At 34.4% G+C, this 101,789-nt stretch overlaps 6 protein-coding genes, 1 non-coding gene and 2 pseudogenes across 8 annotated transcripts in view; 6 read left to right on the top strand and 3 right to left on the bottom strand.

The window, feature by feature from the left end:
• LOC120213940 (zinc finger protein ZAT1-like) overlaps positions 1–1,141 on the top strand; it is a 1,181-nt gene extending 40 nt beyond the window's left edge. Inside the window, exon 1 of the mRNA XM_039211971.1 lies at positions 1–1,141. This exon is cut by the window's left edge and continues 40 nt beyond it. Within this exon, the coding sequence (XP_039067902.1) occupies positions 221–1,027 (807 nt within the window). The 5' untranslated portion in view covers positions 1–220 and the 3' untranslated portion in view covers positions 1,028–1,141.
• Positions 1,142–1,257: 116 nt separating this feature from the next.
• On the bottom strand, positions 1,258–2,202 carry LOC120213982 (annotated as a pseudogene).
• A 2,281-nt stretch (positions 2,203–4,483) lies between these two features.
• TRNAR-CCU lies at positions 4,484–4,556 on the bottom strand. The gene has a single exon. It is a non-coding gene; the product is annotated as a tRNA-Arg (tRNA).
• A 39,506-nt stretch (positions 4,557–44,062) lies between these two features.
• On the top strand, positions 44,063–46,439 carry LOC120213926. Its single transcript, XM_039211964.1, has 3 exons — positions 44,063–44,235; positions 44,335–46,368; positions 46,427–46,439. The coding sequence occupies exons 1-3, from the start codon at positions 44,063–44,065 to the stop codon at positions 46,437–46,439; spliced, it is 2,220 nt and encodes a 739-aa protein (XP_039067895.1).
• Positions 46,440–46,463: 24 nt separating this feature from the next.
• LOC120213925 lies at positions 46,464–48,461 on the bottom strand (annotated as a pseudogene).
• Positions 48,462–70,298: 21,837 nt separating this feature from the next.
• Positions 70,299–70,925, top strand: LOC120213924 (two-component response regulator-like APRR1). Its single transcript, XM_039211963.1, has one exon. It carries the CDS (start codon positions 70,299–70,301, stop codon positions 70,923–70,925), a length of 627 nt encoding a protein of 208 aa, XP_039067894.1.
• Positions 70,926–71,961: 1,036 nt separating this feature from the next.
• On the top strand, positions 71,962–81,819 carry LOC120213923 (formin-like protein 20). Its single transcript, XM_039211962.1, is given in 18 exon segments — positions 71,962–72,237; positions 72,834–73,537; positions 73,619–73,840; positions 73,889–75,999; positions 76,204–76,324; positions 76,410–76,481; positions 76,776–76,874; positions 77,175–77,216; positions 78,365–78,445; positions 78,563–78,613; positions 78,707–78,788; positions 79,433–79,527; positions 79,780–79,851; positions 80,017–80,133; positions 80,471–80,539; positions 80,745–80,811; positions 81,042–81,224; positions 81,662–81,819. Coding segments are annotated over 18 exon segments (4,419 nt in total). The 5' UTR covers positions 71,962–72,164.
• On the top strand, positions 74,113–92,848 carry LOC120213956 (eukaryotic translation initiation factor 5A-like). 2 transcript variants are annotated; one of them, XM_039211984.1, is made up of 6 exons: positions 74,113–74,119; positions 90,669–90,799; positions 91,747–91,869; positions 91,954–92,010; positions 92,118–92,192; positions 92,621–92,848. In XM_039211984.1, exons 2-6 carry the CDS (start codon positions 90,677–90,679, stop codon positions 92,720–92,722), a joined length of 480 nt encoding a protein of 159 aa, XP_039067915.1. In that variant the 5' UTR covers positions 74,113–74,119; positions 90,669–90,676; the 3' UTR covers positions 92,723–92,848. The 2 variants fall into 2 exon arrangements, with proteins under 2 accessions (XP_039067915.1, XP_039067914.1); XM_039211983.1 differs by lacking the exon at positions 74,113–74,119 and having other exon boundaries at positions 90,608–90,799.
• Positions 83,344–86,395, top strand: LOC120213954 (6,7-dimethyl-8-ribityllumazine synthase, chloroplastic-like). The gene is made up of 8 exons (XM_039211981.1): positions 83,344–83,592; positions 83,944–84,047; positions 84,188–84,283; positions 84,647–84,747; positions 84,868–84,941; positions 85,554–85,600; positions 85,900–85,959; positions 86,215–86,395. The coding sequence occupies exons 1-8, from the start codon at positions 83,430–83,432 to the stop codon at positions 86,251–86,253; spliced, it is 684 nt and encodes a 227-aa protein (XP_039067912.1). The 5' UTR covers positions 83,344–83,429; the 3' UTR covers positions 86,254–86,395.
• Positions 92,849–101,789: the final 8,941 nt, after the last annotated feature.

Here is a 101,789-nt window from a genome sequence, read left to right as displayed (position 1 = left end):
AGTTCACCAGATCTTGGTTTTTCCACATAATTCTATTGAATTCTCAGCAATATCCATTGTTTTTCAAACATGTTTTGATCTGTGTTTTTGCTGTTTCTTTAATGACTGATTAGATCGAGAAATAGAAGCATTGTTTGACGGTTGTTCCACCAGATTTTGTAAAGTTTCCTGTTTTGTTTTGTTTTTTGTTCTGATCTGAGTTGTTGAATTTGTTTTACAAATGGAAGAAGGTAATGGATTCAAGTATGTTTGTAAGATGTGTCCGAAAAGCTTCCCTTGCGGTAGATCTTTAGGTGGTCACATGAGGTCTCACATGAACAATTCAGCTGAAACAGACGAGAAATTCATCAACAAGAAGAAGAAGCTTGAACCAGATGTCAGTGGCGGCTATATTCTCAGACAGAAACCCAAGAAGAAATGGAGTAGATTATCATTGTTTGGTCACATCAAGTGTTATTCACCAGACAATTCTGGTTTTAGATCCGAAACCAAAATTAGAAGAAGAACAACAAGAAGGTACAACGAGGTTGTCCCTGCAAATCCATCTTCCATGTCCGAGATCGAGCAGGAACAACAACAAGAGGTTGCTTTGAGCTTAATGATGCTTTCCAGAGGTACGGGTCAATGGGCTGCCTTGGATGAAACCTGTGCAAATAGTTTGAAGAAGACAGAATCAAGCAAAAGAAAGTTCCAATGCAGTGGTTGTAACAAAGATTTTGTGTCTCACCAAGCACTGGGAGGCCATAGAGCCAGCCACAAGAGAATCAATGGCGGCTGTACTGAAAATAGTACTAGAAAGCTTGTGGAGGAAGACGAGACAAGGCATGAATGTCCCATTTGTTTCAAAGTATTCACATCGGGACAGGCATTGGGTGGTCACAAGAGATCCCATTTACTCACTGATGCAAGCCCCAAAATCCATGAAATCCCAGAGTTTCTTGATCTTAATCTGCCGGCTCCTGTTGATGAAGACGAAACCAGTCTTCAATGGTGGCACTGGGCCCATAACAAGTTGGATGTTACTTAATTTGCTTCAATTTCCAGTATTATCATTAGAGAAAATAAAGTTTAGGAGAATTCAAATGGATCATTCATGCTAAAGCAGGTGAGAATTGTTAATTCTTTTAAAATAATTTTTACATTACACCAGCTCATCAAAGATGTTCAAGCAAGCTGAATTTTTTTAGCAAATAGTTGTGGTGAGGGAATTGTACATATATTATTCTTCATCCGGAGATGGAGCAATGGCAGATTCTACTACTTGCTTCGATCCGAACACAACGTCGATGCGCCAGCAAGCATGTGAGCCGGTCGCATTCTTCCCAACGAACAACACCGCGAATCGGCATTACTAAACCTTGTGAAAATATGCATGTTTACCTTTGCCGTGAAGTTAAAGTTGTTAGTTTTAAGCATCTTCGAACTTAAAGTTAGCACCGGGAAGTCTACTTTCCATGTTGCTCAATAATTGGCTAGCGGCTTTGTTGAAACTGAGAGCATTGTCCCGATGTACTTAACACCCTCTGCAGTGGTATGCAACCCGTCGGTCGGAGTCCGGACACCATTAACTTCCGTGCTCCCAAGTTATGCAACATCTTCGAAAAAGAAATATCGAGATTCAATCTGCATTATAGTCGATAATGGACCGAAGAAAAACAATGTTTGATCAGTAATCAATTCACCAGGAGTTAGTTTCTCAAGTGTTCCCATTAAGTATTGAACAAATGTTTGATCATCATATTTCCAGGAATCACAATAAACCGGCATCAAGTAGTTGTTAAAGCAACGACGAAGTTAGCGCCGATAAAGAACTCATCGGCCGATTGCTGGCTAATCAATTCCTTGGTCCCCTGGAATAACTTGATTTGCTTCCAAAGAGAGAAGCTCTGAGTCTGAAACAGGGTTATATACATCGGCTTTACGATCCGGCACGAGATCGATTTTTCGATAGGAACAAAGAGAGCGAGAAACAGTTGCAAATTAACCTCCTGTTTCATTCAAAATCATACCAAGTACCAACTAGAGAGGCATAATTGATACCATTTTCCAATATCACATCCTCAGTCAATGATGGATCCATGAATGCTGGTGGCCTCGGTAGACCAGTGTTGTCACCTGTTTCAGGTAAGTGGGTCAAAACCGTGATCGGAAACACGACCGTTACCGGTACTCGTTAAACGATTTACCTATAATGTCCGCCATTGGTGAAACTTCCATTAGCCAAACCGTATTATGAAAATACTCGATGCCATTGAAGAGCAAAGATATAAGAATACATGGAAGCTAGCACACGCAGATGGTGTTGTGGAATACAGCCTTCGAATAAAGTAAAATTTTAACTGATAATTTAAGAAAATAATCGTGAATATAAATTATAAAGATTATCTTTTTAAAAAAATCTAACTCGTCTAATAGTGAAACTAGGTAAGATAATTTAAGTGATAAATGGTCTAAAAGAACCTTTAATTTAGAGACTAAAACAATCGGCGAATGGGTAATTTCAGGGAAGAAGACATAATATTATTTAAAAATATTAAAGATCCTCTCATATTTGGTCATCTTTAATGGAAGCAATAGAAAACAAGAGCTTGAACTTGCAAGCAAGAAGAAGGCAGCAAGCAGCAAGCAGCAAGCAGCAGCCTAATCCTCAATTGCATTTTAACCAGATCCAGATCAGGATGGAGCTGGGATCAAATATTAGGAAGGGCAAGGTATTTAGTTTCAAAATTATAAGAACTTATTATGTATTTAATCTAAAAAATCGAGAGGGGAAAAGCCTAATTTTATTTAAATTTAAACTGATAAGGACCTAAATTATTATTAAACCAAAAATTTTGGGGAGAGAAACACAAGAGAAAACCATCCAACTTTTTTTAAGGTAGTTTTGTCCTACAACGACCTAATTTAAAGTTAAAGAGCGGTAAGAAATGGGTGCTACCAAAATTGTTATAAAAATCATAACATTTTCGGTTGAACATAACTTAAAATATTAACTTTCTAACATTTTCGGTTAAACAAAAAAATATTACGCAGAAGATAACATTCTCGGTTGCCAACCAAAATATTATAAAGAAGATGTTCAACTGAAAAAATATTAAGAAAAAATTAACATTTTATGTTGTATCCAACTAAAAATGTTATAATTTTGGTTTATGAGTCACTGTTGCCCCTGTAATAAACCCAAGTTATCATTTTTGCTCATGTTGTTTTTTATATCAATTTAGTCCTCGAAGTTATTTACGGTGTTCATCCTAACCGTCGAAGTTCGTTGACTATTTTTTACTAACAAAATTATGAGTCTTCTGCGTATGTGGATTAAGAGATTAAGTTAAAATATTTATTAAACACACTGGTTAAAACAAATTCTCAAAATTTTATTATTTATTTCGGTGAGATTAAAAGATTAGGTCAAACTTTTGAGGATTTTTTTCTAACCGTTGTATTTAGTAAATATTTTAAATATTTTATTTATTTAATAAATGTCACATCATCATCAAGCCATATCAGTAATATTTAGCTGATCTGAAAATTGATGGTGTTGAAAAATACAGAAGACTAATGATTTTGTTAGTCAAAACGGACTTTGAGGGCTAGGATGAAAAAAATGATAAAAAATTTAGCTGGTCTCAAAACGGACTTCGATAACTAAATTGATAAAAAAAATGATAGAGGTGAAAATAATAAATTGAATTTACTACAATGACAACAATAACATTTAAGCCTATATTTTTTTATAAAATTTACAATCATGTTTCTCATATCCTTAAATTAAGGTGACTTTCCTTAAACTCTTACTTTTTCATCACTAATCCAAAAGGCGATCAAAATAAAAGAAAAAGTAAAAGATGGATAAGTTCTGGTGATATATTTTAGGGTAACTAAGTATTTAATATCTAAATTAGTAGTTTTGATCTGTTTTAATATTTATATTTTTAATTTTTTTTAAAATCATATATAACGTTTATTTTTTGTTTCATTTTAGTACCTCGTCATTAAAAACTTAACATGTTTAGTCTCTAAACTATCAATTTCGGTCCGTTTTAATACAAACAATGAACATGGATAATACAAGTTAAAAGAAAATTTGAGAGAGTTTAATTATTAAATGAATATTTATATGTTTTTACTAACCTGTCATATCATCAATTGATCAACAAAAATAAACGATTCAATGATTAAAATATAACAAATTTATTACATAAATGACTGAAACATAACTTATTCAAATTCAATTATCAACATTGAATAAAACCAAAACAAAATATATCAAATTTATAGTTTAGCCTAAAAATCGTCGGGTTTTTTATTTAAATTTATTTTACATTGAGTGGACTCGATTACTAACAACAGCCTCGATATATAAAATTAGCTGACCCTATTCCCATATATAATGGGGTGAGGGGGAGGTAAGGTAGTAGGTTGCTCCCAATGCCAGGTTGAGAGCAGCTTCCGTGGAAGACCTCCGGCAGTCAGAATTATGAATTGCCCACCGTGGGACTCGATCCCACGACCACAAGGTTAGGACCCTTACGCTCTACCAACTGAGCTGGACGGGCAATCAACAGCCTCGATATATGTTTCACTATAATAAAAAATCTTTTCTGTTTTCTCAAAACTATTTTGGGTAAATTAAAAATTTAGTAACTGAATTTTACTCTTTCTCCTATTTCACTCAGTGTACTTTAAATCTTTTCAATTCCCTCACTAAACTTAATGCATTGAGTTTTTTTATTCACACAGTTGTTAAATGGTTAAAAGCGATATAATGAGTTGTTATATAAATGTAAAATTATATCTTTTTAATGAAAATTTTATTTTTTAAAAATGGCATCATTTTTAATAACGTTAACTATTTAACGATGGAGTGATCAAAATAGGAGAGAGAGTAAAGTTCACTGACCAAAATATCCCAATTAATAAGTTAAGTAAGAAAAATGAAAACTTTTAAAGTTCAGTAAGTAAAATAGCGGAGAGAACAAAGTTCAATGATGAAATTTGTGATTTATCCAAATGTTTTACATCGATTACACAAATACTATTATACTAACCATGCATCGATATTGGCTAAAAATAACTACTGAAAGACGGAGAAATCAAAAGATAAATAAATTAAATATAAGGAAAGCATACCGAAGGCTTCCTCATAAGATTCGCGGCAAAATATGCCATTAATCCCTGTATTTGGATAAAATTAACAATTTAAGATCAAATAAAGATCTGACCCGACTCGAACTCAAAATATTTTAAAAAAATTAACCCGATCAAATCGGGTCGATATCCATCGGTTCGGGTCCCATGTCCATCTTTAGCTGGGATGTGGTCAATAGTTTTCTTTGCGCAACTTGGGGCATTCATTTTCCTTTTAAGGAGAGGGGTTGTTTTTGTTGTTCTGTCCGATTTCTAGCGTGAGCATTGCTCTCTCTGATAATAAAGTAATGAATCTATCTAAAAAAAAGAAAACATAAATTTGAACTTGAACTATATAGAAGACATTTACACATGATCGAACTGAATTAAAATTAAAAGGGTTGAATTCTTTTAGCTTTATAAATACAAGGACTAAATCTCAACTTTTAAAAAAAATATTGGGAGCGATGATATATTTTAGAGAAAATCGCCTCAGTGACAAAAAATGCCTTATAATATACGATTTTAACCAACTTTTTTTGGATTTGCCAAAATGACCAACAAAATCGCAACGCGAAATAAAAATCGCAACGCGATCCCCAGAATCGCAAATCAGTTTCCAAAATCGCAACGCGATTCTTGAAAATCGCAATGCGATAGTACAAATTCGCATTGCGATTTTCCAGAATCGCAACGCGAATATGAAAATCGCAACGCGAACACATAAATCGCAACGCGTATCCGTAAATCGCAACGTGTATCCGTAAATCGCAACGCGTATCCGTAAATCGCAATGCATATCCGTATATCGCAACGCGTATCCGTAAATCGCAACGACAATACGTAAAATCACAACGCGTATCCGTAAATCGCAACGCGATTTTTAAAGCACCATTATAATCGCTACGCGTATTTTATTTTCAAATTACAAAAACGAATATTAAGACAAAATCCCGTAATCGCAACTCATAACCTAAAACCTAAAATCACAACTCAGTCCCATCTCAATCTCTCACTCTCTACGGCGAAATCCGTCCCCATCTCCGAAGATTTCCGTCCCCATCTCCGGCGAAATCCCTCACAACCATTCACGGTCAGAAATCCCTCACAATATTCAGAAATGGAAAATCAACCTCCGAGGGTTAGTTTTTTTTTAATTATTTTTATTTTGAAATTTTTGCATTATTGTAGGTTTTTCATATTGAAACTGATGATAAGTTTACTGGTCATTTCAATAATAGATTAACCATTTCACTTAGATTTCATTTCGCGTTACGATTCTCTCGTTGCGATTTTCATTTCGCGTTGCTATTCTCTCGTTGCGATTTTCAAGTTAGTATTTGTCTTTGTCTTTGTTCTGTCTTTTGGTTGAAGTAATGCAATCCATTCAAGTTTCAATTTGCAGAAGAGTCGCAACGAGAGAAATGAAAATCGCAACGTGAAAATGAATATCTGCAACGAGAAAAATGAAAATCGCAACGAGAGAATCGCAATGCGAAATGAAAATCGCAACGAGAGAATCGCAACGCGAAACCAAAATCGCATTGCGATTTTCATTTCGCGTTGCGATTCTCTCGTTGCGATTTTCATTTCGCGTTGCGATTCTCTCATTGCGATTTTCATTTCTCTCGTTGCGACAGTCATTATCTCGTTGCGATTTTCATTTCAACCAAAAGACAAAACAGTGTTGCAAATTTTAGTTTCAAGAATAAACTACTACTTTTTATGTTTATTGTTTTTGGTATATCTTCACAGTGTAGTTTTTGGTATATCTAACTTGGTATGTTTATTGTTTTTGTAGAAATTTTTTCGGCTTCATTGACATTAAGGAATAAAGTTAGCCTAGCCACTACAATTGCTTCGAAGCTTTCACCTGCACAAAGACAATTGTTTGAGGAAACCTGCTTCGGGCCATGGCTGAGAGTACAGCATCCGGGTGGAGATGCTAATTTGACCCATTTGTGGCTTCAGACCATGACATCAAATCTACCCGACAGTATATAACGTGGTGAGGAAGAGATATGGTTTCATTTTCCACCAGCGTATACTTGTTTTGGGCGGAAGGAGTTCTGCTTAATCACTGGTCTACGATTCGGACACGATGATGTAGGCCGGTACACTCGTCATATCGCCCGTCCATCATGGTTATCCCGGGTTTTTCCGGATGAGTCAATGGAGAAGCCGAACCTACACGTCGACGACCTGAAGAAATTGTTTAATAAGAAAGCTGGTTTCACTCGGATGGATGACGTCGATGTTGTCCGAGTATGCCTTCTACTACTTGTGTATGCCGGCTTTTTAGGCAGAAAGGCCAGACAACCTATTCCTCGGGAGCTAATAATATTGGTAGAGGACCTGAATGCATGGAATCTGTTTCCGTGGGGTTCATATATATGGAAAGCTACCTGGACTAAGTTGTCTACTGCCTTTGATGACCGCAAAAGTTGCGTGGCGATGGGTCGAAATACACTTTGTCAGGCTTTGTTTGGGCCTTTAAGGTAAGAATTTCTATATAATGTTTCTAAAATTATAATTAATTATTTAACAATTACTAATTTTGTTATTATATTGTTTGTAGATTTGGATATTCGAGGCTTTCCCCAGCATGCGTACATATGCAATAAAAACGTCAAATGATATTCCCAGGGCTATTTCTTGGAAGAGGAAAAATCTGTTGGATTGGGAAGACTTAATACCATATGCGACAATAATAATGTAAGTTAACACAAATACTTTCATATAATATATAAACAAGTTATTAATAGTAGACGTTTAACTTTGTTTGAGTTTTTATATTGTTAGGAGGCCAACATTCCATTACAAAGACTGACACCCACGGAGGAAGAGCTTGCCACTGATTGGTGGCAAGCTAGTCAGAGTTTTTTGATGGCACGGATGATGAGCAGCATCCACTTCCTCCAATTCGAGAGCCATCACCTCACCCAGAGCCATCACTCGATCGACCCGACTATACACCTCTAGAACGAGAGCCATCACCTATCCCGTCACATCATCGAGCCTCTTCTCCACCATCACCTCATGATAAGCGACCGGTTAAAGAGGCCACGACATTTATCTCCTTGTTCTCCACCTCCACGGGATGAGTTACGTGATGAGGTCAATGCCTTGCGTGAGGAGATCGGTACTCTACGCGATAACGATGGTGCATGGCGTGTGGAGGTGTCAACTTTACGTGGTGAGGTTGCCGCTCTACGTGAGATGATAGTATCGTTGCAGAATGAGGTTCATACTCTACGCAACGAGGTAAGTTTAAGATTTTCCATATTTAACTTAATGATAAATTTACTCGTAATTTCACTTAGATTAGCCATTTCACTTAGATTGCTTAGTAAATTTATTCGGTTGCTGCCAATTCTGCTAAACTGTGTATTCTTTAACACTGTGAAATAGTATTTGTCTTTGTTTTGTCTTTTGGTTGAAAGTAAATTTGTTCGGTTGCTGCCAATTCTGCTAAACTGTGTATTCTTTAACACTGTGAAATAGTATTGTCTTTGTTTTGTCTTTTGGTTGAAAGTAAATTTGTTCGGTTGCTGCCAATTCTGCTAAACTGTGTATTCTTTAACACTGTGAAATAGTATTTGTCTTTGTTTTGTCTTTTGGTTGAAAGTAAATTTGTTCGGTTGCTGCCAATTCTGCTAAACTAATACCCTGAAGTCAGTATTTGTCTTTGTTTTGTCTATTGGTTGAAGTAATGCAATCCATTCAAGTTTCAATTTGCAGAAGAAGAAATAGTTTACTTTCGCAACACGAAACTTAAAATCGCAACGAGAGAATCGCAACGCGAAATGAAAATCGCAACGACAGAATCGCAACGCGAAACCAAAATCGCAACGACAAAATCGCAACGCGAAACCAAAATCGCATTGCAATTTTCATTTCGCGTTGCGATTCTCTCGTTGCGATTTTCATTTCGCATTGCGATTCTGTCGTTGCGATTTTCATTTCGCGTTGCGATTTTGGTTTCGCGTTGCGATTTTGGTTTCTCGTTTGCGATTCTCATTTCGCGTTGCGATTTTAAGTTTCGTGTTGCGAAAGTAAACTATTTCTTCTTCTGCAAATTGACACTTGAATGGATTGCATTACTTCAACCAATAGACAAAACAAAGATAAATACTAACTTCAGGGTATTAGTTTGAAACATATTTTTCTTTGTTATCTGATGCATTTTGTGAACTATGATAGAATAATGACTTGGGTGAATACAATGCAAGTTTGAAACATATTTGTCTTTGTTTTCACTGTTTAAATATCATGTCTGTTTATTTACTGATTTTTGTATTTAATTATTTAGCGGCCCGGTAGAGTGGATGCCTTACGTCGGGTTATGCTTGCACGACGGAGTTCACGCATCAGACAGCGTGCACGTGCTATTAAGTCTCCGTATACCCCAATAGTGCAAAGACACCGCAAGAAGAAGCCCGACTCGCCTGTCATCCCTCAAGAGTCCACTCCTATCGTTGAAGAGGCCCCCCCTATCATTCCTCGAGAGTCCCCTCCCACCGTTCAAGAGGCCACTGTCATCATTGATGAGGTCCCTCCCACCATTCAAGAGCCCGATTCACATGGCGTCATATGTAGGCTTCTTGAGAAACCCTCTGACGTGCCGGACATAATGGATGAGAGTTGGCTCTCGTATAAGTTACCGGCCAGTACCATTCCGGTATCGGAAGTGGAGAGGAGACAACTACCAGACACAATTCTGGATAACACCCTTTGGGCTAAGACCGCAGTTGATTTTTATCTACATGAGCGGAGCCAGGGGTGTTTCACTGACATATGCAAGCTCACCGATGATATCTATTTGTTGCTTGATCGGTCTTGGTGGGGCGTATTATTAGGGGTCGAAGACAATGGCTATTTCGATGGGGGGGGGTAAGTCTTATATTTTTCTTATATTTCAATTTGATTAATTTTTTTTAAATTTATGTAAGTCACTAATATATGTCTTTTTTGTAAAACAGCATATCGATGCGTGGGTGACACGTCTTCTAATAATAAGAAAACTTAAGAAAAATAAAAATATACGATATACAATTATGCCGACGTCTTTTAACGCCGTTCACTTGAAGAATGCACGAGATGAATCATTTGATTTGGGCAATGGACAAGCTAAACTTTATCCTGCATGGTGGGAGGTCGATAAGGTTAGTATTTATTTTAGATTGAGTTTAAAGGTTTTATGAAATAAGTACGCAAATGAATGAATTATTATGATTGCAGGTGTTTATCCCTGTTTTGGAACGTAAACATTGGATTCTCGTCGAGCTTCAGCTCCCATCCCTTAAGACAATAGTGTATGACAGCATGATAAATTACATATCATTGGCTGATTTAAGAGATATTATTAAGGGATGGAGCTCTCATTTGGCTAAATTCTTGGATGCGATCAATTATTGGACTCGTTCTGGAAACAAGAAGCCAAAGAAGCTCAATATTACAGTTATTAGAGACGAGACCGCGCCACAACAAACGGAAGGAGCCAGAGGAGATTGTGGTCCTCTCGTATGCTTGGCGTTGGAGCGTTTGACGACGGGAAGCACCAAGTATCTACCTCCCACCGATAGAGATAGAGCTGCAGTAGGCTTGTGGTTTCGGCATTATATGGCTAAATCGATATATACGAGACGCTGCCTACCTGCATCCGCGTTATAAAAATGTCCATAAACAATTGGTAAGTTTATAGACTTTTGGTTTGAAAATGTTTGGTTAAGTACCTAGAATTCAATAATTTGCTGTTTGTAGGTTTTAGATGTGTAGAAAGTGTTGTTTGAGCAAATGTTTGGTTTCTGCAGGTTAATCTCAGAAGTGAACTGCGTGAAAATGATGTATGGCTACAAAAGTTGATTCAGTAGTTTAATTGATTGTTTTTTGATTGTTTAATTGATTTGTAAAAGTTGATTCAATAGTAAATGATTGGAAATAAGAATTATTGCTTATTTTTTGATTGTTTAATTGATTTGTAAAAGATGATTTGTAAAAGTTGATTTGTGTAATTGATGCGAACATAATTCTTATTTGTGCTTGTTTAATTGATTGAAATGTAATGGTTGATTTTGTTGATTTCAATCTGCATTATGTTGAAGGCAAAAATGACTATCGCAATGCGAAATGAAAATCGCAATGCGAAATGAAAATCGCAACGAGAGAATCGCAATGCGAAATGAAAATCGCAATGCGGAAATGAAAATCGCAACGAGAGAATCGCAATGCGATTTTCATTTCGCAATGCGATTTTCATTTCGCATTGCGATTTTCATTTCCGCATTGCGATTCTCTCGTTGCGATTTTCATTTCGCATTGCGATTTTCATTTCGCATTGCGATTCTCTCGTTGCGATTTTCATTTCGCATTGCGATTTTCATTTCGCATTGCGATTCTCTCGTTGCGATTTTCATTTCGCATTGCGATTTTCATTTTCGCATTGCGATTCTCTCGTTGCGATTTTCATTTCGCATTGCGATTTTCATTTCGCATTGCGATTTTCATTTCGCATTGCGATTTTCATTTCCGCATTGCGATTTTCATGTTGGGATTTTCATTTCGCATTGCGATTCTCTCGTTGCGATTGTAATTTCCGTGTTGCGATAGTCAAATGCATGCCTAATAAGTGATAACAACTGAATAACAAGAGTTGGTTAAGTCAAAATGGTTGGCCTGAGTCATTAATTCAACTGAAAATGTTAAAAGTTCACACATAAAATCCACATAATACAACGTTTGCATTTAAAAATCACCTAAGTTAACAGTCCCAAAAGGTGAAGCCAATTGTGATTGGGATTTTAAAGATGATTGCCTTTTGCTTGACACCATATGAGCTTTGGATTTTGATGAGGATCCATATTTTGGTAGAGGAAAAGATGATTTTGATGGCACTGGTGATCCACATGTCAACCTTGTATGACCACTTTCCTTGCACCGACTACATGTCGATCTCTTCTTCTCTTCACCCTTAGACGGTATACGATCGTGACTTTTTGGTCGGCCAGGTAGCCTTCTGTCCATGGCTGGTGGCAAAACTGTTTGTAAGTCATCTGGTATGTCCCACTCAAAAGGATGTGGAATAGGGTAGACAATCTCGGCATAAGTCTGTCGATAAACTTCTGTAGTGTAGCAATCCATAGCGTATGCGCTTGAATCATCTTGGTTTAAATGAAGAGCAACTTTTATAACATGGCCACACGGATAACCAGATGTTTGCCATTTCATACAACTACACGTCTTTGCATTTAGATCGACTAGCCCATTTAAGTTATTATCCAGTACTTGAAACAAAGTGTTTGAACATGGTTCAACTCTCCATGACGTTGACTTCACAACACGTTTCGTTATCTTTTTTTCAGTCCATGGTGTAACACGATGTTCCAATGTTCCTGTAAATTTAAATAAACAATACTTAGTAAAATATATAAATATGATAAGTTACGAATTCAAAGAAATAATACCTGCATGGTTTCTTTTCTTGTAGTACCACTGTTGAATAGAGGCTCGAAAAAACTCCATTAACATAGTTATGGGTAATTTCCGGGAATGACGACTTAGAGCGTTGATTGATTCTGCACTATTAGACGTCATGAAACCATATCTTGCTCCAAGTTGATGTACTCTTGACCATCTTTCAAACCCGACATCTTCTAGTGTTTGAGCACACTGAGGCAAAACACGTCTTAAACAATTTATATGCTTATTGAAATCCACTTCCCGATAAGCTTTTACAGCCTTCCAGTATGTCCATTTGTGCTTTTTTATACCAGCAGACCTTGATTTTAGATTTCTATACAAATGAACACCACAAAGTCCATGAAAAGCATCTGGGAAACACCTTCTAACAGCGTTGTCAATTGAGTTTGCCCTATCGGATATGATTGTCAGATTGCTAATAGGACCTATGCAATCCCTAAGATGCCCCATAAACCATGTCCATGAATCAGAGGTTTCAGATTTGCCAACCCCGTAAGCTATTGGCAATATCCCATTGTTAGCATCCATGGCTACTGCTAATAAGTTTACTCCAAGGTATCGACCTTTCAAATGTGCTCCGTCAACTATAATAACTGGGCGCATGCAAGTAATAAACGAACGAATCTACAAAATAATATACACAAGAAATATAATCATTTAAATGTGAAATGCATGTAACTAACAAAAATGAGTCAACAAAATTATATTGATTTACTAACCGTAGCACCAATGGCGATAAACAGCAACTCAAAGTGTCCATCTCTATCTGTTTTGATATGAGTTACCGACCCAGGATTTTTCAGCTTTAAATTGTGACAATAAGCCGGCAGTTGGGCAAACGATGCTTCTGGCGACCCCCTCAACAATTCCAAGGCATAACATTTGGCTCTCCAAGCTTGAGAATATGATATACTAATCTTGAACCGAGCATTCATGTCAGTCATAATTTCATGTCCCCGATATACCCTGCCATTCAAAAACATTAACTCAGCCAGAAAACCACCCAACACCTTTTTGTTTGCCTGTCTATGGTGAGGAAAAACTTGGGTTCTTGAACATGTATGTTTATCAATAAAAGTCCTAACTTGAAACATTTCGCAATCTTTTATTCTCTTTGCAATCATACGCCACGTACAGTTTTTGTCAATCATACACCTTGTTTCGAAACGATCTTTGCTTGATTTGTTAACTTTTAGTTGATAGCCATCTTCCACACATTTCGTATACAAAGCTATCTTCAAGTCTTCCTTTGTATCAAAACAATCATCTTTCTTGATACGAATAACTTTTGTGTAACAATCAACTGCTTTCTTTACCAACTCTTCTTCCGGTATCTGAAGTAATTCTGGCATATTCCAGTTATACGCCCGTGGCATTTTCTTTTCTTCGGGGACTTTTTCTTCTTCTTTTTCTTCTTCAGGATTATATGAATTACAGAATGGATGTTCAACATGTTCATTCACAGTCGTAACTTCCTCCTCATTATCATCAACAATACATTCTTCGGCAACGCTTGTTTCATCATCAAAATTCGGGTATTGACCAATATCAAAATCATTACACGCAGGGTCTGTTTCTTCTTCTGAAACATCATCAAAATCCGTGTATTGACCAATATCAAAGTCCGGATATTGACCAAGACCAAATTTCGAATACTGAATAGTACTCACAATTTTTTCTGTTGGCTCATCATCGTCTATCTGGTCAATACGAAAACCGAAATTTGGTGCTGAAAGTTGATTGAGATTTGGATTAGAGAAAGGTTGTGGGTTTTGAGAAAAACTTAGTTGATTACTACCCGCTACTGACCCAACAATACTACTTCTAGGTTCAACAACATACAATGTAACATCATCTTGTGAAACACTAATGTAAGCAATGAATCGTTCAACATCTTCATTGTCGGTTAACAAATAAACTTTACCATTTCTCTGATAAGATAGCCTAAATCTACTTAGGGGCTCTAAATTCAATTTATTTGAAACACGTAGCATTAGAGTTTCATAAGTTAACTTTTGTAAAGACAATTTTAGTTGAAGATTCATGGGTAAAGACATATATTGTAAAACACCATGAACATTATCCCATGACCCTCCAAAACACAAATCTATCCAAACATGATCAACATTAGATGATTTCATGGTTGTAAATTAATTTACTAAACAGACGAGCTGCGAAACTAAAACCTGTTGCCGGATTGGGAAGGATGTCGTTGGATATAGGAACGGATGTCGCCGGAGAGAGTGATAGATGGAGATGGAATGAGTTGCGATTTAGGGATTTAGTTTATGATTTGCTGCTGTTGCGTAGTTATATACCCAAAATTTCAGTGTTGTGATTTACAGATTCTCGTTGCGATTTACGGATTATCGTTGCGATTTACAGATTCTCGTTGCGATTTACGGATTATCGTTGCGATTTACGGATACGCGTTGCGATATACGGATACGCATTGCGATTTACGGATACGCGTTGCTATTTACGGATACACGTTGCGGTTTACGGATACGCGTTGCGATTTATGTGTTCGCGTTGCGATTCTGGAAAATCGCAATGCGAATTTGTACTATCGCATTGCGATTTTCAAGAATCGCGTTGCGATTTTGGAAACTGATTTGCGATTCTGGGGATCGCGTTGCGATTTTTATTTCGCGTTGCGATTTTGTTGGTCATTTTGGCAAATCTAAAAAAAATTGGTTAAAATCGTATATTATAAGGCATTTTTGGTCACTGAGGCGATTTTCTCTATATTTTATTGCAAATGCAAACAAAAAGAAAAACGACAAATGAAGGAAGCATCCGGGTAGAAGCGCAGCAGTTTCAGCAGACTTTTGTGATAATAAAATGGTTCTTTGGCTATATAAGAATATGGAAGGAACAACACAAGCATCAACTACAACAGCAGCGGCGTAGTATCTGCCCTCCCTCTACCACTGCTTTCACGATGGAAACCGAAGAACGGTTAAAGCGAGTATATCCAGACATGTCCGCAGAAGACCGAGCAACCGTGCTTCAAACAAATCTATCAGATTCAGGAGATGTGAGCAAAGCAGCCGAGATATTGCAAGGCGCACGTGTGGCCCCAGGCTATGAGAGTAGTCACCGCAAATTCTTGGGACTCCTCCAAGGATCGAACCAGCATGGGGTTCAACACAATTCCAGCCATTCATCTGGGGTTCAATCCAAATCCCGAGGCCATGACGACATCCAGCGACATTCTGATCATGGCTTCAAAGATCTTCAAGAACGCAGCAGAGAATTCTGAGTATGTAACATTAGATTGTGGGGAGATCTCAAATGTGTTTGTTAGGCTAAAAAAAGTCGCTATAAACATGTTTTGTTGTAGTGTCTTTTTAAATTATTTGTTTGTCCAAGGCTGTTGTAGTAGGTTGTACGTTGATTCTCTGTCAATATAAGGTTTGTGTATATAACATCATAATAATAAAGATAAATCTTATGAGACGAGAAACTATGTTGAATCGGTACATGTTGGTGGTAAATGAAACTAGGCAAGGTGAGTGCAACCCTTCCAAAATCAGATTGTTCTATTTATAAATGGCAAGGTTCGAATTCTTAATATTATTTAAAGAATCTAATGTATTATCTTACTAAATCAATTGATTGTTGGTTCGGTTTGTTCTATTTTAAATACCAGTTTTGAAAATTATTATTTTGATCACTTATATTTTCGGGATATAACCAAAATATCAGTGATGAGATCACATCTCATGTGTTCTAGTTGTAGTCAGCTATCAATCTCCCTCATGAAAGGGATGCTTTACTCCATAACCAATGCCATTACAAACATCAAACTATATGCTATCAATTTCTCATGAATGGGATGCTTACAAGAAAGAGATGTTTTTAATGTATACGTTTAGGTATATTGATGGTAAATGGAACTTACAGCTTCTTTATAAATTAAGTCAAGCTTCCCCTCATGATACTTCAATTAAACAATCTCCCAATGGCATTAGTAAGCTTTTTGGAAGTTTTCTTGGCTCTCATTTTCTTTCCATTCCTCTACTGCTTTAGAAATAAACATGGGTTCCCCAAGAGTTTTCTGATCGCCAGATCGATGCCGGAGCTTCTCCTCAACGTTCATCGGGTTTACGATTAGCATACCGAGACTCTTGAGAGGTGCCGTTGCACTTTTCTTGATAAAGGTATTTGGTTTGGTAACATGAACTCAATGATATGTGACCCCACTAACATTCAGGACCTTCAACTTCAACAACTTCCCCAAAGGATCCGAATACAAACAGATATTTGATTTCTTGATGTCATCACTCATTTTATCAGTTGGTAAAGCACAAGATTTTTAATTTTGAGGTCGTGGGATCGAGTCTCACGGAGGGTATTTCATAATTTGGATGTCTCTTACGGAAGTTGCTATCAACCTGGTGTTTGGGGTGGCCTAGTATCTTATCTTCCTCTTACCTTATATATATGAGAAAAAGGGACAGTTATTTTTTATTTACATATATTATATCATATAGTATATAATTTTTGTTAAGTGGTTGCATATTAAATAATAATTGCATGTGATAGTAAATATTAAATAGTTACATTGCATGTCATATACTATTAAATAATAATTGCATATTTTAAATAGTATTTCATGTTGTATTAGATATTAAATAATTAGTATATTACATAGTTCATATTATATTGTTTGCATGTTAAAATATTAGCCCATTTTCATTTCTATTTTAAATAAAAAAAACCCAAAATAAAGGAACATTGCATTTAAAAAGCCCTAAATGTTGAGTGTTGCCATCGGGGAAATTGTTTTTTTCTTTGAAATTTGAAAAGTGACAACATAATTAATGGTGGTGTTGCTTTTTAGGTATGATGATGTCATCCTTTTGATCTTGGTGAAGATATTGTGGACCATCGATGAGTCATAGATCTAAAGGCTTAGCTTTTTGACATATCACCTATCCAAGGGAAGGAAAACCAAACAATTGTCAACCATTGATCAATTTGGATCTAATGGCCATGAAACCTTCAATCCAAGTGAAACAAACACAAATTCAGCCATCACTTCATGACTAAGAAACACAGTTATCTAAGTAATTGGATTAAAAATATATCCAATAATTAAGGTGGTGTTTATTTTTACTGTGTGAGTTCTGTAAAACTCTTATGTATGTGTCGCGCAGACGTTGGATTTAACAAACCGTTTTTTTTAGAAGACAGTAGCTCTTCTAACGTTTGCGCGAGGTCTTCTTGGTACAGACATAATTTTATGTCTTCAAAGGTCTTTAAACCTCTTCAAATAAATTAAAATTATTTAAATTTATTTTAAAATTTATTTTAAAATATAGATTGATTTATTTTAAAATATGGATTGATTTATTTTAAAATATAGATTGATTTATTTTAAAATATAGATTAATTTATTTTAAAATATGGATTGATTTATTTTAAAAATAGATTGATTTATTTTAAAATATAGATTGCTTTATTTTAAAATATGGATTGATTTATTTTAAAATATGGATTGATTTATTTTAAAAAATAGATTGATTTATTTTAAAATATGGATTGATTTATTTTAAAATATGGATTGATTTATTTTAAAAAATTTATCATTGTAGTTGTATGGATTATTTAAATTTCAGTATTATAAAACTAAAATTATTTAAATTTAAGTATTATAAAAACTATTTTAAGTTTAAAAAAATCAGTTTATTTATATTTCAGTTTATTTTAGCAGTCTGCAGACGTTAAAAAACAAACAGTCTTCTTCTTGCAGACTGAAGACTTTTGGTCCACCTCTTCTGCTGCAGATGTATGCATATGTGATCTGCAGACTGCAGACCTTTTACCTCTGCAAAAACAAACACCACCTAAGATGTTGTCTTCTCCAAGAGGATCAAAGCTCCACCAACGTCCACCGGCCGGGTAGAGTTCGTCGGAGTGTCGCACGCGCCTGTTCGGTCGTCCTCCTCAGTCAACCGTCGTGTTCATGTATCGGAAGAAACTCCGGTGGTTCCAGCTCTATCCATCGTTCTGCACACCAAGAATGGACTCATGACTAGGGTTTCCCCTAGATGAGATTAAATGCATGACACAAAGTTGAAACCTTATTATTATCAGGTCTTGGGGTTGTACATATGATTAGATTTAAATCGGCATAAACTTGGATTGAACCTAGTATCAATATTTACATATGAACGAACTGAATTAAAAAATCAAACAAAATAAAAGGGTTAAAATTTCATCATGTTTGACCCCAACTCTTTGAGGAGAAATTCAGCATATTTTCATAATCAATTAAGTCTTTGTTTGGCTATATAAGATGGAAGGAATAGTACAACCGTCATCAACAACAACAGCGCAGTATCGTCCCGCTACTACTGATTACACGGTGGTGCTCATTTAGGAAATGGAATCCGATGAGATCTTAAAGCAAATATATCCATACATGTCCGAACAAGATTTAGCTTGAATCATCTTCTGCATAGGATTTTTTTTTTGGTAATTATACATAAACTAAACAAGCCATATATAATAATAATAATAATAATAATAATAATAATAATAATAATAATAATAATAATAATAATAATAATAATAATAATAATAATAATAATAAGAAGAAGGTTTCAACTGTTTCGTGCATTTAATTCCATCTAGGGGAACCCTAGTCATGAGTCCATTCTTGTGTGCAGAACGATGGATTGAGCTGGAACCACCAAAGTTCTTTTCGATACATGAACACGATAGTTGTAAACTATATCAGACGCCTCTATCTTCATCTGAATGAACGCTACTTCCCTCCCAGAACATGTCCTCGGCCCTGCGTTGAATGCCAATAACTTGTACGATGGCTCGTGTTAAATCCTTCCCTGCTTGTTTATCCATCTCTCCGGCTTGAATTCATAGCAATCTTCCCCCCATATCGACTTCATCCTTCCCATCGAATACAAGTTGAACAAGATTCACATGCTCAGATCAACTCGATGCCCACTCGGAAGCACGTCTGGTTCCAGTGGTTCCTTGTGTTGGAAAGAAAAGGTGGATATAGCCTTAATGCCTCGCATAATGCTCCCTGTAGGTAATGTTGGTTAAACTTGGGTGCATCCTTTGTTAAAATTTGGTGGTCAAAATTGGTGGAGTTGATTTTATTGAATTTGGGTAAGGTAGGCAGCTGATTTTGTTGAATTTGGGTATAGAAAAATTGTAAATTTAGTCATTGTTCTTTTGAGTATTTACAAAATTAATCCTTAAGCTTCAACTATAAATACCCTAACACATTTAGCTTCAAAATCATCATAAATAATTTCTTTCTCCCAATACTAAAGAGTTTAGAGAGTTTTCTTGTGAGTTGTGAGTATTTTGTAAACACATGTAAATTTTCTCTCTTTATTAAAAGATCTACAGCAGTCTGGAGACGTAGGCATAATTAGTCGAACTCCGTTATTAATTTCGTGTATTATTTTTCCGCTTTAATTTTGCATTCTCACTAATCTGGTTATAGGGAAATTACTCATTTTATTTCCCAACAACTGGTATCAAGAGCTTTTGGTGGTGAATTTCTCCGAGTTTTTTTTGCGAAGTTACTATTCACATGAATAGTAAATTTTGTGAATAGTAAAATTTGGTTGGCTATACGAATTTATCGACGGAGGTGTTCTAATACACGGTGGTTCGCAAGAATTGTCAGAGATGATACAAAAGAAGCCAGATTCGAGTGGGAGCGATGACTGCAGACGAAGGGAATGTGAAAATTGAGAAGTTCGATGGTGCAGACTTTGGCTTTTGGAAGATGTAGATTGAGGATTTTCTATACCATAGAAATCTATATCAACCTCTCTCAGAAAAGAAACCAGAGGGCATGAAGGATGAAGACTGGGCTCTTTTCGACAGACAAGCCCTCGGAGTTATCTGACTGACGTTATCCTGCAATGTTGCTTTCAACATAGCTCAAGAAAATACCACAGCGGGTCTTATGTCGGCTCTCTCCAGTATGTATGAGAAGCCATCGGCCTCAAACAAAGTTCACTTGATGAGACGATTATTTAATTTGCGGGTGGCAGAAGTAGCATCAGTGGTTCAATACCTAAATGAACTCAACACAATCACAACCCAGTTGAATTCCGTGGAAATTAAATTTGATGATGAAGCTCGAGCTTTAATTCTCTTATAATCTTTACCAGATAGTTGGAATGCTACTGTTACAGTAGTCAGCAGCTCGTCGGGAAATAGTAAATTGAAATTTGACGATGTTCGGGATCTGGTACTGAGTAAAGAAATTTGACGGAGAGAATCGGATAAAGCATCAAGCTCCTCAGCCTTGAACACAGAGTCTAGAGGGAGAACTTCAGAAAGAAATCTAAATAGTGGCATATTGAAATCTAGAAGGGGAAAATCAAGAACATGAAAGAAAAATTTTACCTGTTATAATTGCGGTAAGAATGGTCACTTTAAAAGAGATTGTCGAGCACCGAAGAAAGATACCAGCGCACAGGAATCTGCCAACGTGACAAAGAAAACATGTGATGCCATGATTCTAAGCGTCAACAGTCCGATTGAATCATGGATCTTGGATTCAGGGGCATTTTTCCACTCCACCCCATGCTAAGAAATCATGGAGAACTATGTCAGTGGTGAATTTGGGAAGGTTCATCTAGCTGATGATGAAACCTTGAAGATCGTAGGAAAAGGAGACATCCGATTAAAGTTGTCAAACCAGACCACCTGGAAGCTGAAAGGAGTGAGACATATTCCTGGCCTCAAAAGAAATTTAATTTATGTTGGACAGCTTGATGGAGAAGGATATTGTACAACCTTTTCAGGTTATGAATTGAAGATTACCAAAAGAGCACTCGTCATTGCTCGTGGTAAGAAGAATGATACTCTCTATATAACCTCAAATTTGGAGAATATCATTGCAGTAGAAGATGATGATAATGAAAAATCAAACCTATGGCACCAAAGGCTTGGCCATATGAGCGATAAAGAGATGAAGATACTTTTTTCAAAAGGGAAGTTGCCGGATCTAAAGAATATAGATGTTAGACTATGTGAGGATTGCATTTTTGGCAAACAAAATAAAGTCAGTTTTGCAAAGATTAGTAAGACAACCCAAGGATGAAAAGTTAGAGTTGGCTCACTATATTATGTCACCTTTATCGACAATTATACAAGGAAGGTGTAAGTTTATATTCTGAATAATAAATCAGAAGTCTTTGATACCTTCAGAAAATGGAAGGCCATGGTGGAAAATGAGACTGGTTTGAAAGTCAAGCGGTTGACGTTTGATAATCGAGGAGAGTATAGAAATAACAGATTCAGAGAATTTTGTGCAAACAATGGGATCAAGATGGAGACAATAGTTCCCATGACACCATAGCAAAATGGCGTAGCAGAGCGTAGGGCTGAACAACGAAACCGAGAAAACCTAAAAACTGACATGAACCGAGTAAAACAGTTCGTTTTGGTTCGGTTTGACCTTATACGGTTCGGTTTTTGGGTTGGTTTAAAGCCTCAATTCTATTGATTCGGTTCGGTTCGGGTTTTCCATATGGAACCCATTTGTTCCATATTGAACCGAATATACATTTTTTTAAAATTTATAGTTTCAAGTGAATTTTTCATTGAAAAACCAATAAACCGAACCGAACCAAAGAAACTAAACTGTTAAAAAAACCAAACCGAACCAAAAAAATCAGTTTCACATAATTCAATTTTTTAACCATTCGGTTTCGGTTTAAATTCTAAAAACCCGTTTATTTCAGTTCGATTCAATTTTTTAGTAAATAACCGAACCGAACCGAATACACCCCTAGCAGAGTGCATGAACAGAACTCTGAATGAACGTGTCAGAAGTATGAGGATACATGTCGATTTGCCCAAATTGCTATGAGCTGAAGCTATCAATACTGCAACTTACCTGATCAACCGTGGACCCTCAGTTCCCTAAGATGGCAGAATACCAGAGGAAGTTTGGAGCAGAAAAAAATAAACCTTTCACACTTAAGAGTGTTTGGTTGTATTTCTTATGTACACATAAATTTTGCTGAAAGAAGTAAACTTAAATGTGTCTTTCACACTGTCCGCTGTTTTTGAGTACTAAAATATGATGCGGATATGTGTGCAAGTATACACAATCGAACAAGTAATAAAGTGATAAGTAGAGTATCGTCTCCACAGGGAATTGGAGAAATCAAATAGGTTTGTCAAGGCACTTTACTTTGTCACCTAAGTAAAGTTAGTTATGGTATATACAGATGAGAATGCAGTGGCAAAATGGAATGGACGTAGTGGAAATGGAGTGGTGATAGTGTGGTAGCAGATGGATATGTCGTGGCAAATTAAATTGTGATACGTGAAAACAAATGGAAATGTCAAGGCAAAATAAAAATGCAAATACTAGATTTAATATATGTAGGACTTTAGCTTTCTCACAAGACAAGCAGCAATGGAAATGAGTGATGGGAGACACTAGGAAAACATAAGTTTATTTCTCTGAATGGTGCTTCTTCTATGCTTACCCTGCCCGACAGAGTCTACTGATGTGCCCTATACTATCTCTAGTAAGGGACTCGACAGACTAAAGATGCCCTGGAAAAACCGATTGGCGTAAGCCCAACCAGTGATCCTATTGACTCAGCTAATAGAATATGTCTCGGCAACACCTTTTTGCGGCAGCATTAACATCTAACCTATCGTTTATACACAACTCCTTTTACTCGAATGAAATCCTATCCTTATCTCTAAGGTGGATTAGGCCTAGTTACTATCTAGAACCCGTTGTTTATGTAGTTCCTCCCTAGCTTCTCTCGAAGACTAAAGATAAATTGCCAAGGTATTCTCTCGAACCTCATGAACCCTCTTAAGGAAAGGCTACTCTCGTAGCTCCTACAACCTCAAGGCTTTAAGCATCATAAACAAAACAAAATAGAGCATGAAACAACAACCATTCATTAAAATAACAACTTAAATAATCATGCGAACTCCCACCAAATAGGATTAGTTCATGGTGGGGTTCGAAATCAACAAGCACAAAGCAAGATTCATTCGTTCCTTATAACCCAACAACAAAATATAAAAGCAAGTACTAAGGGGAGGAGAGAAAGCTTTCGACGTGCACTGCCAAATACCTTCCTCGGCTACCAATGACTGCTCCCATCAGACTAGCTCCTCTCGGATGCTCAGAACGCCACTCCCTTCTGCTAGTCAAGGAGAAATGCCACGGCAAGTGGGATTGACGGAGAAAGATGAGACTTTCTCCCTCTAACGTTTTAAGATCAAATATGGTTGAAACTAAAATCTTCTTCAATATGGCTTCCTCCTCTATTTATAGGGGAAAAGAAATCCTAAAGTTTGGTGATAACCATCCTAGGAAACCCTAAAACCATGGTTGAGTTGCTTGAGAGTCGAGCATACTAGGCAATGATACAGCCTAGGTAGCTGGCTAGAGACCGGCATAATCCCGCTACAGGCGCCCTAGGACCGACAGGATCTGCAGGGTCAGACTAGGCAACGTCATCAACAGAACCGGTGGTTGAAGCGCCAAAATGCTGCAGTGGGTATCTCGGGCAGTGCATGCGTAAAATCTGGGATAGCTGGCTAGAAAATATCTTCTCTCTCCTTGTACGCTCCTGAAATGCCATTTGACCTTGGCATTTTTATTTAGCTCAACAATTTCCTTATGTCACGGCATTTTAAATCCTCTTTTCCTTGCTTTCAACACCTGCACATCATCAGACAAGTACCTTTCCCATAAAGAAACACCGCTGTAAAAATAAAATGCCACGGCAAACTGAAATCCACCACATGCAACTATATGCTCCTAAATGCATCTAAATGGTCCTAAATGGGCTCTTAGACATTCAATAACTTAAGTGAAAAGGTCCCAAAATATGACCTTTTCAAGGAGTTACCACACACCATAACTGAGACGCTCCTCCAGTTTTCCTAAACTAACCCAGCGTTATTCGCCATCTTTGCACTACTTGTTGCTGACTGACTATGGTGAACCAGAGTTCTATGATGAAGCAATGCAGGTGGAATATTCAGTCAAGTGGGAGTATTCCATGAAAGATGAGATGAACTCGCTTATGTCAAATCAGACGTGGGAATTAGCTGAATTACTACCAGCAAGAAAGCACTCCATAACAAGTGGGTTTACAAGATCAAAGAAGAGCACGATGGGAGCAAACACTACAAAGCAAGATTGGTTGTTAAAGGTTTTCAGCAAAAAGAAGGTATTGACTACAATGAAATTTTCTCTCAAGTGTTGAAACTTTCTACAATAAGACTGGTGTTGAAAATTATAGTTGCAGAGAAACTACATCTTGAGCAGTTAGATGTGAAGACAGCTTTCCTTCATGGTGTTTTGGAGGAAGAAATCTATATGAGGTAGCTAGAAGGCTTCATAAAGACAAACAAGAAAAACCTGGTATGCATGTTGAAGAAGAGCTTGTATGGTTTAAAACAAGCTCCTAGATAGTGGTACAAGAAGTTCGATATCTTCATGGGTAGCAATGGTTTTACCAGATGCCAAGCAGATCATTGTTGTTGTATCAAGAAGTTTGACAATAGCTTCATTATTTTATTGTTGTACTTTGATGACATGCTCGTTGCAGGTTCAAACATGCAAGAGATTATAAACTTGAAGAAAAAATTGTCAAAGCATTTTGCAATGAAAGATCTAGGTACTGCAAAGCAGATTCTTGGGATGAGGATTAAGAGATATACAAAGACGAGGACTTTAATGTTATCACAGGCTGAGTACATCAACAAAGTACTCTCCAGGTTTAACATGCAAGATGCTAAACCAGTAAGTACACCTTTAGGTGTTCATTTTAGACTCTCCAAAGAACAGTCACCAAAGACAGAGGAAGAACGTGCACACATGATGAAGGTGTCGTATGCCTCAACAATTGGAAGTCTGATGTATGTCATGGTTTGTACTAGACTAGATATTGCTCAAGCTGTGGGAGCTGTTAGCAGGTACATGAATAATCCGGGCAAGGTACACTGGGAAGCAGTCAAATGGATCCTCAGATATATGCGGGGTACCACAAACAAAACACTTTGTTTCAAAGGTGGAGATACGATACTGATAGGTATGTAGATGCTGACTTAGTCGGAAATGTTGACATCAGAATGAGGACTACAGGGTATGTTTATACTCTAGGAGGCAGTGAGTTGGGTTTCTCAACTACAGAAGATAGTTGCTCTCTCCACAACTGAAGCAGAATATGTCGTTGTTACGGAAGCCATCAAGGATATGGTTTGGCTCCAAAGTTTCTTGGAAGAGTTAGGCAAGAAATAAGAAAATAATGTCTTGTATTGCGACAGTCAAAGTGCTATCCATCTAGCGAAGAATCCGTCTTTTTATTCCAGGACGAATCACATACAATTGCGATATCATTTTATCTGTTCTCTTCTGGAAGATGAGATTTTGAGATTTGAAAAAATTAGTAGAGCTCAAAATCCGGAAGACATGTTAACAAAGACGATGCCAATTGGCAAACTGAAGTTGTATTCAGCTTCAGTTGACATGCAAGAGTAACAAGACCAGAAATGTTGTTGCATTGATCGAGGTGTGAAGACAGATTAAAATAAGTCTTCAAGTGAGAGATTATTGGTCAAACTTGGGAGCATCCTTTGCTGAAATTCGGTGGTCAAAATTGGTGGAGTGGATTTTATTGAATTTGGTTAAGATAGACAATTGATTTTTTTGTATTTGGGTATGGGAAAATTGTAAATTTAGTCCTTGCACTTTTAAATATTTACAAGATTAGTCGTTAAGCTTTAACTATAAATACCCTAACCCATTTAGCTTCAAAATCATCCAAAATCATTTCTTTCTCCTAATACTAAAGAGTTTAGAGATTTTTCTTGTGAGTTGTAAGTGTTTTGTAAACACCTATAAATTTTCTCTCTTTAGTAAAAGATCTGCAGCAGTCTGGAGACATAAGCATAATTAGCCAAACTCCATTATCAATTTCGGGTATTATTTTTTCGCTTTTATTTCGCAATCTCACTAATCTTGTTATAGGGAAATTACTCGTTTTATATCCCAACAGGTAAACCAAGTTCTTCACCTCATCCGAGTTGAACATTCGTCGTTTTTTGCTTTCCTCCGGCGGTATTATTAATTCAAGCTCTTTGATGATCATTTTTTCAACTGTAGGATGGCTCGAAATAAGCCAAATGAACCAAGTAAGAGCGACGTTGGTCGTGTCCCTCCCTGCAAGCATCATGTTCAAGACGGTGTCTCTCAAGAACTTGTCATCGAATTCCAAACCTGTTGGCTTCTCTTCGGTTATGAATAATGTTATAAGATCAACGCCGTCTTTTTCGATTTATGATTCTGACCCTTCCTTCAGTTCTTTCCTTTTCTGGCTTATAATAGTAGATATTATATCATCAAGAACTCTCCATACCTTGTGAGATTTTTTTCTCCTATCATATGTTCAAAAACCTCATCAACTTAATAAAGATCAATGGCCAGACATGCTGATAGAACATCGCTTCCATGACTTCGTCTAAGACATTTGAGAATCAAACTTCGGGGAATTTGACCGAGAGGCATCGAGGGTCGTAGCCGATGACCAAGATGCAAGTGGAACCAGACATGAATCTTTGGAATACATCTTCTAAATTGATAGTCGAGTTCTTGAATAAGCCTGTTTTCAACCTTATCTCAAGTTGTAATCGAAAAAAACTTGTGGAACATATGCGTTTTTTGAATTCATAAGTAGCCCCCATCTCCTAAGAAATCAAACATATGTTTTTCAAAGGTTCATTATTGGAATGAAAATTTCAACCTAGTTTACTCCATACATAAATATCAAGATTTGAATCATTGACCCTCCTTAAAAAATCTAGTATCTTATCTCACTGAACAACTAATCGTAGGAAATGTTTGCAATGACATTGGTTATGTAGTAAAACATCCATTTCTTGAGGGATATTGATACACGACTACAAATAGACACATTGGAAGTGATCTCACCTGTGTTGGGCAACATAAATTGATTATAAGGATATTTTTTTTGATTAAATTTGTTTAATTTATAATGTTGAACTTTAAAGTATGTATAATCTACACGTCATAGTATAATTTTTTTTTATTAATTTAAGGGTGATTATAATTGTAGTATATATTTTAAAAATTTTCAATGATTTGACTATGAATACTCAAATATCTTATAGCTCATGATGCTCGAATTTGAAACCTCTAAATATAACAACCACTCTTTTAACTACTGAGATTGTTCAATTCGTACACATCATACAATAATTATGATGTGAGTATCGAGCATGGTTATTGTAGCAATTAAAAGTTAGATTATGTGTAACATCCCTAAATTTTGGTTAGTGACCAAAATGTAAAATTTTTAAACCAAAAAGGTAATTTCAAAATTTCAAGGTCCAAAATTGTAATTTTTAAAAGTTAGTATTTTGACCCCATAAATGAATAGTTCACCCCCAAGAATGATGTTTTCGTGGGAATAAGTTTTTTGATCCGAAATTTGTGTTAAAAGCTAGAAAGTGTTAAAGTTCAGTAAAAATTCAGTAAATCGGATCAAATAGGAATTTTAAGAAAATTTGAAGGATATTAAATTAAGCTTATAAATATTATTTCCACATTATAAATTGATGTAAAATAATATAGATAATTGGATTTGAGAATTTATTTCCATGTTCAATTTGGATCGTTGGATGAAAATGACAAGACTGAAATTTTTGGAAAAGTGCATGAGCAAAGTTGTAAAGAGTATAATAATTTGTTTATCTTTGACTTTGGAAAGATGATAAGTAACAATGTGACTTGGTATAAATGTAATTATCAAGTTTAATTAATGGTAAAATTGTCATTTTCCAATTAAATGAATCTTAAATTCATTTAGGGACTGTTTGTTTCACTGAAAACGTTTTTCGTAAAATGAATTACATTTTCTAGAAAATATTTTACGATGTTTGGAAGATGTTGTTTAAACTCTTTTTTCACTAGTTGATGATTTTTTTTAAATTATTTATTACAAATATTAAATACAATAAATAATATATTTATCATAAAATTTAATATTATTATTTTTAAAATATAAAAAAAAATATTATTAAAATATTATTTTTATAATTTTATTAATAAAAACATTAATATTGGTATTTTTATTGAAATAAAAATATTATAAATTATATTAATCATTTATTAAAGTAATAGTGTTATATTATATTTTAAAAATATTAATTAGTATATTTTAAATATCTTTATTAAAATATTATTATATTAATATTAAATATATTATTCATTATTAATAATTTAATAATATTATTTCTATGAAATTAATAAATAATATAAATTTTATTAATAATTTATTATATATTATTAAAATAAAAATATAATATCTTATATTATTATAATATAATTTATTATTTTATTATGATATTAAAAATGTAATATTATATTATTATAAATATTAATAAATATATTTAAAATATTTTAATAATTAATATTTTGATTAAAATGATATTAAAATATTTTATTAATATTAAATTCATAAAATAAAATTATTTTGAGTATTTATTCTTTGAAGTGAAAAGTTTAGAAAATGACTTACGGAAAATCAGACTGTAAGTCATTTTCTAGAAAACACAAAGGAAATTTTGTTGACTAGGAAAATGTTTTACGTTGACCAACCAATTTTCCTCCAACCAAACACTAGAAAATTTAGAAAACATTTTCCGAAAAACGTTTTACTTGAAACAAGCGGACCCTTAAACTTAATAAATGACAAATGCACATGAAATTAACTAGAAATTTCATGAAAATAAGGCCTTCTTAAACCTCCATTTCGTGCTCCTTATAACCCTAGGTAAGAGAAATTTTATTTTTCAATTTTGAGCAATTTTCTTTGGTTTTTGGGTTAAACCATGAAACAAAAAAAATTCTATTCGAAGAGTTCTATCATTTGGTACCATTATTGCATGCTAATCATGCTTGGATATTAAGTTCCAAAATTTTAGGGTTTATGTTCATGTTAGAGTTTTATGAATTAATGATGGATTTTGAGGTTAACAACGTTATAGAATCATTTCCAAGCTTGTGTGATGATCAAAACCTCATAAAATATTATTAATGATTCTTAGTGTAAACCCTAATTTGGGGAAGTTTGTGCTTTGATGAAATTAGATTAGGGATTTAATTGTAGAAGCTTGAAAATGTTGATTTGAGGTTAATTTCATGCTTGAATCAATTGAAATCAAAAGAAAACCTTAAAGAATTCGTCCATGGTGTTTAAGGATGAGAAAAACTATGGAAAATTATGTAAGTGTTGGAAATAATGTAGAAAGATTTCTACAAGCCTTAGAAAGTTATAAAGGTCATCTTGTAATTTTGTAAAAATTGGGGAACCTATTTGGAAATTATGGAAAACTATGGGATCAATGTGTAATTATTAAATAGTTGATGTACTATGCTATAAATTAATCATAGAGTGTTGATATTGATGTTAGGATGTGAAATTGGGTCATTTTTTAAAGTTGAGGATAAAATAAAAATATGGAACAATTGGGAACTTAAGTGAAAATGTTATGTGAAATTTGGATTGAAAGTAATTTTAATGGTCAATTAGAAGTGTTAAGGTCAACAATTATGTTGTGACATGAAAAATGTATCGAATGAGCATCAGAAGATTTTTAGGAATTTATTTTCTAATGTATGCCTATGTTAGTACGATTCTAATATGTGGTTTGAATTGCATATGTTTTTTAAATTATGTTCATTTATATTGTGTGCTTGAAATCAAGATCAAACATGATTTAAGATAAGGAAAAGATTAAGGATAGAATGTGACTATCTAAGGAAGGTTTACAAGCTAAGGACATCAGGTGAATGCAAATTTAATTTGTACTAATGTTATCGAACGATCATTGGCTTCTGATGAGTCAGTGACGGAGTTACTATGCTAAGGAGTGAATCCTAAATGTTGCGTGTTTTGTGGTTCATGCATATATGTTCTTTTGGTGAAGTAATAGAATTAGTGAATAAGCTGAAATTGCAAATTGGTGAAATCTGTCTAGAGTTGTGTTTTGAATAGTAAGTTTAGAAAATCACCATAAATTCTATAGAAATTATTAGATAATGATATTTATACCGTTAGATTCGTATACCAGTCTAATTTTGTTTAAAAATGGATATCTATTTTGATGTATATAAAAAAATATATGAATTTTTAATTGAGGGTATATCAGAAAACATGGCAGCAAATTCTGCTCAAAACAGATTATGTAAGTCAAATCTGAAAATTCACTATAAATTGTACAAATTGAACTAGAAGAAGTTTCTTATATGGTTAGATTTGTATTCAAGTATAGTTTCCATTGGTATAAATGAAATAATTTTTAAAGGTGTATATTAATACATAATAATATTTATTTGAAGGTAGTGCCAACTATCATGATATGAAATTGTGATAAATTTTGGAATTTAACCAAATCGAAAGTAAAGAATTAAGTTGAAGCTTAGTGAGACTTATATTTTGACTTGTTTATAATGTCAAAGCGAGAGCAAGGCATGCATAACATTATACATGTATGCTTTCTACATCATCGGGTAGGACTTGCGATAAATCTATCTTATTCATATTTGCAAGATATTTATGTCATTTATCATATATTTGACATATTCTTAATATGTCAAAGGTTGATTAAGAAATGCATTGATCACTTGTTATTATATATGATATTTATCATGTATATATATATGTGATGTCATTTCAGGTATGAACTGTCCAATATGAAAATATATTATATTTTTTCATGGATGAGTTGAATAAATATAGACTATATGCCCATGTATGAGGGTCAATGGATCAGAACCCATAAAATTAAATAAAATTCCATCCACGTATAGAAATAAAACTCATACTTTATTCAATTACTAAAATATAATTAATCTTAATTGTATTAAATAATTTTTACTTTAAGCTAACTATTTTGTAATAATATTAACATTGAATTATAATTTATTATATATTAATGTAATGCTCATATAATCTAAAGAAACAAGACAAATTTAGTAGCAAATAGAAGGAAACATCTCCGAAGAATTTCAAATTTTTTGGGGGCATATATATCTATATTTATTGGACCGGTCACATATTTTGACTTATAAACAAAAAGAACGTAAGACAAATTCGTAGCAAATAGAAGGAAGCATCCGTGAAGAATTTCAGAATTATTTTCATAATCAAATCTTTATTTTGCATATATAATGGACCGGTCACATATTTTGACCTTTATATTTTAGGGTAGTATACAAATAGTTCCCGAACTTTTACACTGTTTACATTTTGATCACCTAACTTTTGAAACTTACAATACAATCATTAAACTTTTAAGTTCGTTTTCAATAAAAATTTTCCCATATTTCTAAATTTTTCAACTTTGCTTTGAGTTTATCAATGCAAAATCCAAAGCTTTTCCCTTTCCTTCTATTTTTGTTTCTCACAAAAAACAAAAGGCAAAGTGCAGAAGAAATCCATTTGAACCTCAATAAAGATTCATTGCAAAATCTGATTTTTTATTTTATTTTTTTCCGTGAAAAGTAAAAATGATTTTATTTTTATTTGCTATGGATTTATGGCAGAAACAGGGAAGAACAAGGTGAAATCACCATCATTGTATGGGTTTTTAAATGGTTCCTTCACGATGCATACACCATTCAAAGTTGATTCCAATAATCTGAAAGTTCATTTCCCCCCCCCCCCCTTAAGAATCAACACTCTCAAAATCGACATGTTCTGATTCCCACATTTCATGATTCGATGGATTCCGTCAAAGGTAAAGTTAAAAAAGCTTCGCAGTTTATAGGGCAACAAATCTTCATCGTCCTCATCCAACTTACTCAGTCCTAAGAACTTGCCTCGAAGCCCGTTTTAAGATCCACAAAATAGATGTTTTTTTCGAGTTTTATTAACCCTTTGATAAGATTACCCGGAACCGAAGATCGATTCGTCATTTATTTAAACAGTTTATGAGGAATTCGAAGGACTTATGAGGATTGTTATACGGTGATGATGATTTTTAGAGGATTAAGACTTTGGGTCGATGAAAGAGACATTTCCATGGATGTTGTTTATAAGAAAGAGTTGCAGAGCATCTTGAAAGTGAAGAGCTGTCTTTTTTTAATAGGAGTTAAGTGCCATACCAACAAAATATAACTGGAGCTAACGACAGAGAACTTACTAAAAAAGAACTAAAAGTTTGATAAAAAGCTTCAAGAGTCGGGTGACCAAAATGTAAGCATCCTAAAAGTTCATGGATTATTTATACATTTTACCCTATGTCGCAACCGTCTTTCGGTTGGGCCTCGAAATTGGGCTTCGACTTGAAAAATATAGATTGGAGTCGCCACCGATCATTTATTAAAAACAAATGGGTTGATCGGATACCCTATTTCTTACCTGATCTGCGTCTTTCCAAAGATGTGTCGGGTTCGGGAGTCGGTTACGGTCAAGGAAGGCTTAGCACCCTTGAACCGTCCTTTCGGTACTACGTAATTTCCAGTTGTCTTTGATTAAGAAAATTGCAAGTTAAATTAAAAAGGTAAAATTTGATCTGAATTACTTACCCTTAATGAGTTTACAGAAATACCCTTAAAAAATAAGATTTTAAAAGAAAATAATAATAATAAAAGAAAGTAACAAAACTAAAGAGTAAACCAAAGAAATAAATTAAACCAATAATAATAAACATAAAATAATTTGATGAAAAAAATGAAATTGACTAAAATAAAATAAATGAAGATAAAATATATATAAAAAAGAATAAAAAAGGTAAAGTGTTTTTTTAAAAAAAGAAAAATAATAATAAGAGCAAAGAAATTAAAAATATTAACTAAAAAAATACTAAATAGTAATAATAATAATAAATATAAAATAAAATAAAGTAAGAATATATATATATAACGTTATGAAAATATAGTAAAAAAACATAGTAAATAAGTAAACATAGATAAAAAATAATAATATAATATATATATATATATAATAATAGGAAAATAATATAATATAACGCAAAGAAAAATGAAAAAAAAATTATAATAAATAAATAAAAATAAATTAAATATATATATATATACATATAAATAATAAGGGTTAAATTAAAATAAAAAATGAATTAGAGGTCAAAATTAAAACAATCGAAGAAAAAAACGACAAAACACGCGGATCCACACGACCCGTTTATAAAAATCCGAATAGTTTTTCAAAAACACAAGCCTCAGGAACTAGATCTACAAAAATAGATCTCGAAAACGCCCCCGTTCATCGGCCAAAAACACTTCTCTCAGTTTTGTTTCTAAATCAAAACACAGCAAGGGTAAGGAAAAATAACATGCGAAGGTATGAACTTTACCTTTCAAAATATAAATGTTTCGAAAAATGACTACGAGTTGCTTGTAATTTTTTGCTTGGTATTTCGTATATCCTCATCCGAATGTGTTACAATAGTGAGTTACAATGACTATTTATAATGTTTGTGGATCCTATCTTTAGGAGTTTAAATAATAATAGAACTCTATCATATTTTTAGGAGTTTGAATCCTAGCAAAATTTTATCCTATTTTTAGGAGTTTGAATCCTAGTAGAACGAAAAGGTGTGTTAACAGCTGCCCCTCTTTGCCCATAGTCGTGTAACGGAGATAGGGCAAAGATTAAAAGACAAACTTTTCGTCCAGTGGAGTTGAAAATTAACTCTGATTTTTCAATAACTCCCTGTCGAATTGAGTTACGGATGACTCCTCCATCGTGAAGTCGAGTTCATCTTGAAATGATATGAAATTGAAGCCATAGTTCGAAATTTGAATCAGCACGTGGCTTCCCATTGCCCTTCGGTCTTCTTCTCGGTTTAAAGACCTTGGATCGGAATCGAACTGAGAAATCTTCATTGACAGATAGCTTTTGCTTGAAAATGGTTGCTTGTCACTAAAGCACGGTTAACCCATGTCCTCTTCTCGACTTGAAAACCTCGACTGCAAGTGGAAAGTAGTGTGATTGATGTGTCATCGAGCTGAATGGAATCAAACTCGACAATTTTGATGGCAGATAACCCTTCTAGCCTTGAGTTATGCTGTAAATGATGTGCCTTGGAGCTGAGCGTAGTCGAACTCGAAGGTATTTGTTGACAGATACTCCTTCTTTGAGTTGGATATCCTTCGTCGTGAAGTTGAAATCCAATCTAAAGATGGATGATGCTTGTGTGCACGATTCCCTTTGTCGTGAAGTTGAAACCGCGGGTGGCCCCTTCGTCGTGAAGTTGAGCCTGAAATTGGATATCCTTTGTCGTGAAGTTGAAATCCAAGTAAGTAGAATTGTTCTGAGTACAATATCCTCCGTCGTGAAGTTGAAATTGGCTCTGGAACAGGGAAATTATTTGTTGACAACCAGCCGTCCTTCGTTGTGAAGTTGAACTTGTGCTGTCTCGAGTCCAATATCCTTCGCTGTGAAGTTGAAATTGACTCTGAATGAAATTTTGTTGACAATCAGCCACCCCTTCGTTGTGAAATTGAGCTTGTGTTGTCTTGGGTCCAAGATCCTTCGCTGAGAAGTTGAAATTGGCTCTGAAATTGGGAAGTTATTTATTGACAACCAGCGGTCCCTTCGTCGTGAAGTTGAACTTGCGTTGTCTTGAGTCCAATATCCTACGCTGTGAAGTTAAAATTGGCTCTGAAATTGGGAAATTGTTTATTGACAACCAGCGGTCCCTTCGTCGTGAAGTTGAACTTGCGTTGTCTGGAGTCCAATATCATTCATTGTGAAGTTGAAATTGGCTCTAAAATTGAGAAGTTGTTTGTTGACAACCAGCGGTCCCTTCGTCGTGAAGTTGAACTTGCGTTGTCTGGAGTCCAATATCCTTCGCTGTGAAGTTGAAATTGGCTCTAAAATTGGGAAGTTGTTTATTGACAACCAGCGGTCCCTTCGTCGTGAAGTTGAACTTGCATTGTCTTGAGTCCAATATCCTTCGCTGTGAAGTTAAAATTGGCTCTGAAATTGGGAAATTGTTTGTTGACAACCAGCGGTCCCTTCGTCGTGAAGTTGAACTTGCGTTGTCTGGAGTCCAATATCCTTCGTTGTGAAGTTGAAATTGGCTCTGAAATTGAGAAGTTGTTTGTTGACAAACAGCGGTCCCTTCGTCGTGAAGTTGAACTTGCGTTGTCTGGAGTCCAATATCTTTCGCTGTGAAGTTGAAATTGGCTCTGAAATTGGGAAGTTATTTATTGACAACCAGTGGTCCCTTCGTCGTGAAGTTGAACTTGCGTTGTCTTGAGTCCAATATCCTACGCTGTGAAGTTGAAATTGGCTCTGAAATTGGGAAATTGTTTATTGACAACCAGCGGTCCCTTCGTCGTGAAGTTGAACTTGCGTTGTCTGAAGTCCAATATCCTTCGTTGTAAAGTTGAAATTGGCTCTGAAATTGAGAAGTTGTTTGTTGACAACCAGCGGTCCCTTCGTCGTGAAGTTGAACTTGCGTTGTCTGGAGTCCAATATCCTTCGCTGTGAAGTTGAAATTGGCTCTGAAATTGGAAAGTTGTTTATTGACAACCAGCGGTCCCTTCGTCGTGAAGTTGAACCTGCGTTGTCTTGAGTCCAATATCCTTCGCTGTGAATTTGAAATTGGCTCTGAAATTGGGAAATTATTTATTGACAACCAGCGGTCCCTTCGTCGTGAAGTTGAACTTGCGTTGTCTGGAGTCCAATATCCTTCGTTGTGAAGTTGAAATTGGCTCTGAAATTGAGAAGTCGTTTGTTGACAACCAGCGGTCCCTTCGTTGGGAAGTTGAACTTGCGTTGTCTGGAGTCCAATATCCTTCGTTGTGAAGTTGAAATTGGATCTGAAATTGAGAAATTATTTATTGACAACCTGCGGTCCCTTCATCGTGAAGTTGAACTTGCGTTGTCTGGAGTCCAATATCCTTCATTGTGAAGTTGAAATTGGCTTTGAAATTGAGAAGTTGTTTGTTGACAACCAGCGGTCCCTTCATTGTGAAGTTGAACTTGTGTTGTCTTGAGTGGCACGATATCCTCCGTCATGGATTTGAAATCGTGGATGTTTGGCTTCGAGCTAGATATCCTTCGTTGTGAAGTTGAAATCTACTCTCGAGCAAATTGTGAGTTCGAGAGAAACTTTCAATCTGTCGAGTTGGTCAAAGTGTAGCTTCTTGCTGCTGAGTTAAGCAACCAACATGAATCTTTAAAGGTGTTTTTGAATCGAGTATCCTTCATCTTGAAGTCGAAACTTGACTATAAAAGCTGCAAAAAATTATGTATGTGGAAAATGATAAATATGATGCTCTAAAATGTATGCATAAGATGCATGTAACATGAATTGGTTATATTTTATCTCCTGAAAAAGGTATGATAATTTGCATTAGGATGTTGAATCCAAAAATGCCCCAATATTTGATGTTGAATCTTCAAAGATGCCCCAAATGTTCCTCATTTCTTGCTTCAGTATTGATTCTGAGCATGAGTTTTGTGTCTAAAAGTCACATATCATTTACCAAGATCCACTCTAGAGAGACTGTCTTGTTTCAAAAAAATGTTTTTCTTTCTCTTTTATTTTCAAAGTTGTGAAAATATCAATTAAAAGAGTTTTGAAAAATGTTTGATCTAAAGTTTTGAAAATATTGTCACTTTCACGGTTTTACAATTGAGACGAATCATAAACTAGAGTTCATCGGATATCAAAGAATTAATTATATTGTTAATCCTTCAATGAATTATAGCTATTTGACAAGTGCCAAGATCAAAGCTATTTTTGGGAAGTGGTTAAGTAAGGAAAGGATAAAAAAAATCTCAGGTTATTATGTTTGGTCAAAGGTTTGGCATTTGATGCTCAAATGTTTGGCATTTGATGCTCATAGGTTTGGCATTTGATGCTCATAGGTTTGGCATTTGATGCTCAACGGTTTGATGGGGTAGCTTGCATGCTCCTCTACTGGAAGTGTTCTCTAACTCCCAACCTTCATGGTCACACTCGGGTTGTGTGATGTCGTATCAAAGAATTTGTGTGATCGCCTCAGTTGCACAATTTTTATATTCGAGCCGCCTTTTCAGGTTTTCAACTCGAACCCTCATTTGGTTTCAAGACGTTATTCAGGATTTACGTCTTGAAACCCCCTTTGTTATTTTTCTCTACCATGCATTAATTACATTATTTTTTGCAAACAAAGATTAATCCTGATGGGCGGGATGAAATCTGAAGATAATCTCTTATGTTTAGAAATCCATGTATGATTAGAAGGGACTTTTAAGCATGTAATGTAGGTCAGGGTTCATGGTTATGAAAGAAAAGGATAAATAGGCCCAAACAAGTGTTTCAGGGTGTTGAACCAAGGATCAATTCATTCTGATGCCTTCAATCATGTCCTGCTCAAAATGTCTCTCTCTTGATACTCTATGATCTTCGAGTGAAGTGATTCGGGAATGATTGTGCTTGATCAATCTCATAGTTTGAAGCTTGATGTGTCATTTCAAACAAGTGTTTCAGGGTGTTGAACCAATGATCAATTCATTATGATGTCTTCAATCCTGCTCAAAATGTTTCTCTCTCTTGATGCTCTATGATCTTCGAGTGAAGTGATTCAGTGATTCGAGAATGATTGTGCTTGATCAATCTCATAGTTTGAAGCTTCATGCACCATTTGTCTTTAGGGAATCTTTGCATGTGTTTTTTGTCCATTTTTCTTTTTGATTTTTGTTCTTGTTTCTCTTTTTTCTTTGTTTATTTTGCTTTTTTACTTCTTTTCTTTTTTGTTCTTGATTGGATCTTCGCACTTGCCATTTGATCCACCTTTTGGTATCTCATCTGAATCAATGTCTTCGCTCATGTGAGCATATTTCTTCCACCTTGCCCCCCAGTGTGGTGATCCTTGGTTAGGGTTGAATCAGAGAAAAATACTACAGGCTCAAAAGGGGACACAAGGGATATATTTTTTCTCCTGTTGTGAAGGGGTAAAGAAAGAAAGTCGTTCATCATTTCATACATGTAAATCTTCACAGAAGAGGTATCCCCAGGGGGATAGATTTTCAAGATTAATTCTATTCACATGAAAACAGTGTAATTAATGCATGATAGAATTATTTCGAATGAATTTTTCTTTTTTTTTCCAGATGTCTCAATGTTCAGGCTCCCCGCGAGATACTCCAAGTTGGTTCTTTAGAAGAATGCTCATGTTAAAATGAACAACTCAATGCCTTGGGTTTTAATGGTAAGAAAGGTTATTTTTGAGTCTAAAATTGACAGTGGTGTGATCTTATTGACTCAAAGAAAGGTGTGGGTGTATCAAAAAGATAAAGGTAATGTTCAAGAATTTTAAAGGGAGGTAATGACAAAATTTGGTCTTTTTGGTAATGACCATGAGTTATTTTGGGTAAAGAATCAAGGTATTTTATTTTGGGGTTTGAGACAGGATAAGAAAAGTCTAACCTTGCCATATGTCAAAAATCTATAATTCTTGAAGAATTAAAAGAATCCTTAATTCATTTAATATTCGAAGAACTAAAGATTAGAATTTGTTCAATTGCTCCACCTTAGAAAGTAGCATAAATTCAATCCTTTAAAAGATTAAGCAAACGATGAAAGATTAGAGACGTGTTTAAACAAAACAATCCTCTAAGTGCAAATGGTATATGCCATGCCCCCTTCTTCGGCAGTTTATGCCCCTGAATCCATCAGGTTTTGGATCTTGCGCTTCAGCGCCTTATAGTTCTCAGAGGAATATTTGGGGCTTCTTATGTGGTAACACATAATAGCTTCAACATCGTAGTCCTTAGGATATGGGGATTCTTTTCTTAGATCATCCTGGCCGGCTTTGTTCTACCATCAACTGATCAGGCTCTTTAATGTTACAATCTTGCTTTCATGTGGTTAAATCCACTTCATCGAGTCCTTCATGACTTAATTTCATGTTTGTGAAAATGCTTGAAAATGTAGATGAAGATGCAAAAAGGAAAAAATGCAAGAATACATGAAATATTTGAGGCATTGATCCAGAAAAGTGTCCATTATTATAAATAATCTTTACTTAGACAAAAATGTTTTATCTTGTAAGAGACATAAAAACGATCAAAGGTACATTCAGACTAAATCCTCTAGACCCCGAACAGCTTCTAGTAGGTTGACAAGTCTTCTGTCTTCATCTGTCATTGGTTGTATGCCTTGTCAGACCATTCCAGCTTCCCTTGCCAGGCCGTGTAGATGACGAGCTGCCTTCTGTACTTGATCCAGGAAGTCTCGGATGACTGTGTCTCTGGCCTTCACCCTTTGTTGTGCTTGCTCCCAACGAAAACGCCATTGTAAACCTCCATCGAAGAGCACTATCTGAAGCTCGCTCACTTTCTTCTTGAACCCATCTACAATAGCTTTTAACTCAGCTATTGTTTTGTCATCTCTCTCATGTTGTTTCTCCAGATTAGCAATTTGGATTCTCAAGCATTGGTTTTGATTATGACTGTCTGCTAAGCGCCTCTGGGCAGTCTTCATTTGTTCCTTCCAAGCTCTCTCATCAGGCCCTTCGAACTTTCTTTTCAGGCTATGAGCTTCGTCTTTCCAGTATTCAGAAGCCACTTTTAACTTGGAGTTATCCTTGACTTTATCTTGATACCCATTTCTCAAGTCTTCGAGCTCAAAACAGACTTTTTTCTGTTCTTTTTCAAGTTTATCTGCTCGATCTTTCTAAGAGTCGACATCTAGCTTCCACTGATAGCGCTCAGCTTCAAGCTCCTTTACCCTCTGCTTCAGCTCGTTATTCACAGCTTCAAACTCTATCTTGGCTATCTCAAGTTCAAAAAAGACGGGCCTGAGATGTTCTTCCAAGGTTCAGGTGTCCTCACAGTCTGGCACCGGGATATTGTCATTTTTTCTCAATCTTCGCCACTCCACATAGTCCGGAGTAAGCATGTTTCTGGCAGCTACAACATCAATCCGGAATACTTTCTTCCATGAATCGACTGCTTCCTTGATCATCTTCTTATAGTTGTCACCGTGATACTCAAACTCTAATTTAGCTAGTCCGCATGTTGCTAGGACAAACTGACGTGCCCCATAATGTCTAAGTGCTAACAATGGAGCATACCCAACTGCATCCCAAAGTTCAGGTAAGGTCATAGTGTCAGAGTCCCCATATTGGAAAAGAACGACACTGTGGAACAACCAAGGGGCTCTCCAAGTAATATCTCGGTCTTGATAGATGAGTGAAGACTTTTATCCACTTATCTTTTGAAGTTCCTTCATGTCATTTCATGGTGATGAACTCTCTTAAAGGTGAATACGTAGTGCTAAATCGGCGATAGGCAACCTAATTAGTCTTCCAGAAGTGGTTGTGAATCCAGACTTGAAGGAGCTGAACACATCCAATGAATCTACCCCCGCCAGCTCTTCGGCAATAGTTGAGAGACCGAAAGGTCTCGGCTAAGATGGTTGGTGCTGGGTTGACTAGTTTCGCAAGTTGCTCAAACAGTTCCACCACGGCTGCGTCAATGCATCCCAAAATCTTCAAAAATATGATCAAGCCATACAGACCTAGTGCAAAAAAGGTCTATAGTCTTCTATTCATCAGGGTGGTCATTCATTAGTTTCCTTATGTGGATCCCCTGAATTCATTGCCCGTTATCTTTGTTTCGGAGTTGGTCAGTCACCCACTTTTCATCTACTCCTGCAGTCTTAGCCAATATGTTCTTGAAAGGCTGACTCTTGATGTGTTTGATGTAGGCTTGCTCCAGTTTAATGCTTTCACAGTGCAATAGTGTAGTATACTCCTCGATGGTAGGTACCATGTCCTCTTGGTTAAAAGTGAAGCAACTATATCCCGGGTTCCAGAATTGAACCAAGGCTCTGATTAAGGGCTCACCGGTCTTAACATGAAGCAAAAGGGCAATGTCACCATACTGCTTACTGAACTTATGTTTTCGATCATTCTTCCAACTGTCCCAGATGTCTCGAAGTTCTTGCACATTGTTCTGTTTTAGGCTGATAGAGGCATAGCTAACAAGCTCTGACACATAACTTCCTTGAAGACTGTCTCCCTTTTCTTTCTGAGTCTTCTCGGACCATAGTCGTACCTCGGGGTTTTTAATCTCCTGTATTACAACACCTTTGTCCATTAATGCAGATTATTTATGGTTAACGAACACATTTTCTTGGTGGATCAACACCTCTTTTGAATGATACAGATGATGGAAATAAAATAAAAGAGGAAAAAATGAAAAGAGTTAGTAAGGTAAAGATAATAATCAAAGCAATCATGAAAATAAAAGTCCTACCCCACATGCTTATTATTCCTACCCGGACATGATCTCTATCCCGCAAGTTAATTTTGAACAAGTCCTAACCGCATAAATTTCTAGTTCACATGTTTTGAACAGAAAGTAAAGCAGAAAATAATTTTGGCATCCTAGGGTTTAAAACGAGGTTTTGGGGTGGGCCCTAACTCCTTGTAGTCTCCGGGTTTAGGTTCTAAAAAAAAGTACTCGAGTTCTCCTTGTCGGTGCCCCCTTAGGCTTACCAGACCCTTAGTCCTAAACTCATCACAGGCTTGTGTGGACTAAGTTAAACTCGAGAGGAAACATTCTCTTATGCCCATACGGAGAATAAATTCACACGAATGCATAAGGTATATGAATCCCGAAGGTTGCTTGCTAGGCCCATACGATGAATAAATTCACACGAATGCGTCGCTTTCACCCCCACTTAAAACGGGTTCGGAGCTCGGGTATAGAGCCTTTGGATGAAAAATCTTTAGGGGCTGAAATCATTAAAAAACGGTCAATACAACTATTTACTCGAAAATATAATCAAAAGTAAGTAATAAGGATAGAAACGTTACCTTAAAATTTAAACTTACCCTTTTCATTAAAAAGACAACTGGAAATTACCTTAGCCTGACTCACTTACAAGATTCCCCAGCGGAGTCGCCAAGCTGTCGCAACCGCTTTTCGGTTGGGCCCCGAAATTGGGCTTCGACTTGAAAAATGTGGATTGGAGTCGCCACCGATCATTTATTTAAAACAAATGGTTTGATCGGATACCCTATTTCTTACCTGATCTGCGTCTTTCCAAAGATGTGTCGGGTTCGGGAGTCGGTTACGGTCAATGAATGATTAGCACCTTTGAACCTTCCTTTCGGTACTACGTAATTTCCAGTTTTCTTTGATTAAGAAAATTGCAAGTTAAATTAAAAAGGTAAAATTTGATCCGAATTACTTACCCTCAATGAGTTTACAGAAATACCCTTAAAATTAACATTTTAAAAGAAAATAATAATAATAAAAGAAAGTAACAAAACTAAAGAGTAAACCAAGGAAATAAATGAAACCATAATAATAAACATAAATAATTTGATGAAAAAAATGAAATTAAATAAAATAAAATAAATGAAGATAATATATATATAAAAAAAGAATAAAAAATGTAAAGTGTTTTTTTAAAAAAAGAAAAATAATAATAAAAGCAAAGAAACTAAAAATATTAACTAAAAAATACTAAATAGTAATAATAATAATAAATATAAAATAAAATAAAGTAAGAATATATATATATAACGTTAGGAAATATAGTAAAAAACATAGTAAATAAGTAAACATAGATAAAAAATAATAAATATATATATATATAATAATAGGAAATAATATAATATAACGCAGAGAAAAATAAAAAAATTATAATAAATAAATAAATAAAATATAATTAAATATATACATATATACATATAAATAATAAGGGTTAAATTAAAAAAATGAATTAAATGTCAAAATTAAAAGTCAATCGAAGAAAAAAACGACAAAACACGAGGATCCACACGACCCGTTTATAAAAATCCGAATAGTTTTTCAAAAACACAAGCATCGGGGACTAGATCTACAAAAATAGATCTCGAAAACGCCCCCGTTCATCGGCCAAAAACACTTCTCTCAGTTTTGTTTCGAAATCAAAACACAGCAAGGGTAAGGAAAAATAACATGCGAAGGTATGAACTTTACCTTTCAAAATATAAATGTTTTGAAAAATGGCTACAAGTTGCTTATAATTTTTTGTTTGGTATTTCGTATATCCTCCTTCGAATGTGTTATAATAGTAAGTTACAATGACTATTTATAATGTTTGTAGATCATATATTTAGGAGTTTAAATAATAGTAGAACTCTATCATATTTTTAGGAATTTGAATCCTAGCAAAATTTTATCATATTTTTAGGAGTTTAAATCCTAGTAGGATGAAAAGGTGTTTTAACACCCTATATTTTAATGCAAAACGCAAACAAAGAGACAAATTCGTAGCAAAGCATCTCGAAAGAATTTCAGCATTATTTTTTCATAATCAAACCTTTATTTTGCATATATATATAGAGAGAGAGAAGGAACAGCACAACTATCAATAATTTCAGCATCTTAGCATTCTCCCTCTGCTAGTGCTCAATTACGAAATGAATAACATCAATAACTCTGATGTTAAAAATGATGGGGTTCAGCACCGTTTCTACGGTCAATCTGAGTTTCATTCGAATTCTCGAAGTCAACCCAAGTCCATAAGATATTCTCAATATAACCCCGATGCTCAGAATCACGGGCTTCAACATCGTTCCGACGATTCATCTGGGTTTCAGTCCTATTCTCCAAGTCGATCAATTTCTCGAAGCTGAACCGACAATCGTCCTAGGTTCCAATCGACTTCTGTAAGAGGAACTGGGTCCATAAGATATTCTCAAAATAACTTTGATGCTCAAAATCATGGGGTTCAACACCGTTCCGACAATTCATCTAGGTCCGTAAGATATTCTCAAAGCCGAACCGACAATCAATCCGGATTTCAGTCAAATTCTCCAAGTCGGTCTATAAGGCGAACCGAGTCCATAAGACGTACTCAAAATAACTTTGATGCTCAAAATCATGGGGTTCAGCACCGTCCCGACAATTCATCTAGGTCCATACGATATTCTCAAAGCCGAACCGACAGTCTACCTGGGTTTCAATCATATTCTCCAAGTCGGTCTATAAGGCGAACCGAGTCCATAAGACGTACTCAAAATAACTTTGATGATCAAAATCATGGGGTTCAACACCGTCCCGACAATTCATCTGGGTCCATACGATATTCTCAAAGTCGAACCGACAGTCAACCTGGGTTTCAGTCAAATTCTCCAAGTCGGTCTATAAGGCGAACTGAGTCCATAAGACGTACTCAAGATAACTTTGATGCTCAAAATCATGGGGTTCAACACCGTCCTGACAATTCATCAGGGTCCATACGATATTCTCAAAGTCGAACCGGCAGTCAACCTGGGTTTCAGTCAAATTCTCCAAGTCGGTCTATAAGGCGAACCGAGTCCATAAGACGTACTCAAAATAACTTTGATGCTCAAAATCATGGGGTTCAACACCGTCCCGACAATTCATCTGGGTTCATACGATATTCTCAAAGCCGAACCGACAGTCAACCTGGGTTTCAGTCAAATTCTCCATGTCGGTCTATAAGGCGAACCGAGTCCATAAGACGTACTCAAGATAACTTTGATGCTCAAAATCATGGGGTTCAACACCGTCCTGACAATTCATCAGGGTCCATACGATATTCTCAAAGTCGAACCGGCAGTCAACCTGGGTTTCAGTCAAATTCTCCAAGTCGGTCTATAAGGCGAACCGAGTCCATAAGACGTACTCAAAATAACTTTGATGCTCAAAATCATGGGGTTCAACACCGTCCCGACAATTCATCTGGGTTCATACGATATTCTCAAAGCCGAACCGACAGTCAACCTGGGTTTCAGTCAAATTCTCCATGTCGGTCTATAAGGCGAACCGAGTCCATAAGACGTACTCAAGATAACTTTGATGCTCAAAATCATGGGGTTCAACACCGTCCCGACAATTCATCAGGGTCCATACGATATTCTCAAAGCCGGACCGACAGTCAACCTGGGTTTCAGTCAAATTCTCCAAGTCGGTCTATAAGGCGAACCGAGTCCATAAGACGTACTCAAGATAACTTTGATGCTCAAAATCATGGGGTTCAACACCGTCCCGACAATTCATCTGGGTCCATACGATATTCTCAAAGCCGAACCGACAGTCAACCTGGGTTTCAGTCAAATTCTCCAAGTCGGTCTATAAGGCAAACCGAGTCCATAAGACGTACTCAAAATAACTTTGATGCTCAAAATCATGGGGTTCAACACCGTCCCGACAATTCATCTGGGTCCATACGATATTCTCAAAGTCGAACCGACAGTCAACCTGGGTTTCAGTCAAATTCTCCAAGTCGATCTATAAGGCGAACCAAGTCCATAAGACGTACTCAAAATAACTTTGATGCTCAAAATCATGGGGTTCAACACCATCCCAACAATTCATCTGTGTCCATACGATATTCTCAAAGTCGAACCGACAATCAACCTGGGTTTCAGTCAAATTCTCCAAGTCGATCTATAAGGCGAACCAAGTCCATAAGACGTACTCAAAATAACTTTGATGCTCAAAAACATGGGGTTCAACACCGTCCCGACAATTCATCTGGGTCCATACGATATTCTCAATGCCGAACTGACAATCAACCTGGGTTTCAGTCCAATTCTCGAAGTCGATCAATTTCTCGAAGCCAAATTGAATCGATAAGACATTCTCGAAGTAACATTGATGTTCAAAATCATGGGGTTCAACACCATTCTAAGATTCAAACTGGGGTGCAGCCAGATTCTATCAGGAAAATCGAGGTTCAAAATCATTCTATAAGGATGTCTGTGGTTCAAGAACATGAGGTTCAACACCATTCTGAAATCCCATCTGGGTTGCAGTCGGATTCTATAAGGAAACCCGAGTTTCAAACACATTCTATAGGGAAAACCGAGTTTCAAACACATTCTTAAAATAACTCGGAGAGAGCAGATTGTATTGTTCAACCCTAAAACTTCTCTGCCAATAGTCATTACAAGAGCAGTGTCCGTCTCTGAAATGATGAAACCTGGTTCGATCTCGGATTATTACCTTCCTGTTATACACCCCAGAAATGAAACTTTGCAAACTTGTGACAATCAATGCAAATACGAAGATTCTTGGTAATTCTCAATGTTACACCAGGTGGAGTCGCTAGAACCCCCAACGCAAGAGCTAGTTTCTCACTGTGATAACAGAGTGCATTTGCCTTTTCTTCTGCACCCAAGTCATGTAATTCCGATGTCATTTCAGTAATATAACCAGCAATCTTCAACTGCTTATTAATCTCGTCTAGCTTATCGTAAATCTCGTGTTTCCGTGGATACGAAATGTCGTCCACGACAAAATCATGTACCACTCCTTTAATCTCGATTGAACAACAACCAGGTGTTGTTTGTGTGCCTTTGTCCTTAAGAAACTTCCTCAGTTCCATCACCTTCTCCCAATTACCAGCTGATGAATAAATATTCAATAGCAAAATATAATCGCCTGCTTCTTGAGCTTTAAGTTCAATAAGATGTTCGATTACTCGTTCTCCAAGTGTGAAATGACCATGGATTCTTCAAGCTCCAAGCAAGGTCCTCCAAATGGTTGCATCCGGCTGAACATTCATTGATATTATGACCTGATAAGCTTGATCCAGTAAACCGGCACAGCTAAAAATCGACAATACACCCATAATGATGAATATTAGGCTTTATTCCAAACTCGTTGCTCATTCGATCAAGAAACTCCATCCCTTCATCAACTAAACCACAATGGATACAAGGGGAAAGAACTCCCGTAAAGTAAAGGTTTGTTCATCGGGGGAGACCCTCATTCTCTGCATCTCTTCAAACGCTAGAATAGCATCTCTGCCATATCCATTCATTGCCAAACCGGAAATCATAGCACTCCATGAAACAACGTTCTTACTCCGATTTCCTTAAAACCATCATAAGCCTTATCCAAACATCCACACCGAGAATAAATTGCAATAAGCGAATCACACAGATTACGAGCACTCCCGTAACCACGTTCTTCAATATAACGATGAACCTTTTCGCCAAACTCTAGCGCCCCTAGATTAGCACAAGCTTGTGTCACAAAGAGACAAGTAACATTATCAGGTTGGCAAAAGTTCTCATTTTTCATGCTATCAAACAACATTAACACGTCCTTTGACCTCCCATTACGTAAATAACAAGAAATCAATACATTCCATGCGACGGTATCTTTGTGAGGCATTTCATCGAACACTTTACAAGCCTCTTCCCGGCTGGCAAAACTCGAATAAAAATCCAACAAAATAAGAGACAATCCGATCGAAACCCATCTCTTAAAATCCTTCCATGAACCTGTAAACCACAAAAAATAGAACGAAACTTGATACAAGATTTAATGACGAAAGAAAACGATATGGGGGTCAGGCTTCACACCCTTTTGTCTCATTTCTTTGTAGAGAGAAAAGGATTCTTTAGGTGAATTGCTGGAAGAGTAAGCTCTGATGAGAGTGTTATAGTGAAAGGCGGCTGGGTTTTCGATTTGAGAGAAGAAAAGGCGGGAATAGCGAAGATCACGGGGAGCAGAGGAACAAAGGGTGGATAGGAACAGGAGGGAAAATCTGGAGTTTTGGAGAAGGGAAGAACGGGTAATGTGAGCTTGGATTTGAAGTAAATGGGGTTTATGGGCGGTGGATTTTATGAGGGAAACTATACTTTGTTGGTGTTGTTCTTGTTGTAGTATTCGCTTTGGGTTATGATTCTTGCTTTGAAATGTTTCTTGGATGGTATCGGGAGTGAAATGTCGATGAATTGGGATGCATGTGCTTGTGGAAGAAAAGCTGGAGAGCTTAATGGAGAAGACGATGCACTTCTCTTTGTTGATGAACGCTGAAATTTGCGTCATTTACCGCTTTGTTTCTTCTATTTGCCTTCTCTTGTTTTAAGCCCACAAGGAGAGATTTGTGAAATAATTTCGGTCAAATTACCTTCTTAATCCTTCCATTATACATGAATTACAAATAGTTCCATCTCTATAGTGTATTTTAGTCAATTTCAATCTTAATTTCTATAATGTTGAAATATAAATCATGAATCAAATGCCATAAAATAATATGAATTAAAATCATATCTTTAATTTTTGCTTCATTTTAATATCGTATCGTTAAAAATTTAACGTTTAGTACTTACACTATTAGTTTTAGTCCATTTTATTACTTAAACTTTTAATTTTTTTTCAAAATAATGCATAACGTTTAGTTATTGTTTTATTTTAGTATCCCGCCATTAAAAACTTAACATTCTTAGTACATAAACTATCAGTTTTGGTCCGTTTTAATACTTAAACTTTCATTTTTCCCCAAAACTTAGCGTTAAATTTTAAACAAAATACTAAAATGAAACAAAAATTAAATTTTAGGTATGATTTTAAAAGGCATAATGAAAATAAATACTCCTAACCTTTGACAGTATATGCAAATTTGCCCATATTGTTTTTTTGGAACATTTGACGCACAACGTTTTATTTTGATTATAAAATCACCCCCGTTGGATGTAAATCGTTAGTCAACTGACGATCAACACAACCAGCTCACTAAGCAAGCACACGTGGATACAAATGATGACGTGGCGTGTCCATGTCAATATTGTATGCTGACGTGGAATTGACACGTCAAATTTTTTTGTTAAAAATTGATATTTTTTGAGAATTTTATACCAATGAGAGAACGACACATGTCGCTCTCCCATTGGTGCGGATTGAGAAGAATGGATAAAAATCATTTTTCGAGGAAGGGGACTCAAACCTAGGGCAAGGGCGTGAAATGGTATGTCTCTTGCCACCAGGCCAAGCTTGCTACTCGATTTTGTAATGAAACAAAACCTTATTTAACCCATAATAAATGTTCAGTTTAATTAAACAAAATAAAACACTCGTTTCAAATATCTCACATGCAGATGAACTGGGGGAGACTCGATTATTCCCAAATATTAGGGTTTAGAAACTCCGCGACCACTAAATCGTTTCTCCTCTCAAATTCTTCATTTTCCTTCAACCAGCAGCTTCCAACCGATTACAAAATCATATATTTCTAAGGTGAGTTGATTTTTTTGAATTGAATCATAAATTATTTCCTCAATTTCGAATGGGTTAAATAAGGTTTTGTTTGATTACAAAATCGATTTGATGTTCGTGAATTTATATACTTCTGTTGTCTTTTCATTTGTGTTTGTGTGTTCTTTATGCTAATGTTATATGCTTGTTAATTTATATTGATTCTATAGTTCTCTGAAGCTGCACATTTTTTTTTGAAAGAAGGTACTTTGTATTAAGAAAGGTTATAAAGTACATCACCTCAAGGACCCCATTAAAAAATCTCCCTAATCCTAAATGGAGGAAAAATAGTGTGCCTTGAGGTGGTAATAATCACAAAAAACACAAAACTATAACATCAAACAAACCAAATTTCAACCCAACACATCAAACAAAACATCACCCGCTACCAGAGCTTGACCAAAGACTAGCCCTGAGTCATGGAGAGCCACACTTGCTGAAACTGTACCAATGAAGAGGAAAGGACAAGAAGCTCGAAACTCTTAAGCGCAATGCAACCTTTAGAAAAAAGGCCAACAATAACTAGCAGAAATGCAATAGAACACATCTCCCAACTAACACTAGCTCTATCATCCACCAACAGAATAAAAAGGCCCATCATTCGACACTATGTGCTTTAGGTTATGTTTGTCAACTAGGAGCGCTTAAAATTTCCTTTGATCCGTCTAAAATTTCAATATAGGATAATCTTTCTTGCCCCTTTTCCATTATTAACCGCAGGGGGGTTCTCTTTCTCTCAAAAGTAGTGGCTTTGCGTTTTCTGTTTTTGATCTGTTGATAAAATCATGGATTTGATTAAAATATACATCGACGGCTTTGTATTACTGTGAACTGTGAATGATATATGCAAAAAAAAATCTCTACCAGAACTTCTTCAACCGTAAAATCCATATCAGCAGTTAGGTATATTCATAATAGTTAGTAATTTCTATTTGAAGTGTCTTGCATGTTGTATGTTAAATGATCTAACGGTTCTTTTATCTTTTTTTCTTTTTTGTAAATTCAAAGTTATGGAAATAAATTTTCCTCCAAAGATGTCCACAGTAACTTTTTTAATTGACCTGACTGCATGTTTTCTTTTTTGACGCTGCGTTGTTCTAGTGCAAGTAATCTGTAAAATTTCCGATTCAAAAGCTATCACCAATTTCATTTTGAATTATTTTGCATGTTTAAAGGATTAACTATGGTTATCATACTAAGCATACAACCTATTCCATGCTGCACATTTCTCAGGCTTGTTCGTATCGTGTCTTGTGACAGGGACTTAAGAGTCGACTGTGGAAGGCTGGAGGCTTGCCCATAGGTTGGATTACCTTCTACAACCGGACTGTTGCTTTAGAAAAGAGATGGCATGCACTTGGGCTGGGTTATAATTCAGGCATTGCTCAGTTTGATATCGAGAATGCAGCAGTTATACACTATGATGGATTCATGAAACCCTGGTTGGAAATTGGAATAGCTAAATACAAAGGCTATTGGAGCAAACATTTGCTGTATGACCACCCTTACTTACAACAGTGCAATATCCGTGAGTAATTGAAGCTTGCCACTTACAAGCGGAATTCTTTGATTCATACCAAAACTAAGGTCTCTCAGAAACTGCTCCTATCGGTCTGATTCTTTAACAATCTTTCGTATATTTTTCTGTTCGAGTTTCTCCGTATGTTCCGGCTATAATCTTCTTTGGGATCAAGTTAATTTATGGGCAATAACCGAAGTAGACAAGATTCTGCAGGGATTCTGGCTGTCTTGCAAGTATTCATTTGTATATAACTGATCACAATTTCCACTTCCTTGTATTGAAGCATAGATTCTTGAAATGTGGGAAGAACTATGTAACTTATACTATTGGACGCCTTGATATGTTGATTCATCAATTTCAGCTACAGGATGCCGGTTGTGTGGCGACACTTGTATGTGGGGATTTATCTTTTAGAGGAATTCATTATTTTATCAAAGGGTCGAAACATTATGTTTCTTCTCTTCTTATTTTGTTTCTCATTGCTATATTTTTCTCTTTTCATATAGTTATACTCTTCAACAACAAATTGTTAATGTAACAATTGGGGTTATGGTGTTATTTGAAATGCGTGTTTTATTTTGTTTAATTAATCTAAACATTTATTATGAGTTAAATAAAGTTTTGTTTCATTACAAAAATGAGTAGTATGCTTGGTTTGGTGGTAAGAGGCATACCATTTCATGCCCTTGTCCCAGGTTTGAGTCCCCATCAAACCAAAATGGTTTTTTATTCATTCTTCTCAATCCGCACCAATAGGAGAGTGACACGTGTCTCTCTCTCATTGGTACAAAATTATCAAAAAATATTAATTTTTTAACAAAAAAATCTGAAGTGTCAATTTCACTTCAACATACAATAGTGATATGGACATACCACGTCATCATTTGTGTCCACTTGTGCTTGCTTAGTTAGATGGAGGCATTGACCGTCAGTTGACTAACGTTTCCATCCAACAGGGGTGACTTTTGAACCAAAATAAAACGTTGTGGGGTTAAATGTTCCAAAAAAACAATAGGGGCAAATTTGCATATACTGTCAAACGTTAGGGGTATTTGTTTGCATTATGCCGATTTTAAAAATTGAAAGTTTAAATATTAAAACGGACAAAAAATGATATTTAAAGTACTAAACATATAATTTACCCTAAAATTTAGCATCTATGTGTAGTATCAACTAACACACAAGACAACATAAGACAAAAACATCGATAGGATAAACATTCATGGTATCTTTTAATAAAAACCATCAAATTTAGCATTAGATCATGATGTTGGTCGACGAAAAGGAGTCGGATAAAAGAGCTTTCATTTCCTCATCTTATTCTTTTTCATTTCCCACGTCATAAGGTAGTAGTACTCCACCGGCTACGGTAGTACCAGAAGACGACATTCGACGGCGGCGACTGCTCCATCTTCGTAGTCGTAGACATCATCAACTTCCTCTTCTTGTAATTCGCTTTGAAACACGCTTGTCTAAGCCTCTTAGTTTTGTCTTCCAGTTCCATGTCTGGCATCATTTCCAACATCTTCCTCTCTCGTCCCAAAACCTCCATTGCTTCCCTCAGTTTCCTTTCGCTTCCCTCCCCTTCTTCTTCCGTTTGCAATGTTGGTAAAATAGACTGCTGCAAAACGAGGCGTTAGCACTGACTGGAAAATATTAAATAAAATAATCAATCAGAATGATAACCGTGTCGTGGTAATCCACTACCTTAGAAGCAAATTCGCCCCGATGTGTGTAATTGCTACAATGGACGAACAACCCCCTGAGGTTAACATGGCTCTCCAAGAATTCGTACACCCGAAAACTAGAGTGAACTTGGTGGTATTGCTCTTCTCTCAACTTAAACAACACTCAAAAGATAGGAGTGTTTCAAAGCAAATGTTTACTTGGGATATATCAAAGTGAATGAAATTGCCCTCTATTTATAGGCTAAATAGTGAGGGCAAAATAGTCACTTCTAAATCACAATTTAATTCTATTAAACATAGAATTAAAATCCTTTAAAAGACTATTACAAATTGAGCATTACCAACAATCCCCCACTAATGCGAAATAATTCTTTCGTAAAGATGAGAGCAATGAAGTTAAAACATGAGAAGAGCAATAGCGAGATTAGTTGCTTAAGCACTAGTGAACGTATCTGGAACTAGTACATAGTGATAATGAGCAATCCTTCTCTTAGATAAGTGAAACTAGTCTGGAACTTTCTAAGATTGGGGCAAACTCATAACACACAACTAACCCCTTCATCCACCAAAGTTCTCGATGTGTCTACAAAGAATATACAAAAGCGTATATATTTAGCCCTCTTTCCTCAGGATTCTAATAAGTGTAATAGAAAAACGGCCCAATATTTTTCATAGAATGTGGCTAATCCTTCTCACTTACGTAGGTTATTTCATCAAGTTTATATTAACATAAACCACTCAAACTGAGCTATGAAATAATTAAGAGCTTCTATAATAGCTCAACCTCATAAAGGGTATGGTGACTTTCTTCAAGTTCATTATTAATGAACCACCCAAACTCTGGGATAAGAAGTCATTAAGAATAAATATTCAGCCTCATAATTCGGTGAATTCAATATGTCCTTCTCACTATGAACTCCCATTCAATATGTCATTCTCATTAAGAACTCCCAAACTCTTGGATTTGAATTCATTAAGAGTTTAATAAAACTCATCCTCTCAAGCGGTAAGTTCATCTAGTCCTTCGCGATTAGAACTACCCACTCAATGGGTTATGAACTTATTAAGAATAGATATTCAACCAAAATCGGTAAATTCATCAAGTCTTTCTCACTAAGACCACCCAAAGCCTGGGCTATGAATTTATTAAGAGCAATTAAGCTCATCCTGGGCATGCACATTATTCATCATAGGGATAGACAATAGGAATGTGCACTATGAGTCTTTCCATGGTTTCGTTTGACCACATGGAACTTAGATAACTAAGTTGGGTATCCATCATGAATTCCTTAACCAATGGGCTTTAGACCTATCCCCCTCGACGAATCTAGGACCAAGGATATGTTATCATACTCTAAAGAGATCACTCCATTCTTTATTAATTGTCTAACTGATTCATGCCTTATGTGAATGTGTTTTTTCTTACCATTGTACACATATCACAGCTTGCGAATCACACAACAAATAAATCGGAGGAGTTGGTCTTCCCCACAAAAGAATATTTGCTAACAAGCTTCTGAGCCACTCGGCTTCTTTCCCATCTAGGCCAAGAGCTATAAACTCTGACTCTATAGTAGAAAAAGCAATACAAGTCTGCTTTGATGATTTCCACGAGATTGCTACTCCACCTAAAGTAAAAACATACCCGCTCGTAGAGCTTACCTCATCATTATCAGAAACCTAGTTGACATCATAATATCATTCCAGTACCGCATGATAGCCAACAAACTCAAGTTTCCAATCCAAAGTACCTTTAAGATACTTCAGTAAGCGTCTAAGAGCAATCTAGTTTTCACCACTCAGATTATGAGTATATCTACTTAGTCTACTCACAGCATAAGCAATAATATCAGGCCGAGTATAGTTCATTAAGAACATTAAGCTTTCGATTAATTTAGCATATTCTGTTTGAGAAACGCTACTTCCTTTATTCTTAAAGAGATATTTGCTAGGGTCACAAGGGTTCGAACAGTGATGACATCAAAACTGTTAAATTTCTTTAACACTTTCTCAATATAGTGTGCTTGATATAAAGAAAATTCCTTTTCAGTAATTTTGACTCCTAAGATTACATCAACTTCTCCCAGATCCGTCATCTCAAATTTAGTGGACAAGAAATTGTTTGTTTTGTTAATGGACTCAATGTTAGAACTAAAAATCAACATGTCATCAACATACAAAACTTATGATGACGTAATCAGTACCAAACATCATCAAATACACACAAGCATCCGAACCATTCACAACAAAACCAAAACTAAGTATAGTTTTATGAAATTTCTTGTACCATTGTTCTCATATAGATCTCCTCATCTACATCTCTATTCAGAAATGCATTCTTAACATCCATTTGATGTACTCGCAACTTATGAATGGAGGCCAGTGCAAATAATGCACGGATCGTTAAGATGTTCATAACGAGAGAGTAAGAATCAAAGTAGTCTAAAACAAACTTTTGAGTGAACCCATTGACAACTAGCCTTTCCTTGTACCACTGGATCAAACCATCTGGTCTCATTTTCTTCTAGAAGATTCATTTTCTACAGATTGGTTTAAATCCTCTAGGCAAATCAACTAATCCCAAGTATGATTATACATTATCGATTCTAGTTCATCATTAATAGCGCTTTTCTAGAAACTAGCATCGATAGATCTTATAGCTTTTTTAGGATCCTCATATAATATTTAAGCTATATGATCAGAAAGAGAGTCTAAATCATTTATCTCAGAAATAAAGAAAGTGATAAAATTTGGTCCAAATAGCTTTTTACTTCTTCTAGGCTCGAAATCAATTTCTTGAGAAGACCTAGCAGGAATACTAGAAGAAGTAGATATAATATTTTCTATTTGAGTTTATGCATTTAATCTACATTTTAAGACACCCCCACATTTCTAACATTTTAGGATATCCATAAGTGTCTTGTAAAACGTGTAAATAAATACTCAATCATACTAGAGTAAAGTTTGTTATGAGTTTTAACCATAAAACTATACTTTAACAAACTCAAGTTTTGTTTACACATAATTATATTCTCAAAGTTTTGAGAAATTACAAATCAATAAGATTAAAATGCATAAACCATTATGAAATTTTTTGAGTTTTTCTCATTCAAAATGAATTTCGATTATTTCCTAACATCAGAAAAAATGATCTCAAGTTTAAAACAAGAGATTTTAGCACAAATTCTGAAATAAATAATCTCTTTTTTTTCCTCTACTTAGGAAAATCACTTGAGATTTAATAGCTACAATATACTTTTAGTAGCAATAGAGTCTATCATATTCTCATTCATGATATTCAACATATTAGCCTTAAAGAGATCATCATATATTTTATTTACCATGACTAAATTTGGTATTCCACTTAACCAAATTAATCTCTACTCTTTTAACTTCTACACTAAGTTTTAAGAGTTTTTATCTCGCCATAGTATTGGAATAGTGAGCATAGTAATGAATAATGCACCAGGTAGGTTTCTATGAAAGAGAGGTGGTGCACTAGGCACGCTTAAGTACCAAGTCTTCATAGAACCAATCCTAGACACGCACTTTCATACTCATCACACTACTTTCCAATAAATCATTTGTGAATTTTCTCTTTCTTTAAATAAGATCTCTTTAAATAATTATGCTTGATACTTTTACTCACAATAGTATCTTATTAAGCATATAAATTTTGGGCTCAAACTACTGCCTTAGCCTTAGTAGTACTATTTTAGTCTTTAATAGCGATTTTATCTCATTTTATAGTATCCACTGAGTTTTAAAGACTATCTTAAAGGCTCATGCAATCTAATTCATGTATTTAAAAGGCATGAATTAACAGGTCTAAACAATCTGACCTCACAGGTAGAATCACAATTCCAAATAGACTTGTTCATTCTCACCATGCATGCAACTTCATTATTTGCATCATCATCTTCATGATTCTCCAAAATTACAACCATCCTGTTGTCTTTATAAATTTCTCAAAATAAATTATTAGTACGACAATAGAGTTGACATTTATTTTCAACTTACTATTAAAAAACGGAATAGTCTTACCCCCACATGAAAATAAATAGTTACTCTTTTCCACATATTAACCAATCATACATGCATTATCTCAAAAAAAAAGTTAATCAACATTATAATCATATCACTTATTGATTATAGCATATAAGTTTCAAAATTGAACATTTACTAAATACCAACATTTATATAGCTATTAACAAACATTTATATAGCTATTTAATAAACCGTTCAACCTCCTATTGAAACTTAAAAACCATTTAAATATAATGGTTATAATTAAAATTCATGCTTAAGATTAAAAATCATGAAACTGCAACACTAAATGTGTAAACATGAGTATCATGTAAAAAATTAATGTAAAGATTTATTGCATTTAAAATGATTAACCTTAATGCACATTAAAGGTTTCTTTCACCACGCATATAACAAATGGGCATTTCAATAACAATTCAAAATTTATTATAAAAATAATAATAAATTAACCAATTTCAACATTCTCGTGAACCAAGATCCAAACGAGAACGAGTGAAATCACTATCGGCTAATACTTCAATATGTATATTACTTTGTAAATAAACACCATTAAAGCTATAATTTGCACAATTAATGGCCAATTAAAATTATTCAACGTTTCAATTCAAATTTATTTACAAAGTAATATAAATCCAATATTTAAAGCTATAATAAATGCATAGAATTGTTTCAACTCAAATGTATTAGTAAATAAAGATGTTACTCACCTTTAACTCATGTAACAACACCTTTCTACATTCTCCTTTTAATATAACAACATAATGAGTTACAAAAAATCACATTAGTGAAACCGTTATAGCATATTAATAAATATATAAATTCTCACTATGCTAACGGTGCTTATAACTCATATCATTAAAGCATCTAAAGCATCTTAGCATTGAAAGCATCTTTTTTCCCAAATACCTATTTTACTATATTCTAAACTATAGCAATAAAATATAGATATATATTCAAAAACGTTTTAAACGTTTAAACAACCATGAATTCTAAAAATCATTTCTCCTTGATTATGATGTTACAAAAATTAATTAAACATCTTTAAAGGATTTTCATTTAAGAGAAATTTAAAGTCATTTATAACTTTAATCTCCAACACATTCAAAGGTAAAACATTTGACATTTAAACGTTAATTATTATCTCTCTTTTTTTATTACAAACCTTTCTAATCAATGGTAATAATATAAATTAAAACCATTTAATATACCTAATTATTACCTCTCTTTTTTTATTACAAACCTTTCTAATCAATGGTAATAATATAAATTAAAACCATTTAATATACCACCCAATGGCTTTATCACATAGCTTTATCACAAATGCCTTTTTATTCACCTTTAAAACCAATGTTAAAATTTTTTAATAGATAACGTTCACCTTATTTTAGACCTCATGCATAAAGGCATTTAACAAAACATTAAAAACAGTTGTTAAAATAATCTGTCTAACGTGCAGAATTTGATTTAAGCTAAAATATTATGCTTTTAAACATTTCTAACGTATGATCATCTTATAAACAGGAACCGTTCCGAAAAATGTTTTAGATTAACACACTTATTCAAAAGTGTGTTTTAATATTACCTCAATATTAGTAACATGAATAATTTGAGTTTCTTACCGATAATTTTCTGGTGATCATAGAATCCATATTTCTTCACAACACGAACAATAGTAATTATTGTCGTATTTAGCAGCAGTAAGAATTTTGCTTCTAAATTGTTGGTAAAATAGATTGCTGCAAAACGGGGCGTTAGCACTGACTGGAAAATATTAAATAAAATAATCAATCAGAATGATAACCGTGTCGTGGTAATCCACTGCCTTAGAAGCAAATTCGCCCCGATGTGTGTAATCGCTACAATGGACGAACAACCCCCTGAGGTTAACACGGCTCTCCAAGAATTCGTACACCCGAAAGCTGGAGTGAACTTGGTGATATTGCTCTTCTCTCAACTCAAACAACACTCAAAAGATAGGAGTGTTTCAAAGCAAATGTTTACTTGGGATATATCAAAGTGAATGAAATTGCCCTCTATTTATATGCTAAATAGTGAGGGCAAAACAGTCACTTCTAAATCACAATTTAATTCTATTAAACATAGAATTAAAATCCTTTAAAAGACTGTTACAAATTGAGCATTACCAACATGCAACACCTGAACGTTTTCGTCTTCGTGTTATTTTACGTACAAAAAATATATATATATCGAACCGAGGAAGATATCGTGTACCATAGTAATAAATTGCGGCCGCAACGCAGCGTAACGCCCGCATCGCAGCGTAACGCCCGCATCGCAGCGTAACGCCCGCATCGTAATGTTTTTAAGGTTACCGCGATGCAATATCAGCGCAACACGATAAGGGAATCGTATCATGATTGTTGCGTTAAAAAACTGTTACATAACACCGCAACACGCTATAATTTGCGCCGCAACAAACTTTAAATTATCTGAAATATAAAATTACATAGATTAATTATTATAATTTAATTCTTAAAACTGGATTATAAATATATATAATTAATAATATCGTAATTTAAAATTAGTTACTTCAATTTGAATTAATTACATTATTTATTAACATTATTTTAAAATTAATTTAATTTAAATTTAAATTGAATTTTTCTCATATCTAAAATTGATGTGATTAATTTTAAATTAACTTTTATATTAACATTAAATATCATAATTATATTTTTATTTATTATTATATAAATTTTGCATAAGAGAGAAATTCACTTTATAATATTATAATAGTATATGTACTTTATTTATTTACTATAAAACTATAAAACTTTATCAAATCTATTTACTATAAAATTTTATCATACAACATGTTTTCTACCAATGATGCATCTTATGATGCACATAATGTGATGTCTTCTTCACATGGAATAAGAAGGAATCAAAACCAAGACAATGACGAAGATGAAAATGTTTTAGATCCGTCACGTCATTCATTTTGGTGGTGAACTATAAGATATATAATTGTTATATTTGTAATTATGTATTTTTTTTCTTTCTAAGTTATGTAAAATGAACATTTTTATGCTACAATATAAAAAAATTGATATGATTTTAGTAATATTGTTTATATGTTATTCATTAACATTATAATTGTTATTACCCATTATCCAATATGATAGCACTTCTATGGTTTATATTTGTTTTTAATAAATTTTGTTCTATGAAATTAAATTTTTATTTTCAAAATAAAATATTAAAAGTGTATATTAATATTAGTATATTAAAAGATAACTGTAAAATGTATAAATATAATATTTTAGACGTATTGTATTTTTTAGGAAGAGATCACGCCCGCGACAGCCGTAACACGCAGGGTCGGCCCTGGGCCGAGGCAGGAGGGGTGCCCGCCCAGGGCCCATAATATTTTCATAATACCTATTAATTTAGAACTACAAGATTTTGCATAATTAGGTGCCATTTCTTTTATTTCGCTTCGGGCCAAAAAATAAAGAACATAAATAGGGACACATTTCTTTTATTTCGCCCCGGGCCAAAAAATACCTAGAGCCGGCCCTGGCAACACGTTACGTAACGTCCGCATTATCAGCAACCGCAACACCGCAACAAAATCCGCAACTGCAATTTGATACTATGCGTGTACCTGAATGTCTTAATAAGGGTTTTGAGGCTCATAAGCTTCCGGTGTGGCCACCGGCGGATTCCGAGTTCCCGACACCTTCTCTTCAGCAATGTCAACCCTAATTTAAGCTCTTTAGCAGCTTGTGTAAAAGTATTGGGAGATCACTTCCTTAGACAGGAATTTAGCAATATTAGGGTTGCATTTCTTTTCCCTTTTAGCCTTGTTTTCCTTCATTAATCCTTGCTCTCCACAATCATCTCCATTGTCAACCTTCTAAAGCTTTTGATTTTTGGGTTCAAACAATGCTCCGAGCTCATTCCAAAACCCATCGCCATTTTCATATCCAACAAGCTGGTCATTCTCTGCAAAAATGTTACTAAAAGTACATTATTTATACACACGTGCACACACACGCATATATATATATATATATATATATATATATATATATATATTAAACTAAATATTATTTTTTATCGATAATACTTAAACTCGAAATTTTTCTTAGAAAATGTCACCTTGAGTTGTTGGACTATGCTCAATGTCCAAAAGAGCAGATAAGCAAAAACTGTTCATCAATGGAACATAAGCATCGTCGTAAAAGCTCTCTTGAATGGGGAACTCATCAACGTGGTTTTGCTTCCAATCCAACAAATTATAAAACTGAAACAAAAAGAAGGGAAAAAACTTCCATATTAGGAGACGGTGATAATCGCGATTACAGACATATCAGATACAGAAGTCGAAACTTACCTTGAATCCAAAGGAAGATGGGGAGGGAAAAGGGATGAAGATTCTCTCGTTTAACCATATGACGATTATCAGACTTAGACCACCCGCCATTGAAGGAGCAGTGACTTCCCATTAAAGGAATGATGGCTTTGGAAATGTGAAGAACCGATGAATATATATATATATATATATTGTGTGTGTGTATATGTAATTATTGATATTAGTGGCAGATGGTGCGCCGCCACGGATGGGTATAGAACTAGCCATGCATGCACGAACCTATTCATGAGTGACCACCTCTTGCTTATTCAATACTTAATTAGCCCTGTGTTTTGCTTTGTGATATTTGTCATGGTAAATTTATTTATTAGATTAATTATTGCAAAATATAGTATATTTTAACATATGTAACTGCAAAACGGTTTTTTCCCATTTAATTAAAAGAGTTAATCATATATAACTGCAAATTAATGATTATAATTGAAAGGAAATGATGTGGTTCAGTGTAACTCCCTGATAATAAAAGCTTATTAAAACAGAAAAATAAATTATATATATATATATATGCATCCATATAATTGGAGTCATGTAATTTTAAATTCATTCAATATTTTAATTATTTCTATTAAAATTATATATTTGTCAACAATCAATTAGTCTAGTGGGATGAGGCACTAGATCCTTTAAGTAATGTTAGGGGATCGAACTCTGACGTTTGCGAATTGAGTAAACTGGATTGGGATGGTCATTCTTGTCTCTGCAATACACAATATGGATTAATTAACCAATAGGCCAGATATCAGTGATTAATTCAAAGAAAAACTATTATATATTCAAACATAAACAAAGTGGTAGATGAGATGAAAGTTTAGGAGTTAGATTGACCAAAAAAATAGTTAAAGGGTCAAATAAGAATTTTGCTCTATTACAAGGGTCAAACCAAGTATCAAACCTATGAAAAAAAACTCAAGCATGAGACATACAAGAGTGTGTCAAAACTTACATGAAACAAATTATTAACATGAAAAGTTATAAATAAAAAATTATGGATAATTAGTTTATACATAGACAGTGGAGTTTTTAATTTTACAAATAAACTTAAAAATTGAAATGTAGGTTCAATTAATATTTTAAAAAAATAAAAAGATTTATTAATTGTTTAGTGGTTAAAAATATTTATGTTATATGTGTGAATTTCTAATAATAGTATTTCTAAGGGAATATTGTTAATACATGATTATAAATTATTATTATTATTCATTATTTTGTAACTAGAAAAGCCTTGAACAAAAATAAATAATTTTTAAGTAAAAGTAATTAATTAATATAGAATAAAATTATTATATTTATTTATTATTCACTTAAAAAGGATAAACTTTAAGCTTTTAGTGTTCTTTTCATGAAAACTTAGGGGCAAGTAGCCATTTTTTCAATTGTAAGGGTGCGTTTGGTTAACGGAATGTAAGATTACCAGTGGAAATGTAAGATTACTAGTGTGCATGTAAGATTATCAGATAATAGGATTACTGGGAATGTTGTATTTTGTGTTTGGTTGGTTTAGCAGGAATGTAAGATTATCGTGTTTGGTTAAAGGAATAAAAGATTATTGAAATGTATATTTTACTAAATTGTTCTTATTATATATTTGTTTTATTTAACGAGTTGAAAAATATTTATATATTTTCTTTAAAAAAAATAAATTCATAAATTATATATATATATTACAAAATTGAAAATATAAAAAGGTTTATTGAAATGGTAAAATTTTATAGAATTTTAATTATAGACTTTTTTTGTAAATCTAAAATAGTTTAAGGATAAATTTGTAATTTAACATTCGTAGAATTTTTATTATTCAATGATAGAATGATATTTTTGGAAAAAAAATAAGGGCATTTTAGTCCAAAATGCCGGTAATCCAACAATACCTAAGGAAATGGAGGTTATGACATTCCCGGTAATATACCCCAAAAAATCTAATATTGATAATAAAACATTATCAAGAATGAGATTTCGGGCCAACCAAACATGGGAATGTGGATTCCATTCCCATAGGAATCTCACATTCCTTGATCCAAACACCCCCTAAGTGTATAATAAGTTAAATCGTAAGAGTAAATTTAAAAATGGGTAAAGTACTTTAATAGTCACTCAACTTTTTGGGTATTCATAGTTTTATCATCAAAATAATTCTTACAATTGAGTCACTTAAATTTCAGGGTGTCATCAATATAGTCACATCATTACTAAAAACTTTTATTTCATGGTTTATGATTCACTCACACTATGCAAAACTCTTTTAGTTTTACACTTTTTTAGGATCGTTTGATGAGAGAAATCAAAGGCTGAGATTAACTCCTTATTTTTTTTCCAGTGACTATATTCTCATTCCCTATTATTAATTTCAGTCTTTGATTTTTTCCTCGTCCAATGATCCTAAAAATGTGTAAAACTTATTAGTTTTATATAGCTTAAGTGAATCTTACCCCTTATTACATTTATCATCATTAAAGAATTATTATCATGTAAAAAATTATTATATTGTTGAGAATAAAAAATTTAAGGTTAAATTGATGTAATAATTAAGATTATAGAGTTATTTGTCCAATATAATTTCAGGATTTGAGTTATATTTATGCATAATAATCTCGAATTTAAATGTTTTAAAAATTAGGGTAAAGTACACAAATGGTATCCCGATTATATGGTATTATTTTATTAAGTCTTTCGACTATTAAAAGTTACAAAATGACCCTCCAACTATAGAATGTTGCTTTATTAAGTCGCTCAACTATTAGAAGTTACAAAATGGTCACCTAACTATTCATTATATTCCAAACTTGTCTTTTTCGTTAAAAACTTTACATTTTTCTAAGCTAGTCGTTAACATGATGACTAAAATATGATTGTCGTTTGAGATTCTGGGATCAAATATTATCATATCATATTCAATAGGTTAACGTTCCAGCTTGTAATACCATCAATTTTTAACGAAAAATTACGAGTTTGGAACATAGAGAATAATCGGGTGACCATTTTGTAACTTTTAATGGTTGAGGGACTCAACAAAGCAACACTTTATAGTCGGGTGACCATTGTGTAACTTTAATAGTCGAGGGACTCAAGAAGGCAACACTCTATATTTAGATGATCATTTTGTAACTTTTAATAGTCGAGTGGCTTAATAAAATAGTACTCTAAATCGGAGGACCGTTTGTGTATTTAACCTAAAAATTATTAGTTTAAATATATATCAAAAATGAAATAAATTTTATCATCTATTAGTTAATCTAGCAATATGAGACATTAAACCTCTTAATTAAGATTAGGATTTAATTATATACAATAAAAATAAAATATTTTATGGGTAATATATATATATATATATATATATATATATATATATATATATATATATATATAATCTTATTAAATATTAATTTAATCTTTAAACTACTAATTAATATATTAATTATTTTTTAAAAATTCACATACAATTAAAGCTTAAGTATGAAATAAGTGTCCAAACTATACATATTTTTATGAATAAGTGATACAGTATTTTTCAGCCCATCTAAATGTCTAATGTTACAAACGTTACTCATGTAGGTGCCTGAGCCGTCAACGACGTAATTTCCCCCGTTAACTGACATGTGTCACAATCTGTTGATTTTGAATTTAGTTTTTTTAAAATATTAAAATTATTATTATATTTATAAAATACATAATTTCCCTTAAATTATAAAATAGCCCTCAAATCTCCAAAATCTCCCTTAATTTGTCGTCGCCTTTTCTGGCCACGACCACCTCCGACGGTGTAGACCCTGCCATCCTCCTAGTCATATGTCGTTGTATTTGTTGTCGATTGATCGTAAGAATTGTGTGGGATCGCAATTTTCATCATTGGGTTCGAGGGGTATAAAACATCGATTCATCGTCGATCGATTACGATTTCATAGGAGTTTTGATCATCGGGGGGAGATGAGCTCGGGTGGAGCTTCGTCGACCAGAAAGGGCGGTGGGCGGCGTGGGTTTAGGGCTTGAAATGAAGATTTTTAAAGTTTTGGGTTTATTTCAAAATTTCTGTGTTTTATTTTTAAAAAAATATATAATTTTATTTTTAAAATTTTATACAAAAAAACTTTAAAATCATTAAATTGTGACATGTGTCACTTAACGGGAAAATTAATGTCGTTGACGGTCCGAACACCTAAATGGATAATGTTTATAACTTTAGGCACCTGGATGGACCGAAAAATACCGTAGGCACCTATTCGTGAAAATAGGTATAGTTTGGACACTTATTTTATACTTAAGCCTATAATTAGCTACAATTATAAAATAAATACAATCAACACAATATATATTTTGTATTTGCTAGCCAAACCTAAAGGACTTCGTTAAATGTAGTATCGATTAACATGATAACATCTTCAAAAATTGAATTATCCGACCAATCAAAACATACATTATTTATATTAATTCGAATAGACTTAATTAAACATGATTATTGCTTTAATAATATTTTTTTAAAAAAATCGAGCCATGGCACAATATAATACATCTTGATTTTTTATATGAACACGTGTGAATTAATTTCATACCTAGCCTCACTAAGAATGAGTGTTAGATTTGACAATGTTATGGAAATGGAAATTTAAATAATCAAAATTAGAAAATAAACCTGATTAACACAATGAACCCAATATGGTATTTATATTTACATTTCGATACATATAAATTTTGTATTCACATTTATACTATAGATAAAAATTCCAAGCACAACATGCATAGATAAATTAGTAATAGATCTATTTAAAATTTAAGGTTTTTTATTTGATTATATATAATTTTTTCCTAATTTAAGTCATCACAGGATTTTTTTTTGTTTCGCTCGTGTTTCAGGGCTTCGTCTTAACTAATATGGATCGACCCAAGTCGCACACTTGGCTTTGGTGGGTGAGTCACCCAGTGGGGATTTTCTGCATACACAATGACTCGAACCTGAGACCTTGCTTAAGTGATATCAGTTTTGACTCGTTTTAGTACCTAAACTTTCAAAAAAAATTAAAACCAGAAGTTCAATTTTTGTTTCATTTTAATACCATATCATTAAAAATTTAACGCATTTAGTACCTAGACTATCGGTTTTGGTTAATTTTAGTACCTAAACATTCAAAATTTTCAAAACTTGACGTTAAATTTTGAACTGGGTACTAAAATGAAACAAAAACAAAACTTAGGTGTGGTTTTGAAAAAAATTAAAAGTTTAGGTACTAAAATAGACCGAAATTGAAAATTTAGATACTAGATGCGTAATTTATCCTTTACTTGACTACTCGATAATATAAATCTATGTTATTTTATTAATTCGAACCCAAATTAACTTGAACTTTAACAAAGAGATTGGTAAAGTTTAGGGCCACTAGCCAGCATGAATACATCAATTGTTATGTGAGCATGTGATCTTTGATTTCTTGCCTAACCTATTGCTTCGGTAAGAATAGATTAGATGTTATATTTATAAAAGCAACATGAATACATAGGGATGGGCATGGGTCGAGTTTTTGGTTCACCCAACCCGACTCGAGAACAATAAATCCTTCATCCGATATTCGATTCGACCTGACCTGACCCATGCCCATCCCTATGTATTCATGCTTATTATGATTAATATGATTGTTTTCAAGTTACAATATGTTTCAAGTCTTTGTATTCTTTGTATATATATTTGAAACTTTTAGTTGATATATTTCAATGATTTAGTTCCTTTATATTTTAAATTTAATCATTTATATTTTAAAAAAACCATTATTTTAGTATATGTTCTTATCCTAAATTATTTGTTTTTCGTAAAAAAATATTATATTACTTTCTTGTTGCTTTTCCGGTAAAAATAAGATTTTAAGAGTAATTTGTTGTTTTATGATATAAAGTAATTATTAAACTGTTGGGCTGTTTTTTTTTTAATTGGTTTTTCGAAAAATGAATTACTGAAATTTGAATTCTGGAAAATGAATTACATTTCTGAAAAATGTTTTCCGGAAAATGTTTTTCGTAAAATGAATTACATTTTTCTGAAAAACATATGAAAAACGTTTTATGATGTTTGGAAGATGTTATTTAAACCTTTTTTTTCCACTAGTTGAAAAGTTTTTTAAAAATTATTTATTACAAATATTAAATATAATAAATAATATTATTTATCATAAAACTTAATATTATTATTTTAAAATATTAAAATAATTTATTTATTATTAAATATTATCTTTATAATTTTTTTAATAAAAATAATAATTTTTGTATATTTTAGTGAAATAAAATATTATAAATTATATTAATTATTTACTAAAATAATAGTGTTATATTATATTTTAAAAATATTAATTAGTATATTTTAAATATCTTTATTAAAATATTATTTAAATATATAATAATATTATTAATTATTAAATATAAAAAATTATTATATTATTAAAATAAAAAAATATCTTATTTATTATAATATAATTGATTATTTTATATAATATTAAAAATATGATATTATATTATTATAAATATTAATAAATAAATAAATAAATAATATTTTGATGGAAATGATATTAAAATATTTTATTAATATTAAATTCATAAAATAAAATTATTTTGAGTATTTATTCTTTGGAGTGAAAAGTTCGGAAAATGACTTACGGAAAATGAATCCGTAAGTCATTTTACAGAAAATACAAAGGAAATTCTGTTACTAGGAAAATGAATTACATTCCGGAAAACCAATTACGTGAAACAAACACGGGAAAACATTTTTCGGAAAACGAATTACGTGAAACAAGCACGAGAAAACATTTTCCGGAAAACGAATTACGTGAAACAAACACGAGAATTCCGGAAAACCAATTCCGTAATTCCAATTACCGCAAACAAACACACCCTAAAATATTTTTATCCAATGGACTTGTTCAATTTGACAACAAAATTAAATTAATAGAATTTTTAAATATAAAAAACATTAAATTATTGACTATTTTGAATTAAGATAAAAATAATAAAATGAATAAATTTTAGGGACCAAAGATCTTATTATACAATGACACATTAGATATTCGTTTTAAATTGAACGACAAAATAACTTATTTATTATCAAATTCATAGTTAAGGGACATTGACTGTGATTTACCCAAAAATAAGTAAATAAAGGGTTTTTATTTTAAGATATATTATGCATTTAATACCTAAACTATTAATTTTAGTTTGTTTTAGTATCTAAACTTACAATTTTTCCAAAAGCATATCTAACGTTTAGTTTTTGTTTCATTTTAGTACTCACTAAAAATTTAACGTTAAACTTTAATTTTTTTTTGAAAGTTTAGTACTAAAACAGACCAAAATTGATAGTTTAAATATTGAATGCATTAATTTTTTAACGGCGGGTACTAAATTGATAAAAAAAACTAAATGGTGGGTATGATTTTGAAAAATTGAAAGTTTAGATACTAAAATGAATACAAACTGATAGTTTAGATACTAAATACATATTTTACCCTTCATTTTAACACGTGTGATTTGCTTTAGCCTCTCTAATTGCTTTGCACTTTCCTCTTTCTGCTGGACTACTTATTTTATATTTTAGCACGTGACCTTTTTCCTTCACTGCCACAATATCCACTCTTTTCGACGGCAAAACTTTCGAGATAATGTTCTCGAAATTTTTATTTAATGATATAACGTACTCTTAAGATTAATTGCTCAAATAGGGCGAATTACACAATGTTGGCCGTAGGTCGCCATGCCTTTCGGGCGACCTACGCCGTGGTAGCTTCCCAGCATAGGTCGCCATGCCCTCCGGGCGACCTTGTAGGTCGCCATACACGCCAGGCGACATGGTAGGTCGCCATGCACGCTTGGCGACCTTGTCCTGTACCCTGGTGCATGCTCGCCTGCTCCCCACTGCATGCAGGCGACCTCTTCCGACGTGCATGACGACCTCTTCCGACGTGCATGGCGCATGCAAAGCTTCATCCTCTCACCACAGGTCGTAGCAAAGCTTCATCCTCTCGCCACAGCTCGTATAGAACACTTTTGTCGTGATTTCATTGCTGCATGCATGAGGGAGACAGGGGTGAGGGAGGCAGAGCCACCTTTGTCGTGATTTCAGCAGAATCACGGAGGAGTTCGAGCCGCTTGCATGGCGACCTACAAGGTCACACCGAGTGTATGGCGACCTATGATCTCGTTTGGCTTGCATGGCGACCAATTCATGCACTGTATAATTCACACCATTTGAACAATTATTTCTTGGACAGCGTTATCACGTGAATTGTTTTTTTTTTTCATAGTAATATCTCGTGAGTTTGCCCTTTTCGGCTTTCCCATGCCACCACATATCTATCCTATTCCTATACAAGGTTTTTAGAATCCAATCTGTTTGAATCATTTAATTATAATTCATTTTAATTTAATCACTCAATTGTTAAAAGGCATCAACCTAACCACCTCATCGGTAAAAGAATCGTTATTATTTTTTGAAGTCTCGGATTCGAATACATGAATGGATGTGGTCTTTCGTTATATAAATTTCAATGACAAGTGTTGTCGGCAAGGCTGAGATCTCTGTTGTTATCAAGTGCTTGAGATTTCGTGCTGCTGGCTATCTTGTCAAGCCATTGCGAACCAATGAACTGTTGAACTTGTGGACGCACCTGTGGCGAAGGCGGTGCACGGTTTGGTTCTAGCGATTTACTTTTTTCCTTGGACTTGTCTGTGTGTTTTGATGTTCAATTATTTGCTTTCCCTGGCAGCTTGGTCTGGCAGATATGAATGTCTTCAACTGCCATGTTGAACTAATGGTATCAGACCCGAGTGATGCTAATACAAGCAGCTCAATTCTGTTTTCAGATGACCAGCCCCAGACGATCACCAATCCCGAGACGGCAATTCCATCAGACTGTCATCCAGGTATAACAAGTGATTGCAGAGCTGGTTGACTGCTCCTAAACTAATCCTTACCACATTTTGACTTTCGAGCAGAACAATAATTATCCGGTCCGATGAAGAGTAAGCTGAATATGAGTGGCTCGTCGGCCTTCTTTACTTATGTGAAGTCGATTGCAGTGATGAAGGGTGCTCAAGTGACAGACCCGAATGATAAAGATGCTGCTAAAAGCAAGACTATTGAAGGAAATCCTAAGTTTTCTGATCAAAATGTGATTAATGATGCTCAAGTATGTGAGAATGGATGCACATGGGAGAAGTATTGTTGGGGAAATCAAATACCGATGCCATCATCACCATCCGGTCCATTTCAGAACAACCACCCCGACCATCGAAATCGTGCTAGTTTCTTGCCTGAACCGCGCTACAATCATCTTCAACAATGTCATTCCCATCCTCATGCAAGTACTGGGATGGGGGCATCATTTCCGTACTACCAGGTTGATAGAAGAGAGGCAGCATTGATCAAATTCAGGCAGAAAAAGGAAAGTGCGTTGCTTCGATATGCTAATCGGAAATCGCTAGCCGAAACGCGAACTCGCGTGAAAGGAAAATTTACGAGGAATGTAAATAATATGACGATCGATCTCAACGGCCAACCTGCTTCTGCGGATGAAGAAACCGAGGAGGCAGCAGCATCAAAGGATTCTTCTCATCAAGATGGTTTTTCAACAAAAAGTTAGCTATCATCGACCATCGTCTCGCTTCCATGGTTCACCGTCTGCACCCTGCAACTCAAGGAACTAATACAAGGAAAGGCTCGGTTTTGGTCGGATCGAACCAGCAACTGTATGCACTGCATACCGTGTGAATGGAAAAGGATAATCCAAGTCTAACATCTAACTCAGACGACCATTAATTCTTTAGTAAAAAAGACGAATTTAGAACATAATAAATAATTGACTAATTATAGAGCAATCCTCTATAATCAATGAATCATTTTATAATTTTTAACAGTCATGAAACTCAATAAAGCAGTACACTATAGTCGAGAGATTATTTGTGTAATTTACCCTATAATTTTATTAAATAATGTAGATTTAAATTTATTTTTTATATAAATTTCGTGCACCGTTATTTCTATTTTTGACAGTATTTATCTAAATATGCCTTTCAAATTGAAGTAATATTTTCAAATTTTATATTTAAAAATCTTTTATCAATTAACACAGTTATTATTATAACATTCAATAAGATATAAATTTAATTATGTTTGGACAAAATAATTTCTTATTTAATACACAGTTTAATCAATTTTTTGTTGACTAATTTGAAAATTTTCGCTCCACCAGATCGAATGCTCGTCTATATATATATTTTTTAAAAATGAATTGGCAATTGTCGTGGAGCTGAATCTGGTCGTCGTCGTTAACGACTTCTCTAGGTTGTGAATGCAAAGAGATTCGTGGCGGTGCAGGCGGCGGCTATAGATGCTATCGATTTTCGTATTAGAAAGGGACTGAAACCTTTTTTCAAGTAACATGTGTATTACATGTTTATCAGATGATATTAGCTGTTGAGTCGTCAGATTTAGAGAATAGACTGTTACTGAAATTCTGGAAGATGAAGGGCACTGATTTTTAATTAAAACTAAAATCTGATGAGTTGGACCAAAAATAAAAATTGGAAGAGGCTTATCCTTATTTGATCCTAATAAAAGAATTAGAATCAAAATATCTCATTCACATAACTCAATCCTCCCTTATTTTCATTTTTTTTTTTTACATCGGAATGGGGTTAAAATGTTATAAGGAGCACAATTTGCAATTGAATTTGAGAATTTGAGAATTAAAATAAAATTGAAAAAATCTTTGGTGCTTTTTGTTGACAGAAGCGGAAGATCAAATTCAAATGTGATACGATTCTTGCTGATGTTAAGAGAAAGGGTTTTAGACCCGATTAGGGAGAAACAGCGCCATTAGATGGCGCTGTTCAAACGCATTTTTTACCGGAAACCGCAGGAGCGACTTCTCGAGATTACTGAACGTGTTTACGGTAATCTTTTTCCTTTTTGCTCCTTGATTTATTGTTCAATTTAGGTTAAAATTGATTCCATTCTAGAAGTGTTTAAATTGTATGATCCTTTTTGGGAGATTTTTGGTTTTGATGTTAATTTCTGTGGACAATGACCTCTTAATTTCTGGATTTTTAGGGTTTTATTGATTAATCTTCGGTTATTTATTACAACTAAGGGACTAAGTATTTTTGGCTTGTTCATTTTCATAGCTTGAATTGCTGAATACATTAGCCTTTGAACTTTCTTAGAAATTCGATTGGAGTTCAGAAACTATATGACATCTGTTTCTTATTAATGAATAAAATTTTTTGTACAATTTCGATATCGATTCTTTTTTGAAACTGTATAGGATGAATCTCAAAATGGTGTTACGTCGGTACGGTGCTTGTGGTTTGTGAAAATTGATTTTATATATACAGTTGTAGAAAAATAAAAATTCATGTAACATATTGGCCATTTCATGTATAGTTGGGATTTATCCAAGAACATAGTCATCATGATCATATTTCGTTTAGTGGCATATGGTTACCAAGTGTTGGTTATTTGATTTGATTTTCTGCTGTTTGTTTTGCAGTATTTGACTGTTGTTTCTCGACGGATGTGTTTGATGAAGATGAGTACAAGTTGTATCTGTGTAGGATTGTGGCACAGCTACATCAGAACTTCCCTGAATCTTCTTTCATGGTGGTTAATTTCAAAGAAGGCGATAAGCCAAGCCCAATATCAGACATTTTATCTCAGTATGAGATGACTGTTATGGATTACCCACGGCAATACGAGGGATGTCCATTGTTGACACTTGAAATGATTCATTACTACCTTCGATCGAGTGAAAGCTGGTTGGCATGTCAAGGACAACAAAATGTGCTTTTGATGCACTGTGAAAGAGGAGGATGGCCAATTCTTGCTTTCATGCTTGCCAGTCTTTTGCTATATCGAAAACAGTACAGTGATGAGCAGAAGACTCTCGAAATGGTCTACAAGCAAGCTCCTAAGGCCCTTCTTCAGCTTCTGTCTCCTTTGAACCCTCAGCCTTCCCAGTTGAGGTATCTCCAGTACATTGCTAGAGCAAACCGGGGTTATAATTGGCGTTCGTCAGACACAGCTCTATATTTGGATTGCCTGATCCTTAGAGTTCTTCCAACTTTTGAAGGGGGAAAAGGGTGCAGACCAGTTATACAAGTTTACGGACAGAGCTCAGAAAAACGGACTAATAAAAGTTCCAAACTTCTTTATTCAAATTCAATGAAAAAATCCCAAGTTCGTCACTTCCAAAAGGTGATGCCTAAGTCAAACAATTGAAACTAGAAAGATAAATTAACCAAAAATTTGGGATGTTCTAATAAGGTTTATGTACAGGAAGAATGTGCACTGGTGAAACTAGATATTCATTGCTACATTCAAGGGGACGTTGTGCTTGAGTGCATTCATTTGAATGAAGACTTGGTACGTGAAGAAATGATATTTAGAGTCATGTTTCACACAGCGTTTGTTCAAGGAAGTATTTTGATGCTTAACAGCAATGAAATTGATACATTGTGGGATGCCAAGTATCAAATTCCAAAGGACTTCAGAGTTGAGGTAGGTTTAAATTATTATTCTGTTTGTTTTTCTTCTCTAAAACTGTAGGAGTTGAATGCATATTCATATTTGTATCAGGTGCTTTTTACGGACCTTAATGACTTTAGTGAGGTAGAAAGTGTTTCAAAGGAGGAATATTTTGAGGTTCAAGAGATCTTCAGCATGGTCGATGCAACGGAAGGAAAGGTGGATGATGAGAGTCCAATGGTCCATGACAACAAGCCAGCACAGAAAGATATGTTGAGGGAGGATGTGTCGCATATGCTTGGAAAATCAGAAGTGACGAGAGGTGAGGGTTATAGAGAAGACTCCATTTCCTTGAAGAATTCAGAATCAAAGGTGTTGGGGCAAATGTTGGGGAAAATATTGGAAACTAGTGTTCTCAAACCTAACTTCGAGGATGGATTGCCAACTTTAGAGAAAATGCCTGGGACGGGCTCTGAATCAGCTCCAAGTTCTGTTATGGTGAAGCTAAATAGCCAACAATTAGAATCTCAGGATTTTCTTGGAAAACAATCTCAGCCAAGTGATGTATCCCAGCCAATACCTCCTAGCAAAGGCTATCATCATACTTCATTGCCTGCACTACCTTCAGGTTTGCAGCAACCAGTTTCTATACCACCAAGAACACTACCTTCACCATCATCCTCACCCTTGCTGCCACCTCCTCCTCCACCTTCACCAACAGCCTCCTCCTCGCCGCCACCTCCTCCTGCACCTCCACCATCATCCTCACCCTCGCCGCCACCTCCTCCTCCACCTCCACCATCATCCTCACCCTCGCCGCCACCTCTTCCACCTCCACCATCATCCTCACCCTCGCCGCCACCTCCGCCTCCGCCTCCACCTCGACCTCCACCTACACCTCTACCCAAATTGTCTTTGTTGGTTTCAGAGTCTGTTAAGAAAAATGCAAAATCTATACTACCCCCGCCGCATCCTCTCATGGCAGCTATTGGAAATGCTTTTTCTAAAATGGCTCTCGTAGCACCACCTCCCCCTCAACCCAATAGTGCAGAAAATGTACAAAATGTTGGAATGGTTTCACAAACAGCTTTAACATCTTCCCATTTCTTGAATAACCAGACTACTGCGCTAGTTTTTCCTCCACCACCATGGAAGGTTGAGTCTTCTTCAGCTACCCAGACCGTACCACATATTCCACCTTCTCTTTCAACCCTCACCAATGTTGGATCTTCAAAAGGCACATCAAAACTTAGTAATATTTGTCCTCCCCCACGTTCCACATCAAAACCTTGCAATTTTAGTCATCCTCTTCCCTCCCCATCAAAAGAGCGTCCTTTCCGTCCTCCCCCTCCCACCACACCAATTCAAATTGCTATGGCTCTAGCATTTGTCCATGGACTGCGATCAGCTTCCCATTCTTCCCCAAGCCCTCCATCTCTACCTTCCCTTACTCCACCTTCGGTTCTTCCTCCTCTTCCACCAAAACCCTCTCCTCCATTGCACGAAATAACAGCTCCACCTACATCATGTGGAACATCACCCCCACCCCCACCACCTCCACCTACCCTCACAGAATCACCACATGGAGCTTCGCCGTCACTACCGCTCTCTACTGGCCATGGGGCTTCATCATCCACACCACCCCCAAACCCACCTCCAGCACCACCTCTAACGTCCAATGCTCCTCCACCCCCTCCTCCACCTCCAACGTCCGATGCTGCTCCACCCCCTCCTCCACCTCCAACGTCCAATGCTCCTACACCCCCTCCTCCACCTCCAACGTCCAATGCTCCTCCTCCACTGCATGGAGTGCCATCTCCACCGCCTCCCTCACCTGGAGCACCACCTCCCTCATCTGGAGCACCACCTCCACCACCACCTCCTGGTGGAGGAGCTCCTGGAGCACCACCTCCTGGAGGTCGATTTCCTGGTCCTCCACCTCCACCTGGAGCTCCTGGCCCTCCACCTCCACCTGGAGCTCCTGGCCCTCCACCTCCACCAGCTGGAGCTCGTGGCGCTGGACCTCCCCCACCTCCACTAGGTGCCAAAGGAGCTGACATGAGAAGAAGAGGGCGTGGACGTGCAGCAGCACCACGAAAATCTAATTTAAAGCCTTTACACTGGGTCAAGGTTACAAGGGCGATACAAGGAAGCTTATGGGATGAATTGCAAAAACATGGAGAGCCTCAACAGCTGTATTTTCTCTTCTTTTAATGAGTTAGTTTTTCTATAGTACATCTTAGTTTTTCTATAGTACACCGTCATAATCAATAAATATATGACTAATTATTTACTCTAAAACTCCATGGGATTACATGTTAGCATTACACTTTTATATTTGTTATTTTCCTATGTGTGTGTATATATATTTGCTGACATTGCCTTCTTTCTCTCAGTGCCTCAGAATTTGATATGTCGGAGCTTGAGACTCTTTTCTCTGCAGTTGTTCCTAAACCTGCTAATAAATCTGCAGCGCAAGCCAAGCCAGCTAGTACAAAAGCTGAAGTAATCCACTTGGTAATATGGAATCTCATTTTATTACTAAACCCTAGACCTTAATATTCATCACTATTACTAACAAATTTTGTTTATTCCATTGTAGGTTGACATTAAGAGGGCTAATAACACTGAAATAATGCTCACTAAAGTTAAGATGCCTCTTCCTGATATGATGGTATGCTGGACATGGTCTTCTTCTTGTATTTTCTTAAGTTTTTTTTCCACTAATTGATTATTTTTATATTATAAAAGATACAAACAAATCAAAGTTAAACAAAAAATATTAGGTTCAGATTGAATAATTACAATTTCTAAAATTTATGAACTAAAATTGAATCGAACCAAATATATTTAATTTTCTTGGCAGCTCTCTCTTCCTTTGTTTTCCTTTTAATTTCTATTTAGTTTAACTGAAGGTTGTCCATTTTATTTGTTTAATAACCATATACAACTTCATGTATTTTTTCAGGCTGCAGTGCTAGAATTGGATGATACAGCATTAGATGCTGATCAAGTGGAAAATCTCATAAAATTTTGTCCGACTAAAGACGAAATGGAACTGATCAAGGTGAAGCCTTAGCATAAATGTATATATACATGCACATTATATTACTCGGACTTGATTGTGAGAGTCGGGCATGGCTATGTGTCCAATAAGGATTTTCCTTTTTGAAGATTTTTTACATATTTGGAGGGTCATGTCCCTTTACCCATCTAGATATGTGTCAGGCATAAATAGCGTTAAACACGTATGCCTTAAAATAAATAAATAAATAAATAAATAAAGAGTCACAATAACATATTATATATATATGCATTTTCAAGTTTATCTTCTTTAGTTTGATTCAATGTTCTTGTTATTTTTTAGAAATACACCGGTGACAAGGATGCTCTAGGGAAGTGTGAACAGGTCTGCAAAATTTTCTCTAAATCACATCTTCCAATTTTGTAACTCATAAGACTTAATAAATTTCTTAGTTTTAGTAGATTCGTAGATGATTGCTTTAACATGGACATGCTACTAGAGAAATTTTGCGAATTAATTTGTCTTTTTTTTGTAATCATTTAATATTATATGTTATTTGGATATGAGTGTTTAATATGAATATATATCCAAAATAAGTAAGTTTATTTTGTAAGTTTAAAACACAAAATGGTCCTTGAACTTGACAAGCTGGGTCAATTTGCCCCCCTACACTTTTCTGGGGTCAAATTGGTCTGTAGACTTAACAAGTTGCTATAAGAAGTCTAGGGGTCAATTTGGCTAAACTTGTAAAGTTCATGGGCAAACTTAACCCAGAAAATCTTAGGGGCCAATTTGATCAAATTTGTCAAGTTTAGGGGTCAACTTGATCAAACTTATCTTATACAGAGGTCATTTTGTGTTTGAAGATCTTTTTATACTTTTTTTTAATGTATTTTGTGCTTCCTATACTAAGTTTTGGCTCGGGCTGAAGCTTATTTGCATGCCTAACTCACTATTCATAAAATAATAAAATACTATTTTGTTTATATTAATATTTATATATTTTTGTTATTAAATAATTCAAACCAACCCGAATGTGTTAAAACATTGTTTCAGACCTTGCTTATGCTATTTTTTGTCAAATTTTGTTATTAGTCTCTGTACTATGTGTAAATTACAGATTTAGTGCTGATATTTTAGTTTGGTCATTTTTTGTCCTGTAAGTTTCAAATTTTGAAATTTTGGTCCTAAACAGTGGTTAAATTTGTTAAGTCAAAATTTTCTATAGTTCATCTATTGTACCTAGATTTACTATTGTACCTAGATTTAGTTTATGTTATTTGATCATTCCTTGTAATCTAGTCATATCATCTGTGTATCCTTTGAGTTAGGAGTGAAATTTCAAATGTTGAAGTTGATAAAAAAAATATAAAGTTCTGAAAAGTACAATAACTAAAATCATTTAAATTGGAATATAGGGACTAGTGATAGAATTTGAATATTGTTTAGGGTGATTTTTCGTGTTACATTTTTGTTTGATCCATGTTTGCAAAAGCTCCAAACTAACTAGCTTTTGATTTTTCAATGTTCAGTTCTTTATGGAGCTGATGAAAGTGCCACGAGTAGAGGCAAAATTAAACGTGTTCCTTTTCAAGATTCAGTTCAACACTCAGGTTTGGCAGAATCTCCATAAGTTTACAACAATTTTTTGTGCTTAGGCTGTTGCTTGTTCTTTTCTTTCTTTTCCCTATTGATTTATTGAATCGCCTCTTTAACCTCTGTTTTTGCAGATTGTAGAATTTAGAAAGAGCTTAAACATTGTAAATTCCGCATGTGATGAGGTATGTGATTAATATTGCTGAATGGGCTTAAGTATATTTTTTTTAATTTTTCTTTACAGTTCTCTTAATTACTTTTGCATTTGCATAATTTAGATTCGAAATTCCCAAAAATTCAAGGAGATCATGAAGAAAATTCTGTATCTGGGAAATGCATTGAACCAAGGAACTGCAAGGGGTAAATTATACATTCAATTTTCCTTTTGGCTTCAGTCTTTGATGCAACAAACCCGTATCCAATTCATATCTGGGCATGAGCATGTGGAATCGATCCTTCAAAAATCTTCCAAATACATGAAAATCTTGAAAAGAATTTGACCTTACCTGTGTAAGACACTCTCACCCGATTCTGTTATTCATATAAAGGAATGGAGATATTACCCTAGAAAAACCCTTCAGAATTATACATACTAATATTTAACACTCATACCCGATTCAATGTAACATAGGGTGATACATACTAGCTAAACCAAATGCATGTGAGGTTAAATCACATATTTTGAGCAGTATTTCTTAAACCGGAAACCTTGTTGTTATGTGTAGTCCTAGGCATACTATTTGATGTTGAAAGTATGGTTATTATTTCTGATGGTTGCAATTGGATTCTAGTAGTTATCTAACTCAGACTTGGGATAAACGTTGGATAAAGATAAGTTCGACGTGGATATGTTCAATATATTCTAAGTTCTTTCAGATATTTGAAGGATCATGCCACCATACTCTTGTCCGAATATGATTTGGAAAACAGGTTCTTGCAAAATGTGATTTGTAAGGATGCATGTTCCTTTAATATGAAGTTTTGAAATTATTCGTATCATACAGGTTCTGCTGTTGGATTTAAGTTGGATAGTCTTCTAAAGCTCTCAGATACACGTGCTTCTACTAGCAGGATGACGTTAATGCATTACCTTTGCAAGGTCTAATAATTTTTATTTCCTTCTCTTTGGTGTTATATAAGGTTATTGTTTTTCTTGAAAATTTTAAATACTGCTCTTTTAATTTGTAGGCTGTCTTTTTATATATTTTAGATTCGGTTCTTTAGTTTTTACTAGAATTTATTATATTTATATGATTTAGTCAATAGAATTTTTTGAAAATGTAACTTGTTTCTGATGCAAAAAGGAACTGACAATTTGAATTGATAACAACTTTGTTTTATTGTGTCTCAGGTCCTAGCTAACAAGACACCAGAACTTCTTGAGTTTCACCTGGAATTTGTTAACCTTGAGGCCTCAACTAAGGTTTCTATGGGTCTTTTTTAGCACTTGAAATTTGTATTTTGTTAACCTATGTTATTCCAACTCTTTTTATTTTTCTTAGAAGTATCTTTGTTTGACACTTGTACTTGAATCCAATTAACTTCGTAGGTAACGGTATGTTTAGTTGGAAGCCTTTTGTCCTTGCAGATACAATTAAAATCTTTAGCAGAAGAAATGCAAGCTATAACTAAGGGATTAGATAAGGTTAGGCAGGAGCTGGCTGCCTCAGAAACCGATGGTCCCGTGTCTGAAGTTTTCCGGAAGGTACTTTGTTGTTTCACTGCTTTCTATTCTTCAACGTTCATATAGAAAATTTGGTGCATTCTTCACTGTGTTTTATTTCATGTCAAGTATTTGTTTACCTATGTCACTCCATTTTTTTATTATTCCTGGAGCATTTGTGTTTGACTCTTGTATCCAAAACATACTCGGATATTTGTGTGGGAGTATGTTCTTCCAAATATATGGAAAAACTTGGAACGAAAATTGAGCAAATTCTTGTTGAACATGAAACCTGTATCAAACACTATCAACTGCTATGCTTTTTTTTTACTAAGGGAATGCTTTCATTGTTCTAACATTTTTTTTTCTTTTAATTTAGACATTAAAGGAATTTACTTCTGCAGCAGAAACAGAGGGAGCATCCCTGCAAACTCTATTTACTGTGGTGGTAATTTGCCAAGTTTGACTCTCTCTCTGATACTTAGTTTAATGTCTATGTTGCTCTAACTCCATTTAAGTACCAGTTTCTAGCACTTATCTAGGGGATACAATCTTTCAAGTTTCAAGAGTTGAGTCCGAGTAACATAAGTCTAAATGTTATCCGACTCTTTCGATTATGGCTTGTCATTGATATTATATCTTTTGGTGGACAGGGTAGAAATGCAGATGGACTTGTACACTATTTTGGTGAGGATCCTGCCCGATGCCCATTTGAGCAAGGTAGGTTGTGGATGTAATACCTTCCATACACAAAAATCTTACAATAAAAATGAAAATAGCTGTAGGACACGTACGCATATGTGTATCCCACACTGGCTCACAATTCCAGATAATATAGCTAGTTAGGATTCTTATTTCAATCTAAAATCAGCATGTTCTCTCACGGTAAAACTGATTTCGATTGGTGATTTGAAGTTGAATCGATGATTCTGTGTATTTAACGAATGCAGTTACCGCCACAATCTTAAAATTTGTGAAGTTGTTTCAAAAATCACATGAAGAGAATTTGAAGCAGGAGGAAATGGATAAGAAAAAAGCTTTGAAGGATGCTGAACAGGAGAAGGCCAAGTGAATTAACCATTTACAAAGAAGATTGCAAAATAGAGGAGGATCAGGTTCTCTATTCCCGCAAGGTAATATGCTCCTGCAGAGTTCATTATACTCGTAGACAGAAGACCTGTACTTGCAAGATATTCAGGTTCGGCTCGATGAAAACTCGAATCCGCTTTGATCGTTGCGAGTTGAGTTAAGCCATTGAGCGACTTGAGCTCGAACATTCTGATACTTACTTGAATACCTCGTGAACCTAATCAATCTTTTTATTTTAAATTAGTACTGGAATTCTAATCTGAACTCGAAGTTGAACTCGAATATATATGTCCCGTCAACTGAGTTTAAGCAGTTGGATTTTTATCTCGAAGACTGCTCATCTTTAAAAGTGAAAATCAATCAAACTCAAATCAAGCTTCAAGCCTCGAGTTTGGAGTTGAATTGAGCTCGATATTTTTACACTTTGAGCTTGACTCGGCTTGATTGCATACTAGTAGTGACCAGTTTGACTGAATGACAGGAAATACTGCTTTTGAGGAACTCGAATCGTTCTTCGAGCTGCAACCTTTATCTCAATGGCAGGATATGCCTCACCCTCTGTATTGGTGCATTTTCAAGCCTTCAGAGATGTTGCATACCGGGCAAGGGCCTTATCCCAGAGGCTTTTGCAGGCCTTGAACCATGCATAATCCTTCAGGACATGCCTCCCATTACTCGGTAAATGTCAGATGGGCCAAGCTTCAATGCAGAATGGTTACGATCAGGGATTCCAACAGCTAACGCACTCCAATGTTACGGCTGTTATTTTGTTGATTTGGCCCTTTCTGCTGTCGAAGTTCATCACGATTAACCGCTATATCATTCGTCACATCTGCAATCACATAAATGCAGCGTGACAAAAAGTGTAGCTTCAATCGCAAGTAATCAAGGTCAGTGATAACCCATCTAGCATTTTTTTAAAAAAATTGTAGCAGTCATGGCCGGCGCTTCTCGCTTTGATCTATTGATTTATTTTCAGCTTCTGCCTTTCATTTGGCATTTTTTTCCGGTTCCGGGTTCATCTCTCCTCCATTGCTTTAGTTGATAGGGATCTCAGCCCATTTTCTTAGAGGGGATCCCTGTGGGGTAGCAAAGCAGGAAAAAAGTCCAATTGTACCATGAAAACATGTACAAAGTTCTAGCCATCCACTTACGGTAGAATTCAATTCCTTGTAACTTTCTTGACAGTAGCCCATCAAGTAGAAGAGGTTGTATAGGTTGTTTAGGGTATAGAGGAAAGGAATTAGATGATGGGGACCTTTTTCTTAGTGTCATTGTAACATAGCTATTGATTTCTTTCATTTGATTCAATTCTTTAATCAGTAAGGTAATTCATTGAAGTTGTTTGTTTGTTCTTTTTTCACAATCCTTTTTACTATCAGGTTATTGTTATCATATTGATAGGTATTCACAATTATTTCATTTAGGTCGCGATTGAATTGTGATAAAAGATAGTTTATTAACATATCGTCATCGTTATACTTATTTTTTCAATAATGTTGATGTTGCTTATCATTCAACGACGATAGTGGATATTATTCGTATTTTTTATTTTTTAATTGTTTTGTTAGAGTTTTTTAATCAACATATGATCTTTTCATTATTAGTAGGGGATGAATTTAGGAAGAAATTAGTATGTTATGATTTTAGTCCTTATTTTTTATTTATTCAAGAAATTAGTTCCTCTTACTAATTGAAAAATGATTTACTTTTTTATGGTATAATTATCTATATTTTATATATTTATCAATTAATTTAAATCAAATATTATTATAACTAATTTAAATTTTAGATATTATTTAAAAAATCTAATGTATTATATATTATCCCAACTAATTGTAAGCACATTAGTAAATAACGAATTTCACATTATTTTATTTCAAATAAGTTTTTTTAAAGAATAAACACTAACAATTTTGCGACATGATTAATTCATTTCTTAGAGTGTAAATGAAATTATTTAATATTTACAATATATATATATATATATATATATATATATATATATATATATAAATAAACTAATATTCTAAAATCAATATTTTCGAAAGAGAAAAAAACAATATTAAAAAATGCAAAAATCAAAACAGTTTTTAAGACTTAATGGTGGAGAGAGAATTTATATTATATTGTATTTAGATCATTACTCATGCTAGTAGAAGTCTAAAAGCAGAGGAGGCGCAGGGCAGCAATCCAAACAAAACCAGATCAAGCATTGCAGAAGAGTACAGAAAGCAAAGAGAAAGGAAATGGCTTTAAATGGATTTGGACGTTTAAAGATTCAAGAGCGTCTCTTAAGTGGAACAGTTTGCGCTGCGTTCCCCAGTCCCAGGAATCCACCCTCTGCCGCCGCCGCCATCTCCCCCCACAAGTCAACCTCTCTGTCCTTTTCCTCCTCCTTCCAATTCCAAGGTTATCTATCTCTCTTTGATTCTCATGTCATGTTTTTGGTGCTTCAATTAAAATCTGAATCTCAGTTTTGTTTAACGTTGTTTTTTTTTTTTTTGGAAATTTATACTTTTTTTCTAACTCCGGGTCTTGTCATCCTTCAATTTGATTCACGAGCTTTGGAATTTATAGAATTTGTTTTTGAAATTAGGGCAAAACTTCACTCTTCAGTCTAAGAAACAGAAAATAATGAGAAATGTAGGATTCTGATTTATACTTTGTTAGTGATTGAAGTTTAGCTCAGCTAGATATTATTACATAACTGGTTCAAAAATTTATTAATTATCTTCTTTGAAACTCGTTTGATGAAATCAGGATTTGTGGTGGATAGGAAGCAGAGCTCCTCCTCTGTACAAATTGCGGCAGTCCGCCATTTGGAGGGATCCGTGACCAAAACTCAAGGCCTTCGCTTTGCTGTGGTCAGTTCTTTCTTTAATTGTTATTTGCAATGATGAAGTCAAAGATCGAATCTGCCTTCTATTGCATTTTTATGTGTTTCTTTTATTTCCATGCTATTATGTTATTACTGTGGTATTTTTTTTGGGCTACATTATCAAAGGTTGTCGCCCGTTTCAATGAGATTGTGACAAAGCGGCTCTTGGAGGGAGCTCTGGAAACTTTCCACAAGTATTCTGTTAATGAAGAAGACATTGATGTGTGTAACAACCTCTAACCACCTTCCTACTTATTATGCTAAAATAAAAGGCTTCTTTAATATTTTGTTATCTCATTCTCATATCTCTACTCCCGGTCGCATGCCTGCTTTGTCCTTGTATCAAAGTACATGCCGTGCTTTATTTGCTATTGCGGCTGCAAATGCGAACAATTATTTAGACTAACACAGTTCAAAAGACTAGGATATAGGAGTAGGATATTATGATTTGTGCTGTATATCATCTTACTTAGAACAAGCCCTTTTTCAGTAAATGAATCTTTTGAACAAATTCTTCCATTAATTTTTAGATAATGTTTTGCCAACTTTTAGGATGGCTTGATCATTTCTTCACTTTCTTATCAGGTTGTCTGGGTCCCGGGTAGTTTTGAAATTGGTGTTGTTGCGGAAAGGCTGGGCAAGTCTCGAAAGTATCATGCAGTTTTATGCATTGGGGCTGTGGTAGGGTTTCTTTCATATTCCTTGGAAATCTCTAATGTAACTTTTCATCTGCTCATGGGGGGGTGCTTGCAAAGATATTCCTGAGTACATTTTGCCAAATTTTGTTAATCCTGCCAACAGATTAGAGGAGATACTTCTCACTATGATGCGGTCGTTAATTCTGCAACATCTGGGGTACTATCAGCTGGCTTAAACTCAGGTCAGGCCCATGCCGCATAAAATGCTATTGTGGTTTCAAGAGTCAATTATTGTTGGCAGCACACCAATAAAGTTAGACAACAATTAGATTTTCATTGATCAAAAGCATATATCTCGCTTTTCTTGTTTATTCAGGCATATTCTAAACTTATTTTATGCCTTCAATATTCTTTTAGACTGAAAGTATACCATCTTTAGTATGTGCTCTTTTCAAAGTGACTCCTACTTTTCACCATAAATTCTTCATCTTTGTGAATTCTACTCTTTCTGACTACATAATGCTATTATGGTAATCATTTAATCCCAAATTTCATTTTCTTCTCCTAATTGTTTCAATTAGATAACACAACGGAACACGTAAGATTCTTTTCTTTTGAAGAGCTGAAAATTACCATCCTTTCAAACTTGGATGACGGATTTTTATGTGGCAGTTGTCAAATAAGATCTGCATCAATCTCATGCCCTAAAGATTGAAAAACATTTTCTGTAGGAAATATTTTTCATGTATTAATAATGGAGTCACCCATAGATTACTTGGCTATCGGTATCTTTCCTTATTTTTCAATTTTTATTATTTCTTGTGATTTGAAGCGGCAACTTATCAACTCTGCAGGTGTTCCTTGCATCTTTGGTGTTTTGACTTGTGATGACATGGACCAGGTAGGAGCTGGATAAAGATCTTTTTGCATTAAGAACTTTAACGGGACACCCTCTCTAGTTTCCTTCACATTGAACGGAATCTGAGAGGGAGGGAGAATTCTCATCATTCTCGCATTGTCTGTGCATACCAACTACCATGTGACAGAGGATGGTCTAGAGCATGCGATTTGTCATTTACTTAAGAATAGTTTTGAGATGGTATATTAGAATGTAAAGAGGGGGTGGGTGCAATTAAAGAAATAAAATGATTGCCGCTGTGGAATTTTATGTAATTGGTTCATTTCACATAACACTTACAGGCATTAAATCGAGCTGGTGGTAAATCGGGGAACAAAGGTGCTGAGTGTGCTTTGACTGCGGTGAGTTGATAATAGAGTACTGGAGTGCTCAAACTCCCTTGTTAACTTGCAAAAATGTTGTGCATAAGTGGCCAGTCAATCCATATTCATTTGAATCAAGTCTAACAAATTTTGTTTGATTCGTAAATCTTGCTCGACTGCTTCAGGCTAAAGATTTATCTTGTAGCTTTGCTTTTGTGCTTCTCGAATCAGATTTTATCAACTTTTCTCTCTCTAAATTCTAAATAGTTCAACGTCTCTTGGATTATATTGCAGATTGAGATGGCTTCCTTGTTCGAGCACCATCTTAAGTAGTGGCATCGTTATGCATTACATGATGGGGAGCTCGATTCAGTTTGACGCACCCCCATGTGTTCCTGGTATTTTCTTTTCTTTTCTCGTCAGTTGAGTTTTTTTGTGCTGTTGCTGAAGGATCATTGTATGTGAAGACTTATGGGAAGGCAAAAAAGATAGATCCTGAAATAGTAATTCGAAATTTTCTTGTTATATTGTGGTCGATAATTGTCATTGCATCGCACCCCGAACCATATTTCGCGTAATAAATGACCGATGCTTTTGATTTCTTTCATTTACTTGTCATTGCATTGCACTGAACCATATCTGGTGTAATAAATGGCCAATCCTAGTTGAAGATCGATGATGGTAAATAGCATTATAGTTATAGTTGGGTTTGTATCGATAGAGGTCGGTACATATCAATTTTACATCAGTAGGTGAGACCAGATACGATGAAGTTATATATTTCATTAGTTTTAAGTGGATAATGTAGAAATCCACCAAGCGGATATTTAACTATTTGAGCTCAAACCCACCGTGCACCACCATGTCGTGTCCGGAAACAACCTTCCGATCTTCCTCTGCTTCAGCTACGTCCTTCGCTTTAAGCACCACCCCTTTCAACTTTGTTTCCGGATCATAAACATTCCCAGCTTCCTCCGCTTTCGTTCCGTTCAGGTGATCCGTTATTGACTTCAACGCCACCACGAACGGCGATAAGCTGTTTACCCTAATCCCATGCTCCCCAAGCTGATGGCTAGCTGACCTTACCAATCCCATGAACGCATGCTTCGACATGTAGTAATCGGTGTCTGTGTCCCCTCCGCGGCTGGCGGCGACGCTAGCGCAGCATATGATGCTCCTCTTACACGCTGCACGACCATAGCACGCAACGCGTGTTTCACGCGGGCAGCCATGCCATGCACGTTGACGGCGAAAAGGTGGTCTAAAGCTGCCAAGTCTAGATCCAGATCATTTTGATCGGAGTTGGAGTTACGCTTCTTGGAACGTATTATCCCGGCGTTGCTAAACATGATGTCGAACTGCCCGTAATTTTGTACCGCCCATTCCACCGTGGCTTTCACTTGCTCTTCATTGGTAACATCGCAGTGGATGTAGCGGCACTTTTGGGAGCCGATCGATGCAGCTACCTGCTGGCCTAGTTCGTCTTGGATGTCAGCGATCACCACCATACGGGCACCGTGATCACCAAAAACAAAGGCGGACGGTGCAACATTAAGCAGCGTTCAACACCATTTATAATGGCAAAAAAGATTACTCAATTGGCCCTGTACAAACACCGAACTTTAATAATACTCATTAATATGTGACATGTAATAATATTCTTTTATAATCACATGTATTCAATCTATTGATCAACTAATCTGGATCGAGTACTACAAAAAAGAAGTAAGGGTACTTTCGCAATCTAGTTTGCTCCATTTGCGAACATCAAGATTTGAACCCATGACCTTGCTTAAGGGATGTAATGTCTTATCTCACTAGACTAATTGATTGTTGGTGTAGTAATAATGTTATGGGTAAACTACGCATTTCAACCCGTTTTAGTGGTTATACTTTCGATTTTTCCAAAATCATACCTAACGTTTAGTTTTCATTTTAGTATCCGCTGCTAAAAACTTAACGCGTTTATTACCTAAACTATCAACTTTTGTTTGTTTTATTACATAAACTTTCAATTTTTTCAAAACTTGACTTTAAATTTTGAACGGAATATTAAAATGAAACAAAAACTAAATTTTTTTAACGGCGAGTACTAATGAAACAAAAATTAAATTTTAAATATGATTTTAAAAAAAATAAAAATTTAAGTACTAAAACGGATAAAACTGAATCAGACCATGGCCCATATGTTTACAAAAAAAAAAGTCAAAGAGAGTAATTAAGCCTTTGAAATAGGTACAATACTGTTTGTAGGTACCTTCAAAAAACTAGCCTCATTCTCGATTGGCCAATTGTTGAATCAGACAAATCCCAATCACCTGCAATTATGACACAAGTGTTTTGGTAGACGCTGCTTTAATGGCCAATTAAGCCAACCGACATTTCGGATATATGTAATTTAGAATATGAACATGTAAATTTATGTTGTCCACTGCGATGGACTAATTACCTTTGACCGGATCTTAAACACGAAAGCTTCACTCCGTCGAAGAAGAGTTGATCATCCGGCTTCACGCCACCATCGGCAGCAGGTAATATCGAATTCCGGGGAACATTTCATGTATGTTGTTGTATATGCTGCAGTATATGTTACTCCGACAAAAACGAAGAGTCGGAATAACATAGGCTGCAGCATCAGATTTTGCTTTGACATGACACTATCTTGTATGTGTGTCTGTCTGGTTTCTATTTTGTTTTTGGTCATGGTTCAAGGTGGTCCATCATAGCCCAACAGCTTCCAGGAAGAACAGACAACGATGTAAAAAATTACTGGAATACTAAGTTGAAGAAGAAGCTATCCGAAATGGGATCGACCCCGTTACGAACAAACCTTTTCCTCAAATCCTAGCCGATTACCGGAACATCATCGGCCTCGCGAAATTGAGAACCCGAATCGGATATCTGAACCGAGACATGAAGAACACGTTACTGATGAACCGGGCCTGCATGAACCCCATGCAGCACCAACACAAGGATTTACCACCAACATCAACACTAACCATCATGCTACTGCTGATTGTGATTCCCTGGACCTTCTCTCTGATCAGCTTCAAGCCATAAAACTCAATCAATACTCGTGATTTTCAAGCGTCGCCGTCGTCGTCGTCAACTGAATGTTCATTTGTGGCAACCATGCTTGATCCATAAAAGGAGATGTTCTCTGAGTTTGCAAATCTTTCGGAAGATCCTTGATATTAACATTCAGTAGATCCATAATCTAAGAATAATTGATATCTGAATAAAAACTTTCTGGTGATGTGCACTCAGTTTTAGCGTCGCTAAGGGTTTGTTTTCATGTTGAGTCTGCTGAAGAATCTGTGCTATCAACATTGTGATTTTAAACCGGGAATCCATTCCCTTCTGTTTTAAGAACAAAACCATGCTCATGCCATCTCATCTCATATTATTTAGCATGGAAATGAGTTGATATTAAAATAAAAATTTACCGACTTTTCAGAGTCGAATCGAGTTTTATTCATCCCTACAAACGGCTATCTTCGGTTTTTTCATATACTAACCATAGATAGTTATGGGGATAATGTAATCTTTGGTATAGCTATAATGGATGAAAGATATTAGCGAGTATTCGATTAATAGTTGTTTGTGATTCAATGGTGAAATGATAAATAAGAGTAAAATCGGAGTTAGAAGATTAAATTGAAATTTTTTAAAACATACTAACCGAAACAGAAATGATATTAAAAGCAGCGGTAAAATTTGTAGTTTTCTCAAAAGAATTTATGTCGCGTTCAAATAACGCAGATATTGGCCACAATAATTCCAGCCCTCCATCATCACCGCTTTGGTTTGGACTTTTTCACTAAAAATTATCGGTTTATAGTCTGGCGTAGAATTTTATATTAAAATTATAAATTTAAATTTAAAGAAACGAATTTAAATTTATAAACTTTTATAAGATAAAAATATTTTTAATAAAAAATATAAAATTTATAATAATTTTATATCTCCAGACAACAACTATCCACTCACGTGCCTCCATCATCTCCATGTGGCAGGTAAGGGACCCACCTCTTCCAAAAGGATAACGCTAACGCCGAATAAAACTGAGAACCCTAAGAACACTTTCAAAGGTTTAGTTTTAACTTAGCTCCTCTTTTGATTTAGTTTATATACTTTTAATTATTATAAATTAGTACCCATTTTGATTAGATCTAAAAATTAAAATCTCAATTTAAAAAAAATTCCATTTGATAACATGTAATAGACATTCATTAAATCTAAACACGTGTCATTCCAATATTAAATTTGAAAATTAAACCTTATTTTATAACTTGCATTCAAATTTAACTAAAATATCAATGTTGTCAAATTACATTTTAGTTTTTTTCAATCAAACAAATAGTGACTAAATTCAAAAGTTCAAAGAGTACAAGGACTTGGGGTCGAATTAAAACCCTTTGTTAAATTGATATATATATATATAAATCAATAGAAATCAATAATATATATTTGAAAATATAATTTAAAAATTAAAATCTAATCAATAATATATATTTAAATTTAAAAGAAATCAATGAACAACATTATCTATCACACTTTTATTTTAAATCAAACACATAGGCTGACTGTTCATAAAGTCTAAAGAGTATAGGGACTCCGGAAACAATTAGACCCTTCAAACATTAAACGTACACAAAAAAATCTTATATATAATTACGAACCCACATGCTCTGTCTCCTGTTACCCCAATCTGCCTCGGCCAAAACCCAGAAAGTAAAACAACAGAGAGCTAATAATGTCGGACGAGGAGCATCATTTTGAGTCCAAGGCCGACGCCGGCGCCTCCAAAACCTACCCTCAGCAAGCCGGTACCATCCGTAAGAACGGATATATCGTCATCAAGAACCGTCCCTGCAAGGTATTCTCTTTTAATTGAACGATCTCTTTGATATTGTCGTAAAAATGAACTCGAGATTGTTTTTTCATATTTGCATTGAGATTTGACATTCTGATGGTTCAGATCTGTTCTCTTTTAGTGCTTTTAGTGGGTGGATAGTTGAAGCCTATGTGTTTCGTTTGATTTTTACTTTTATTAGCTTTTTTCTTTGCTGAAGTGAAAAGTAACGTTTTACGTTTGAAGGAACTGATAATTCAATTTGATTTTGCTTTTTTTTGTTTTCTTTTTCTTTAGCTTTTGTTCTAACTTTCGATAAAGCAAAAGGAAAATAAAAAGAGCTAACGCTCTTATGTCTTTAGTTTTAAGAATTCTATAATATTTGAATGATTCTTCTTATGATGAGCAAATTGGTTATTGTTACTTGGAGCATTATAATTGGAAAAAAAAACCGAACATGTCGGAGTCTTTAATATTAAGAAATTAATGATTTTAAGATGATTGTTATGATAATGAGCAATTAGCATTGAATGTTGAATTGCACACCCTATGATTGTTATTTGGATTTATAATTGGAAACGCAGACACAAAAGTAAACAACTCAAGTATGTAGTGTTAAGAAACTAAAAGTTTTAATGATTCCTCTGATGATGAGTAGCCAATTACATGGCATGTGATAAAATTACTTCTGTCTATTATTTTTCATCCTATTATTGTTATTTGAATTTTAGCTTTATAGTAGTTTTTTATTAATCAAAAGCAAATTGAGAGGGTGTAACAAAAACAAACAACTCAGAGCCTTTATATTAAGAAATTGTAATTTTTGAATGATTCTTCTGATGATATGGCATTTGATAAACTACTGTGACTGTTGATTTGGCCCCTATGATTGTTATTTAGATTTGGGTGCACAATGATTTGCAAAATTTAGCTGACAGCCTGACACGGTTGTTGTATTTGGCATTCTACAGGTTGTTGAGGTTTCCACCTCCAAGACTGGGAAGCATGGACATGCTAAATGTCACTTTGTTGGAATCGACATCTTCACTGCTAAGAAGCTGGAAGATATTGTTCCTTCTTCCCACAATTGTGATGTATGGATTGTTCTCATTTGGTTTAAACTTTAATCTGTCTTGTAATTGGATTGTGTTCATGAATGATTCCGTTGTTTCTGACAGGTTCCGCATGTCAATCGTATTGATTACCAGTTGATTGATATTTCTGAGGATGGGTTTGTAAGTTCATTTTGCTTCCTTTTTACTTGATGTTCCCTCTCTTCCTCTCTCTCCCTTTTTTGTTGTGTGTGCCTGTTTGTTTCTTCTAAACTAGTTAAAATTTTCAGGTGAGCTTGCTTACTGATAGCGGAGACACTAAGGATGATCTGAGGCTTCCAACTGATGAGAGCTTGTTGAAACAGGTCAACTATCTATCTTTTGATGCATTTTTTTTGGCATAATGCCAAATTTTGTTCTTAATGTTTGACAGAATATTCACCTTGGCTCCTATTATTTTTCTTGAAGCACTTTAGCCCTTAACTTTTTTTTTTGTGTGGGGTCAAAAACTCAAAATGTCATATTTTCTTTAGAAAGTGTTAGTTGACTAATGGTCTATTCTTGTTGTTGAACCCCAAATTCCAATGGGTGTTCATAGTCCCTTAAGCATGTTTAATCGGGCTGAAATTGCTTGTTCTTTTGTTTATTATTATGATGCTGCTGAATTTTCCACCTCTCATTTTCAATGAGTACTTGTATGATTGCATTTCTCGTTACTTCCCATCGTGGTGTGTTATTGCAATAATAGCTTGTATGAACTTGTATCCAATAATTGCTTCTTTCTTGACTGCAGATCAAGGATGGTTTTGCGGAGGGGAAAGACCTTGTCGTCTCTGTTATGTCCGCAATGGGGGAGGAGCAGATTTGTGCACTCAAGGACATTGGTCCAAAGTAGTTTGAGATTGATTTGCTGTCTCTTATTGCAACTCTAAATTTAAAGATTTTTGTTAAGAGCTTTAAATAGTTTGCCTCTCTGAGACTTGGGGGTATAAATGTTGTTTGGATTGGGTTTTTTTTTCTATGTTTTGGAGTACAAATGCTGTGCTATGTCAAAACTTGTTCTCTTTTACGGGCCCTGGTTTTCATCTTTGTTGCTTTGGTTCTCCATTTTCCTTGAAGTAGGTAATCTATTCTACTGATCGCTTTCCTTTTTCTTTGGAACAGTTGTGTTAGACACTCGTACGAATGTATTCGAGGTATGTGTTTTTTTAATATATGAAGAACTTATTGATATTGTGTAGGATACAACTATCCGATATTATATGAGCAACATAGATGGTGATATTGATAAAGGGGAGAATGTTTAGAATAATCGGTAATCTTGGGCCGTAATTGACCATGTAACTGGCTGCTGCTTGTGGCAACTAATCTCCCTAGTCGTTTCTGTAGTTCTCGGTTTTTCCCTTTCGCCTTTCTCGTCCTCTACAGCCTTTTGTTTCATCCAACAACTTCTTGTTTCTCATTTCCCTTTCTCCATCTACCTTCCGTTCTCTTTTCCGATGCCCGTAGTACTATCGATGTCGCTTTTCTTGGTGTTTCATTTGGAGGGATCTCTCTCTCTCTCTCTCTCTCTCTCTCTCTCTCCCTTATAGGAGAACCTTTTAAAGTATGCTGCGAGACTCTATCCTCTTATTCCAATGATGCTTGGTAGTTATCTTGGGCTCGTATGCTTGTTTACACTGCTACTCGGTTTCAACCATCGTTGATTTGAGATAGCGTGTGGTCGTGTGGTCACTAAACTTTGAAAAATGTTCAATATAGTCGTCTCAATTTTTCAAAAAATAACCAATGTTTAGTTCTGTTTTCATTTTGGTCACTCTCTAACAATTCTGTTATTGACGCATCATAATATTTATGGGTTATTATTTTGATAATATAGTTATTAACTCAACATAATTATATCGTCACATGAACCAAGCTATCTTAGTAGTTAAAAATAGAATGGTTGTTATTCTTAAAAGTCTCAGGTTCGTGCATCAGAGGTTACAGGGTATTCGAGCGTTTTTGGTCAAATTGTTGAGGGTCTTTAGAAGAGTGCTCACATAGATTAATCAGTGTGTATAATCAGAGATAATACTATTATTAATCATTTATAATTTTGCAATTTCATCATTTAGAACAGTGCATTAATGGATGATTTTCATTTACAGAAAGGATTTTATAATACAACACTGATTATATAAACTTGTGATATCATCACAATCACATATATGTCTATATATATTTAAACTTTGAAGGAAGCTTTGCTTACATTTTGGCCATGGTGTAATCCGTTACATACATGTCTATATACATTTAAATGAAGTTTGTCAGAAATTATGATGAAAAACATCCAAGTTAAGGTGATCAACTGACCTGCATCTTCCTTAGTAAAGCAGAGCGGAGGAGTAATTCTGAATACATTTCCATAAAATCCACCTTTTCCGACCAACACTCCGATTTCTAAGACATGCAAAATGAGTACATTCCATGGCCAAGGATAAATGTAGGGTTTGGAAGAAACCTAACCTTTCAATTTGTCCATTATATGAAGAGGCTCAAGCTTCGCAGGAGTTTTGAGCGTGTGAGTCATCAGTGACAACTGACAAGTTCAACTCCAAGCATCAATCTTCTTCCCCTTATGTAGCCGATGACTGCAAACATCCATCCATAGCACCAATCAGCAATGCAAGTTGTACAAGAAAGGAGAAAGGACCTATAAATTAAGCTTACGATCGTATTTATCTTTTAGTGCAGTTAGCCTCTACTTCAAATGTGACCCTACGACATGTGCATTCTCCTGAAGCTTTTCTTTTTGGATTACTTTCAGGACGGCTGACCCTGCTGCAGTACATACAGGGTTCCCACCAAAGGTATTGAAGTAACTTCTGCGTGTCAAGACCTTTTCCACAGCACCTAGTGGGATGCCATTTCTAATGCCCTGTCCATGAAATTAAAGAAAACAGATTCCAAGACAAGGCTAACCTACAGTGTATGATGCTAATCACCTATTCTCTAGCACTTGAAGTGAAAACAAATGATGGGGGAGAGAATTTTTATCTCAATCATCATTCAATATGTTGTACTAAAATGTTAGCAACGGCAAGGCCATCATTTTAACCGGTTTTGTTGGTCTAGTTGCAGGGGCATTCCGCACGGCCATACGTGAGTTTGTCTGGGTGCATTTGCATATGAAGAACCCTTTAAGAGCACCGGCAGCTTCGGGCATGGTGTTCTCGGTGGGCACAATGATTCCAGTTCTGGCCGCATCGTTCATAAAGGAGTATGAGGTGAGGGTAAGTGCAATGATCGGTGCAGTGAGCTTAGCTTAAGAACTTATGTTTAAAACAATTTAATTTTTATTAACAAATGACCCAAATGAAACCAATACGTATTTAGGAGTACAAAATTAAATTGGTCGATACAGTTATATCACTCGAAGAAACCATGGTTGGGATTGCAATCTCCATCAGCTTTGGGTGGTTCTGATTGGATTAGTGTTCGCTCTAATAATCCATTGTAAATCAAACCTTTTCATCGTTAACCCCAACCATGGTTAACCCCAACCATGGTTTCTCCGAGTGATATAACTGTGTCCGTGGAGCCTGAGACCACCCCACAATCCTCCCCAACGAACAACTTCCATGATGATCACGATACCCCAAAGATGAGGTTTCATTTCCTTTTGGAAATTTATCTCATTAATGTAATGTCACATAGTGGAAACTGATTTACAAGCTGGTGCCAGCCATGGATTTGAGGTAATACGTTGCAGAGTAAGCCTTTTATTAATATTCAACAATATTAATAACAACGACGAAAATTTAGACACTAATATCATTCTTATTAGTGACAAATATTTAATCATAACTACATAACTAATTTAATTGAATTTTTTATTAGTCAATCAATTATAGTAGATATTACTTTTTTAGTTGTTTTCATCTTCTTTAGGAACTTGCATTACAATTATTGGCATCGTTAGTTATTTTTCATTAACGATAGATCATGCGACATCTTCACATATTTATATTTTGTATAACCACTGGTGTCTGATTTCAGATCGAGTACTACATAAGCATGGGCGACCCTCCCAACACAATTTGCTTAAGGGGTCTAGTGTCTCATCTCGCTAGACCGTCTAGTTGTTGGTTTATCATGTTATTTTTTTGATAAATTAATACAATACATATAATATTTATGTTAAACTATTGTAGAAATTAATTTTATTTATTTTAATATATATAATATTAATTAAATTGTTTGTATAACTTCTCATATGAAATATAAAAAATAATTAGGTTTATTTTAAAAATATAAATATTAAGATTTAAATATTAAGATTTAAATCTAAAATAACACCAAGTGTTCTTAAATTATATTTAAAAAATATAAAAATATAAATATTCGACAATGTATTAACCCATGTAGTAAAAGTCCTAAATTAAAAAAAGAAAGTACTAATAATTAATTGTTGTTTGCAAAATTCACATATATCTCCATAAAGATAATAAATTACATATAAAAATTAATCAATTATTTTGAATAAAAAACTAATTATAACTGAATATTAAATGGAACTCTCAAATCTTATAGTATTGTCGGTCATTTATTTCATTAATAAAAATAAAATTCATAATAATATAAAATAATATATTTAAAATGTTAAGATAATTTTATTAGTCATTTATTATTCATATAGTCATTGTACAATTTAGATGGTTATTGAAATTTTAAAATTTTAAAATGTATACAAACTAAAATTGATCAAATTATTATGTCGAGCCTTTGATTTGATAAAACTTATTATGCCGTTGAAGATCATACTCGCTAGATGCAACTTGTAACCTTATTGGATACAAATGCATCCACTAATAGTCACTCTAATGGTTGTCCCTTTTTTCCCATATGTATGGGGTAAGGGGGAGGTAAGATAGTAGGCTGCCCCCAACACCAGGTTGAAAGCAGCTTCCGTAGGAGACCTCCAAATTATGAAATGCCCTCCGTGGGACTTGATCCCACGACCTCAAGGTTTAGAACCTTGTGCTCTACCAACTGAGCTAGATGGTCATTTCTAATAATAGTCACTCTAATATATACATAAAGTCGAACGAAAATAAATTATTATTCAAAGATATCTAAAAAATTTAAATTATGTATAAATTTTAAAATTTTAAAATTTCAAAAATACACTATGTAAAATTATTTTAATTTTGGGATCATTGAATGAGAGAAATCAAATGTTGAGATTAACAGCAGGACATGAGAAGATATTCACTAAAAAAATAATGAGTTAATCTTAGCCTTTGATTTCTCTCAATCCAACGATCCTAAAAGGATGTAAAACTAAAGGAGTTTTACACAATGTAATGTGGATCTTAATCTTAGCATTTTATTTTCTTCAATTCAACGATCCTAAAAGAATGTAAAACTTACATCTTTTTAGAATCGTTGGATTAAGAGAAATCAAATGCTAAGATTAACAGCGGAAAATGAGAAGATCTTCACTGAGAAAAAACAATGAGTTAATCTCAGCTTTTGATTCTTTTCAATCAAAAGATCCTAAAAGAATGTAAAACTTACATCTTTTTAGAATCGTTGGATTAAGAGAAATCAAATGCTAAGATTAACAGCGGAAAATAAGAAGATATTCACTGAGAAAAAAACAAAGAGTTAATCTCAACTTTTGATTCATTTCAATCAAACGATCCTAAAATGATATAAAATTAAAAAGTTTTAGGCTGTATAAATGGATCTAAATCTATGTATACTGTTTTATTTGATGATGACAAAGCATGCATGTTTCTTCAAATATAGAGGGCTCAAAGCCTTGTTTTGAGGGAGCAAATCCCAGCCAAACTTTAACCCTGTTTTGTTTAATGCCGTGAAGTTTAAGTTACCCTATTCCCATATGTAATGGGGTAAGGGGCAGGTAGGGTAGTAGGCTACCTCCAACGCCAGGTTGAGAGCAGTTTCCGTAGAAGACCTCCGTTATGAATTGCTCTCAGTGAGACTCGATTCCACGACCACAAAATTAAGAGCCTTGTGCTCTACCAACTGAGCTAGACGAACAACTCAATTTAATGTCGTGAAGTGGCCCAAATTATTTCATTTTGCAAAAGGTTAGGAGGCGATGTCTTTAAAGAAAGTTGTAGTATTATTAATTAGCTTTTTAAATAATTAACTATTATATATATTTTAAATTATACTCATTTACAACCTATCGAACGGATTCAGGATTGAATACTGGTAGAAATCTAATATTATATTTTTAAAATATATAATAGTTTATTAAGTATTTAGACTCAAAACTCAAAATAACATTATTTATTTAATATTTAAACTTCCAATGATTAAATTTAAATTGTATTTTTTAAGTCGTTAATATCTTTTCGTAAAATATAAAACAATAATGCTTTTACGGATATAATTTTTAATATTTTGAGGTGACTATAATATAATAGGGTAAAATATACGGATGGTCCACTGATTATATGGTATTGTTTTATTAAGTTATTTGACTATTAAAAGTTATAAAATGATCATCTAACTATAGAATGTTGCTTTGTTAAGACTCTTGACTATTAAAAGTTACAAAATAGTCACTCGACTATTCATTATGTTCCAAACTCGTCATTTTCCGTTCAAAAATTAGTGGTTGTTTAAGTCGGACGTCAACATGATGACTGATGTATAATGTCATTTGAGATTTTAGGATCAAATTTTACCATGTCACAGTCAATAGGTTAACGTTCAACTTAAAATATTATCATTTTAACGAAAAATGTTGAATTTGGAACATAATGAATAATTGATGACCATTTTGTATCTTTTAATAGTCAAAGGACTCAACACAGCAACACTCTATAGTCGAAGAATCATTTTGTAACTTTTAATAGTCGAGGAACTTAATAAATCAACACCTTATAGTCGAGGGATCATTTGCATAATTTACCCAATATAATATATGTTCGTAATTCATGGACAAGACACATAAACTTTACAGATACAATTACCCGAGATCATAACTTTAAGTGAGAACACCACTCTCTTTAATCACTAAGGCAAATATTATATATTTAAAGCTTAAATATAAGTGTTTATTTGTTGATTATAGGTGGTGATTATAAGATAGTAGTGGTTAAAAAATAATTATTTATAAATATACACACATTTCACAGATGTAATTGTTCATATCTAAAATCTCTAGAAAAATAATATTTTTTATCATTGAGATTATTTAGTAAATTCATATTTTTTATAAAGTAAGTCGAATATCGAACAATATTCAAATCGTCACTAGATCCAATAACAAAATATCCTATTTATTTTGCGTTTTAAAAAGCAAAAAGAGAACGGGGATGTCTAAGGAAATGCAACCTAATATAATGTTAAGGAAATACGCTACTGAAAATATTTATATTTTTTAATATTTACGGTAGAGCGCTACCTAAAATGTTATTTTTTTACTGAAAATGTTAATATCGGAAATATTCATTTTAGGTAGCTAAATTAACATTTTTAGTAGTTAAATTAACATTTTCGGTAGAAAAATAACATTTTAGACAGCGCTCTACTAGAAATGTTAAAAAAATATTAATATTTTCGGTAACGCCTTTCCTTAACTTTATATTAAACTGTTGTACAACATAACTATCCGAAAGACAACAAAATAGATGGAAGGGAGGCAGATCGGAGAGATTTGTTTATGTGTTCTATAAATTGATTTAATGAAATAAAATATTAATTCTTTTAATATTTGAGAATGATTATAAAGTAAGATGGTCAAAATACTCGAATTCGACGGGCCTCATCCCAATATGACCTTATAGGGGTGGGATTTTTTATTTTTTATTTTTCAAGGTGCGTGGCGGTTGGGTTATATGTTAAAAATTTTGGGGCTAGTCGAGATCGGGTTTAAGGTGAAAAATTATTGACCCGACCCGACTAATTTGTATTTATATATATATAAATTAATATTTTTTTATTTTTATATTATTAAAATATCTCATTTATTAAAAATATAAAATTATTATAAAATATTAATTTAACCATTTACATATAATAAATAATTATAAATATATTATAAAATATATTATTTTAATTATATTAAAATATAAATATATTCAGACTGGGTTAGGTCGGAGTTAGGGTTTTAGTTTAAAAATCGAGACGGGTTCGAGGCGAGAAAAACTTAAAATTTTTTGGGGTGAGGTGGGATCGACTTTTAGACATATATTTTCGGGTTAGGATCGGGACAACCAAAAAACCGGTCTACCTCACCCTGTGGCCATCCCTATTATAAAGTAGTATATATATGTCTAAAATATTTATTAATTATTAATAGTCCACATACATCATACAAATGCGACTGTTTAAACTCACAACCTTAAAAGAAAATAATATCTCATTTAACCTATAAAGTTAATATATTATACGATATTAATTTCTTAAAGGATATAAATGATTCGAAACTTAATATTATAAACTTTGAAAATATGATCAAAGAATCACTCTCATAATAAACTTATGTTATATATCATTAAAACTAAGGGTAAATTACACGATTAGTACATAAATTATCAATTTGATCCGTTTTAATATCTAAATTTTCAATTATTCTAAAATCATTCCTAACGTTTAGTTTTTTTCATTTTAGTACCATGTCATTAAAAACTTTTATTTCCCCCCCCCCCAAATTTAACATTAATTTTTAATGAGTACTAAAATGAAATAAAAACTAAATGTTATGTATTATTTTAATTAAATGTTTAGATACTAAAACGAACAAAAACTAATAATTTAGATACTGAACGCTTTGTTTATCCTAAAATTAATATAAAAGAATTGTATTATGATATGTGTATAAATATAATTTTATTAAAAATATTATAATGTAGATCATCGATCACTGCCCGACAAGAGTGGTCCAATTACAAAAGAAAATAGGGAAAGAAGACCTTCATCATCATCAAATATGATATTTACTTATGAAAAATGAACAAATATATGTACTCCTATCAATGAAAAGAAAGAGTCAAATGCCAAACTTAAAAAGCAAAATAAAAACATTAACATAATCATAATTATTTTAAAATAATAATCAGAACATATTTTAATGCTTATTATTATTGATTATTTTTGCCCCTATAAATTAAAAATATTATGTAATATTTAAAATAATTATTATAAATAATCAATACATCAAATAGCGAACTCCTTAAAGAAAAATAGTGAGTAATTTTAAAAGATAAAAACAAAAGTAATGTTAATATGAATGCCTTGTTTTGATGGGTATTTCTCTTTCATCATATGACCTAGAAGAAAAGGAATTTGGGGTGTCCTTTTCCTTTAGTAGGACATGTTCCTCTCTCTCTATCCCCTACTCTTACGTAACACAAAATTCAAAAAATATTCAATCCTACAATTATTATTCTTTAACATTTTTATTTGTATTTGTGCTCGAATATATATATATATATATTATAGTCTAATCTTTAAAAGTTTAATAGACCAATAAGATTGGTTCAAATGGTACACAATTTGATATCGTTTAAGCAAGTTTCGAGTTCGAATCTTCATGTATATTTAAAATTCTCGTTAGAAGACTCACTTGTCAAAATCAGGTGCACAATACGGATTGATCTAGATAAGTCAGGACAAAACCCTGAATTAGGAGAAAACCAAGTTCTAATAGACCATTCGTTAAAATTGAATTTATAAATCAACGAGGGGCAAAGTTATGAGTAAAAACAATAATTGATTCTTAAATTAGCTATATAAAGGAGTTATGATCCCCAAGAAACAGACAATCTCGTATTTACTCTTATTCCCGATTTCAACCTATCAACCAATTCAGGTACGCTTTGCATATACTATTTTTATTCTTGATGATTTTACGTGATTAAGTCATGATTGTTTTCATATTTATTTATAATTTAGTTATGACATAAACAAAATCAAATAAAATCAAAAGTATGTAA

Source organism: Hibiscus syriacus, unplaced genomic scaffold, assembly GCF_006381635.1.
Source record: "Hibiscus syriacus cultivar Baekdansim isolate YM2019G1 unplaced genomic scaffold, ASM638163v2 tig00110045_pilon, whole genome shotgun sequence".
NCBI lineage: Eukaryota > Viridiplantae > Streptophyta > Magnoliopsida > Malvales > Malvaceae > Hibiscus > Hibiscus syriacus.
The sequence above is the reverse complement of the archived record's forward strand: the minus strand, read 5'-3'. Positions and strand labels throughout refer to the sequence as shown.

Coding starts and splice junctions, on each gene's coding strand:
- LOC120213926 (XM_039211964.1), top strand. CDS start 44,063: ATGAATAACATCAATAACTCTGATGTTAAAAATGATGGGGTTCAGCAC. Junction 44,236..44,334: donor CGTTCCGACGATTCATCTGG/GTTTCAGTCCTA, acceptor TGGGTCCATAAG/ATATTCTCAAAATAACTTTG.
- LOC120213924 (XM_039211963.1), top strand. CDS start 70,299: ATGAAGAGTAAGCTGAATATGAGTGGCTCGTCGGCCTTCTTTACTTAT.
- LOC120213954 (XM_039211981.1), top strand. CDS start 83,430: ATGGCTTTAAATGGATTTGGACGTTTAAAGATTCAAGAGCGTCTCTTA. Junction 84,284..84,646: donor TTAATGAAGAAGACATTGAT/GTGTGTAACAAC, acceptor CTTTCTTATCAG/GTTGTCTGGGTCCCGGGTAG. Junction 85,960..86,214: donor CTGAGTGTGCTTTGACTGCG/GTGAGTTGATAA, acceptor ATTATATTGCAG/ATTGAGATGGCTTCCTTGTT.
- LOC120213956 (XM_039211984.1), top strand. CDS start 90,677: ATGTCGGACGAGGAGCATCATTTTGAGTCCAAGGCCGACGCCGGCGCC. Junction 90,800..91,746: donor TCAAGAACCGTCCCTGCAAG/GTATTCTCTTTT, acceptor GGCATTCTACAG/GTTGTTGAGGTTTCCACCTC. Junction 92,011..92,117: donor ATATTTCTGAGGATGGGTTT/GTAAGTTCATTT, acceptor TAAAATTTTCAG/GTGAGCTTGCTTACTGATAG.